The 144,179-nt window shown below is 44.6% G+C and overlaps 1 protein-coding gene across 2 annotated transcripts; it reads left to right on the top strand.

Moving 5' to 3' along the window:
• The first annotated feature begins 49,946 nt into the window (after positions 1 to 49,946).
• TOP1 (DNA topoisomerase I) lies at positions 49,947 to 134,944 on the top strand. 2 transcript variants are annotated; one of them, XM_043526799.1, is made up of 21 exons: positions 49,947 to 50,129; positions 50,887 to 50,911; positions 80,754 to 80,856; positions 101,589 to 101,715; positions 102,257 to 102,312; positions 105,904 to 105,999; positions 107,360 to 107,435; positions 108,603 to 108,703; positions 114,342 to 114,457; positions 117,180 to 117,301; positions 118,990 to 119,112; positions 120,716 to 120,903; positions 121,625 to 121,769; positions 122,855 to 122,998; positions 124,688 to 124,873; positions 126,720 to 126,788; positions 127,625 to 127,739; positions 128,978 to 129,105; positions 130,732 to 130,826; positions 131,958 to 132,107; positions 132,474 to 133,483. In XM_043526799.1, the coding sequence occupies exons 1-21, from the start codon at positions 50,097 to 50,099 to the stop codon at positions 132,514 to 132,516; spliced, it is 2,241 nt and encodes a 746-aa protein (XP_043382734.1). In that variant the 5' UTR covers positions 49,947 to 50,096; the 3' UTR covers positions 132,517 to 133,483. The 2 variants fall into 2 exon arrangements, with proteins under 2 accessions (XP_043382734.1, XP_007057244.1); XM_007057182.4 differs by lacking the exon at positions 132,474 to 133,483 and adding an exon at positions 133,499 to 134,944 and having other exon boundaries at positions 49,948 to 50,129.
• Positions 134,945 to 144,179: the final 9,235 nt, after the last annotated feature.

Genomic DNA, 144,179 nt, shown 5'->3' with positions numbered 1-144,179 from the left:
GCCTTGATTAAGGGAACCAGATGGCTTCGTTTGTCAGCAACAGTCCCAGAATGCAGAGGCAGGAACATAGTCTATTTCTTCATAGGCCTCCTACACTATATATTGCATAAAATGCCTTGCCCAGCTAATTTTGATCAGGTGAAATACCTCAAACTGGCCATTTTGCCTAGACCTTTCATTAGCGCTCATCACACAACAGATGCAAGATCAAATAGTTATATCATGTTCCTTAATTTCTATAAAGTAATGACCCTGTGACCCAAAGAGCTGGGAAAGGATAAGAAAAGAACAAGTATCCTAAATGGATATTTGGAAAAACTTTTTCACTAGGAGGGTGGTGAAACACTGGAATGCGTTACCTAGGGAGGTGGTGGAATCTCCTTCCTGAGAAGTTTTTAAGGTCAGGCTTGACAAAGCCCTGGCTGGGATGATTTAATTGGAGATCGGTCCTGCTTTGAGCAGGGGGTTGGACTAGATGACCTCCTGAGGTCCCTTCCAACCCTGATATTCTATGATTCTAAGTCAATAAGAATCAGCCATGACAAAAATACAACAAAACAAGTCACCAGCTGGTAGTCCCAAATGAGAAGAAAATCATAGGATTACAAGAACAGGAAGAGACATCTCATCCTTAGAAGTAGCATCATTAATTAAGAGGAGGAACAGAGAGAGGTTCTGAGATGGGGATTTAAATGATGGAGAGTGAGAAAGCCAAAAGGAGAGGTGGGGAGAGAATTCTGATACAGGGGTGCAAAATGGTCCATTTTCAAACTTCCTATCTAGATGAGTAGCTTCAGTGGAGAAATGGAGCAAATAAGGACTGCTCGACTGCTTCTGAGACAGGCAAGTAAGGAAAGACGGGGTTTGTTTTTTAACTGACCAATTATTAAACCCCCAAATCTCTGAGCTTCCATCTCCATCCATCAAAAATACCTTTATAACATTTATAGGTACAATAATTGGCAAACGTATACTTGTCGGTTTTCCCTCTTGACAAAAATATGTGGTCAGTCACCTTGCCTAGCCCCAGGGGACTGTGCTGAGACTCTATTAAATAATTATACCCAGTAATCATGTAATCTCAAGGAGAAAGGAACTTCTCAAATGACACATCAGACAGCTCCGTACGACAACATGTCTTCACAGGCTGTGCACGAGAGCATGGGCCTGCATGTGCCTTTTAAGCTCGAGACAGAAGAGGTTCTGAAGATAGTCACAGAGATGATAACACTAGCAGAAGACCCTTGGCCAGAGAGAATGTAACAGATGCCCTTTAAGATTCTTTCCATTTCCCTGACTGGAAAGCCTGTGTAAGGGTTATCATCTTCATGCTGCAGAACACAATGCAAACACTAAGACCCAGTATTAGTCTTCAGTATTAATATTCAGTATTAGCTTAATGCCATTCCCCACTGAAATCAATGGGAGTTTTACCATGGACTTCAATCAGAGCAGAGTTAGTCCAGCTTTTGAAAATTCCATCCTTAAACTCCTTGCAGTTCTGGCCTGAAAAGCAATTGTAAAAATAGCATCATGGGGTCCTATGTGTCCCTCTCTGCAACTCCAAATCCCTGCTTTCCAAGGATGTGTGCTCTAACGACCAGCCCCAAAATGTGGAAGTCAAGTGGGGTTATTTTGCGTGGTGTATCACCCGCCGATCACACTGAACTGACTGAAGTGTATTACAGGTGCATGTGAGGCTTCCGCCTGTGCATATCAGCTACATAAAGATTCTGCAATTTGAACTTGGATAACTATTGCGTTGATGATGCCTACCCCTGACAGATGCCAGCTCATTTTGCCATCACTGGACTGGTTTCACAATGCTAACAAGAGTAAAAGACAGTCAATGTCTTGTCACTTATTTTGGCTCCGCATACCCACAAGGGTCAACTCTGTGGAGTAAGAGTATGTTATTTTTAGACAGCCACCTTTCTGACCGTCAATGATCTTTAAGCAGGCAGGATCCTCCTTTTTGGTAGGAAGGGGTGCTGAGTTCTAGCCTACACTTTAATCACTGCTCTTTAGTGCTTGAAAGAAGCAGATCAAAAGCATCAAAGGGAACCTGGAAGACAGCACGAGCCAGTGAAATCTAGAGACAGGATAAGACACAGGTTTCTTTGCTTTTGCAAATTGTCACAGATAAGGTTTCTGTTTTGCAAAACCAGAACCAGGGACAGTTCCGAGTTGGCTCCTATTTTACCTGAACTCTCCAAAGTTTTAGGAGTCTAGTTAAGTGGTTCTGACTTGACTTGCAGCTTCTAACACTATTGTTAACTGTAAGCAAACCTTTCCACAAGGTGCTGATTGGTTTCCTTCCTCCAAGTGAAGGAAACATACTCACATTTTACATTCAGCTGGTGTCACTTCAGGGAGATTTTTTATTCCTGGAGACCTGGGGAGCGAGTCTCCCCTCACACCAGTGTCACTACTGACTTCAGTGGTGTTACTCCTGAGTGTCAGGGGAGAATGAAGCCCAGGCTGCACTGTCAGAAGCTGGGAAATCACAGCCCTTAAGTGCTAATTTATCAGACGTTACAAGCACCTGAATGGTGAGACCAAGACATCCTAGGGAAAGTCACAAAGAGCTTCCATGTTATAAAGGGACAGTGTTCAATGCTAACCAGGGATTCTTCAGCAGTATTGATCTGTCCTTTTTCCAACATACCAAGTCTAAGGGTGAATGGAGGAGAAAAGAACAAGGTGATTTTTGCAAGTTTCCATACATCATGCAGCCAGAGGGCCAAGTTCATAAGTTATACATGCAAGCAGGTGCATCTCCAATGAAGTCAATGGAATTTGACCCATGCAGCACCAGGGGACTGGACTCGGTGACTCAGCGGGTCCTTTCCAGCTCTATGAGTGGCTGGTAACCACATTGTTCAGTCCATTTAGTGACAAGAGCTGAACTGTGAACTTCACTCTTGCTGGAAACCATGCTCCTAATCTGGCCATCATGGGTTTCACATGTACGATTAGGAGGACATGCTCCAGGTGTTACAAGAGTCATCTCTGCATTCCCCAGTACTGAAAAATACTCTTGTTTCCCATGCATCTCTTAAATCTCACACGTTGCATAAAATGCACTGCACTGATATTTAAATACATTGGACAATACGTTGATCTGATTAACTGTTTTGGACTGGAGGAAAGCAGCCCACAAGCACCAGGCAAGTTAGCAATGTGGTCGTTATTTGGGCTAAGTACGAGCACTCCCTGGGATTCATCCTTCTGTAGGAACGGTCTACGGCTCAGCATATATGACAGCTGCCATCTTAGCCAACACACCAGGGACTGAACTGGGGTCCTCCAGAGCTGAGTTGCTACAGCTTGAGCGAAATACAAGGCTTTCTAGCTAGGGCTGTTACAGTCTCTGCAGATCGGACACAAAGGGGGACCCACAACACCTACTCACTGGTGAGGCAGCCATGCTTCCAGAGTAAAGTATAAATTAATGCTCCCCTTTTGCTCCCACTCAGGGCACAGAGCTCCCGCGGGATTCCCAGGCCCATCACACCAACCTGGATGCCGCTGAGCGAGACACATCTTTAATACAATGAGGAGCAAATTCATTAACAACAGTCAGCCTATGGTTGTGATGTATTGGTCCATCAAAGGGTCATTCTCCTAAAGGGCTATCAGAGAGTAAGTACAGTGAGCAAAGTGGGCCAGTGGCAGTTGTCCTGGGAGCAGGAAGAGCTGTTCACCGTACTGCTCAACCCTCCCCCCGTGTTCAAAAATCATCAGACTGGCTTAAAAAAAATGATATTGTTAAAAATCATACATTGCGGGGGGGCGTTCATTTGTCTTCCGGCTTTTGAGCCTTTACAATGCATTCAGGTTATGTTTGCAAGATTTCCTCTGCAATCACGAGATCTAAACGGAGATTTCCAGGTAATCCCAGAACTCTAAGAGCTGGGGTTTTAATAAATACAAATATCATGAGATTTGCAATAAAGTTGCAGTAGCTGGCAGCCCTGTGTTCAGACACAGTGCCCGAATGGGAAGGCCACATTCTCAGTCAGGGAGGTCTGAAGTCCACATACACACACAGAGATGCATATGCACTAAAATGAATGAATGTGCTACCTGCTAATTAGGTGCTTAGCTGTCTTCACACTCAGTTACCCACACTGTGTGTGTGAGTTAGCTAACTGCATGCAGTTGTGGTGCACTTTACTATCTGAGGTACTTCTAGGGCTCCTGTTACCATAATATCTGAACACCTCCCAACCTTTGATGTTTTTATCCTCATGACTCCCCTGTGAGTTAGGAAAGGGCTATGATCCATCTTACAGGTGGGCAACTGAGGCAGAGAGACTAAAGCCCAGATCCCCAAAGGTATTTAAGTGCCTAACTATCACTGATTTCAGTGGGAGTGAGGCATCTACTTACCTTTGAGGCTCTAGGCCTAAGAGACTTGCCCAGGGTCACATAGGAAGTCTGTGGCAGAGCAGGGAATTGAACCTGGATGTCCCAAGTTGCAGGCCAAAGCCCCAATGACTGGTTGGTTGTGTGCAGACCTGGGCCTCCAGGTTATCTTTTTCAGAAGCCCGTAAAAGGCAATTTTTTTTTCTTTAATTTACAACACAATTTTGCTTCGCTCACCCCTTACTTTCCACTACTTGTAATTTCCTCTCAGGATCTTTAGATGTTTATTTCCTGACCGATTTTTTCCTGTTCCACTAGGTAAACTTTTGAACTGTCTTTCTGATATTCCAGCACCTGTTTGTTGACTTCTCTACATTAACCGATGGGACCCAGAGAAATGGACCCAGAACTGTAATAATGTGCGGTAGATTAATGATCGCCACTGCAGACAGTAGAGGAAGCACGTGGCTGTTTTATGGTGGGTCCTAAAAAAATGATATTTTTTATGCACTGATTGAATTGGTGGTTACTTGGCTGTTCTATCCAGAGAACGTTCACCCCAAGGCTTATAGTAATTATATGGTAGGTTAAATTCTGAGCCTTAACCGGCACATTGACAGCCCTGAAGAGTGCATCCCTCTCTTTGTCCACAGAACAGGCACAGCAGGGCAGGAGCTGTGCAAGCTACCCCCACACTGCCCTGCCAATGTGCCTCCTCCCTTTCGTTGAGAGGCCATCGGTAGGACCGAGGTTCCCCCTCCAAGGAGGGTTGCCAAGTTTGGAAGTTCCTGGAAGTTTCATCACATGACCTGATCTTTAATTGAAGATTCATTTTTAATTCCTGGTAACACCAGGACAATCCTGGAGGGTTGGCGACCCTACCTCCAGGGCCATTCAAGCCTTGGGTTCTGGGGAGAGATTTCCAGCCACAGTTGCCAACTTTTACGCGGTAAATAAGCACCCCAGCTTTCACAATAAGACAAAAGTCAAGCTAATCCCATTTCAAAACAAGGCCAAAACAAGCTAATCCCTAAGAACCCAATACTCTATGTGACTAGATCCCCCCAGCATGCAGTCTGGGACTGTGGTGGGCCCACTGTGCACCCCTGACTCTCTCCCTCCCTTGCCCCTGCTTTGCCCCCCATTGTTCCTGCTTCCAGGGAGCCAATCAAAAACAAGAAGCAACAAGCTTCAAGGGAGGGATAGCAGGGGGGAGGGATACTTCAGTGGTTTGAGCATTGGCCTGCTAAACCCAGGGTTGTGAGCTCAATCCTTGAGGGGGCCATTTAGGGATCTGGGACAAAAATTGGGGGTTGGTCCTGCTTTGAGCAGGGGTTGGACTAGATGACCTCCTGAGGTCCCTTCCAACCCTGATATTCTATGAAGCTACAAGCCAAACAAGCTACAAGCCAAAAACTAGCCAGCAAGCAACTCACAAGCCAATTAAGCCAAAAACAAGCCCAATTTCTGTGTTTTTTTCCACAGGTTTGGCATGTCTGTTTCCAACCAGTGTCTAGTGTAGTGGTGGCTTTTCTGGGACTGGCACATAGGAACTGGAGCGAGGTCTCCAGTGTGTTTCAGACGGAGACTGCCAAAGAGCTGGCACCATCTAATCAACTCTCTGCATGTGCTGAACACAGAACAGAACCCTTGGAGCGAAAGGCTCGAATACCAGTAACGTGCTCCTCATGCTCTCACTGCCAGTTGCTTCTTACATTGCACACAGGAGCGGTGTGAAGCAGAAACTCCAAGCAAGCCTGGGAGGCGATTCCGGCTGCAGTCACCCATTTGGGGAAGGGGGGGGGGGAATAGCTCAGTGGTTTGAGCATTGGCCTGCTAAACCCAAGGTTGTAAATTCAATCCTGGAGGGGGCCATCTAAGGATCTGGGGCAAAAATTGGGGATTGGCCCTGCTCTGAGCAGGGAGTTGGACTAGATGACCTCCTGAGGTCCCCTCCAACCCTGATATTCCATGATTCCAGTCACAGGAGCTCAGTCTGGGGGTTTTATGATCCCATGGTAGTGCCTGCACCCAGGTTCCACTTAAAAGATAAATCATACCTGGCAATAGCTCATGCACTCATTATTTTTGTCAGCCTGGGACAGCTGCTGCTGCTGCCTGAGGCAAGGTGTAACCTGTCTGCTCATTTCTCTGCGTTTCATTGTATTACACCTTTTAATAACAGCAGATCTAAGCGTCGCAGTGTTTACTTAATGAACTGCAACTACACTAGGTGTCCCATGCCAGAGACTTTTACCTTTCTGTTAGGATTGTTTAAGTCTCCGCATCTTTTACCTGCTTTTCTATTAATGATGGGAATGGGCCCCAGCAGAACACACGGGATCTGAAACCTTCCAGCTTCGGGTTTCATACAACACAAAACTCAGGTCTGTGGTAAAGGCTCATCTCTGTCATTTGGATCTGGATTTAGGTGCAGCCTGACCTGGTGGCTCTGGCATTGACTTGGCTTCATGTCCCAGACCTGCTGTGTGATTTTTGGACAAGTCGCCTCACCTCTTTCCACTCCCTCCTTTTGTCTGTCTTGTCAATTTACACTGTAAGCCAGTGGTGAGCAGCCCGTGGGCTGCACACAGCCCATCACAGTAATCTGCTGGCGGGCCGCGAGACCGTTTGTTTACATTGACCGTCCACAGGCATGGCGACCCGCAGCTCCCAGTGGCCGTGGTTCACCGTTCCCAGCCAATGGGAGCTGTGGGAAGCGGAGGCCAGTGCAATGGGGCCTTGATCCCAGTGAGACTTTCTTGGCATAGGCACATTATAAAAATAATAAAAACTGGGTTGGAACATAACATTTCTTCCAGAGACTAAACTATTGTGTGCCACAGGCAGAGAATAGGAGGGAGCAAGGTGCACCAATGCAATGGCAAGGACTCAATTTGGTGGGATATACCCAGATCCACCTCATCCACCACTGGAATGCAGCTACTTCAGCCTGTCATAGAACACCACTGCTGTGTAACAGCACACAGCAACACCACCTAATAATCTATTACAGGAAGTGAAACCAGAATCCTATCTCCAGCTGAAGGTACAGGGGAAATATAGGTAGGTAGAATAGAATTAGCACATCAGCTGCATGAAATGTAACCAAAAAAGGAACAAGTCTAAACATCAGAGAACAATTATCTTAAAAAACTAAATGTTAAAATGTTAAAATACCAATTTGAAGAGACTTTAGTATGTCTTACCAGCACAGATGCTGCCTTGAAAGTGTAGCTGCAGAGAAGAGGCAAAAAACTACACAGCACCTCCTGGAGGTGACAGATCCATAATTTATAGGGGGCAGTCGGCACTTAATAAGTATGGCATAATTTCCACCAAGCCAGTCTAGTGACAAGCAGGGAGCGACTGTTTTGTTCATGATATCATCCCTTTTGCCCCCTTTGTCACTAAGGACCTCAAGTGCACAAAAGTTTGTCGTCATTATTACTGAGTCATTCAAAATATTACAAAGTAAAGCTCTTTCCATGCAAACCCTGATCATACAACAAACCCCATTTGATATACTACGACCAGAACCTCTATATAGACATATATGTGTACTAAACTGATAGCTCTAGAGATCGAGAGTGGGATTATCCAAAATGCTCAGCATTGACTTAACTCTGCCTCTTCCCATTGTCTTTGATGGAGCAGCAAGGCCAATGCGGAGATCCCACCCAGAAATCTGAATTGATCTCTTAGTTCAGAGTTGGAAACACTAAGTCAATCTGGGGCTGCGATGCACCACAGAGAGAGGTGAGCTGCCTGGATCCAGAGAACCTGGAGTTAGACACCACTTCCACACGTGGTGGATATCCAAGCTCAGGGGCTAAGCACTGATTTGATGCATCTAAGTTTGGAAGATCCAGTTTTCCTAAGTCAGTGAGAGACCGAGGCTGGGGCAGAATGCAGGGGTAGAGTTGAATACAGTCCTGTGAAGTAGCAGGGTTTCTGTGAGCAAACAGACTGTTCAGTTACTGTTAAGTTGCATGGAATTTTTTAAAATTCCTGTATTTCATTTAAAGTGTTCCTCGAATAATTATTGTACAAAATCGGGTTCCTCTTTAATCTTGTGATTGAATCCTTAGCCTTAAGCTTTGCTAGCCTTATAAATATGCCTTTCTTTACCTACAGAATCTCATTCAGAACTTAGAAGCTGATACAGTACCTACAGCTAAGGTAATTCTGGCGGCAGTGAGTGCACTGAAGCATGGGCCCAGGGTTGGAATAGGAAGAGGTGATGTAAGTCAGGATTGATGTGTGTAGACAGAACTGTGCAAGGAATCTGCACTACAAGTCTGATTCAAAGCCCAGTAGAGTCAATGAGAGTCTTTCCATCCACTTCAGTGGGCTCTGGATCTGCCCCCTCCCAGATACAAGCTAATGTGATTAGTTTATCTCGCATGAGCACTACAATCCATCATTTAAGTAAGGAAACATTCTGGTACCTTTGAAGATGCGGAGCTTGGAGTTACACAGACAAAGCAGGTGTTTTTCTGCATGCATTCATAAGGCCTGACCCTGTGAGTTTCTTAGCACCCTCAGTTCCCTCTGTCTTCCAGAAGCGTTGCTGGAGCTCAGCATTACACCCATGAAGAACACACCAACTGACAAGAGCATTGCTTTTGCAGGCAAGCAACTCAGAAGCAAGCAGGAGATGGGAAGGGGCAGTCACAAAGCACCCTTCAAACACACCCCGAACTGGATACACCCCCTTCTCCTTACGGGAATTTGTTTAAATGTGAGTACTTTGCCCTCAGTCATAGGAAGACCTTAAAGCATCTTATGAGCATTAATTCATTAGGGTTCTTCTTCACTCTCTTGGCACACGGAGGGAAGTTTTCCCAGAGTCGGGTTCAGCGTGAGCGGACAGTGCAGGGGTACATACTGAGAGGAATCCACGTATTACTCCAAAGGCCTAATGAAGCACAGCAGAAACCCTGCCTGTGACTTGCGTTAAAGAAAAACTGCCCATTGTCAAGAAATATAACCTCCGCCCCGTAATTAGGAGTCTTATTCCATTGTGTGCACAGCACATGCTCTCTGTCCCCATCGTATCCTAGAACTTGAACTTGAACAGGACACTGGAGCTACTGTTAAACCAGCATCACAGGACCTGAAGGTAAGGCTAGAGCTAGATCTCCAGCAGAGCAGGGGGTTATCGCCAGGGACCAGGCCAAACTCCAGCTAAGGTAATCACATCCCACCTCTTTCAGTTCCCCCCTGCAGTATCAACTGGCTAAGGGCTTCATCATTTCCTGCCCTCCTCAGTCGTGCAATCTTGTTCTGAGCTGTTAGACAGCTGCTGTGTTCCACCCAGAGGCAGCTGCATTTCAGTCATGGGGGAACACTCCTATCTTCCGGGAGTGTTGCGAAGCTGGATCAGATAATATCTCTGATGTGCTCTGCGGTCCTAGGACAACACAATCATTGTTTTCCATCACCATACTAATAATGCTGAAGCCACTCGCACATTGTAACACGGCAGGTGTAGTCATTAGCATAGGACGGGGGCCTCAGCATAGCTGGCACATGAAGCAGTAGCAGAGGGGTTAAAATAGCCCTTCAGGTATGGTCCCTAAGACCTAATAGGCAGAGGATTGGTAGGAAGGGTGGGAAAAAATACCTAGGTTCATCTTTCTCTCATTTTATAAAAATACATTTTTGAGAAACCTCCACAGCTTCACTATTTCTGGGCCCTAAATCACACAACCTGACAATCTATCCAGAACTATTTATTGTCAGGCTCTGAGGAAGCCATCTTCTGGGAGGCAGAGGGGTTGTTTTGAAGAGCAAGAGCATCATCTGCTGGAGGTTTGCTGTAATATTTTCCTGGCCCCCTTATCCCTTGGAACAGTTATGCCATAAATCTCCCTGCCCTGGAGGGAAATGGCTCATAATAATAATAATATGTAGCTCTTTTTATCTTTAGAGCTCAAAACACTTTCCAAAGGTAGGTGAGCACTATCCTCCATGCATTACAGGTGGGGAAACTGAGGCAAAGAGCCCATTAAGTGACTTGCCCACAGTCGCAGCAAGATAGCAACAGTGCTAGCAATAGAAACCAGAACGCCCAACTGCTAACACAGACCATGCTGCTTCCCACACAACATGGTGATGCTGTGTGATGCCACCAGCTGTCTCATCAACCTTGTGAGGATGCTTATCAGTTCTAGTTCAGGACCCTTGGCAGTGTTATGGTGGGAATGAGAGTCAGAGGTCACTCTCTCTCCAATCAAACTGAGCCAAGGGGAGGCATGGGACTCGGCAGCAGCCACTGCCAGCAGCACCAAGGTGCAGAGGAAGGGGTCAGTGGCATGTGCAAAAGTAAGCAAGAATATTTGGAAGTGTTCACTGGAACTGTGGAACCTCAGTATAAATCAGTAACGAGCCCCAAGTTATGGTTTGCACACGCCAGCTCTCAGCCAGAGCTGGCACTTAACATTGCAATTGATGCAATGAATGCTGGGCTTGGGGGTGGAGGGCGTTCGGGAGGATTTCTTGGGGGGGAACAGAAAAAGAAATATCCTGATACGTTGGACTATGCACTATTCCAATACAAAGGAAGTCAGTCTGTGAGGCGATGTCTACACTAGGAGCTAGGGGTGTGATTCCTGGCTCGCGTACACACTGAAAATAGCAGCATCGCCGCAGTAGCATGGGCAGCGAGCAGGAGCCACCCTGAGTACAAACCCGCCTGAACCCCCTGGGTACACGCTTGAGGTGGCCGGCTTGTGCTGCTGCTGTCACTGCCCATGTTCCTGTGGCTACACTCCTGTTTTTAGTGTGCTAGCTCAGACGACAGCTAGTGCGAGTACATCTACATCTGTGGGGGGTGGGGGGATCACATCCCAGCACCCAGTGCGGAAGCAGCCACACACATATTGTATTTTGTGTGCTCCGTGGGGTGCGGTGCATAGGCCGAAACCACAGAGAATTCAACCAGTATGTGGGACTGAATGAGCACAAACTTAAGTCAACATAGCCAGGGGAAAGTCAGGGGCAGGATCATTGGGCAGGTTCAGAGCTGTCAGGGTTAGGACAGACTACATGGGCTTTGTCCGGCAGTTCCAGTGACACTGGGTACTGTGTTTCAGTGTGCAGTGCTTCAGTATGCACTTGTTCAACTGCAGGGATGTCTAGCTTTTTGGAGATCTAGGCCCCAGTTCTGCAAGATAGAGGAGCAAGTGCCTAACTTGAACCCCACAGGTAGTATCCTGAAGTTACCTTGCCGAACTAGGGCGTCGCAAACGAATATTGCTGTAAGAAACTACAAAAGAGCCCTTCAGCAGAGGATAAAACGCCACTTCCAGGAGCTGCATGAAACCAGTCCCTTGCTCAAGGTGCTTGTGTAACCCACTCAGGAAAGGGGAAACCTCCCTCTACCCCGGGATTCAATTCCCTGCTCTGCCACTGACTTCCTGTATGACCACAGGTAAGTCACTTAGCCTCTTTGTGTCTCGTTCCCCAACTGTAAAGTGGGGATAACAGCACTGTGCTGCCCCACAGGGATGTGGTGAGGGTAAATACATTACAGATTGTGAGGTCTCAGATATTACAGTAATTGGGGCTGGGTAAGTACCTAAGCTAGAGAGTTACAGGTCCCCCTCTGTGCCCAAACCACAGAGGATATGAGTCAGTTAGAGGCAGGGCGCGTCACATTTAGCTCTGGAGGTCCCCGGTTCAATCTCGTTTGTCAGCCAAGATGGCAGCTGTCATTTTGCTTCCTTTGGGGGAAATGACCTTCAAAGATGAAATTTTCAGCATGCTGAATGTGGAAAGCCCTGGGGCCAAAGTTTAAAAGGCGTTCAGGTGCCTAAAGATGCAGATAGGTGCCTAATGGGATTTTCAAGAGTGCCTAAGAGCCTAAAGCCCATTTATGCCAAAAATTCAGGAATGAAGGTATTCAGAGTTACCAGTACGAGTGCGGTTAAGGATTAGAACTGACTTGGGGGAGACTAACAGAGATGAATATCTTCTTAAAATCCTGAACATTCCCAATTTCCATATCCCTGGTTATCACCCTTCAGACTCCTCCTAGGCCCTCATTCTGCAGACCCTCATTCATAAGGTTAACTTTAATGGAACTACTGAAGTCAATGGGGCTATCAGCCAAAGAACTGGTCTTTTTGGATAACCTTTATTTGCCAAAGTCTACTGATGAGATTCATGCATGTAGATCAGGTTGTTAGGGATCTCCTTACCTGACTTGCATGCAGCTAAGCCATGTGTCTCTGCGACTGGGAAAATCCAAAGCTGAAATGGTGAAAATCTGGAGACTGCTTTGAGGAACTTGGGCCATAAATATGTCAATTTATTGTGTTGCCACAAGATGGTGCTGAAACCTCTCGCTTCTATTTCCCTTCTCCCCAGCACTCCCCTCAGGGAAACTCCTCTTCCTGCAAACAGCATTACAAGGAAAGATGCTTCCAGGCTTTCTCCCTAGGCTCAGAATTAGCATCGATGTCCTCCTCACCCCTTGGACAGTGCAAATGCCAAGGAAGACTCAGTTTCTTAGACACTACCCTTCAGACAGCTCGTTTTCTAAGGGCCTTGGTCTCTCTCTGGTTTTATTTAAATGTGCAGCTCTGAATCACCTTAATACTGATGGTAATTGTTTTTTTTTCATGTTGGATGTTCATGTTGCCAATGATCAGAGCAAATGGGCTGTGTAAAACTCTCCTTTGCTGTAATGCCCACAAAAAAATTGACAATGATTGGGTAGCCCATATACTAAGACCACTGCTTGACACGCACAGCAGATGTCTTGCTGTGTCCTTGTACTCCCCCATCGGTCTGTATCCACCTATCATCTTTCGTCTGATACACAGAGTGTAAGCTCTTTGGGGCAAGGCACTGTCTTTTATTCAGTGTTTGTACAGCCCCTAGCACAATGGGGTCCTGGCCCCTGACTGGGGCACCTAGTGCTACTGCAACACAAAGAATTAATAAATATTACAGAGGCACCTGGTGGCCCCAAGCAGGATTCATAGATTCATAGATATTTAGGTCAGAAGGGACCATTATGATCATCTAGTCTGACCTCCTGCACAACGCAGGCCACAGAATTTCACTCACCACTCCTGCGAAAAACCTCTCACCTATGTCTGAGCTATTGAAGTCCTCAAATCGTGGTTTAAAGACTTCAAGGAGCAGAGAATCCTCCAGCAAGTGACCCATGCCCCATGCTACAGAGGAAGGCGAAAAACCTCCAGAGCCTCTTCCAATCTGCCCTGGAGGAAAATTCCTTCCCGACCCCAAATATGGCGATCAGCTAAACCCTGAGCATATGGGCAAGATTCACCAGCCAGATACTACAGAAAATTCTTTCCTGGGTAAGGATTGTGCTAGGAGCTTGACAAACACACAGAAAGAGACAAGACCTTGGCCCAAGGAGCAGATAGTTCAAATATGGGGAAGGGAAACTGAGGCACAGGACGGGACTGTGACTTGCCCAAGGTCTCAAGCAGCATGTCAGTGAATGAGCCAGGAACAGAACTCCAGTCTCAGAGTCCAGGGCCCTAGCCGCTAGACCACGCTGCCTAGCTCCAGCTTTTTGCTAGAACATATGTGATGCATTCTAGGGGAGGTCAGTGGCGGGGTCAGGGAAGGACTGAATCTCACTCATTAGCCATGGAGCTGCTCCAAGGCACCTACTGCAATCTCAGGCAGCCGGCAACCCCATGTGGCTGCTGTGCCTTTACCACCCTTGTCCCCAGCCTACCTAGCGAAGAGAAATTCCATGGACCACTGCTTCAGAAGAGACACAGCATGTGCACCCTGTGCCAGCTCCACCAAGCCCCGCTCCCGCTCCCCCCGTTTCTGCTATGCCCAAGGACTCTCCTGACCATCATCTAGGATTTGGCTCACCGAGTGGGAGGTCACCATGAACCAGGAGTCTGCCTTAGTGAATGAGGTGAAATGGTGGGCTCTAGATGGACCTCAGCCTGGCGTCTGAATGTATCCGCTGCAAAAAAATCAGCACTTCAGGATTTCTCAGCAGCCGCAGCCACAAAGAGGGAGCTTAAGAATCCAGACAAATTGGTGGGTGATGCTAGTGAAGGGATGACTTGAGCTAAGCACTTCCTGGGCAGGCATAATGCAAGATTCCCCCAGGCTGCTCTGCCGGGGCCACTCATTCCTGACCTGCAGCATCCTGCTGTTTTAAGCTTGTGTTGTTTTCCAGTCATGCCATGGTGTTTCCCTGAAGCCTGTAGAGACCATTAAGCTCCATTCACTTGTGACTTTAAGATTTTAAACCATTCACCATCTCTGCTACTTGGCCTCAGCCCATGGGCATGCTGTTCCCCTTAGAATAAATCAAAGAGCAAAACCAACAGACCCTGAAGGAACTGAAACCAGGGACCACTGACAGACAGGTGAACGCTGAATGCTAGCTAACTGACCAGCACAGTCACACTGAAGAAATACTAGTACAGGTTTCCTTTGCCAGGTTTCCTGGTGCTTTAACATGGGAAGATTATGGCAGAGTCTTTGGAATATGGGCCCTGAGGGTGGACTGGGCCCAGACATAAGAGTGTCTGAACAGCAAACACCACAGCCTACAGCCAACCAGTGCAGGGAGAAGGTGGATTCTGAGTGCTTCTCCTCTAGTCTCAGGTCCCCTCATGCTTTTGACTGTTTCTATCTTCTTCCCAATGCAAAGATAAATGTAGTAAGTCTTAACCAAACCACTTCAGCCTTTATTTAGTTTTTCCAAGTGTTAAATTACAGGGAGACAGTTAGAAGCATGGTGCTCAGAAAACTAAAAGTGACTGAAGCTAGAAACCTCAAACATGGTTTGTTTTAGAGTAGCAGCCGTGTTAGTCTGTATTCGCAAAAAGAAAAGGAGTACTTGCGGCACCTTAGAGACTAACAAATTTATTGAGATCTCGGGTTTGAGCCAAATTTGAAGAAAGTTTGTTTGGATTAGATGAACAGTCTGTGTTCTGTGCTAGAACAATATGCAGTATGTGTTTTGAATGTATGGTTGTATGTGAAATTCCAGATTGTACCATAGTATAATTTTGACAAATAAAGAGAATATATAGTGATATAGTGATATCAGGCAAAGCCATATTTAAAGGTATAGTGATGTGGAGAAGAGTTAAGGTTGGAACATTGATCATTCATACTTAAGACTGGGATTTTCAAAGGAAACTAAGGGAGTTGTGTGCCCAAATCCCTAAGACATAATGAGAGCTGAGTGCCTAATTCCCTTTGAAAATTCCATCCCAGATTCTGAAATGTCCTGATTTCTGAGAGCTTGATTTTGTAACCTTAACGTTGCATTGATGTTCGTTTTTTTGGCATGGAATAATTTTTTTAGATACAGTCAGACTGGAAAACTCCTGCTCAGACTCATCTCTCTCAGTGGAAGCAACTGAATATGGGAGCTGGGACCAAACCAACTCCTTGGATCTGAGCAACCCTTGAACTTTGGATCTGAACTATGGCCCGAAATCAATGCCCATTGAGGTGAATGAAAAGAATGCCATTAACTTCACTAGACATTGGATTGGACCCTTTGTAGTTGGAGCCCATATTTACTGAAAACCACCTGGGAACAGTCACCGTTCCCTAGGAAATTACTAATAAAATGATGACTGCTAGCAAGTTAAGTAAAATGATTCTTCACACCACTTTCAGAAGAATGATTGTAGCCAATAGTCCTATCGGCAAGATTTCAGAAAAATTCATTTTTCTCATGAGTTAGCAAAAGCAATACTAGCTATTCACAATTCATGCCTTAATCATAAAGACATTTTAAAGACTAGGATTGCATGGAATCAGAAAAGATACATTTTATCTTTTCATAGCATCTTTAACACACGCTTAAGGAGTCACATTGTTAAACATTTAAAAAAATGAAACATGGGATTCTCCTGTCATCTCTTGGCTTTAGCAGTTGGGATTTAAAGAAACACTCAAGATTTTTGATCAAATTGTGGGGCCTGGCAACACTGAGACTGTGCAATCAGTTATATGTTTCTTAGAGATGAGGCAAGGAGGCAGGTGTCTAGATGTGGCTGTTTTAGATTTAACTCTGCTAAAACCTAGGTGCACTTCTCATGAGATTTTTGGCTATTTTGGGTTGCATTCAGGACAACTGGTTCCTTCTGGTTCTGGATTTGATGCAGAACCAAAACCTCGTACTCAGCACTTCTTTCTGAAGGTACTAGTTCTGGAGCCTCTAAACAAACACAGGTGCCATGCCATCAACACCAGGCCTCAAGCCCACCCTCCCACTGTGTTGCTCCAGGCCTTTTCCTTCACACAGATTTCTCCTACCTGAGGTTCTTTTCTTTTCTCTTCACCTGCATGTCTCTGAGTTTCTTCACAGCCCCTCCACAGGCATGATCTAGCTCAGGTCTCTCACTTTTCTATGCTAAGGCTGCTGCTTATATACCCAAGCACTTCTTCCCAGAGTGCTGAGCAGCAGCCTACAATGCCCAGGGTCCCTCCGGGAATGCCATCTCTCAGAATTCCATTTTTCTATGCTGAACCGGGTCTGGGTCATGCTCTTAGAAGCCACTCCCACTCAGTATGGACCTCTGTCCCCCTCCAGTGGCAGCTAGGCCACATATAGAGGTTGACATATAGCTTCCCTTAAAGGGGTAGAGCAAACCCTGTTACCGTAGGTTTCCCTAAAGGGTTAACATTTGTGTAGCTCTTTCCTCCCAAATAGATTTGGGAACAAGGACTTGAGAGGTTTGTTTTAATAAACTTTGTCCCTCTGTGTGTCAGGTAGAAGAGCTATGGAAATGGAGGGAAGGGAGAATGGCATATTAGGTCATCGCCATGGGAACAACTTTTGAAGACTAATAAATGCCCCCAAGAGGCCTGTGCAACTATTAGCACGTTTGAGAGCCTCTTGTGCTGTTTTGTTTTTTTTTGCCACTGAGACAATGGTAGTTTGAGGAGGAAGAGTATTCAAGGAGGAAAGAATATGAATGTTTCAGGGTTTGTTACTGTTGGGTTTTTTGAACTGTTCTTTTCTACCATAAGACTGAATTACCTGACACGAACTAACTGTTCGTCAAAGCAAAGAAAATTGGTGGCAACCTGGGAATCAGCCCATGAGGAGGAAGTCTTGTCACAGTCTGCCTTGTAAGTGGTGCCCTGTCTCATCAGGTGAAACTGGGCATCATCACCACACTTTTGAAGAGGAATGTATTTGCGAGTCTTAAGAAGGGAAGAAAAGCAATACTGTGTGAAGCTGTCATCTGCAGTTCATTTTTCTTTCCTGCTGCAAAGTGTGTATGTGTTTGCAGAAGAGGTGCACTGCACCATAACACTATTGCTAGCCTACATTTCTCTTTAGCGTAAACAGCAGAGGGTTTTGAACCTGAAGATCCTGAGTGCTGTGCCCAGTGCCACATGTGTGCAGTTAACTGGCAACTGTGATACATGTCACAAAATGTAACTCTTTCCCCGTAACTTGTTAGGGTCAGTTAGGTTGTCTTACTGGAACTATAGTTTGTGGGCTTTGTGTGGGGTGTCACCAATGACCTGTCAGAATACAGATAAGGGGCAGCATAGCCCGGTGGAGTGAGCACAGGACTGGGAACCAGCATCTTTTGTGTTCTTCTAAATCCAGTACTAGCACTAACTGGATGCATTCAGCATGTCAGTTACCTCTGTGTGTCTCACTCTCCTTGTTTACCTTCCTCACAGGGAAATAATTAATTACTGGCCATACAGCACTTTGGAAATGCAAAGTGCTACAGATGCTAAACAGAAAAACCATTCTGAGATGACCAGCTCGGTGAAAACAAAAGCAACGGGGTTTGGGGGTGGGGGTGCAGTTTAAGGCAAGTAATTCTGTATTGCCTAAATACCAGATGGTGCATGTCCTGGCAACGTTCCTTGCAGTCTTCTAATGTTTTGTTATTTTCTTAAAGGCACAAAGTCAAGAAAAGAATCATAGGCCTGGTTTTCAGGCCCCAGCTTCTTTTTGTGCGTGATCAGCTTTGCATGTGCACTAGCGTCTGCACACACAAGTCACAGACTTTTCCCAGGCAAAGCCCTATCATCGCGCCCAGAGGTGTGAGAGTCTTCCAACTGCAAGCATAGGTGCTAATGCTCCAAGTTCCACTGAGTTGAGGCCTCACTGAAAACTGGTCCATACTTAGACTGTAAGCTCCTTGAGACAGGGGCTGTCTTTTTTGCTCTGTGTTTGTACAGCACCTAGCACAGTGAGGTCTAGTCCATGACTATGGCTCCTAGTTGCTACCACAATACAAATAATAATAATATAGACATTTTAAATAGAAATCTCTGCCCTGGGTTACTTTTAGCGAAAGCTACTTAAATTTTTAAAATTCCTCTGGAGTTTTATTTTATTAGGCTCTAATTTTAAGAGCCTGCCCCCGCCCCCAATATCAGATTGCAGGAGTGGGTCCATAATTTGCTTTTTACTCTTTGGGCTGGAGGTTTACTTGTTTTTACATTTAACTGAGCTGGGGGAGTGAAACTGGAGGGGTCAGTTTCAGAGCCGTTAGTAGTCAGTTTCACTTGCAAGTTCTTTTGCATTTGTACAGGGCTGCTCAGTGAGTCCCAACATTTTGTGTTGTTACAAACGGGGCCTCAGACTATTTATTTTGATTTGATCTGGTAGAAGTTTTAGTTGACAGTCCCCTTTGATGTGAGGCGGCAATGTTATATTTCAGTGTTTATTTTCATTGTTTTCCTGAATGAATTTGGGCCCATGAATGAACAAGCTAATAAAATAGATAGCTGGGTCTAAATGGGATTACTTACCTGTTAATTGGGGCATTTTACAGATGTCAAACTTGTATCACAGATATGAAGAAAAGTGTGGAAATAACATGTATTAAGTGACTTAATTAACCTGCTTGTCTGGAAGCTTTACAAAACCCACTCGCCCCCCTGGGTGAAATTAGCTACACTGGCAAAAGTTCAGTTTTGCTGCTATAACTGCATTGGCACTAGGGGCTTGTGCTGGCACAGCTCTGCCAGCCACAAATCACACCTCATCACAGCCTTGACCAACAGAGCCATGCCCCCAAAAGTTTGTTGTTTAAACCTGGCCCTAGGAACTTCTGGCAGCTTTCATTTTAACACATTTTGCCTATGATGTTGTTCTTTCCCTGCTATATCTAATTCTGCCCTTATCCCTAACTGTATTACAGTAAAACCTCAGAATGGGGTGGAGGTTGTTCGTAACTCTGAAATGTTCGTAACTCTGAACATAACGCTATGGTTGTTCTTTCAAAAGCTTACAATTAAACATTGAGTTTATACAGTTTTGAAAGTTTGCTATACAGAAGAAAAACATTGCTTTTAACCATCTTAATTTAAATGAAATAAGCACAGAAAGTTTCCTTACCTTGTCCAATCTTTTTTTTAACTTCCCCTTTATTTTTTTAGTAGTTTACCTTTAGCACAGTACTGTACTGTATTTGCTTTCTTTTGTCTCTGCTGCTGCCTGGTTGCATACTTCTGGTTCCAAATGAGGTGTGTGATTGACTGGTCAGTTTGTAACTCTAGTGTTCATAACTCTGAGGTTCTACTGTATTAATAATGCTAATACTATTACACAGCTCTGATACAGCACTTTTCATCTGTAGATATCAAAGTACGTTACAAAGGAAGTCACTGTCATTATCCCCATTGTACAGATGGGGAAACTGAGGTGTGGGGAGGTGAAGCAACTTGCCCAGCAGGCTTATAGCAACTTGTATATCCAGAGGGTGGGGGGAGGTGTCCATCATGTACGTATGTATCTCTTGTGTGTATATACTTGTATATCCCTTTCCCTAATTATAGTAGCATCCATGTCCTCTTGCTTGTCACTTAAAAACCTCTATCTGTGTGTGTGTGTGTGATTAGCTAGACAGACGGAGAGCTAGATAGTTATTACGAAAGTGCTTGTTGCAACTCCATAGTTAAGGCTGTTTTGAGCCTGAAGCTAGGGTTCAACCTCTCTTATGTGTGAATGATACAACATGACCTCCCCAAATGCACTTGCTCTTTGATTACAGAATGAATTTGTCTGAGAATTAACAAGCACATCTGTTAATGAGTTTGTTACATGGAATTTCAGTATAAAGCCTTTTAGAAATTTAGTGTTCAGCATCACATATTTTTTGTTCCACAATATTTTAATAATGGAATAACACCGACTCTTCTGGGGGGGAGGGCTAGGGAGTCGAAGTGATTAGCAAACAAAGTGAATAAAATGTTCTCTTGATTTTTTGTTATTTCAGTGTAAAGAGATGAGTGGAGGGTGTTCAATTTTACATAGATGTCTGTGTGCATGTGTGTGTTGTTCTGAACCCAAACTGAGCAGTACCACATTAATGCATGAGAACCTGAGGTTATGTGTGTGTGTGTGTAAAAAAGGTGTGTTTTTACACTGAGTTAGCTAGCAGTGTAAAATCCTCGTGGGGACAAGGCACAGGTAACTTTTACTTCAATGTAGCTAGTCAAGGTGACCCTCAGGTGGGGGGCATGGGGTTGAGCTCAGCTAACTCCATTGAGGTAAAAACTACCTGTGCCACTGGATTTTCCCTACACCCCCCTGAACCCCATCAGCGCCCCCCCCCCCCGTGGTCAGCTAGTTACCTGCAGTGCTGCTAATTTAGTTACTGTCCAACCCCCCCCCCATAAATTCTAACGCCCCCCTATAATTTCAATTCCTGGGGAACACATTATCTCAAAGTAAAAATGCACCTATTTTTTTCAGTGAAGACAGCACCTGAGAGTGCAACTAACCAAAAAAAAAACCCCTGAAACTGACCGGTCTAGTTTTGTCTTCCAAAAGAAATGAAATGCAGAAAGTAAACAGGCTGCCTAAGTGGAAAAGAGCAAATTAGATTTTTAAATTCTTTCTGACCACTAGGACACTAAGATGGGGTTAATGGCACACCAAAGGGGACTTATTTGTGATATTTCGTCTGAAAGGTTTGATTTTACAAAAAAATCAAACTGGAAATATAAAAACCTAGCCAGGTGTTTTATGGTACAAGGATTAGCATCATGTTTTTCTGTTACTGGGTATCTGAGGATTGGAACAGTCACACGCTGGGCAGCACAAATTCACGCATCTCCATCTTGTTGCCATTTTGATCATGACCAAACATCTCGAAGCTTTAGTTAAAAAGATATGACTGCATGCCCATATAAACCACTTCATTGATGCATCGATATGAGGGTGGCACCCAGAATTTTGGCCTTTCAAAGATGATGTATCCAATACAAGGGACATTGCCTTTCAAGGGTGATGTATTGGATACATCACCTTTGAAAGGCCAAAATTCTGGGTGCCACCCGCATCTCTATGCTGTAGCAGAGGCCAGCAACAAAAGGTTAATATATGAAGAAAAAACCACAAAGACCTGCACCAAGCCCCCTGTCACTCAATACATTTCATATCCCAGGCCCTTTCTCTATCACCCTGTACCTTGTGCCCTCGTTTATACTAGTGCAAAGTGGATAAACATGCCAATGTTCTGATTTGGCAGCATTTTACACCCACTGGCAAGGACTTTTCAGGGTGATGGAGGATCAGGTGCAAGACACAAGGCATGGGCGAGACAGCCCCTCCAGTCATGCTCCATGACAAAATGACAGCTCCAGTTTTGCACTAAGAACAGGCGACCATCTCTCTTTTTCCACCAAGCACATCCGAGCCAGGGAACAACACGGATTGTTAGGAAGAGAATCCATGTTTCCTGTTGCAGGGGCTTCCCCTTAGAATTTGTTTTCCTCTGCACAAGCCAGGTGTCACTGAACAATAAGGATAGTCGGGGTGCAGGGGGAAGGAGAGGGAAGGCCATTCTGGTAGGAATGTCCCATTTCAGTCTAGCCAGCACTGTGACAAATGCAAGGACCTAAATGCCGATTGGGTCTCGCTGACCTGAACCCTTGTTTGCAGCCAAGGCAACAAGAAGTGCCTCCAGCAATGACAATGAAAGGTCAGAGCTACAACAGGAGGGGAGAGGGGGAGGGTCAAGGGCTTTGGTTCCCCCCTCTTACCCTTACTTTCCCCTCTGCAAATGAGCCTAAATAATGGCAGGTCACCAGGGCTCAGCGTCTCATTTTAGGGCTACAAACTGGCTGCATTGAGAAGCAATGGTGTCTGTCTTCCAGTAGGGCTCCCCATGCTGTGACCCTGGGGAAAGGTATACTTGGAGCTTCCTTTCAGACAGACAGCACTAGGACCCAGAGAGAAGCGCTCATAGGACCAAAAGCTATGATAAGTGGCACTCCAGGGCCCCAAAGGTCATGGGACTCAGAGCAGCACACAGCTTCAGCCAGCTGCACTTGCACCTGGAGCAATCTCTGCACTGGTAAATGATGGTGACCCCCTGTTGCCCCCAGCACAGCCAAGGGCCTGGGGTTAGGGTGCAATGATGGTAGCCCATACTGTCAGCTGAGGTGGCAATGCCTCTGCTACGTGCTTCCCCTCTGATCATCCCAGACAGGGGCTGCCCCCAGGGAACTGGAAAGCATTAGTTGTGTGTGACTGGGCTCAATAATGCTGAATTAAGGATGGGCAGGAGCAGGGGGGGTTTCTTTTAAGCTAAGAAGCTGAAACCAGCAAGGGACTGCAGTCAACGGTTCCTCCCTGACAGGAAGGAGGAGCATTGGAGATAACCGGGTCTGGCAAGAAGCTAAAGGGGGAAGTAGTCACAGGGCATGGAGGAAGTTTGGACAGGTGGTAAACCCAGAGGCTAGAAGTAGGGAGTAGACCAGAGCCCAGGGAAGTAGTAACCAGCTCTGGGAGTAAGTAGACTATAGTTATGGAGCTTAGGGTCCCTGGGCTGGAACCTGGAGCAAAGGGTGGGCCTGGGTTCCCCTACCAGCCACTGGGCAAGTGGCACAGCCTGTGGACAGAGGACTGCCCGGAAGGATAGGTGGACAGCTTGTCCTGAGAGACTTTAATAGACCCTGGAAAGGGAGGACTATAGTGATTTGGCCCTCTGGCCACAAAGGGGGAGCCGGGGAGTCCCAGAAAAAGGCTGCCCTGATTCCTGTAGGGTGAGATTGAGCCAACAGGCTGAGCAACGCAGGAAGGGGCATATGACTGGTGGCGAACTAATCCCCAGGTGAGCCGTGAAGAGGCGCGCCGGCAGTGAGTACTGAACCCCAGTGCCGGGTGCAATATGGACGTTCTCCGTTTACAATCAGATGCATGGAGAGGGGGTAATCGTTACATTCTGCTTCTCCCCCCTCCCTCCCCCGGGGCCCTGGGAAGAAGAGAACAGCTGAGCGCAGTGCATTCCAGTCACCTCCCCGCCCCCACAGAGAGGTGGGCTGAGAGAAGGAGCAAGGCCAGGCCAGAAAAACTGCCCTCCAAGAATGCAGGGGAGCACAAAGTCTTTGCAGCAGCACTGCATTGCCCAGGATGCCCCACTTTGTCCTCAGGTGCAGGAGGGGCTGGCTGTTCCCTCTTTAAGGCCCTGTATGCCGCCAGAGCAACGTCAAGGGGCCTTTGTGTAACTGAGAATGGGGCCCAGTGACTCTACACAGAGCTGGTACTGTGAGCTTTCAGCTCCCAGAGAAGTCAATGTTGATGTAAGTCTAAAACCAGGGAGACATGATTCACTGTTACGTGGAAGTGCTCGGTTCTGTTTATTCAAGACTTTGTTTTTATGCTAATGTTGATTTTTTTTTTTAAGTGGTAGTGGGTAAACATGGCAAATTATTTTTAAATAAAAAAGGTGATTAAATAATGAACATAAATTGCATTTGTGATTTCAAGTACATTGTAATTTAATTTCCACTAACAATCAGTAAATGCCAAAATTAGACCCATCTGTATTATTAAGCTCCTTGCCCCCCCAGCTATAGAAGTCAAACTGTGCCTATGAACAGTCACAAAGACTGATTCCCTAGCAAGGCTTGGAGCGTATATAGTTGGACCCCAGTGTTGCCCTCAGGGGCTACTGTGCAACACCTACTGGAGTCAGTGAGAATTGCAGTGGCTTCTTGCAAAGCAGAATTTGTCCCCTGTACATGAAGTAAATCATTTCACCCCCACTGAAGTGCAGCCACCTCTGGGGTAGAACACAGCAGCTGTATAACTACACACAGTGACACTGCACAACAGATTAGGTCAGGAAGTGAAAATGTAGGGGGAAACTGGAAACAGAAGGCAGAATGTAATTAACCAAATTATATCCTTTGCAGAAAGAAAGTTAGCTCCCACTACTGTCTTTGTCCACTGGGCAAGGACAGACTCTGCACTGACCCAGGACTGAGAGACTGGAACCCGAAATCAACCCCAGGCCTCCTGCACTCCAGCACAGAGTGTTATTTCAGCAGGAGTTTGGTAGCTTTCAGGTGGGTTTTGCATTCTGATTCATGGTTTGTCCACTAGAGGACTCACTTCCCAAATTAATAAGCATTTGGTCCATTGGCAATCCATCAGGCAGGCAGTGGATGTGTAGATCTGTGTTTTGTGAATATGGCAGTAGGATGTTTGAGGGAGGGGAGTAACTGAGACCTGCCTAACCACCGGCTTTGAGCCTGAGGCCTGGAACATGGCTGCCTCCAAAATCTCTGGATTTTTGCTGCCACATTTAGTGGATGCTGCTAGTGCTGTAATCCTGAAAATGGCATGAACAGAAGGGGAACAGTAGGCTAGATCCTCAGCTGGTGTAGATCAGCTAGCTTTTTTGAAGAAATGGAGCTACACAGATTGGGGACCTCGGTCTGGAGAGTCTATTCAGGCCGCAAGAAGATGGTTGCTGAGTTCTGAAGCCCCACCGTGGCCTGGATTTGCTTCACTTCAGGGATAGACTTTTTTTTAAATTAGGAAAAATAAAGATTCTGGGGAGGTTAATCAAGAGGTGATGGTTTTCAGTCATGTCCCGGGTAGGCAGAGGTAGAGTTCATGCACCCGGAACAGCGCTCATTGGCAGGTATTCCAACCCCCTCACTCTTTTTGTCCCCAGTTGATAGTGAAGAAGACGGTGTGTGGGGGAGGACATCCAACAGTTGGTGGGTAGGAGGGCTCCACTGGTGTTACTATGGGAGTTGAACAAGATGTTGCTAAATATAGAGCAGGATGTATTGGATTGAGTACACATCCTTGTTTGACTCCAGTTTTCACTTCAAACCTCTGTCAGCTCACCATTGACTCATACCGCACACCAAACTATGCTATACACGCTCTGCAGTATTTGAATCAAGTGGTACAGTTTTAGCAGCAAGTTGAGTATCTTCCACAAAGGCCCTCTGTTAATGGAGCCAAATGTTGTCTTAAAGTCAACACATGTGCAAAACACAGATTCACTGAACTCTCTCTCTCTCCAGGATTTGATGGAAAAACAAATATCTGATCTATGGTAGAATTGTCCAGGTCTAAAGCCAGCTTGTGACTCAGAAAGGATTCCTCTGCTCTTCTTTTAATCTGACCAAGAATCAGCCTCCAGAATAGTTTGCTATGAATGCTTATCAGATATTCCTCTGGTGTTGTCACAATCTGTCAGGTCACCTTGCTTGAGTGAACAACGATTAAGTGTTGCCAGACTTCAGGAACTTCACCCTTTGTCCAAATGAGGTTAAATAGTTTGCTAAGGAGCATGACCATGCCTCTTCCACCATATTGAACACTTCAGGTGGCATATCATCTGGGCCAGGTGCCTTGTTTTCAGGGACTTGATTGTGGCTTCAATTTCTGCTTCCAATATGTATTCCTCTTTGTTGCCTTTGCAGTTAATAGCCTTAAACACAGCTGGGTCAACTTGACTATTCACATTCAATAGATGATAAGAACATTTTTTCCAGCTTTCAATCTTTATCTACTATATCGTTCCCCTGAGCATTGTGTAGCTGACTTGTTACAGGTGTTGAGTTCTGTGATAGTAATCCAACTTTCTGAAAGAACTCACTTTTTTGAAAGTGGTGGTCAAGTTCTTCACCTTCTTTCTCAAGCCAGTCTTTTAGCCTTTTCAACTGTTCTATTTAGTTCCTTGATGAGCTGACTGTTTTTTCCACTCAGGGCAATCTTCAGCTTTCAGTGATGCTGGCTACACTTCTTGTGCACACACGTGTATGTACATATATAATATGCACACACAAGAAGTGTCGTTAGCATCACTCATCCTTGTTCTGGTGCTTTAGCCCAGGGGTGAAGTGAGAGGATTTGATTTCAGCCCTGTGTGATGTCCCAGGTTTTAAACCCAGACCTGGGAGTCCCCAGACAGCTGCCATATCCTGGCCTCCACCCAGTGACTACTGTAACTTGGTGGGCTCAGAAGCTACTAATGCTATAGTCCCAGACAAGGGACCACCCGTGGCAGCTCTGATTGGAGGATCGCCCACTTCCACCAATTGATCCAATTACACTATCTAAGCCAGGAAGAGCAACAGGAAGTTTGTCTGAGCAACAAGGTGCTTTCCTGTTGTGACTGCATTGGACTCTACTTTTGCCTGCCTTGTTCCTGGCTCCTGCTTTCACTTCTGTTCCCACTGTGCTCCTACACCATGCTTGATCCTTACACCTTGCCTCCTGTCCTTACACCTCACCTCCAAGCTTCAGTGACCAGTCCTGCCTCTGACCCTGGCATCTGACCTTGGCTCTGACCCTCAGCTTCAGTTCCTGACCTGTTCCCTGGCTCTGGTAACTGGTAGTAGACTCTGGTGCTGACCCTTGGCTTCATTTCCCCAGCCTGGAGACCTGCTCTGCCCACTAGACCTGACTCATGCTCTGACTACTAGGCCAGACCACCTACATCTTGGTCCTAACACCCTGTTTCTACTGCACAGGTGTCCATGTCGCCACTGGGACATGTTGGCCGCATTTGCCATCTTAAGAGGTTACAAACTCCCTGCTCCCCCTCAGAGGTCCCTCAAGGTTAGGGTTGAGGTACATTGGAAGGGCCGGCTGAACGCACTGTGGCTAAACACAGAATTTCAGTCTGTGTGGCCATCAATCTGGCCCCTGTTCCCAAACACATCATTCACGGGGGAGGCCTTGCTTCTCATCCCAAGTGCCTTTAAGCATGTGCCATGGCTGCTCACATGGCTGCCAGCACCAGGGGAGGTTTAAATAAATCCTTTGAAACACTGTAAGGGCATTGTTTCCAACAGGCTTCCCAAGCTGCAGTGTGCAAACTGTGTATTGTGCATTCTTCCCCACCATTGCATTTGAGGCTGCAGAGAAAATGACCCCTTCTATTCAGGAGCTCCTGCACCAGTCACATAACAAATAATAATATACTGAAATTAATATATTAATTCTTTGCTTTTCTATAGAACCCAATGGAAGCAAGGAGGCAAACCCAATGTTGTGTTGTTAATTTCTCAGGGTTGAGTCTCTTCTTTCCAGCTACTGTCTTTATTTTCTTTCCCAGAGGACAGTGCCAAGCAGCGAGTATCAGCACAGGAAATGCCCAGCCTGCTTCCTCTGTACCGACCTCCTCCCACATCCCCTTTCACAAACATCCCTGTGTTGGGTCCAGACTTGACGTTATGACCTGATCTGATGCCCTACTGACATCTTGCTGTCTCAGGGCTAGTGCATGGCTCACAAGCCATGTTTAGCAGGATCACCACCTCAGAACCTTTTGATTGCTTGGGTGTTAATTCTGCAAACTACTGCACAGGAGCAGGTCCCCACTCCCACACAGAAGTCCTGCGGAGGTCCAGTGGGCCACCGACCAAGGGGCGCAGTTTGTAGGATCGGCAACTTAGCTTCTTAGGCTGAGCCTATGCTGACAGTTTTCAGGAAGTCTCCCACCCTTGCAGCTCCACTGATGGGTGCATGAACCAACATAGGCAGCAGGCATTTTTATCACCATGTCACAACTTCAAGGGTTTAAAAAAAAAACACCCACAAAAAAAACCCCATGAATGAGGCCCCGAAATTCACAACATTGGCTTAACAAGCATGAAGTGTAAAGAAATAACACAGCTGTGGTATGGGGCCTTTTTAGTTGCCTTCTGGGGTTTGAGCCCTTAGGGGGTCACGTTTTCCAGCTTTTCTCTGCAACCAAGAAACTTACTTTAATAAAAAAGAAGAAAGCTGGGAGTCTCACAATTCAAAGGAGCTGGGGCTTAAAGAAAAACACTAATTATCACGAGACTGGAGATAGTCGTAAGAGTTGGCAACCTGCCAAGAGCTGCTCTGAGCTATGGCCCAACCCTAGAAATGTTCATGTACATGTATAATTTTAATTATGGGACGACTCACATGAGTCTAGCGCAGTGTGTCAGTGTTTGCAGGATGGGGCCTCTAACCTGTTCCCCTGTTGTTTGAGAAGGGAGAGTAACCTCTTTTTTTCTAAATGGGAGATTGTAACAGCACAAACTGGTGGGAGGCTCAGGAACAGGGGCTAGCCCCTGAAATTACCTCTCACTTAACTTTTTGTTCATTGACTAGATTGCACACTGAACTGCGTGGCCCTTTAAATTTTACACAGGCCCAGAGTGAAGGCTCCCAGGAGTAGAAGCTCAGTCTCATGAGTCCCAGTCCAGTGCTCTGTCCTCTAGGCCACAGTGACATGAACAGCTTTCTGTCCCACTATGCCTCCAATAGTTCGGGGGGGGGGGGGATTCTTTCCTGAGTCATCTTAATAATCCTCCACCTGTATGACAAGCCACTTGCATTATGGACTCACCTATGATAACAGGCTGCTCTGTCAGCACAGAGGATGGGTCACTTCTGTATTCTCCCCCTTCAGCTTCTTGGCAGTGAGCTGGTTGCATAAGAGGCATCTGGAATTAGCAGGGAGATGAGGGGCAGTAGGAGAGGGGGTGCAGCATTGAGCTCCATAAAGAAAATAAAGGAGATCGTGAGCGGGGGCGTGGGCTGGGCTTGCGGCCTGTAGCTGTAATCGCAAGTGGGTAAGTTCTCAAAGTGGAGAAATGGACAGAGGTTTCTAACTCAGAGGTTTAGAGGATTAAAACATGAACTCTACAGGGAGGGAAGAGAGCACTGGGGATACATATTTAATGAGGGGAACTCTTCTTCCCCTTCTGTTCTCCTTCCTCCCACATGTGTACTCAAATGCAGTGCTTCATTGTAACAAAGTAACCAATGTTCCCCTTCTTCCATCCAGCTCCCCCACAATGCCAGCCCTCAGCCAGCAGCAGTTTTATGAATGAACCCTGCCCCCGCTTTGCACTGTGACAAAGGTCCCCATGGTTCCCAGGTATCTGCTGTTGCTAATTCCTGGAACTCAGAAGTAGCAGGATCCTTTTATCTTAAACTGAAGCTAATGGGCTCGTAGGGTCAGATTCTGTGCTGCAGCTCAGAAGATTCATAATTCATAGATTCCAGTGCTGGAAGTGACCATTAGGATCATATAGTCTGACCACCTGTATCTCACATACCACAGAACTTCCCCACAATAATTCCTACAGCAGCTCTTTGTAAATCAAGATCGGGAGTTTTTCTAATTGTCATTGATAGAGAATTCACCATGACCCTTGGTAAGTTGTTCCAATGGTTAATTACCCCTCACTGTTAAAAAAAAATTGACTGTTTCCAGTCTGAACTTGTCTAGCTTCAACCTTTAGCCCTTGAATTGTGTTATACCTTTTTCTGCTAGATTGAAGAACCCATTCTTAAATACTTTCTCCCCAAGTAGATACTTACAGACTGCAGTCAAGTCACCCCTTAACCATCTCTTAGTTAAGATAACTAGATTGAGCTCCTTGAGTCTCTCACTGTAAAGCATGTTTTCTAATCACACTCATGGCTCTTCTCTGAACCCTCTCCAATTTATCAACATCTTTCTTGAGTTGTGGACATCAGAACTGGACATTGGATTCCAGCAGTGGTCACACCAGTGCCAAATACAGAAGTAAAATAATGTCTCTACTAAACCCTGGATTAGCATGATTTATGTGTAGATTGGGGGAGGCTTGAGCATGAGTTTGAACCCTGGCTTACCTTGCAATGTGGACATACCCTTAAAGCCTAGGCAGTGGTGGCTGCCTTAAAAGCTTGTCTACATTAGAAAAGTTGCACCGGTAAACAAAATCCATTTAAAATTTATCTAGTTACACTGGTATGAACACCTAATGTAGACCTGTTTAAATTGATTGAAATCCCATTGAGATGGGTTGCTTTTAACTGGGTAATCTACCAACACAAGCTAAATCTTGATCACCTTAGCGTTTAAATAGATCTAGTTACAATGGTGGAAATTGTCTAATAGAAACAAACCCTGAATCAAAGTGGCCAGATGGCAGGCCACTCCCATTTCTTCCCATGATATTTCCCCCTTACATCCCTCTCTGCCAGGGACTGCAGGGGAGGATGGCACAGGGTTCAGCCAGCCCTATTCGGCGGTGACCCTTACATAAAGGATATATCCTAGAGGGTGTTTATACCCCTTCTACTCCACTAAAGGGCTATAAAGAGGCTGTAGTAGGCAGGGCCAGTACAAGGATATTTTGCGCCCTAGGCGAAACTTCCACCTTGCGCTCCCCCTCCCCTTCCCCTTCCCCTGACAACCTCTGAAAACTAGTAAACTTAGCATTATAAACAGCCTGTCAGAACGGGTAAGGGCTGTTGTAATGTTTCTTTTTTACCTTTAAGGCATTTCAGTTGTTTGCCATTGCCTCTGATGGTGTCCCATTCAAAGTCCTACTATTGTGCAAAGCTAAACAATTGAGCCTTGCATTGCATCACCAGCCAGGTTAGGCAGGGTGACAAATCCCCCTTGCCCCAAAGGGCCATTATCCCCTGGTGACTAATCTCTATTCCAAGTCTGTAAAGCAGACTTTTATGGTAAATACATTATTCCTTAAATATTACCCATGCACACATCTCACAAAGATTCTCACTCTTGACAAGTTACCAGCCTTGTGTAGATCCCTTCCACGTTCCTCTTTGTGGGTAAGTGTCCTGTAAGACATGTGTGGTGTGCTGTCAAGGTTCCTTCCCCACTCTGAACTCTAGGGTACAGATGTGAGGACCTGCATGAAAAACCCCCTAAACTTATTTTTACCAGCTTAGGTTAAAACTTCCCCAAGGTACAAACTATTTTACCTTTTGCCCCTGAACTTTATTGCTGTCACCACTAAGCGTCTAACAAATATATAACAGGCCCGCTTGGAAATGTCTTTCCCCCTAAAATCCTCCCAAACCCTACACCCCCTTTCCTGGGGAAGGCTTGAGAAAAATCCTCACCAATTTGCATAGGTGAACACAGACCAAACCCTTGGATATTAAGAACAATGAAAAAGCAATCAGGTTCTTAAAAGAAGAATTTTAATTGAAGAAAAAGTAAAAGAATCACCTCTGTAAAATCAGGATGGTAAATACCTTACAGGGTAATCAGATTCAAAACACAGAGAATCCCTCTAGACAAAACCTTAATTTACAAAAAGACACAAAAACAGGAATATACATTCCATTCAGCACAACTTATTTTATCAGCCATTTAAACAAAACAGAATCTAATGCATATCTAACTAGATTGCTTATTAACCCTTTACAGGAGTTCTGACCTGCATTCCTGCTCTGGTCCCGGCAAAGGCAACACACAGACCGAGAGAACCTTTGTTTCTCCCCCACTCCAGCTTTGAAAGTACCTTGTCTCCTCATTGGTCATTTTGGTCAGGTGCCAGTGAGGTTATCCTAGCTTCTTAACCCCTTACAGGTGAAAGGGTTTTTCCTCTGGCCAGGAGGGATTTACCCTTCCCTTTATATTTATGACAGGTGCAGTGAGTTTGTCAGGCCTGCGGTGACAGCTGTTTGTGAAGATCAGGGGGCCCCTCCTTGCCAAGGGGTGCTGGTGTCACAGTGAGCTTGGGGTGGCTGACAGTATGGGCAGGGCACTGAGGCTGGTAGGGCAGGTAACATTCACTGGGCTGGGGGGCAGGTGGTGCCAGGATGGGGCAGGGGCGGGTACATATCAGTCTCCAGCGCTCGGGCTGCACCAGGGCCAGCAGCCTCTTCACCTCGGAGTCTCCCCCACTTGCCCAGGGGCCACTCCTCCTCTCAGGCTCCCCGGCTGCTGCTGCCACGGCCTCCACCACGGAGGAGACGCAAGGGGCCAGGCTCAGCTGGGGCCCTGCACCTGCTGGCCGAGAGCAGCAGGAACCGGGCGCCCGTGCCCAGGTCGGCGGCAGCCTCCGCAGCAGCAGGGGCAGGTGGGGAGCATAGGCACCTTGGGCTCGGGCCGCCCAGCTCCCCCCGAACGGTGCCCAGTTCCTGGTCTGCTCTTGGCCAGCAGGTGCGGGGCCCCAGCCAAGCCCGGCCCCTTGCATCTCCTCCGCGGTGGCGCCCCCCACCCGCGCCCTCCCGGGTGGCCGTGGCAGCAGCAGCCGGGGAGCCTGAGAGGAGGAGTGGCCCCCGGGCAAGTGGGGGAGACTCCGAGGTGAAAAGGCTGCTGGCCCTGGTGCGGCCTGAGCGCTGGAGACTGTCAGGTACCTGCCCCTAAGCAATAGTGTAAAAAAAAAATTGGGGGGCACCGCTTTTTGGCACCCCCAAATCTTGGCTCCCTAGGCAGCCGCCTACTTTGCCTAGTGGTTACACCGGCCCTGAGTAGGGGACAGAATCAGACCTTTCATTTCTGTCTCTCCTTCACCCCCTTTCACTAAATCATAGGTTGCATCCACTGTAACATTCTAGAATAGCTGGTGTTTCTTGGCTAGGTTTCTAGATCACCTTTTTAGTAGAGCTGGTTGGGAATTTTTTAGTGAATGTGATGTGTTGTTTTTTCCGCACAGAAAAATGCCAATTTATTGAAACTGAAACTGGTCATGCAACAGAATCAGTTTTGACAAATCTTCCAACTCCAAAAAAAAAAAAATGGAAACAAAGTTTTGAAAACATCCTGTTTCCACATTTTCAAGCAGGAAAGTTTTGGTTTTTCAAGTTAAAATGATTTTTTTGTTTTGAAATTTTAGTACATTTAGAATAAATTTAAAACAAAAAGCAAAGACTGTTGAGAATGAAATATTTCAAAAATATTGAAATAAAATGTTTTGACCTCAACAGTCCTTTTTAATTTTTGGTTGGTGAAAATTTTTTTAATATTTCAAATTTTCATCACAATTAAGGACAATATCTTAAAATTTTTCACAGGGTGGGAAAACTGTTACCTGCCCCAGTCTCTTTATAGCACACCCTTGCTATAGAACATACTGGTTCAAGTTGCTAAATGACTTCAAGTCTAATAACTAGGTGAGCACAAACCATAAAAGTCACATGCAGATTTCAAACACCCAGAAGTTCAGGGGTGTTTGAACTTGGGGTTTTGGCTCAGTCCACTGAAGTGGTGATGATGATGCAGATGAGGGTTTGGATTTCAAACATCCTAAATGTAGGGTTTCAAAGCTGAGTCTTAGGTTATAACCAGTCCTTAATTATTAACTACCTGTTTTCACCTGCCCATCACTTTCTGATGAATTCTCCTTTGGGGCTGAAATTTTCCTAGCTTAGTCTGTAATGATAGGGGGAATTTTTCGGGAAAGTTTCAAGGAAAAACCCCTCAGTCATTTTTGCTTTGTGCACATACGGGGGAAAAAATATTTTTTTTCCTACTGGAAGAAACTTATTGCCCAACCTCCCGAGGCCCAAAAGGTTCCTGTAACAACAATCATCACAACTTTATTATTTTAAAAGTGCCTATCAAAGCATTTGAGGTGCACTCACAACACAGTATTTTAAAAACTAATAAAAATAAGTCATCCACATCATTAACACTCATAGAGCCTTCGCTATTCTCAAAGCTCTGTGCACACATTAACACCACCTCTCTGAAATAGGTCAGTAATAATTAGTATCAAATAATACAAACACTGTATTGAATTAGGTTCTAGATAAATATCTAGGATGAAATTCTGGCTCCATTTAAGTCAATGGCAAAACTCTCTTTAATTTCAAGGGAGCCATGATTTCACCCTTAGCCCTTATAGATATTGTTCCTCTTTTACAAGCAGACCATTTTAATCCGGTTTGCAGGCGGAACATTTTCTAGTGTTACTCTGTTCTTATCTCTGGCTCATTAAGAGGAGCCCACTGGATGCAAAGAGTCTGAGTCAAAGCTCAGTGCAGTCAGTGGGAGGCTTTCCACTGACTACAACTGGATCAGGCCCTATATTGGTCATATGCCCGGAGGCTACACCTCACCTGCATCTATCATTGTCCTAAATGTGATGATCAAAAATGAACACACATGACCGTGCTGCCTCGTCCTGCTTGTTTGCTCCGTGATACGTGAATAGAAATTGCTTTGATTTAGAGTTCAACTGCAATAAAAAGCCACCATGGATCAGTTTCATCCTTATCCCTCAATGAACAGGAGAGGGCAAGTATGGGGCTTGTTTTAAGGCTCCACTGGCCGCAGATGAGGCACTTTGCATGCTCCCAAGGTGGGCATTTAACTTGGAAAAGAAAACGCCTTTTCCTGTTTCCATTGTGGTTTTGCTAATGTTTCCAGCTGGAGGGGGATTGAATTCATAGTTTGCAACTTCCCTTAGTGTTTGGGGGAAGATGACATTTGTCCCACATTCCCACCCCAAGTGTAGTCGTGAAGTGGCTTAAATATTTTCCTTCTAAAATCTTCCCTACTATGGGAGTTGCCTGGAGAGATGTCTGGAAGGACAGTTCCTTTTCAGTAACCAAGCATCAGGAGGTACTGCTGAGGACTATCACATCATATCTAGAGCAGGGGTGGCAGGTTTGTATAATTTTTGGTGGTGTCCAGAACAGGTCCAAGTCCTGCCTTCCCCCTCTCCCCCCCCCCCCCCCGCCTTGTAAGCCAATATATATATTTAAAAATAATGTAAAAATGTGAGGGCTCTGGGGTTGGGCTGGTGATGAGGGGTTTGGGGTGTGGGAGGGGGCTCAGGGCTAGGGCAGAGGGTTGGGGTGTGCAGTGAGAGCTGTGGGGTGGGGCCAGGAATGAGGGGTTCACGATGCAGGAGAGGGCTCAGGGATGGGGCAAAAGGTTAGGGTGCGAGGGGATAAGGACTCTGGCTGGGGCTGGGAATGAGGGGTTTGGGGTGTGGGAGGGGCTCAGGACTAGGGCAGAGGGTTGGGGTGAGAGGGGTGAGGGCTTTTACTGAGGGTGCAGGCTCTGGGGTGGAGCAGGGCTGGGGATGAGGAGTTTCGGCTGCAGGCAGGCCAGAGAGGACTCCCCCTTTTCCGCCCCCCAGCCCTCACCCCCACCGGCAGCACACTCACCTCACACCACTGTCACTGCACGTGCTCCTAGGTCTCAGGTCCCTCTCAGGTCCCTCTCAGGTCCAGGAAGCCCCCTCGCCTACTCTGTGATGGGCTGCCATCACATTTGCACCTCCTCCCCTGCTGCTGCCCCTCACCGTAGCTTCCCTGAGAGTGGGGGGTGGAGCTGCCTCTTGGGGCAGGAGTGGTGACTGTGGGCGGGGGGGCCCCCGTGCTAGTGGAGGGTCCCGCTGGAAAAGAGAAGAGTCTGAGGCAGAAGGCCAGCCTGCCCTGGCACGAGTGATTGGGTGGTGCTAGGACCCTGCGGTGGCAGTTGATGCTGGGAGCCAGCAGAGCGGAGGCAGCATGGAGCTGCAGGGGAGAGGCAGGGATGCTCCGGGACCCAGGGGATGCGCATGGGGGCAGCAAGCGGGGGCCAGGGGACACTCAGGGGAGGTGCATGGAGGTGGCAGGCGGGGCCACGGGAGAGACCCAGTCCCAAACATTGGTGGAGCTGGGCCCGCGGGCCCTGAATATTCCTGGAGCCCGGGCACCACGGGCCCATATAACTCACCGCCCCTGATCTAGAGAGCCTCTGTCTACTCCCCCAACAGGCACATTTCCCTTGGGCTCAGAGAAAGACGGTGAGTCTAGCAAGCCAGAGCCAGCAGGCAATTGTGCTAAGGATTGAGGCAGACGTGTGGGCTTTTGAAAAAGCCAGTTTCATCTCCTTTGTTCTTCTCCAAGTCATATTTGGTTGGCACTATGGCACGCTCTGAACTGCTTTCATGGACGCAAATCAGCCATGTAAACTGTGCAGAAAGAGGCCTCCAATGGCAGATTTTCAGCCAAGGTACAAGGCTCATTATGCTCCTGACAAGGTTCCTTCCCCACTCTGAACTCTAGGGTACAGATGTGGGGACCTGCATGAAGGATCCCCTAAGCTTATTTTTACCAGCTTAGGTTAAAAACTTCCCCAAAGTACCAACTTTGCCTTGTCCTTGAACCGTATGCTGCCACCACCAAGCGTTTTAAACAAAGAACAGGGAAAGAGCCCACTTGGAGATATCTTCCCCCAAAATATCCCTCCAAGCCCTACACCCCCTTTCCTGGAGAAGGCTTGATAAAAATCCTCACCAATTTGCATAGGTGAACACAGACCGAAACCCTTGGATCTTAAGAACAATGAAAAATCAATCAGGTTCTTAAAAGAAGAATTTTAATTAAAGAAAAGCTAAAAGAATCACCTCTGCAAAATCAGGATGGTAAATACCTTACAGGGTAATCAGATTCAAAACAGAGAGAATCCCTCTAGGCAAAACCTTAAGTTACAAAAAGTCACAAAAACAGGAATATGCATTCCATCCAGCATAGCTTATTTTACCAGCCATTAAACAAAAGGAAATCTAACTCATTTCTAGCTAGATTACTTACTAACTTAACAGGAGTTGTAAGGCTGCATTCCTGATCTGTTCCCGGCAAAAGCATTGCACAGACAGACGAACCCTTTGTTTCCCCCCGCTCCCGATTTGAAAGTATCTTGTCTCCTCATTGGTCATTTTGGCCAGGTACCAGCAAGGTTATCTTAGCTTCTTAACCCTTTACAGGTGAAAGGGTTTTGCCTCTGGCCAGGAGGGATTTTATAGCACTGTATACAGAAAGGTGGTTACCCTTCCCTTTTTTTTTATGACAGCCCCACTCCTGTATTTTCCACTGCATGCATCTGATGAAGTGGGTTTTAGCCCACGAAAGCTTATGCTCAAATAAATTTTAGTCTCTAAGGTGTCACAAGTACTCCTCGTTCTTTTTTCTGATACAGACTAACACGGCTACCACTCTGAAACCTTATTATACCTGTAACCCTGCTTATTTGTTTATTACTGAATGTCCATGTGATGAATCCAGATGTAAGCCTTGGAATTTTGGCTCCTTTCTGAATCACAGGTTGCTGCTATGCTTTCCTGTGATGTTAGATGGGGGCGGGAAATACACCCACAAAGAGATGCTCTTTGCTTTTAAAGCAGAGGCCCGAATCCAGCAGGAAGAATCATGCATGTAGTCCCCCTGCATATGGGTGGAGCCCCACTAAAGTCACTGATTCTCCAACTGGGCACAGGGGTCTAGCTGCGCAGAGTGTTCTGCAGGGTTGCGGCAGTATTTATATAAAAAAAGTCCTCATCAATGTTATGTATAACAACTTGGATTAATTTAGGAAGTATTTCTGCATAGCTACTACTTACACACTTAGTCCATGCTTGTCACTGTATCTGAATGCTTTGGGGCTGGGACTCTTTTCATTATGAGTCTGTACAGCTCCTTGCCCAATGGGGCCCTGACCCAGGACTGGGGCTCACAGGACCCACTGCAATACAAATAGCAAGTAATAATTATACATATGGAATTTCCTTTGTCACCATTTATGCCATATCATCGTTGCCAACTCTCACAGTTGTATCACAGGTCTTGTGAGAAAGTTGCACCAGCTTAAGTAAAGGTGGGATTTTGAAACTGACTTAGTTCAACTGCTACAAGACCTTCTTCGGACACTGTTAATTCAGTTTAAGCCAGGCATGTTTCAGTTTATCGTAAATCGGTTTAGGAATTCACTAAAGCTAAACTGTAATAAGAGTGTCCACAGGGGGAATTGCACTGTTTTAACCAAAGTAATTTGAACTCTTAAAATGAAATCAGTGCAACTATGTTAGGCCTCGTCTACATAAGTTTCTATCCCTTCTGGTTGCAGAGAAAAGATGTAAAACATTAGCCCTAAAAACTTCATAACCAAAAAAACAGTAAGAAGAGCCCAGAGTTTTAGTTTTAAAATCTCATTGTTTTGGGGACATGACTTTTTTTTGAACACTTAGGGTTGGCAGAACTGGCCCCAGGTTTGTCTGTTGGTGAGCCTTTGGGCAAAGGACTATGGGGAAAATTTTCAAAAGTGCCCATATGATTTTCAATAAGACTTAGGCTCCTAAGTGCCTGAATTGCCTTCAAAAATAGATCAGTAAAAAACCCACCATTTATTATTTTTAAAAATCTCATTATTTTAATCTCATGACTATGTGGGGCTTCACTCCTGTTCTGAGGTGGGCAGTAATGCTATTTAAGCTTTGTGCGTTACTTTTTCTTTGGAAAATGAATCTTGGTTAGTCAGTTTCACATGTGTTTATAATCAGTTTCACTTCTGGGATTTATTAATTCTGTGTAGTAATATTTGGGATACAAGCTCTGCTGGGGAACATTTACATCCCAACTAAAATGGTTTTCAATGGATTTTTTAAAATGATGGAAATACTTCTAATCATCTGCGATTTTGTAAAACTATCTCCTTTAATAAAAATAGAAATGCTGGGCCTAAGTCAACCTGACAATGGCTTATTAAATGCTCTGATGGGGTTTGTTTAAAAAAGACTTCCTGTAAATGCCACGATATCATTGAATCTTGGCAGAATTATTGTCCTTTTAATAGTAATAGGGCTGTACCAGTTTTTCTTGGGCCATCCCATATTCTGGAGGTTAGGCTCACAGATACTAGTATGTTCTGAAAAATCTTTTGGGACTGGCACAACATTGTCCTGTTCAGACATTGAGTTTCAACATGGCACTGTCATGACTCAGCCAGTGGCCCCAAACCTTGGATCTGACTGAGATGCACTGTGTACATGGTATAGGATTTGAGGGAGGGGTAAAAAGATGGCTTTATACCTCTTGATGCCCTCTGATACCTGAGGCTGCCATGCTCTTGTTTGCCATCTGCAGTGACCCCCAAGGGTAGCAGCACTGCAGCCAGGTTCCCTCCTTCCAGACATCCCATGACATTCCAGGGGTGGGAGCAGGCTATGTAGAGCCAGTTATGCCACCTTGGGATTCCTCCACCCCGAGGGTATCCTCAGCTGCCCAACTAGTTCCTTTGCCCCACAGAAGCATTGTAAAGGGGCCATAGTATGAACTTAGATGTGGCCCAGTAAGTCTGATGCCCACTGTGGGACAATGGGAACACTGTGACACTACTGACAAGTCTTTCCTGCAGGATGAATGGTGGCAACCCAGTAAATAGGCCTTTAAATTACTCTGATAGCAGGCCCATTTCATCCCAGAAATCAGAGACAGGAACGATCTAGTAATGTCAGTGGCTCTCCAGCCACACACACTTCTTCATAAGTAAACAGCATTGTCTAGGGCTCTGGACTGGGAGTCATGACTCCCACTTCTATTTCTGGCTCTGTCAGTGACCAGCGTGTGACCCTGATCACACGATGTAGTCACATCAAGTGTAAAACTGGAGTGAGGAATCAGGCCTAGGGGTTTAAATCTGACAATGGATCTGATCCTCCCTCTCTGGCTCTTGCATGGCCCCCATCACCTGGTATCTGAGCACCTCAAAAGCTTTTCATGTCTTTATACTCACAACTGCCCTGTGAGGCAGAGGAGGAATTGTGGCATAGAGGCTCGAGCCTGGTCTACACTTAGAAGATTTACAGGCTGAGCTATGTCTGTTGCGTGTGTATGTTTGTCCTGATGTAAACACAGTTATGCCAGTATAAAAGTGCTTATGCTGATATATCTTACACCTGGTCTATACTGGGGGGCGGGGGGGGAATCGATCTAAGTTACGCAACTTCAGCTACGTGAATAACGTAGCTGAAGTCGACGTACTTAGATCCACTTACCGTGGTGTTTTCACCACGGTAAGTTGACTGCTACTGCTCCCCGTCGACTCTGCCTGTGCCTCTCGCCGAGCTGGAGTACAGCAGTCGATGGGAGAGCCCTCAGGGGTCGATTTATCGCGTCTAGAGTAGACACGATAAATTGATCCCCGCTGGATCGATTGCTGCCTGCCGATCCAGCGGGTAGTGAAGACATACCCTTAGTTTGCTTCCTGAACCAGAAGTTATCCTGATATAAGCAGTTTTATACCAGTCTAACTGTGTCTACTCTAGGATTTTATTTGTTTGTTTATTTTGCTGCTTTTCCTATGCCAGCATAGTTAAAGTGGAAAAACTTTTAAGTGTAGACAAGGCCTAAGTGATTTGCCCAACTGGAAGTCTGCATTCAGTGTTCTTGCTTTGCCAAAGGTCTCCCGCAGCTAGGGCCCTTACCACTGGACCATTCTTCCTCTGAACCCCTTAGTCCTGAGAGTAGTCTTTACTTACTGTGTAATTCCACTAAAGCCAATATAACTATTAAATGGGGAAAGAGGAACCTCAGGATTACACGCTGCAGAGATGGGGCTCTGTATCCCTTTGAAGTGTGCATGCCACTATATTCAGTCAATGTATCCATCCTGGCCAGTGAAGGACTGTTCCCCACAGGTTAGCTCCCTCCCTATTGTCTGGATTGATCTACTGGCCGACCTTAGCATATTTCAAAGCCATCAAGCTGAAGTAGGTCTTGGGCATTAGTCCGAACTCCCCTCCCAAGGCCTGCACAGCATTGGCAGCATCGCATGCTGATATCAAGATGTCATATCACGATGTCAAAATATAACCGTAAGCCTGTAGCTATTTTGAAAGGAGGCTCATGGTCACAGTTGACATCAGGAAAACCTGTGGGTAAACCAGCCTATCAAATTGCAGGTGTCGCCTGCCCAGTGTGGGAGGCTCCACAGGACTAGCAGAGGAAAAGCTGTTCTGTGGTTAAAGGATAGATTAGGAAATAGGCTTTCTTTACATTGGGGATTTGGCCCCGTTGCAGCCATTGGTAGCCAGCTACTGCTACAGCTGCCTAGAGCAGGCATACAAAGCTGCTATAAGCTATCATTTGAATGGATACTTCTTCCATTTCAAATGGGGGCAAACTGCCCCCGTTTGAAAGTTCATCAGTTTAGGGGTTTGTACTGATGCAGCTGCACCAGTAGCTAAAATCTCAGAATAGACCAAGTTTCTATTTTCAGCTCTGATTTGCTGTGTGACCTTGACTAAGTTATTTAAAGCCACATTTTTGAAAGTGCTCTTTTATTTGGGGTTATTTTTTTGCAGAAGAGACTGGTGGTTACTCTTGAAAAATTCAGCCTTAATCTCTCTGTGACTCAGTTCCCCTACCTGCAAAATGGGGATTCTATTTCCCCCTTGGGTGGAAAATGCTGTCGAAGAGCAAAATATTACCCTATTGTACTTGGAAGAGACACTGTCCTTAAGTAGAGGTACCAAATTTAGGTTTAGGGATTCATTTTTTAAAAAACGATTTATATAAAGCCCAATATAAAAATAATGTTTAGACAAACATTTCCCTGCAGTGTTGTGAATCCACCAGCAGCAGGGTGATATTGCATGAGAAATAGAAAGTGAAATTGATTAGAAAAAAAAGAAGTGAAACTGACTAACCAAATTTGGACAGTAAAGTAAGGGAACTATTCTAGGGACACTGATTAGATTAAGTAGTTTCTTGTCTCAGTTGTCCTTGCAACACTTCAGCATTGTAACGGAGCCATTGTGTTGCACCACATACCATGCAATGGTGGCTTTTCCAGTGCATTCTGGGACCCCTGAAGTGCCTGCCTCATAAGGCCCAGTACTACTGCTGACAGCAGGACCTATAGTGTAGTTTCCAAATATGAGTCACTACACTTATGAGATGGAGCTAGGAGGACTGGCTGCATCAATGCACTGCTTGTAGCTTCCTGAACTCACATTAAGGAGAATCGTCTCATCTGTTAGCAGTATGGAGTTTGTGATACAGAAGAGTTCTGATTTTATCCAGTAGAAGGCAGTGTTAACACATACACTATCCAGTTCATTACAAAATTGCGGAACATATTTCACAAGCATAATGCCTTTTAAGTGATTCATGACAAATATAATTTTTCCCTCATAATCTGATTTAAAAATGTTTGGTTTCACTCCTCTATTATGTACCATCCTCCTTTCCACCTGACTCTTGACTCCAATAATAATAATAATAGCAAACTATGACAGCACATGCAAACGTTCATGTAATAAAGCAAGCCACTATCAGCTATTATTCCCTAACTAGTAATTACCCATGATTATGCCAAACCTTTCCCTTCCCAGGTGCAACTCAGTAATTAAAGCTGGCCTTTGAAAGTTACCTCGCAAAATGACACCTGTTAGTTCTGCTTCTATTTTCTCCTGCTCCCTACATATAAAACTGAATTATTGCTGTGGTTTATCAAGGTGGAAAACAAGGAGCTTTTGAAAGCACTGTGCTCATGTAGTTTTAAAACATAATGGGTATGAATATTTCTGAGCAGGTTATCCTAATAAAGAATGAGGGCAGTAATATATTTGATTGCTCATGTTTTGTACAACTCTTTTGTTCGAGTGACAATTTACAGGACTACACTGATACAGAATCCAGCAAACCATGTAGGTGTCTCAGGGTACTTAATGACATTATTTAAATGGACACTGGCAATAGATATATGAAGATTTGAGAAACCCAAGCATTCAAAAATCATGGGTCAGCCTCTCCCCCACCCCTCCAATCATGAGATTTTATTTTTAAACAAGACACTTTGAGTTCTTTCTCTTTGGCATCTGGTTTCTGTGCTTTTTAAGATGCATTTTCTTCACACTTACAAGCTTTTCTCTCCAACCATGAGGGCGAGAAACTTACTTTTTCTTTTAAATCAAAGCTGAGATTCTCATGCAATCTTTTGATTCCAGTAGCTGGGGCTTTAAGAAAATACACTAAAAGTTGTGAGACTTATGATAAAATCATGAGAGGTGGCAACTCTGTAAATATGCATTGTCACTCACACTTTTTCGCACTATTGAACAGAGTCAAAGATTTGGATATTTGGTTTTTTAATCTAGAATGAATAGAAATTGAATATACACACTAAAATATAAAATCAGTGAAACCTGGAAGCAGCGTATAATAAACTGAATTTAATACAAACAATATCGAGCACAGGTGATACTGTAATGATAATGCAGTACTGGACCAAGGGCAGGAGATAAAGGGCTGAATAATTCTAGACGTTCAGATCTATAACTTAGGTTTAATGTGCTGCATGAACCATGGGGCCTTGTTTAAATTTTTACCATCTTGTCCTTACATCTGAAATACAACAATCTGCCATGGATCCTGCCTACTTCATTCACTCCCTGACTGCGTAAGCCACTTTAAATAGTAAACTACAATAAATCAAATGCATCCGATGAAGTGAGCTGTAGCTCACGAAAGCTTATGCTCAAATAAATTGGTTAGTCTCTAAGGTGCCACAAGTCCTCCTTTTCTTTTTGCAAATACAGACTAACACGGCTGCTACTCTGAAATCTACAATAAAATTGTAACCCTTACATGCACCCATTCCCGTCTTTCAGAGTAGCAGTCGTGTTAGTCTGTATTTGCAAAAAGAAAAGGAGGACTTGTGGCACCTTAGAGACTAACCAATTTATTTGAGCGTAAGCTTTCGTGAGCTACAGCTCACTTCATCGGATGCTCACGAAAGTTTATGCTCAAATAAATTGGTTAGTCTCTAAGGTGCCACAAGTACTCCTTTTCTTTTTGCAATTTATTTGAGCGTAAGATTTCTTGACCTACAGCTCACTTCATCGGAGGCATCTCAATCCCTAGGCAGGGGAAGGAGAGGACAGGCTGCCACATTTGCAGGCTCCAGCAAATGGAAGAGCAGGGTCTTCTCCATTGAACAGGCGGCATCTAGGCATTCCTTATTTTCACCCCCTTGGCCCCTATTATGACTTCATCCAGCTGGTGTCCCAAGGCCCCCTGGGGGAGGGTGCTGCTCATTGCTAGTAGCTCAGCGCCACCAGCCTAACACTCTCCACACTTACCAACTTGCACTGCACCCTTTCGAAGGACAGCAGAGCTTCCAGTGCCATGTGTGCTGCTGGGAATCCACAAGAGGGAATCTGATGGTGTTACCCAGACTTCCTCTTGGGGCAGCCTGCTGCGCTATGTCCCCTCTACACTCATCCTGCCTGGGCTGTGTTAGAAAGCCGCAATCTGGCCTTGTGGCTATTGCTATCTTTCTACATTTGACAAATCCTGCCCGTCTCTCTGCAGCTGGAGAGGCTGCTGATGGCAGCAATTCTGCTGCACAGATGAGGAGGATTTGGAGGAGCTATTTCTCCTGCGGAGGAGGGCACAGCAGAAGTGGCACAGCTACTGCAGAAGCCCTGAGACCACAGTGCAGCCACAAGGGAATTTCTTGCAGCCCTTGCAGAGCTCCTCAGAGCACAGCCCAGTTACTTGGACTGGTGCTGACTGCAGGATTTGACCCTTTGACATTAGAACAGGGGCGGGCAAACTTTTTGGCCTGAGGGCCATATTGGGTTTCCAAAATTGGATGGAGGGCCAGTTAGGGGAGGCTGTGCCTCCCCAAACAGCCAGGAGTGGCCCAGCCCCCGACCCCATCCCGACTGCTTCTCGCCCCCTGATGGCCCCCCTGGGACTCCTACCCCATCCAACCTCCCCTGTTCCCTGTCCCCTGATGGCTGCCCCAGGACTCCTGCCCCATCCATCACCCACTGCTCCCTGTCCCCTGACCGCCCCCGCACCCCCCAGCCCTGACTGCCCCCTGCCGCCCCATCCAACCTGTCCTCTCATTCCTGACTGCCTCCCCAGGACCCCTGCCCCATCCAACCACCCCATCTCGCTGTCCCCTGACCGCCCCGCCCCCCCCAGCCCTGACTGCCCCCTGCCGCCCATCCAACCTGTCCTCTCATTCCTGACTACCTCCCCAGGACCCCTGCCCCATCCAACCACCTCTTCTCCCTGTCCCCTGACCGACCCCAGCCCCCCCCCGCCCCTGACTGCCCCCCCAGTATCCCTGCCCCCATTCAACCCCCTGTTCCCGCCCTGACCCCTATCCACATCCCCGCCCTCTGACCACCACCCCGAACTCCCCGGCTCTCTATCCAACCCCCAATGCCCACTTACCGCACTGCCTGGAGCACCGGTGGCTGGCGGCGCTACAGCTGCACCGCCCGGCTGGAGCCAGCCACACCACCGCGCAGCTCAGAGCACCGGGTCAGGCCGCGGCTCTGCAGCTGCACTGCCCCAGGAGCTCGCAGCCCCGCCACCCAGAGCATGGCACCGGCGGTGCAGTGAGCTGAGGTGCGGGGGATGGGGGACAGCCTCCCGGGCCAGGAGCTCCGGGGCCGGGCAGGAGGGTCCTGCAGGCCAGACGTGGGCCACAGGCCATAGTTTGCCCACCTCTGCATTAGAATCTGGTTTGGGTTTTTTAGCCAGGACACTGAGGTGCCACCTCCTTCTTTCAGATGTGCCATGAGAGACCTTTATCATATACTTTCACAGAACCAAATGACCCAAATACATAGGAGCCTGGAGAATAGAAATTCAGGCAATCTGAAGATTTTAGGGTTTCCTGCAGATTTTTTTAATTCACCAGGAGTTATGATTTCATTTAAAAATATAGTTTCCAGCTATTTCTTTTCAAAGTTAGCCCCTTGGATGAGGCACTGCTGTCTTGTTGAGTCAGCAGAGGGACAGATTGAAAAAACAGCACTTAGAGGTGTGGACTTCCCCATTTATATTGAGCTATCATAGCCTCTGTAAGCGGTCAGAATCTCACTTTAACGTTAACCACTTCCCTGCTGGTCAATGTAATTGAAATGTCCAATTAAACTAGACATTTCTTGTACTGACATTCCATTCATTTGAATGGATGTTCCCCAGCAATAACAAAGCAAGTCCTGAATAATAGATAGTCAAATAGTCTCCCACTTACTAGGGTAATGGACATGTTTATAAATGGACATGTGCTTATAAATTAGGTAAAAAGGGATAACTAAAAACTGCTAGACTCCCTTGGTGCAGTTTGTAGGATGTTGCAGGATCCTGTGGGATTTTGTGAGTTTTCTATTAAACTTGTTCCAGCAGAAGTAACTACAAAGGCATTACAGTTTAGTATGCTTATAAATATCTTTTCAAAGACCGTCCTTTTGTCTTACATTTATATCTGGTAATTGGTGGAGGCTCCTGACATCCAGAAATGGGAAGATGAAACTAAGGTGCACTCTGAGCCATTTGCAACAGTGAGTAAGGATCATAAAGTACCTGATTCAAAGCAGGGTAGGCACTGCGTGTGTTGAAGAGTCTATATGGCAGGTTACCGAGCATAAGAACATGGCTAAGCTTGACAGAACAATTATGGGAAAAAATCTTCATGCATCTTAGAAACTTTCTGCTGTCTCCCTGCAGATGCCAACTCCCACCAGAGACGTGGTTCAGCGAACACAGTCCAATCTCCAGTGTGGATGGGGTTTAATATCAGGCTTCTATGGCCTCTGCCCGTGAGTAATTTTTTATTCCAATCCTGTCTCCCCAAGGATCAAGGAGCAGATTGGAAAAAGGGCAGTGGTACTCTTCCATGAAACAGGGTCCACCCACTTGAGACACCAAGATGATGTGTCACTCACAGTAGATTATCCAGATGTCCAAGATATGATCTCTGCTGGGTTCCTTGGGCTTAGTTCCCCCATAGAAGACACAGATGTCCTGCTGGGCTCTGCAAGGCTCCTTGTGTTTTCCCTCCTTTTTGAGGAGGGAGTCATAAGAGTGGTACTATCATCCAAGCACCAGCCACCTAAGGTGCCAGAAGGAGTTGTCACTAAATGCTTTGATCAGCAGTAAAAGAGTTAACAATGTTGGCATTTAAATGATCATTATTGGGCTTTGACTTCACACTTCATTGATGGCTTCTCTACACCGTGCCAACAAAGTGCACTCAAGGGGTTGATTTGTAGAGCCCTCTAATATATTACACTTTCCTTGACCTGAGCAGACCCTGCTGGTGTGCTCCTCAAGGTACATAGTTTGTATTAACATAGCCGTCATCCTCAGGGAAGGTTCATACCTCTTGGTGCTATTGTTTCAGGCTGTCGGCAGATGTCTCTGCAATGGTTACACTCGTTTCACATTTTGAAGGTTTTTTTTGCAAACGGAAGGACTAGAAACTTGCTTTAAAAAATAAATCCAAGCACAGATTCTGGAGCACAAGATACACTTGGAAGAGGTGATAGTGGTATTCTATACCCCCAAATCTCCCCCATTCAAGCTCTGATAGAAACTATCTCAAGAACAGTAAAACTGGCCCTACTGTACTACTTTCTTATAGTAAATTAAACTGCTGCTTCAAACAAGTGTATCTCTAGGGGTTTCTAAGGCTGCCTAGATCCCATAATTTTGGCACCAGATAAATGCCCTGCTGCAACAAAATGCAAATAGTGTAACAAACCACTGGACTCCTATGAGTTCCTGATTATTCCTATGCTCCCACCAGGGTCATTCAGAACTTCAGTGTGACTGTGGAATAGAGCTCAAATATGAATGCTCTCTCCACTTGAGCCAAAGGAGAATCTTTGTTAGTGCCCATGCTACACAGTCCAGCCAGTTCATTAGAATATATTTTAAAAACTATCAGTTACTAAATCAGTTGACATAATAAACAGATTTGGAGCCAGAAATATTTGGCTGGGGCTGGTAAAAGGGGAGTACTCACATCCTCTTCTGAAGATTGTGAGAAAGTGACAGAGTTTTACCCTTACAGGAATATAAATATTCATAGCAAATAGGTAGTGGCTGCTGCTGCCTGCTCACATTTCTATGTATTTCCTGAGCCCTTCATTTAGCCTGGCAGCATAGGATTATTTTAATGTCAAATCAAGGATCCAGTAGTGTAAAGGAGCAGGGGAAAGGTACATTTCATGTAGTAACCCTGGAAGGAAACTCCAAGATGAAGACTTGAGGCAGTCCAGTGAGATATTGTACCAGCCACATATACTAAACTGTCCTTTCAGTAGATCAGAGAGAAAGCCCTTTTGGTGAGGCTGTGAACTGTTGCAGAACACAAACAAATGTTTTCAGATTCTCTTTATAGGAAGGTATAAGATTCATTCTCCTTCAATTTCCATATAGGAAATTATGTTTAAGGGACTGTTTACACTACAAAAAAATCTGTTGGCTGATTGATCCCATTTTCAAAAGAAAAGATCCAACCTATGAGGCACTACTGATTATTGCCCTTGCCGTAAAGCCCAATGCAAGTCTAGCTGTGCATTTGTACAGCACCTACCACAGTGTGGCCCTTAGCAGCCAGGTGCTACGCAACACACATAATAAATAATGAAGTTTGGTAATATGCTCAGTGGTTCTACGGTACACCCACCTCCACTTATAGCCAGTACGGCTATGATTATCTCACAATTTGATTTTGAACATTTCACAGATTTAGACTGAAAGTGTCAGTGCCTGATTCTCCAGTCTACATCAACACTATTCATTTGACTGCAGCGGAGCTACTCTGGCAGAAAACCAGTGTAATAGAGTGGAGAATCAAGGCCAAAATATATAAGAAGCCACATTTTGGAGAAAGATTTCAGAAAATAAAACAATCACAATTATTTATGCTATGCTAGAGTTGCTCCTGGAGTTTACTAAAATATAGGAAGACTTGTCCATACTCCAAAAAGTCCACAATCTTAAATAAACCATAACACAGCAGCAAGCAAAGACAAACAGCTGAAGTGGTGGGCTAGGCGTTATACAAACACACAGTTAGTCACAGTCCCTGTCCCAGAGAGTTTTCAATCTAATTTATAAAATATGACTTTGAAAACGAGCAATTAGTAGGATTACAATTGAACCCTTCCTGCGCCAGGAAATGGGCTAATTTAGAGGGAAAGTTGGGGGGATGGGAGATTTCCTTGGCTTCCTTAGAGGATGGATGTGTGCAACCCCACACACTCCCATCCACTTCTTGCTAGCCTTCTCTCAGCCTGCTTGAGGGGCTCATGTATTTCCCATCCTGATCTCTCCCTCCCACGCCCCCATCACCCCAGCAGCTGTTTGATCCCTGTTCTGTGTACTGGGGTCAGAGGCAGCTGAGAAGAGCTGTATGGGAGGCAGGTCGGAAAATAAAGTTGCTGCTCCTGCTCCTGCCCTCCAGCTTTGGCACCTGGCTCCTCTGCCCTTGTAATGCAACCCTTAGCTGGAGCTGACAGTCAGCAGTCAGTGGGGCTTGCAGAGAAAGAGTGGGTCCCCACATGCAAATAGAGTACCCCTGCAGGGGAATTCTTGCGCATGAGCGTTACGCGCACGTTGGGACGGGCTTTCGTTCTTCCACCGTGGGCGGGCAGGAGTCTTCCCTCGGAGGAGGCGTGGCAGGATATGCAAATAAGCGCCGGCCTTTCCTTCGTGACTGGAGAGAGGGCTGGAGGGGCGGGACCGGATATGTAAATTGCACCCGGCGTTCTGAAAGGAGGGAAGAGTGCTGCGTACGCAAATAGCAAACCGGCTTTTTTCGTAAATTGCGCAGAGGGGGGTGGTGGGCGTGGCTCTCATGCAAATCTAACCCGGAGTTCTGAGAGCCGAGAGGAGGCGTGGCTGGAATGCTAATATGACCGAAGCTCTCTTCTAATTGGAGCTGGGGACAAGGCGAGGCCGAGCATGCAAATATCGGAACCCACTCCTTTCCTCCTTCTCCCCCTCCCGTACCAGACCCTCCTCTGGTTTAAAAGCAGCGGCGCCTGCGCACTGAGGGGAAATGAGGACTTAGTCTGTTACACAACTAGCTGCTGTGCTGAGTGAGGGGGCTGCACTCTCCCTTCGGCCTCAGACTCTGCTGCTCCCAGGCGTCTCTGCTCCTGTGTAGGCCTCCCCACCAGCCGGCATGAGCGGGGACCAGCTGCACAACGACTCCCAGGTGAGGGACCCGCACGTACCTTCCCATATCCCTTCAGGCACTTGGGGCCCCAGTGGGGCCCTCCAGCCCCCCAAAATCCCCTCAGGCACTTGGAGGTGCCCATGGCCCCCCAGTATCCCTTGGGGCCACGGGGTGACCTCACCCCCATATCACCTTAGTGGGGGTAGCCCTCCCTCTCCCAGAGCTCTGGATCCCTAACCCCCTTGGCTCCCCCTCCCTATTTGCCCTCGGACACTTAGGGTGGGATGCCTTGATCAGTGCCCCGCGGGCTCCTCCAGTCTCTGTGATTGGTGATTTCCCCATAGACACATAAAGGTCTGTAACCTTCCTCCCCCCCCCCCCCCCCCCCTTCCCCCAAAAAAAAATTCCAGCCAAGCCACACACGGGGGGATTTTTTTTTCTCCTGCCTTCCCTTTAAAAGACAGATCCAGAGAGGATAGGAATGTGCCCCCCCCTTTTCATGCGGGGGAAGGGGTACCAGGGCAGGGGTGCCCCAGAGAATGGATACATAAGCATGAGGGGGGACTTAAAATAGGTTGGGGGGAGGTTAAAACTTTGGGGCGCTAGGAAGTCTGAATTTCGCCCCCCGCCCTTGATTTGTGGGGGGGACCCCTCCCAATACGTGTCTGTGTGGGAAACGAACGGTGATTCGATTTCCTTCCTCTTCATTTAAAACTGCCCCCTAGATCAGGCTCTTTTACTGTTTTTTGAAAACCTACATGATTTTTTTTTCACTCGCTTCCACTTGTCCTTGCAGATCGAGGCGGATTTCCGAGCGAACGGTGAGTCTCTGCCCCCTCACCCCCGCCTTTTGGGGGCGATTTACCCCCCTTTACCTCCCCTTTTCGCTCCCCCCCCCCTTCTGTGTTACTGAGGATGGTAAAGGACAGACATGGCGTCCCAGAGACTAAGTCCCGTCTCCTCGCTCACCGGCCCCATTGTTCCCATCGAGCTGCCAAATGCTCCTGCTTCCGAGGGGCTTAGGCTCCACCCGACCCCCTCTTCTCCTAGTGGGGGCAATGCAGGCCCCAGATCCGGTCCCTCTGGGTTTCCTGGGGTCCCCTTTGGGCCCCGATTCCTCCCTGGAAAGTCGCCTTGTCGACGGTCAGGACTTAGTCTCTGCGCCATTTTCTTTTTCTCTCTCCTCTCTCTTCTGTGTGTGTCTCTTTCTTTCCTTCTCCTCCTACCCTGAGCTGCCGAGCAGGAGCCTCCTGCAGAGAAACACGGGAGAAATCATCACCTCCCGACCCACATACCCTCCCAGAGAAGGGGAAAGGCAAAGTTTTTAGGTTAAATAAATCACTGAGCAGCCTTTATTCCACCCACCCCTCTCTCTCCTCTTCAGTTTTGTTTCTTTCAGTCAATTCCTCTCATCCCCTAAAATGAAAGGTGGTTACAACATGTTGCTCTTTAAAAGATTCTGCTGCATCCATTTTAAGACCAGGATTATTTCTTTCTTTGCTGTTTAATTGATCTAACTTTATCTTATTGGGTAGAAAATTTTAATTCAAATAATTGCATTTTTTTTTATTTTTAAAAAGGAGTGTAAGCAATTCCAGAAAGGTAGCCAGCATCACTTCAGAAAGTTTGCAAGTTGGTTGTTCATTTTTGGGGAATAAGTTGTAGGATCTCTGTAGGTGATTGCATTTAGGAGGATGGCTACCAATTTTTTGCATACTGCTGGGTCGCATATTGGTTTTGTTTTTTTTCCCAAGCTGGTGGGTGGTATACTTAAAAGTGGAGGGGGGGGCCAGAGGGGGAGGTACAATTTGCCTCTGCATGCATATGTCACTGTCAAACGACTGGATTTACTTGAAGAGCTCTGTCTGTCCCCTAAGTAATGGGGATGGGAGGTTGAGGGGGGGAAGGATGATGTGCCTGTTGTCTAAAAGTGTTTGCGTTCACTCCACCTCTTTATTAAGGTGTTTTCATCTTGCCTCCCAATCCCATTGCAATAATACTGTTTTTATTATGCTGGGTTCTTGGCATTTGTAATCATTGGACTGTTGTTCTGGACAATATGTTTGATGCCTAATTGCTTTGCAAACTGCTATACATGTAAATATTCACAAATATAAAATATTTGTGTATGCACATCTTTTTATATTCATGCACATAAATGCATTTTATAGATAATGTAAATGTGTATATAACAGAAGTGTGCAGATACAAATATGCTATTTAAAAAAAAATTTCCCCTCTACAGATAAAATAATACTTAATAAATAATTATTTTAAGGAAGAGGGGAAGATACTTCATTCCCTGGAACTATAATAAGCATTTTTAGAATTACTTTAGTATAAGTATGTCTATAAATATTTGTAACCTCCCTGTGTAGGAAATATTTGCTTAAGGGTATGCTTTTTTCCTGGGGAAAAAGCTCCACTTATATGCTGATTTAGATATTTGAAATAATGGACTCCCCTAGTCGTACTTCCAGTGGACAATCTTAACAGTGTGTCGTCGTCCCCCCCGCCCCCCGATATTAAGGCTGGCTGTACACTATTTTTATTGTTGCCAATTAGGAGTGGTTTAGGGACATAGAGCACTTGACACCCTTCTGACTCTGTGGGTTTTTCTTGTCATCTCACAACTGCTGAAGAAAGTCTAGTACACAGATTTAAAGTAAGCATGTACCACATATCTCAGACAAAATGTATATAACTGGAGAATCAGATATGCCTGATGAATTTCAACCGATGAAGGTTTCATAGAACTCTTCCTCCCCATCGTGATTCCAAGCCTTCCTTTGACTGTCATTAGTCTTCATTGTAGTTTTTCTCAAGCAACAGAAAGGCAAAATCTTCTGTGTTGAATGCTGCATTTGCTAGGCTTGTTAAGGGAGTAACACTGTTGATAGTCCATGTCCTTTCTGACCTTGCCACCAAAGCTGAACCTACTTCAGGAACCTGCTGTCTCTTCACTCTAAGGTTCTTTCATTCTTGCTTCCACTGTACAGTAGTACCTCTCACTTCTGTGTCAGACATTATCACATGCTGATATTAGAAATATCAGTTTTCATTTTAGGCATGGCCATGGGAGTCTGGGCTTTTATGTACTACTTGTTTGGATCCTAGTTAGTTGCAAGAAGTAGAAATGGGTAGAAAGAATCCCATATACATTATTCTGAGCACTTAAAATTGGTTTGTACTTTAATGAGATTGTATAGAGCTGTTTGATGTTGTTGTTAGGAGGCAGGGCCTGGACAGAAGCCTAGGGCCCCCAACTATTTACACTTAAAAGAGTGAAGGGAAGTATTTAGTCCTGAAAGAGTCAATGTGGTATTGACTACTCAATCCACATACTATATAAGCGTTAAGCAGACATACTTACTGTTGGAACAAAGAACTCTATGGTTTTTGTCGGTAATACAGTAGTTAAACACTTGTAATTATTCTTAAGACAGGAAACTTGGAATCTATGTCTATGACTATACCACTGTAATGTAATCACTTCAGATGTTACAACCCAAGCTAGGTGGGTGTGGATCCTCTAGTTAATGGGAGATATCTAATGTCCAAGGATGTTGGTGGTTCAATTTTTGGCACTATTATCTTTTAATAGGGGCTAAATTGATGGAGTAGCATGACGTTAGCATCAAGGGGTCCTAGAATCAAGGTCAAGTGTAAAATGGAAGTGCTGACCATTTCTGATCACTAAAAATCCATGCCACTCCTAGCAAGTATGTCCCGAACCATTCTAACTTTGGTAATTGCATTTTGTGTAACTAACCAAATTCCCCCTGCCATTTAATTAGGATACAGTATTTTTCTTCACCTGAAGTGTCTTCTGTTGTTGCTGTGCACTGTTAAGAATTTGCCATCTTTGGTTTTAGAAGTGGGTGAAGTGATTCCTGTGTGTGTAAAAAGAAAAGGAGTACTTGTGGCACCTTAGAGACTAACAAATTTATTTGAGCATAAGCTTTCATGAGCTACAGCTCACTTCATCGGATGCATTCAGTGGAAAATAGTCATTTTAAGTTGACAATCTTGTAAGTGGTGTGCTGTTTAAAACACCAACCTGAAGCATATGTATTATCTGTGAATGGGGATAATACTGTCCTCCTTTGTAAAATGCTTTGAGATGTAAAGATGAGTAGTGCTCTAAAAGAGCTAAAAAACCATCCTCAAGATCTGAATGCAGTATAAAGAAAATTTATTTCCTGTAGGAAATATCTTAAAGTACATTTATGAAAATGGCACCTTCTTATTCAACAGATGTTACTACTTTTTACTCCTGTTAGCCTACAGAGACATTCTCGGTATGCAAGAACTACTAGCTGGATTCTTTTCTGGCTTTAGCTTAATCAATAGCATTGTTAACCAAGTTCCAGTTGAAGAACCTCTTATTGCTAATGGGCCAGAGGGAACCCATCTTGACTTTCAGTTCTCCTCTTGTGTTTGCAGAACATAACAATTAGAAAAATCTTTGTTTGTAAAATGAACAAACTGGATATGGAGCATCTAAGATGTTCAACACCCACGATTTTATTTCTGCAGTATAAGACCATGTCTTGCCTGCCTATTATTCTGTGTTCAGAACTTCTATTAAAATTTAACGGTGGTTTTGCATAAAAATTGTTAAGATGTGGCCCCTCAGTGAATTTCCCCTTTTGTTGATTTAACTAAATATCTTAAGATGGGATTTAAGGCCAACGTCACTGCAGTAATCGGTGAAATATTAACTGGACTTGAGCACAAATTTTGATTGTCTGGCTGTGTGGAAGCTTATTTTTAGAAGCTGAATGTTCTTGAGTGAGAAGTGCTTCCTTTAATAGCTAACTTTAAAAATGCCAATAGTGTGGAAAAGCAAGTATCTTGTCAGAAATTGACAGTTTTGTAGTGTTATCATGAGCATTAATAAGACAGCTTAGAGGCAGCTTTGTGTTGTGGGGGGAGCACTTGAAAAGGGGGTGAGAAATGGAAAAGGGAAATTTAAAATTAAATGGCATTGGAGCTGAGCAAATGCTTTGTAAGTGATGGAAATTCAAAGGCCACTTTAGTATGTGGTGTTCTATCTTGCATGAAATGCACATTTCATTTAAGCTGAAAAAGTTGGGCATGCGAAAAACGTGACTCAACAGAAAGGAGTAAACTTAAATATTAATTAAGTTTTTTCTTAAAAAAATAAGATTATACAAGATATTTTATTAATTTTTTTGATGCACGCAGCACTGGTAGCAGTTGAGTGTTGCTAATGTTGCCAGGAAAGTAATGAGTTCAGGAAATGTCAGCCTGCTCTCTATTTTAATATATTTGTAATTATTAGGAAAAATCTTTTTTTCTTAAATCTCTTCCAGAAGACTTGTGAATAACAAGTGTATTAAAATTAAAATGTATTCTAAACTATAGTGGGGAGTAATTGTGGCCTGTTAAGAGGAGTAGACTAGCGCTCAGGACTCCTGCTTGCTAAGTCACTGGTAGAGCCAGGAATAGAAAGTGACCTTTGGCAAGTCACTTAATCTCTCTGCCTCCATTTCCTGTTCTGCAAATATGTGGGTGTTATTACACTTACCTATTTGATCTTGACTTAAAAAGATGGAAAAACTCCAAGATTCTCAAAGCCATTTTTAGGTATCCCATTGACTGAAAATTATAAGGTACTTCATAGTTAGTTTAAAGAATAAGCTTGTACGTGACTCTGCTTAGTTGGATGTCATGCAGGTGTAGTTTTTTAATGAAGAGCAGAACTCCCTATGGAATTTAGTTCTATATGTACCTAAGCAATGTTGTTGCAGGCACTACATAGCAGTAAATGAACCTGTAAAAACTAGTAATCTTGAAGCCAAATCTCATACTGGGGCCTCTCTTCCACTCTCTGGATTCAGAGGCAAAACTCTCATTGACCTCCCTGGGAGCATGATGTAGTCAGCTGTCTTGGATCACAATCCAGAACATCTGACATTAAAAAGACACAGTTTTAATACCATTTTTAAAACATTTAAACATTTGTCTTGCTTGTCTGCAAATATCCTTCTCTCTTCTTGTGATAAATGCATGTTCTGAGCCCTAAGAAATGTAAGAATTGCAGTGCCATCATTTCCTAACTGCGATGTTTTCACAATGCAGGCACTTTTATAAGGGCCACACCGATCCTGTATTCAGATCAGCAGCAGTTGGGGTTGCTTGCAACACTTGATGAAAACTGCTCATCTTTGGTTTTTAAAAGCACTTTTTAATATTAACTCAACAGTTATTTTTAAACCTATGGTATCCCACAACATTGGTCCCAAACACTGTTGTTTACGATAGCATTATTGCAGTGTTTGGCGCTTATACTGTAGCATAGTTCTATAAGGAATGCTGCAGGCTTTGTTACAAATGAAACACTGTAGCAAGCTGGTTATTCCTAACATATGTCTCAGAAATATCAACTGCAAATTAAATTTAGTGAAATGTAAATTTTAAAAATGTACTCCTGGTAATATCCTTTAAACATCATTATGCTGAGTAAAACTAGTGTTTCATTATTGATGTTGAAATCTGTTAAGTGTTAATTGTTCTGGTGTATATGTGGGTAGCTTTCAGGTTAAAACTTGGTGCAAGACTTTTGGGAGAGCAGAGATACACATGTTTCTATTAAGCTCAATCAATTTTGTTTCTGTTGTGTCCCAGCAAAACTCCCTAAAATGATTAAAGGTCTGTGTCAGGGACTAATGGGCCCGCAGACTTTCTGCTTTGATAAAATACGTCTTAACATTGTAGCAATGAGAGGGGGGGAAAACACTATAAGGTAACTTCTGTTTATCTGGAGTGTTGGCCACCTCATTTTTTTATGTCCCATAAAAGCCATTCGTCGGCTGAGATGTCTTTTATTCAAAGTTTCAGATCTGTGCATGACTTCACATTTGAATTAGACATCCAGTTTATCAAGGATTTATAACATAAATTTTGATTTAACTTTAGCAAGCCAAACAGCACAACTGTAACTTCAGTTATTTGTGGGATTGACCACTGAATTCCAGCCTCCTCTTGAGCTGCGTGGTCAGTACAAATGGCAATGATATGTAATTATAGCAAGTACTTCACATCTCATTGACTCAAATTCTTCTATTAGTGACTTCCCAGAATGCTTGTTAAAGCAATACCTGCTGAAATAACACAAGCTCCTTGCATCAAGCTACTGTTCTGTTAATGAAAATGATGTTGTAGGCAGATCCTCAGCTGGTGTAAATTGTCATTGCTTCTTTGTTGTTACTTGACTAAAGAGAGAGGCCGTGTTGAGATACGGGTGGCTTCTTTCTTTTTGAAAGGGAAAATTTCAAATAAGAAATAATCCCACCTTGGAAAATGTTGAGGACAAATCCTTGCTGATTTTTCTTATCTTTCAATTCTGCTTGAGCTGGCTCTGCTAATTTAATACTAGATATCCTTGTTAGGCAGGCGGTTATTAAGAAATATTTATTGGTTTGAACTGCCTTTATGACTTCTAGTTTTATAAGAAAGTCCCACAATCCACACGATAGGAGTCGAATGCTATTTAGTGTTATGGCATTATATATATTCTTAGCTACATCTTTTTAAGGAATTTTATCCTGTGTCTTAATTATCCAGATATGAAAGAGACTATTGTTACATATTCAGTGTTTACAGCCTTACTCCCCTAGAGTGTCCTGTTTGATTTGACTAACACAGGCAAGTGACACGTGACAAATATGTGCAACCATGGCCCCCCCGCATGACTGTTGGTTATAACCTGTTCGGCAATGTCAGCATTTAAGCAAGTATCATAATTAGACTTCGAAATGAATTCCCCATTAAGGTAACTTCAGGAGGGTTTCCTCTTAATGTTGTTTCAGTTCGATTGGAGAGTCAAAAGACAGCAGCATTCTGGGTTATATTTGTAAAGCTGCTTTACAGCAAGAAGGGCTAGGAGAAGACAAATAAAAAGGTAGAAGAATGTAGGTTCTGTCAACTACAATGAAATCTGTGAAGGAGAATGACATTAATCGTTTGTTGTTGTCCTCGGACTCTTATTGACTGTCTGCTCTAGGGAACTTTTTATTAAAAATAATTTCCACCATACATGCCTCTGGTAGCTTCCAGCATTTACAGCTGTTAGTTAAACTGCTGAAAAGCATGTTTAATTGATACAATAGTTAAAAACCTCATCTGGCCAGGCAAGGGGAGACTTGCTCATTCTAGGGCTCCCATCACTGGTTCAGCTGAACTAGTGGTAGCTCTGGTAAGGAATTTTTGTTTTTAAATTCCCTGGTGTGAACAAGTCTATAGCAGCTAACGCAGGGGTTCTCAAACTGGGGGTTGGGATCCCTCAGAGGGTCACGAGGTTATTACATGGGGGGTCACGAGCTGTCAACCTCCACCCCAAACCTCACTTTGCCTCCAGCATTTATAATGGTGTTAAATATATAAAAAAAGTGTTCTTAATTTATAAGGGAGGTCGCACTTAGGGGCTTGCTGCGTGAAAGGGTTCACCAGTAAAAAAGTTGGAGAGCCACTGATCTAACACATTCTTAGCATAGTGTTTGTAAAACTCCCTGGGCTGGCGTAAATTCAGAATAATGCCTTTGACTTCAGCGTTATTCAGGTTTACCGTACTTTGAGATCAGAATCTGGCCCAAGTGGTGGTGTTTGTATGCACATCATTTTTTTTTAATTGCTAATAATTGTAGCTGCTGCTGTTCCTGTTCACTGGTGACCCTGTAGGATCATGTGTCCTTGAAAAGGTGACTTGCAAAGGGGTGGGGGGGGGGGGAAATTGATGCATTATGATATATAAAAAATGCCTGAAAGTTATTGGTTGGCTTTGGTGTGTGCATGCGTGCCCGTGTTTTTAAATTGAGAAATTCAGGTCCTGTTTGGATACCACGATGACTTAAATATTTACAGAATTGTGACATCAGATCCAAGACAGAAAGTTGAGCAATTGAGACAGAAAGGGAATTTAACCAGACTTTTAAATACCTTTTTTTTGTGTTTTGGGGTTTTTTTTGTTAATACCTACTTAACTCCAGCGACTAAAATTTTGGCTAAAAATCTTTTTTTTTAAACCATCTTCCGAGTCGTACTATTGCAGGTGACAATAATATTCAATATAAAAGTTGTGTTAGAGCTAACAATAAACATCCTTCTCAGAGATCACCCAAACCAGTGGAGACCAGAGTTGACTCTCCTGTTATTAGTAAGGTAGTCAGTCGCAAGTGGAATGGGGTGAGCAGCCTTTTAGACCTTTATACCTCAAAGAAGCAAAAAAGGACAACAAACCAAATTCTTCTTTCTTTGTTAAGCCCTTGGCAGGTCATCTTTAACAACTAATGAAGGGGAGAAGATGGGATCTGGAATGAGCAAAGATGATCAGGGAAGGGACAGACCTTAAATGAATAGCATTGCTACTGACAGAAACCTGTAAGCTCTCAAATATGTAGGGAGAATATTTTTTCCATCATCTTACAGCACAGATATCAGTTATTAACATATCGTATTTCTGTTCTTTTTATCCCTTGTCAAAGACAAATTGCAGAACAGTACCTCTTAATGTTATGTTTCAGAGTAGCAGCCGTGTTAGTCTGTATTCGCAAAAAGAAAAGGAGTACTTGTGGCACCTTAGAGACTAACAAATTTATTTGAGCATAAGCTTTCATGAGCTTCATTTGGAAGAACGTTTGTTTAATCTGTTGCTTAAATCTTGATGGCTTTTTCAGTTGAAAGCAGCCTCTACAGCAGTTCAGTTTAGCCGGAGAAAATGTAGTTTGTCCTGGCAACTGCTGGGAAGTTGGAAACAGCTAGTTTCCAACATAAAGGAATTACAAGGTCAGACAGCATTGAACGTGCTTTCCTCTTGCCTTTGGAAAGCTTTGGGGAAAGCATAATCTGTTTGAAATACTTGTCCTGGTGGGATGGGGGCAGTGCAGGCTCAGATATGGGGAGAGACGTAGCGAGGCCAGTCATTGTTACTTGTCATTGGGCTTCAGTGTACAGCTCTTATTCAAGAAAAACACATCTGTGCATCTAGTTAAATTATATAAATACTTTTTTGAAGTTGGAGGCGCTAATCTGGGGACAATATGATAGTTGCAGCATAAAGAGGGGAATGCACCAAGACAATAGAAAGTTGTTGTATTAAAGGGTTCCTGTCAATCTCTCTTAGGGCCAAAAATAGCTTCCCAGGCAGATCCTGGTGAGTATCTTTTTAGATTCCTGGCTGGTATTTTTTGGTCATCCCAACCGTAAACCCACTTGTGCATTCTCATAATCTGCTACCATCATGGCTTTAGTACAGTTTTGTGTGTGTGCTTTTTAAACTGTCACGTCTACAACAGTTGGCTGTAAAAATAACATTCAGCCTTATTGAAACACTATCTTTGGTACACTGAGAGAATGGCTTGCTGAATGAGCTTCATGGTGCTCCTCTGAAGGAGTGAATCTGCATTTTATCACCAAAGTTCACGTAGATAGGAATTTTATCCTACGAATAACTTCATAGGTTCTGCATTTAGCAGACTTCTTTAAAACAGTAAATAGAGATCATTTTCTTCCTCAAGGAAACCATAGTGTACACCCAACTCCACTAATCTCTGTTACACATCCTGGTCAAAACATCTTTTAGAGTCAGATTTCAGGGCCAGAAGGATCATCTAGATCACACATCTGTCCTCTCCAAAGATATTCTGTATAGTCAGGGTTTATTAATTGTGTGTGTGTTTTATATATTGACAGCTGTAGTATTTAGTGTCATTTAAAACACTTGACTTAAAGAGCACATAAGATTTCAGGGAGAATTTAAGACTATTTTTCAATTCTACTATTTCTGCATCTCTTATTTTCTGTACTACTTTCGCCTTACTTCAAGATGTTTATATGGAAATAGGATCTCTGTGTCTAAATACTTCATCCCCTGTTGCTACGTATTGTGCTTGCTAAAGTCCTAGATTTGCAATGTTTTATAAACTTCCACATCAACCATTTGGGAATTTCACCAGTGGAGGATTATGCAATTTGAGGTAGGGAATGAACCGTAGGAGTAAATGAATTTCTAGGCCTCATCTACATTGTGGATAAAGCTGTGTATAAAACCAGTTACTCTAAAGCTGTCTAAGACCCCATTCAGACTACTTGTATGAGCACTGTTTGCCAGGCCACTGTGGACCAGGTCTAACCACTTAAGACTTCCTAAAGTACTGGTGGACTATGCCCTTGTGTAGATGTGGGACTTTTAAGATCTCATTTCTGTTCAAATGTTCAGAGTAAAGCACCACCAGGAAAGAGCTGTGGAATATTTTTAATATTTTTCATTACACATCAGCTGTACATTAAAGTGCAGCTGCATGGTAAAAGTTAGCAAAATAATTAATGGGAATTTAGCAGTCCCGAAGTATAGATAGCTTTTTATGTGTCTTGACATTTGTTACTTGTGCTCTACAGCCTAATGCTGCTCTTGACACATGAAAACTGAAGCTGCTAGGTGGGGACTGTTTGGGGCCTGGTTTTCTCCTTGTGTTGCTACTTCTATCGGCCTTAATTTTTTTGACAATTACTTTTAAAATTCTGCTTTAAAATTCCACTTTAATATGTTCATGTGGGACTAGGTTCTCTTCCTGTTCCCCTCTAAATATTGGCAAGGTTTATATTGAAGATTTCTTTCATAAAAATCCATTCTTGGTCAGGTTTTATATTGCAATATTTGAATAAGGACCAAATGCATTGAAGCAGTTGTTCATCTTACTCTAAGGTTGCAGTTTCTTGTTTGAGAGATATTTAAGATGTGGCCTAAAAAAACCTGCTGCAGGTGGAGATGGGACATATCTCCTTCAGTATACATTCCTGTTTGGGAGGTGAGTGAAGTCTGATTTTTAGATAGTTAGAGAAATAGTTGAGTAACATTGTGGTCTTTTAATTGGAAGTGTAAGGAATCTGTGGACTTAAACTATTTTGGTATTGCATAAATAGCAGGAGAATGGCTTCTGTTTTTTCTTGTTGATGTCTGGAAGCAGAATTTGAGAACACAGAAGTACACGTACTCTTAAACTTGCAGTAATCAAAAGTTAACATTGCGTAAATGCCAAATAAGAAGGGTGTAGATAATGGACTACCAATGTGCATGGGAGGTGGGATGGTTTGGAGGATTGATGTTCAATTTTGGAGTCTCTTCTTGTGGGTTGTTCTGAGGCTAACCAACGTCAGCTGAAAGTTACTCCCATTGAATGGAGAATAATAGTCTGTGTGAAACAAGTTGTGTATTCTCAGTCCACGTCCAGTTTGTGTTATGGTTCTCAGATCACACCAGCTGCCACCATAGTTTCTAATACTTGGCACTCTTGTTGACAATGTTAGGGTATGTCTACATAGCAAGCAAAAACTGAAACTGAGTCTCAGAACCTGGGTCTACAGACTTGGGCTCATGCTACAGTGCTAACAGTAGCTATGTAAAGGCTTGAGCTGGAGTTTGGGCTCTGAAGCCTAGGGAGGGGAGTGGGTTTCAGAGCCTGAATGTGACTAGCATCTATCCAGCATACTTTCATCTACTGGTGCTGTTGCAAAGCCCTAGCAAGTATGAGTAGGATACCTTATTAGAGAGGTAAAATGAAATAGTCGGGATGGGCATGTTCCAGTTCCAGCTTGCCTGGGAAGTTACGTTTACAGGTTAGACAAGTGCAGTCTTCTGGGAAACTCGAAGCATGAGCTATTTGGAGAGAGCCATGTGGCACTATGGTTCATTACAACATGAGCAGTATACACAAAATGGAGGAATTGAGCAATATTTATGACCTACTCCAAGGTTAGTATGGCAGAGTTAACGACCACCAGATGGGGAGTAAAAAGCCACCTGCTCCTTTGCTGCAGACTCAGCATGCAATTAAAGCTATTAAAAATGATAATGTAAAGAGATATATCTCTTCTTGTAACATTTCCTTGTTCACTTTAAATGTCTTCAATATGAAAACGAATCACTTTTTTTTACTAGTATTTCCCATCTAATATGTACTTTTGTTGTAGAGTTGTTCATGAATGACTGTGTAAGCTGAGGGTAGAAGTTAAAGTATTCAAGCATTTTATTTCAGAAGAAGAAGTAGAAGAAGAAGAGGAGCAAATACTATTCAGAAACTTACACGCACTCTGCAAACAGCTCTACAGACTATAGGTCCATGCACACTTGTGCATGTGCTGCAAGTGTGTGGATGTATGTATGTATGTATGTATTTATTTATTTATTTTAAAACAACTGAAAGTTTTCTTTCTCCAGTGTTGCCCTGTCCTGGGCCAGCCAAGTGAGTGTGATTGTTCCTTAGAGTAGGGGGAGACAGATACTAATCAGAGCTGGGATAGCACTACTCCCCTGTGTCTGATGCTTGCTGGCTGTCATCCTTGAATTGGTTTGCTCCAGCAGGGGAAAGCAACCTCCCCAGCTGTCTGGGATATTTTTTGCTGAGGAGAGCTGAGTTGCATGCGCTCTGAGAATGTTGTGCATTCTCTTTAGAATTGTAGGACTGCAAGGGACCTCGAGAGGTCATCTAGTCCAGGGGTTCTCAACGTTTTTCTTTCTGAGGTCCCCTGAACATGCTATAAAAACTGCATGGCCCCTCTGTGCCACAACAACTGTCTTTTTTTTGCACATAAAAGCCAGGGCCAGCATTGGGGGGTAGCAAGCAGGGCAGTTCCACATGGCCCCATGCCACAGGGGTCCCCGCAAAGCTAAGCTCAGGCTTCAGCTTCAGCCCCGGGTGGCAGGGCTTCAGCTTTCTGATCCATGCCCCAGTGAGTCTAACACTGGCCTCGCTTGGCAGATCCTCTGAAACCTGCTTGCGGCCCCCAATGGGGCCTCGGAGCCCTGGTAGAGAACTGCTGATCTAGTCCAGTCCCCTGCACTCATGGCAGCACTAAGTATTATCTAGACTATCCCTGACGGATGTTTTTCTAACCTGTTTTTAAAAATCTCCAATGATGGAGATTCCACAGCCTCCATGACAGTTAGGAAGTGTGCCCTAATGTCGTACCTGAACCACCCTTGCTGCAATTTAAGCCCATTGCTTTTTGTCCTATCAAAGGTTAAAGAGAACAATTTTTCTCCCTCTTTCTTGTAACAACCTTTTATGTACTTGAAACTGTTATGTGCCCTCTGAGTCTTCTCTTCTCCAGACTTTTTCCTTGCTGGCCTCCACCACCACTCAGGAATCTCTTCAAAGGACACAGAGGCACATCTTAGTCATACTCCCTGTTGTATGTGCTGAATGGCCTTTTGTTAGGACAGCTTGCTATGTTTTATTAAAATATGTTTAAATCAAAGATGCAATCTTTTGTTTTTATAGCTGCAGAAATGTTTTGGTTTTTTTTTAATATTCTAGTTAGTTATAAAGAATTAACTGGCATCTTGCTGTGTTGTTTGCATCCTGAGATACTTACATGTAGGCACTAATCTTAAATGCACATGTAGGTTTATATGGTCTGTTTAAATAAACTCTAAAGAAGAAATATGCTAATACAAAAAGTGCCAAGCATTCAAATACTTGGGTGTGTTAACTGTCTCTTACTGGGGGAAAGTAGCTAATGGGGTTGTGACTATGCTTGGCCCCTGTCTGCAGTTTCCTCCTTTTGATGATGTGCTGAACTGGATCTCCTGTTAGGTTCTCTTCTTGCCCTGTATGCTGCTCCTGCAAGCTGAAACACTTGAATTGCTAACAGTCCATCAGCCCCAGGCCGCGTGGTTGAAGGAAGAGGTGACAGCTCTACCTCCTCAGAGATTGTGCCTCCTATGTCCAGTATCTGTTGTTCCACTCATTCCTTTCAATGAGTTAAAAAGTGTCCCTGTTTTCTCCACACATGTCCCTATGTATATATCTTAAAGCATACACACTCAACAGCATTTATCTTTCTCATGAGCCTATCAGCTTTTTCTCAGAGCTGTCTTCACACTGAAACTGACCTGTTCAGTGCACAGTGTATTAGAACATATGAATGACCATACTGGGTCAGATTAATGGTCCATCTAGCCCAGTATCCTGTTTTCCAACTGTGGCTGGTGCAAGATGCTTCAGGTGGAATTATTGAGGGAACCATCCCATCATATAGTTCCAGCTTCTGGCAGTCAGAGGTTTAGGGACACCCAGTTATTAGTCATTGATGGTCCCCATGCAACCCCATGCTCTGGATGTCCCTAGACTTCTGACTGCCAGAAGCTGGGCTATGTAGCCATTTATGGACCCCATCAGTTTGTATGTATAGTTGGATTATATTTTCCAGTGGCTTAAATTTGCACTTAACATTGAATGTCATCTCCAGTTTTGTTGCCCAATAACATTGTTTTGTGAGATTGAATGAGTTACTTTCAGTATCCATAGGATTGATTGGATCACCCATGAATTAATCTGTTCTTGGATTTTGTCCATAGCTCATCTCTTTACTTCATTAGAATGACAAAGAATCATCAGGCACTAAGGAAGAGTATTTTCAAGGCCTTGATGTAGTATAGATATAATCCATCTAAGGCTTATATTTCACATAGATTGCTTTTGGGAGAATACATTAGCTGAATTGTTTCTTGTAAAATGATTTCTTGTTCTTGAGAAATCTATCTTTGTGCAACTGTGTTCACGATAAACTAAATGATCGCATTCTTTGCTAAATTCAAGGCTAGCTTTTTAAAAATTTGTTTTCCCTTTGTAAATACAGGGTTTTCTTCATCTTGTTACCTTTCTCTTTACACTGGATTCTAGAGAGTTAGAGGTATTCCAGTGCCCAGGAGCCCATTGCTTTAGCCGTAACCAAAGACAGCAAGCCCCAAATCAAGCCGTCCATATCCAATCCCAGGATTCCTTTGTGAGCTGTTTTAGCTAGTGTTAACGTTTTGGGAGGATGGTGAAAAACTTTTTGGATCTCACTTTTAATGATCATTATAAAGCTTGGGGTAATGAGTGTGGGAAGGAGAAGTGTCTAGCATTTTGCACTTGGCAAATGTGTTTAGCTTTCGAATGGAGCGGATATAAGCATGCTGGTTTTATTTAGTAAGTACAGTTTTAGTAGTGCCTTTTCATGCTAGAACATCTTTCTTCTGTGCACTAGCCTGATTGCTTAATCTCAGTTCATCTCTGGAAATAGTGTTTCACTATACTAAGGAAGTTTTCACTCTTTAAATACAGCAGAAACCATTGAATAATTTCATGTTAGAAAAAAAAAAAAACAAAGCTGTTTTATCTGGCATGTTGCGGGAATGGGGGATGCCGGTAAGTGAGAAATTCCGGTTAACTGAGAGGGAGGGAGCTTGAGCGCAGGAGGGGGCTCGGGGCAGCAGTTTGGGCGCGGAAGGGGTTTCGGAGTGCCGGATCTAGGGGGCACTCACCTTGGGCAGCTCCCTGCAAGCGGCGACCTGTCCCAGCTGCTCCTAGGAGGAGGTGCGACAGGTGGCTCTGTGTGCTGCCTCCGCCCACAGGCGCCGCCCCCTCAGCTCCCATTGGCCTCAGTTCCCAGCTAGTGAGAGCTGTGGAGCTAGTACTTGGGGAGGGGCAGCACCTAGGAGCAGCCAGGATAGGTCACTGCTTGGGAGGAGCCACCCAAGGTGAGGGTAAAAAACCTTTTTTGTTAGTCTTCACTTTAAAGATTCAGACCAACTCACCCAAGGGTATCGGTGTAGTGGTTGGAGATATAAAAATGGATCAGTACTTCTGTGGGATTTTTAGGTTTCTCTTTATTTATTTATTTATTTATTGTTATTCTGTGTTCCCAAATCAGATTACAGCTCAGGAATTTGAAAATGGCACATGCCAGGAATTGATTCTGAAGACTGAGCAGTTTAAAAAAAAATTTTTGGAGGGGGGACACAAGCAGGGTTTGAAAAATCAAAATATTACTTTGAACAGTGCTGCTGCTGTTAGAATTAGTGCTATGTGATCTCCTAAATCCTGTGGTCTGAATCTCAACCTGCAATGATGCTCTATCTGCGATTAATTGGCAAAAAAAAAGTTGCTGAAAGCAGGTTGGTGTTTCTAAAGGGCATCAACCTGGATATTGATTGTCAAACATTTCCTTGTTTACTCTGAGTCAGATGATACGATGGGAAGGGGTGTCAGGAAATGCAATGTCTATTGACATTTCTGGATAATTTCTGATTCCAAATTAATCTTGTATGACAGGGCTGATTTTGAGGTGTATATAGCCCACTGAGAGAGCAACCTTTAGGGAACTTTTGGCTGTAATAAATACAGCATTATTTAATGTAAATATACTTTCTTCTTTTTTGTTTTTAGTCTTGGTGCATTATTCTTTTTTCTTAGTAAACTGAGGAATTAATATTGTTTAGCTTTAGAAAACTGTCATCTTTGGCTATGTTTTCACTGCAAGAAAGTGCATTTTGATATCAAGATAGCTATCTTGAGTTTAAAAAAACACCATTTTTGGCGGTGAAGAAAAAGCCTGCACCTCACCCTTGATTTGTTACTCCAATCAGGAATATTTCTCTTGAGCAGAGAGTAGGAGCTCAGATGCTGCAGAGTCAGGCGCTGAAATACTACGGTGAAGAGCCCGTTAAAAAAAAAATATAGAATAGACATCCAAATTATGTGATGTAGACAGATGTCCTTTAGAAACTAGGTTTAGCTCATTTATAACCAAAGGGGGATGAAACCAGATCTCCACAAGTGAAAGTTAGTGTTATGACCTATTCTGTCATCCAGCCTCCCACTTTGTCTCTTATTCAGGGAGAACTTTATTTTGGGATGGAATGTTAAGATAATCTTAAAAGTGCATCACAAAAATAATTTTTCACTTATTGATATTCTAAGAATATATAAAAATTCATTTTTATTGTACCTGTACCACACCTCACTATCTACTCCTTCCTGGACCCTTAATACTTAGTGGTGGTTGTTCCAAAACAGCGATCTGAAGTTAAGAAGTAAAACTAACTTAAGGCAGCTCTTCTTATCTCCTAAAGGAAGCGTATAGCTTTAAAGAAAAATAGGTACATTTCTTTAAAACTTTCGAATGGCCTAACAGAAATACATCTACACTCTATTGACATATTAAGAGTATCTGGCTTCTGGAGTTTCAGAAATCACTGCAGCTGTTTTCAGAGACTTCTGTTCTGATGCTGTTGAATAAATAGCAGTTTGCTAGTCTGAATGGTTGTGAGCTATGACTTCCTGCCTTCAGGAGAGAACATTGAAGGTATGCTCTCAGTCCTAGAAGCAGTCCCGTCCAGTCCAGTCTGAAACACATTGACAGGGCAGTGGAAGAGAGGTTTGTGCTGCTGCTTCCTCTGATGTATGTCTAGGTACAAAACACGTAAAATGACTTCAGTGTCTAGAGCTTTCAAACTGTCATCTTTCCTGAGCATTCAGTGGATGTGAAAACATTAAAATACACATGCACTTAATTTTGATTTTTATATAAAGATCATCATAAGGCAGCCACTCAAAGCTCTGAGTGTCCTAACACTTAAAATTCACAACCAAATTGTTTAAAAACTGACTGCTTATGCAAACTGCTCACTGCATGTTTTGACTGTAAGGACAACAGACATAACCACCAGAATTGTTAAATGACCCCCTATAGCTTTCCCATCTCTGTCCCCAAATATACATGTGGAAAGAGCTGTTCTCTTTCTCCCCCATCTCACAAATATTTGTGTGCAAACAAGCTATTTTGGTTGATTGCTTTTCTCTTCAGATTCCTCTGGAAGAGAATAACAAACGGCCCTTATTGCTCGGGCTTACCTCAGTAGTTTACTCCTGGGAGAATTCTGCGCCACTGCGCGGTGCAGAAATTAATGTGGTTTTTTGCGCATAATTTCCTTTTCCCCCATAGAAATGGGCTGCAGTGCTGCTGGCCGCCACTAGGGTCCGCTGGATCCATCAGAGCCCAGCTCACACACAGAAAACACTGCAGGCGGGGGGAAGGGGAGAGAGTAGAGAGTTCCGAGTAGCTGCAGCTCCCTGCACGCCTTGAGGGAAGGGGATGGTGGCTCAGGAAACTCCACACAAGCCTGTGACCCAGCAACAGGCTTTGTGTCCTTCTGGATCCCTGGGGATGGGTGTCTGGGCTCGGGGGCGGGGGGGAGACAGCTAGGCTCTGGAGCGGGTTCAGGTGTATTGGCTGGGGGGTCCTTGCAGCTGGACTCCGGGGGGGCAGAGAAACAAGAACTGGGTTGTCATAGGGGTTTCTTTAACTCTGTACACTTGGGTGACTTTTTGTGTGTGTCTGTATTGTTACAGATATACTTGCTGGCAGGTATTTTGAAATAAATTACCACAATAATTGAAACTGGTGATTCATGATTATGTAGTGTTATTCTGACAAATAAAAATTGCAGAATTTTTTTTTTTTTTTTTTTTTTTGCGCAGAATTCCCCCAGGAATAGTAATTCCTTGAGATCTAGGAGCTGTGCTTGTTATTGCTTAATGATTTAACACCTACAGTAATAGCACAGAACTTCAAAGCTAAGGTTGTCTGACTACTACTTCTCCCTGCATCCTTGCCCCCTCCTCCCCCAAAGAAATTACAGCCGCTTCAGAAAGCGGTGTGCCCTCTTCTCAGTCAGCATTGAACCACTACTCCATCTTACTGTTTAATGCACTTTGTTTGGAGATGGTCTGTAGTGGCTGAGATATAAAACAGGAACACAGTTTTACAATGCCCAGTAGTGGACTGCATTTCTTTCCCCTTGGAAGGGTATGTCTTCCCTGCAAAGTTGATTCAGATGACTGACACTCAGTTGGCGTAGCTGGAATGAGAGCAGTCACACTGCATAGTTGTCAGGTTAGCAGCTCAAGTGTTGAATACCCCTGATGGGACCGCTAGCTCAGGTATAAAGCATCACCACATAAGTGAGAGGGGCTTTAATGTGTGGTGTTGGGGCAGTAAGAACATAAGTACTCAAGAAAAAACCTGAGTTAACTCTGTAGTGAAGACAAGCGCCGAGTGAGATAACTTAATGGGGCTGTCTAGCTCTTCTGGAACAAATTTAGACAAACTTTCGCCCCAATCAGATCAGCCTGTGGATGGCTCCTCTTGTGTGGAGCGAGTCCCATTGATGTCAGCAGGTTTCTGCATAGATGCAGGGGTCTGCGCTAGTGGATTTGGTTGCAGGATCAGAGTATAATCTTATATTTCTGGTAGACAACAGGATTGACCTGCAAAAAGAATTAAAAACAAAAACAAAACTTGAATTTCTACTAAGCCCATCCTGATCTTTTAGCCACAATTCATACTCTGATCATGCTCAGCAATGAAGCTATAAACTATATCCAATAGTGCATCTCCTTGCAGCTCTTGAGCAAAGTATGTAGGAGACCAGTAAGGCCTGAGGCCGAGTCATGCCTACTACAACCTCTCTATAGAGAGAGATTAAAAAATAATCATATACCACTGTAATCTCTTCACTGGGAATGCTGCATATGTTTCAGTCTAGAGTGGCTCCCCTGTATACACCAGGGGTGAAATCCTGACCCTAATGAAGTCAGTTTTTTCGCTGACTTCACTGTGTTCTGGATTTCACCCTGTGTTTCCTTTTTCCTCAGTGAAGTTCTTACTTGGAGGAGACCCTGTTCTGGATCAAGCCCAAGGTATACAGAGGTATCTGACATGTCCTTGCCTTGCGTTAGTATGAATACGAGCACTATTTGAGGCGCTGTTGAGACACAAGCATGGCCCTGCTGCTGACACAGGGCTTAATGAAAGCTTTACAAATATCGTTTTAGTGTGTCCAAAAATGTTAGCAATTTAAGATATTTGTGCCGTACGGACAGCAAGCGAAAATATTTTTCTAGTTTAATACAAACACTGTTACAGTGTAATTATTCTTGACAATAGAACAGATTTCCTGTTAGTTGAAGTACCATTAAAACAAAAACTTTCTTCAGATTCTCAATCTCTTTTTGGAAATTTGACTGTATGCTAGGAACTGTGCCGTTTCACACCTTTTCTAATGATGAGGTATGCAGTCAGTTACATTACAGTGAATAAAGATGGAAAACTCCTATTAGGTTAAGTCTGTGCCTCAACAAGGATAGGATACAGTCCATAAAGTTCTGTCTTCCTCTCACTGCATTTGTGCAGTGCCAAATACTCAGTTGTCAATAAATAGTAATAGTACCTGATATAGGTTGTGCCAGCTGATACTACACTAAATCTTAGTTGTATGGCCAAGAAGCAATCCTTTTCATCTAGTGACGGTTTACACTGCACTTAGCTTGCAAGAGTTCTGATTTAAAAAATAAAGGACTTTACACAGTCATCCAGGAGCTGAAGGGTTAACTGGGCCATTTTGCTTTTGATTATGAAGTAAAGGAGACATTATCTCCTGCAGTTGGCTGATTGCTCTGAAGTCTAAACATGGCTGTGATGTTGCAATAGCTTCTGCATGGGGAACACTTCTGGAAAACTGAAGAGCAGAATTTACATAGATGAGGAAGTGCTTGTAATTACTGCATGTCATTCTGGCTGTGAGCGTGACTCCAAAGACTCCTGGCAGTTCCTTTGTATTCCTATTTGCATGTGTGTCTTTCTCCCTCTTTCTCTGTATGGAGAAAGAATGTCACTAGCATGTATTGGGATATTTGTCAATGTAGAATGAAATAAAAGTTCTTTGCTAAAGCTTTGGCTTTGTATTAAGGGGTCATTTCAAAGTCTGACTGGCCTGATATTGTACTAACTCAGAATTGGATAAGTTTCAGAGTAACAGCCGTGTTAGTCTGTATTCGTAAAAAGAAAAGGAGTACTTGTGGCACCTTAGAGACTAACCAGTTTATTTGAGCATGAGCTTTCGTGAGCTACAGCTCACTTCATCGGATGCATCCGATGAAGTGAGCTGTAGCTCACGAAAGCTCATGCTCAAATAAACTGGTTAGTCTCTAAGGTGCCACAAGAATTGGATAAGTGTCTTTCACATTGTCCCACTAATCCCCCAAATTCTATTTTCCTTCAACATTTAAACTAAAATTCCACTCGTGTGTGACCCTACATAAACCACTGCCCGGCCCTTGGTTTCTCAGAAGGTATAATTGTTCTTGCTGTGCTTGTTTGCTGCATTTAGCGCAGAGGTGAGGAATATAACTTCAGGGGCGAGGGGAGGAACTAAATATTCTGGTAAAGATTTGACACTTCATGGATTTAAAAAAATGCCCCCAGAGAACCTCCTTTTATCATTTTTGTTTTATTTTTGAATGCAGTTATTTCTTTGTACATAATTCTACATTTGTACGTTCAACTTCCATGATAAAGAGATTTCACCACAGTACTTGTATTAGGTGAACTGAAAAAAAACAATTTCTTTAGTTTTTTACAGTGCAAATATTTGTAATAAAAAATAAATATAAAGTGAGCATTGTACAGTTTGTATTCTGTGTTATAATTGAAATCAATATATTTGAAAATGTAGAAAACATCTAAAAATATTTCATAAACGTCAGTTGGTATTCTATTGTTTAACAGTACAATTAATCATGATTAATTTTTTTGAGTTAATTGTGTGAGTTAACTGTGATTGACAGCCCTAAATATTTCCTAATGTAAATTTCTTAGGCTCCTAGACCAAATCCAGACCATGGGACTCATTCCTGTAGTATTTGAATATCTCACAATCTTGAATGCATCTCTTTTCACAATATCCCCGATCAGTAGGGAGGTATTTTTACATAATTTTACTAAGTGATTTACCCAAAGTCAGACACAAAGTTTGTGGTAAAGCAGGAACTTTGAACCCAGGTCTCCTAAGTCTTGGGCTAGTGACCTAACCACTAAGCCATCCTTCCTCTCTATGGACTGGCTACTTTCCCACTGCCTCTTGCTAAAATACCTACCTGCTACAGGCTTGTTCAGGTTATTAAAATTCCAACAATAATGTAACCTGAGTTCAGGCTGACTTCTTCAACTTTTGGTATCCTGGAGACTTCAGTCACACAAAGGGTGGGTATTAGTGATCGCTGCTCTTTCTTTATTTCTGGCCAATTAAACCGATTTTCACCCATTTTTTAATTTTTGTAAAAATCACCAATATATTGGCAGGAAATTGTAAACAAAGTGAACACCAAAAATGAAGGGTCTTGTTTATATAGCACCTTAAAGTGTGAGTGAGAATTTACCCTCGTAGTCTTCACTGGGGTGCAGTGTAGGCAAGACCTTAGAGTGACTGGTTGTAGTTCTTCAGAGTCTGTGTGGCCCATCCTGGGGGGAGGGTGAAGGAGACGGGACGACTGGTAAAGCACAGCAATGGGAAATATAGGGGGTTTAAAATCTAAGACTAACAAAAAGTGCTGATTCTATGGATTCTTTCCCTTATTGAAAAGACAGTGTCGTATCAAAATCCTGTGCCACAAAAGTACCTGGTATCTGTCTTTATCCCATTGTACCTGACCAGGGGCAGAATCCTGGGGATGCTGGAACTCTAACTACAGGGCCATGTTAGACTTTTAGCTTTTAGGAGGATACAAGACCATAGGTCTCATCCTGCTCCCATTACATTCACTGATAAAATCTGCCTTCAGGGAGAGCAAGACTCAGCTTCATGTCTTGTAGCCAATATAGCCCACCGTTGATGACCATCTTTCATACATGTCAGTACTGTCTGTCACCTGCTGGGTCTGCTTAATGAACAGGAAATCTAGAGGCAGAGGATTCTTGGAGTCAGTGTGTCTCCAGCTGGAGAATAGTTAGGGGATTTAGACTGGAGATGCTAGATTTCCTTGTCGTCTTCACTTAAGAAAAATAAAAACACTTTGGGAGAACTGTCATGCTGCTCATTAATTTAGGAAGTTCCTATTTTGATTATTCTGCCAATCTACCTTGTTTATCCTGAAATTATCACTGGTTTCTTTTTGTATTCTTTCTGTGCTAGTGGGTCTAGAAAATGGATGATTTGAGTTTCAAAAGAAGCATCAGTCGTTAGCATTATTCTGGTTCTGAGGCTTGTTAGCTCTTGTGTGGGGTTTTCTGTGTTCTCCTTACAGTTTATTCCAGCATTTATTTTGACTTATAATTATTGCACAGTGAAGTGGAAATCTTCCGTCTTGTGATCCAGTTTAAGGAAGGGAGAACTGAGATGTCTACCCCAACCATCACTTGGAATATAACAGACCCCTTTAAACTAACCAATCTGAACTGGAGATGAGCAGAAATAAAATGGGTCCGAATAGATCTGTATTGTTTTATTATTTTAATTAGACCTCAAAAGAGTCTAATAGGCTTTAGAAATACTGAGCGTCTTCCCATTTCATTGAGGCCAGCCAGTTCTTCCCTGATCCCTGTGTATGGATGTGATTTTATTAACTGTGGGCTAGAGGTAATCTGGAGTAGTGTTCATTGTAGGAATACTTTCGAACTCGATTGGTTAAGGGTCGCACTTCAGGCTGCTCTTGAAAGAAAGCCTTTTAAGCATGTTGCTTCTAACTGAGCAAGTAGGAGCCTAGTAAATTTGCTTCAACAGCTCTAAAACTATTTTCTTCCTTGGGACATAGTAGTGCTTGAAAATAAAAATCCACTCTCTTCTTCAATCTAGTTTTTCTTATTGAGCAAACATTGTTTTCATCTTCCCCAGTGTTTCTAATGGAGCAAAAATTGGCATGGTTCCCCACTTAAAATCCAGAGAGCTATCCAGTCCCAGATAATTTAAGGTGAATCAGAATATGTCTTAAAATGGGCATATGTGGCTGTTTCATGAATTATAATACTTTCTAAAAAGAAAAGGAGGACTTGTGGCACCTTAGAAACTAACAAATTTATTTGAGCATAAGCTTTCGTGAGCTACAGCTCACTTCATTGGATGCATTCAGTCACGAAAGCTTATGCTCAAATAAATTTGTTAGTTTCTAAGGTGCCACAAGTACTCCTTTTCTTTTTGCGAATACAGACTAACACGGCTGCTACTCTGAATACTTTTTAAGCACTTCTATGGTACTTTTCATCTGGGAATCTCAAACATTTAATGAGCTAAGCCTTATGGCACCTCTCTGAAGTAGGAATTGTTATGCCTGTTCCACAGTTGGGGAAATTGAGGCAGTAAGCGACTTATCATAGGTCTCACAGGAAGCTCATCCCAGTCCAGTTTATCCACAAATCCATATTTCATCTTTTAGAAGTGCCAGTTGGGTATATCAATTCCCGGTTTACCTCCAACCATATGCAGAGATCTGGAAAACACCTGCATCTTCCACCTCCTTCTGGTGCTGCTGTTTTCTTCTGATTACTCTTTTCTGCCCTCACTCCTGCCTCTCTTTCGGGCTGTATGGTCAGTGATACCTGGATGTGATTGTTATTTTTTAAACCATCTCCTTCCCATCTAGAACAGCAACCACTCTCCTTGCCAAGTACATCTCTTCTCTTCATGCCAATCCCACATAATTGAAATCCAGAAACATGGTGTAGTCTCATAACTACTTTAACTTCATGATCAAACTTTGCATTTCTATAGTATTTTTACCTGAAGAACTCAATGTCTTATAAATAACTAAAGTTCTCAAAATGCCTGCAAGTACAGAAGCATTACTTCCATTTTAAAGTTGGTTACACTGAAGTATGTAAAGTTTAGGTGACTTGTTTGGGGTTGCAGAAAGATTCTAACTATTTGGAGTTCTAGATCCCAGTCCCCCTCCCTCTGCTACCCATCTCGCTTCCTCTTTATACATCTGGTGCTTCATAAGATGCATGGGGGCCCTGCCACTGCCTTTCTGCTCCTTCTTGCTTTTGTACTTGTAGAAAGCTGTCTGAATCTCTTCTTTGTAACATACACTTCTTAACATTTTAAAAACCAACCAGAACCTCCCCAGAGCAAAGTTTATAAATGGGATTACAGTTCGGCTGGTAAATTATCTCCCTCCGTAACCAAGTCACTCTGTTCATTTTAAAGATCTTGAATAACTGCTAAATGTTATGGTTTAGGTTTTCTTTCTGATCTAATCTGTATATGTCCAACTTTCTGCTACAGTAAACCCTCTTAATCTGGTGCCTGTTAAGGTAAAGTAGTTTTTTTTTGTTTTGTTTTGTTTTTGACAGTGGGACAATGACTGTTTCAAAAGGCTACACTGCCACAATTACTTGAGCTATAACATGTATGTGGTGAAAGTTTCCAGTCTAACCTCCAAGGACCCTTTTAGCACCTGAACCAAAATCCGCTTGCTTCAAGTCATTCTTAGAATAATGCTATATCATAGTGTACCAGCCTTCTCTACCCCTCCCTGCCAATGAATGGGGGGGGGGGGGGGCGCGGCAACAACCCCAAACACCATTGTGAATCAAGGAGAATTCCTTACTCCAAGGGATCTGAAGGGAAGATGGATTTATCAAGTCTGTCCAGTTGGGCAATTTTTATACAAGCTATTTTGGAAAATCTTTTTCCTCTGCTGATAGGTGCTGGAATTAAAGGGACTGGAGTCTAAAACCAGTCTGTCCACAGAAGAGGTGATAGTTGTGTACACTTCCTTTAACTGCCCCGATGCTGATTAGGGTTGGGAAATCACATCTAGGAACCAGTGGAATTCAATTTCCACGTCCTCTCTGCCTACCTTGGTTTCTGTGATACGCATACCTGAACTGGAATGAGATGACTGAACTCGTTTCAGGCAAGCCAACAAATAGCCATTAGTAATGACTCGCAGCTGCAGTTCACCTGTAAATAGATTGACTGACTGACTTTTATGACCTACAAACAAAATATTTCCTTATCCTGCTACTTCTGAATAATCCAGTATCGCACCCTCTAGCTTTTTTTTTTTAACATGAGTGAGTTTGATAGACTTGATTTTATTTTGTCTTTTGATGGAATTTATACTTCAGTGAAATATTCTTTCTGAAGAAAGATTATTTTGGGAGCATCCTAATCTAATTGCTTGTAGAGATCAGTGCAGATACATCAATTCTGACACTCAAGATGGTATTCACTAAGAGTCAAGGCTACTCTGTGCGTCTGTCCTCTTCATCCTGTACTTCCAGTGTTTTGTACACTCCGTCCTGGCCTTGCTCCACTTCTGTAGGCAGGTACCTCTCCGTCTCTGGGTGAGTTTGCCTAAGGTTCTCTTGCCCCTTTTTTCCCTTAATCCCTACAGAACAGACAGCCGCCTGCTCCCCGCTCACTTCCATCTGCCATCTGGTCTCTGTCACGTGGCAATATTCCGGCCTTCCCACTAAAGCACCCTCCCACAACCTCTTAGTATCAGGAAGTGACAGAAGTGGGAGGGATGTGAACGTTCACAGGCAGAATTAGTCCCACGGACCAGAGACACCGCTGTTGTTGTACCCCCTGCTGTTGTGCCTGAAAATCAGCCAGTCCTCTCTTCACATCCATCTGCAGACTAGCTCTCTAGGAAAGAGCTTGGGAGCTAGGATTATAGCTACTTCTTTCTTTTTGAGGAGCATTTCTTTGATTTCCTGACCACCTGGGTAGAAGTAGTCGATGGTGTTATCTTCTTCAATAAAACTTTGTAATGAAATCCCATCTTCTCCAGTATATGTGTTTTGTGGTGTTTGCTTCCCATGATAAGTCACAGAGTTAGTTCTGAATTACACAGAGAGAGTTCCTGTCTAAGCTTGACTCAAGTATTTACTGGTTGTGGCCCTGCCAGTAATTCCAACAGGAGCTGGCCAATAATAAACGTCCGTTTTAAATGGAAAGCAAATGCACTTGGTTGGAAGGGAGTCCTGGTGCGAAGATGGAGAACAGTGCCGTCCCCCCTTTCCTCCCCAGTCAAAAAAATAAATAATATTGCTGCTCTCTGGGCAAAAAGAGAATAGTTTCAATAGCACAGCCCCAAATAAATATTTTCCAACTTCGGAATTGAGGGAGCTGGCAGCCAGTTGATAGGGATGTGGTGTCACATTTTTTCTGTGTGCCTCTTTGAAAATCAGATGCAATATAAAATAAGTGAGTTCACACAGTTTTATGTACAGCAGTGTTGTAATTGATTTAGCCCATTTGTCATATGTAAATGGGTGGTGGTTTACTTCAGTCATTGCTTTAAGAATCCCTGAGAAAGGTCCTGTGGAATGACACCCCAGCAGTTTCCAAACTGCTTGGGCTTCCAGTTAGTGACTGAATTGAAATATTACAAGACTGGCACATACTGCCATGGAAATGTGTGATGTATTTTTTTACAACAAGGAATCCCTGCTTGGCAGTTCTGAGACTGTAAATATACCTGCCTAGAATTTGCTGAAAGATTGCTGTAAGGCTTCAGCAGGCTGGGATACTTTGCTGCTTACATGGCTAAAAACTCCTACACAGTTTAAGCTGCAGCACTAAAATCCAGAAATGTCCTGTCACTCTGTGACCCAAAATGTCATAGATTAGGTCATCCTTGCTTGAGCTGTAAGTTTGTTAATGCGGTTTTATGTATTTGATAGGACCTTAGGTTGAGGAGTGTTAGGAAGGGACTTTGAATTAACAGAAGCAAGGAAAGGAGCAGAAGCCAAATGGGGAGTTTGGAATGTTATATGTTACTTTATGCCTCTTTATTACAGGGTCTCAGAACAGTACTTGAAGGTACATGTAACAATAGATTAAGTTGAACTTTTATTGGCTTGTTATTTTGTTAGTATTGTTGTGCTATAACTCAATGAATGTTTTGAGGATCTTTGAGCCAGTTTTGGGCAAGAAAAAGAATGATTTTGTGTCTGAAGCACAAGACTCGGGGTATGTCTACACCAGAAACTTAAGTTGACCTATATTAGGTTGACTTACAGCCACCGTAGTAATTGCTATGGTAGCTCATGTCCATGCTACCCTCCTTGAGTCGGTAGTGCACGTCCTCAGCAGGGCCGCTTCCACCGACCTAAGAGGAGCAGTTGGCGGGGAGCTGAGAGCCTGGTCTCTCACCTCCTGGCTGCCTCACAGGCTCCTGATGGGCTGACCCCTCCCTCACCTACCCATTCCCCTCCAGGAGCAGGGGAGGGATGGGTGGCAGCTGCCTGGGGTTTCTCCCCTCTCTTCATTCCCCACCAGCCAGGCAACCTTGTCAATTTCAGGCTCCAGAAGCCCTGAAATTGACAAGACAGCCAGTGTTCCCACAGGCTCCAGCTCTCCATAGAAGGGGAGGGAAGGGGGCAGCTGGGCTCTAGCTGCTCCCCTTTCTTGTCAATTTCACAGCTCCTGGGGGTGAAATTGACAAGACAGTCAACGGCCTATATAAGTAAAGCAGTATCTACACAGACACTGCGTCACCCTGACTACACTGACATAAGCCCTACGCCTCTCATGGAGGTAGAGTTGTTGTGTTGGGGTAGTAGGGCACTTACATCTGCGGGAACAAGGCTGTAGTGTAGACACAGGAATAATTAGGGGGATAATTAGATTGACGTAAGGTGCCTAACTGTGTAGCGTAGACCAGGGCTAGGTTCTATGCAATAGATTTTCTACCTGATTATAAAAAAGTCACTAAATTGTTGTGCTTCAGTGTCCTCATCTTTAAATTGGGTATAATAGCTGCTTTACGGGGGAATTGTTAGGATTAATACATTTGTGAAGACTTCTGAGATCCTGGGACACAAGGCACTCTGGAAATGCTGCTATCATCAGAAATCAAATGGGGTTGCTAAACAGTAGGTATGGCGTTTATTCCATCTATTCTGAATCAAAGTTGGCACAGCATTCTAGTTGATAAATAGATGTCCTGAAGAGAGCTACTTAATATGTTAGTGGCATTAAGAAGTGTGCACCTAGAATCAGGGGGAGGGAGGGATTTCTTGTGGATGCATTGCATATGTGTTTACTATAAACAATATATATCATGCAGTTCAACCTGTGAAGCAATCACTGAAGAAACCAACAAAAATTAGGTGGCTCTTTACTTCAAGTCAACAAAATTGTACTTGAAACCTTGGCTACTTTTAAAATCTCCTCTTTGGGACAATGGGATCTTCTACTGGAGGTAGGCTTTAAAAAACAAACAAAAAACCCCAAACCCTGTTTTTCCTGTGTTGGGCCATCTATTTGTTCTGGTATTTTTAAAGGACTTTGTTCCAATAGTAGTGCACAGTACCACAAGCACTGGGGGGATTGGGAGAAGGCACTTTTGAAAATAAAATTATTAAACCATTGTATTTGTCTAAACTTCAGCCTCCTGCTGTTTGGACTAGCCTTGATCTACATAGCTGGGCTTCCACCTGGGACCTACTTCGTGCATATCATGAAATGCTGTCAGAGGCATCTTACTTGTCTAGTCTGTTCTTGAAGGCAGTTGCATGTTTTTGTGCTGTTGTGGGCTCTAAAAGAAGAGCTGTTTTCTGCTGCAGAAAACCGAGAGAGAAGGTTCACAGCCTTCCATTGTGGGCTGCTTTTGCCTTGTTCTATGCCAGTCAACCCATTCACCATGTGGATAAGAGTAGTATACTGCAGTTCCTTAAAGGTCTCTTCTCTAGTATTAAATACTGCTGGAGGCAGTGTGGCCTAACTGTTAGATCCAGGAGGCCAGACTTAATTGTGATTTCATGTTTGTAAAGCATTTCAAAATTGTTGGAACAAAAGTTCTATATAAATGCAGCTGCTGCTATCTTGAGTTAATTTGTCCCAACGCAATGATGTGTCAAATTAGTACAGTAAGACCTTTCAAAGCTGAGATTTTGTTCCTGTATTGTATTGTGAAGGATACTTTAACAGCAAAATAAATACAAAGCTGCATGAGGGAGCTGATGACTTGACACACAGTTCACTACTCCCAATTTTATTTCTTAATTCCTTTCCTCTTCTGCTTACAGATTCTCACAAACACAAAGATAAACACAAAGACCGAGAACACCGGCACAAAGAGCACAAGAAAGACAAGGAAAAAGACCGGGAAAAGTCTAAGCACAGCAATAGGTGAGGAAAATCAATTGCCAGGTCACTGTTGCCAAAACCTTTGCTCACCCACAGTCAAGGCTTCATAAGAAGAGTTAATGTGGTGATTAATATGCACAGTATTGCTATTTTTAAGTATTTAAAAGAATGCTCACATATAAGTGCAGGTGTTCTTACATGTACAGGTTAATTCACATAATCTTAAAAATGGAGATCTGTGTTAATGTAAATTGGTGTAATAAAAAATCAGTTGAGGAAATAACTACTAACTGCCAAACTGTGCAAACTTTAGCTCAGTACTGTTGATGCTTTTGGTTTTTTGTGGTACTGTGTGTGTATTCATTAACAAAAACATTACATTATGCATCTTAGAATTTCAGAAATGGCAGATATTTTTGTGCATTGTGGCCAAGTTCATATTGCTAACTTACTACTTGATGTTCTTGTGATTATTTTTATTATTTAAGTTTATTTTTTTATAGTAAATATCTTACTACTTCATGTTCTGCTCGTTGCTCACATATTGGCACTGCATCAGTCTGTAGCTTCTCAGCTTACTACTTAACACAGTTTCTTTTTGTGCATTCTTGGCTCTACATTTCTAAATGTTTTTCATCTAAATTTAAAACCATCTTTTTTGCAAAGTAACAAAGCACATGCCCTTCAATTACATCCTAATGTATTTTCCATATTTGAAGTTTGAAAGCTCACTTTTATGTTTTGAGCTGCCTTCTCTTGGGGGGGAGGGGGCGGAGTGATTAAGATTTTTTTTAAGTGGAAAGATCTTTCACCAATTCTAATTCTCAAACAGCTCATAACTATTGGTTTATATATATATTTTTTTTTAAATAACATTTGGGCAGCTTGAAGTTGAGCAAGTGGAATGGGTAGGTTATAATGGAGATACTGAAAGTGATTACTAGTAGAGACTGCTTCTTGGTCCTCTTGTGGGCAAGAAAAAAATTAAGCTCACATTGGGTCAGATTGATAGCTTTACTCACATTGTATATTACCTCACTCCACATGTGTTTCCACTGAAGTCAGTGGGACTACTCATGATATATAGACTGTCTCTTGTGACTACAGGCATCACAGTCTGGCCCATTATGTCTAAAGCCTTCAGCACTCCTGCCTATGTAACTTGCTTGTCCTGAGGGCAATACTTCAAAGCTCTTGTGTCAAAAAAAAAAAAAAAAAAAAAAATCAGTGAGTTCTTTAACAGGTACACATGCTGTACTTGCAGCCTGTGGTTTTGAAAAGCCTGGCACATCTGAGTGTGTACAACAAATTCTTGCTAGTTTTGGTGAATGGTTACCTAATATTGTTGACCTGCCTCTCCTATGTACAAGAGGTCTGTGAGGCACCTAACTTCCCTTTTGCAGTTCACTTCTCCAGTTTGTGCACACAAGTTGCAGGTACATGTGCTTATGTGCATTTTCAGCCTTTTCAAAATATGTCCCTGAAGGTGAATATATTTGGCCTGTTGTATCAGTCAGTCGTGACTGCAGGCTGATATTCCTGGGATAATAACATTACGCTCACATTAAGAACACTTCAGGACTTTTTGTTGAGGAGCAGTGAAAAAACACCACAGTCTACCCCTGTCCACACTCAGTCATGCACGGCATAGCAGCTGCTCGCTCTATCAAATAAAATGATTTTTAAAGCAGACATGACTGACTTGTGGAAACAACTGACTTTTATTATGCAAAGTTTTCTTTCCCAAATTTTCTTATTAGTATTCACCAGTACAGTTCCATAATATATACACCGCTTATATAAAACCTTGATTAAATAATAATCCCTGACCTATAAAGTGCGCTCAAAATATGGGGCAGCAGTTTTAGAAGAAGGGGCACAGAGAGATCAGTGGTGAGGAAAACTATTGGGGGAAGATTCTTGGAAATAAGAGATTTAAAAGAAGAGGGGGCATGGTGGATGAGAAGTGAGGAGACTTCCAATGGAGACATAACAGAAGGCATGAATCTAAGTGTGGGAGGAGGAGACACAGTAGAAAGGTCAGAGGACTGGGGGGGAGATTGAGAAGCAAGATGATGAGTAGGGAGAAACCAGTGCAAAGATGTAGAGCTTCTTGGGTGAGGATGAGAAATTTGAACCTGAAGGGATGAGTCAGCTAGGGAAGGGGATTCAAGGAAGACGACAACAGGGTCAGAGCAGTGAGAGCATAACATATAAAAACTCCTGAAGAAGTTGTAACTTTTTTTCCTGGAAACAAAAAATTCTTTCGTATTGGAATTGTTTAAATAACCATAGTTTGAGGTAAATTATGACAATGTTGACAATCTTGGTGATTTCTTTAAGTTTGATTTGGTGACTGGATGTGGACTGGCTGGGGCTCATTTTAAGTACCTTTCATTGTCCCTCTTACTATTACTGTTTTGAATATATCTGGTGCAACAAGTAGGTTTTGAAAATATTACTTTTAGGATTAACAGTCTGTTTAGAGACTGAAGCGGTGGGGTGGGACTTATTCCCGGAAACTCATGAAGAAATGCTGCCTTGCAAAATGGCCACCACTTCTCATTTTTCTACATTGGAGTGAAGCCAGGCTGCCCTTAGGGAAGATGGTAACCCTTCTATTATCAGGATGTGGAAAAGAGCTGGTGAATGGTCCATTTTGGTCAAGGGAAGCCCCTGACTTCAGTCCCATTGAGAACCATGGGAGATAGAATTCCACAAAGAACTCTGAAGTAGTACGTATGTGTCTGCCTGTGCTGAAGGAGAAACTTTACCTATGAAGTATAACTGCAAAACATAGCTATTAGTATTTTTTTTTTTAAAAAAAATCGATTTTAACTAATGCATGCGATTTCAGTGAGTGTTAAGTATATGGGGAGTTTGAAGAGTCTGTTGCTCTATTATTAAGATCATTAGGGACCAGAAAAGGTCTGACGCCTGGTGCTAAAATTAGAAATGGGTCCTTTAAGAAATTTAACTCAGACTAACAGAATTGCTTATAAATTCTCAGAAAATCCTTTCTGTACTCGGCTAAGTGCTGTAATCTTGTGGAGGACGTATGTATTTTGTATTTTTCATACATAAGAAGTGGAATACTTTCTTTCAGTGCAAAACTTAAGTCAGCCTTAACTATAGAGTTGCCTTTAGCACCTCCATAATGTGTCATGCATAACACATTAATAGATGTTCCTTTTTCATAAGGGAGGTGATGGGGGAGGCGGGGGGCCACAGACTAATCTCCCTACTCCAAAAGGGACAATTTATAATTGAATGTGTGCAATTAGGAACAATTCCTGGTTGTAGAGGAAGCGGACCTATGCTCTCCATGTCTGTCTGTCTAATAATTTGGCAGCTCTATCATCTCTCTTAAACAAGGTTGTTTTATAAACTTCTGTCGAGGGCAAAAACATTCCCATGCATAAAAATAATTTCTATGTCTTGTCTTTGTGTGAGTGGGAGGTCGGATCATGGTTCTGAGCTGCCAAGTGATAAGTGCTTTAAAATACCTAAAATAGATAATCATGATCTCATGTGGTAGAAGAGTGCTGGCCTTGTATGCATAACTCTTCAATTTCACTTTCTGATTTCATCCTCTCCCACTTACTAGATGACAGTTTTATATCCTAACCACTCAAGTACAGATGTAGTAAACTGGGGGGAAATAGCACTCTTATATATTTCAGGGGTTTTTATTTATTTCTTTGCCCTGTTTAAAAAATAAATAAATACAGCAAAGCCTACTTAAGCAAATTCTGTATCAAAGAATAGATCTACGTCAATGTATTGAGTAATACTCAGAAGTCTTTTTGTAAATAAATACCAGATAAAGGAATAATGAACACATTAAATATAGACTTCTTTGCCTGGAAAGGCAAAATGCAGTAAATTAATCTGTGATGCATTGAAACCAGGTATTTCAAAGGTCATTTATCAAACAAAAAGACTTGGTAAAATAATGGGCCTTTTTGAATCAGAGCCTTTAACAGAGATCGGTTGTTGTTTTTTAATCTTGAAGTAACAAGAGATTCTTTCTTCCGTGTGTCTTGGGTTTTGTGCATGGAATGCAGGCTTTCTGTAAATTGAAGTCAGCAGAAAACTGGTACTGTGGTGTATGGAGTGAAGAGACTCCCCACCCCCACATTGGCAGTACTGATCCAAATTGTCAGCATGACAAGTGTCGGAGCTTCAGAAAAATCCTCCTCCAGCTTGCATGTTCACTGTGGTTACAAAACGTCTCTTGCCATCTTCTGCGTTTGAACAAATGTTGAGGGTGTAGTAGGGATTATAGACCCAATTCTCAATGGTGATTGATTGATTTTGTTTTGCCAAAAACAAGAATTGGGATGGGGAGAGGAGCTACTTGTCTCTCATACACAGGTAAATTCAGATAATGGAAAATTCTGGGGTTTCGCCCGTTTTCTTTACCATATTTCATGTGTTGTCTCCCAAGCTATTTATCTAAATGACAGAGGGACGGAGAAGAGGAAGGAAATCTGGTTGGTCATCTGTAGATGTAGAGGAAAAAGGTCATTTGAAAATTTCCTTGTGCTTGCTGGGGGTGGAGAGGGAGACCGAAAAGGGTTGGCTCCCTCCCTGTGTCCACAATCGACCTTGGGTTGCTATCTGGTGGAAAAACTGACTTCTAGTAGTAAAACTGTTACTTTCCAGCAGTGCCTAGAATATGCATGCTCTGCCTGGTCTCAGTCCCAAAGAGCTTACACACTCATGAGGTTTCATTTTCATCTGTCTCCAACTGGTGATTACAGCTCTGGCCTTCTGTTTTATTCCCAAAATACTGTGTTCACTAAGGACCTGATCCATTGTCTGTGGAAGTTCAGCAGGCATGGGATCAGTTTCTCATGAACTGGTAGCTCAGCTGTGTAATTTGGCCCACACAGGTTTTTGCACTCACTTCTGCTCTGTGGTGGTGCATCTCTAACAATGAGAATACAAAACTGCAGGCCAGCTGAAAACTTGGCCTTTGCTAGTACAGTATTTATTGGTCTGAATGTAATTACAGCTTTCTAACAGCATTGCAGTAAGTCAGGCAGTGTAACTTCTGTACTATCCCTGTTGGTTTAAGATTTCTATAAATTGAGAGTTGTCGATTACTTAAGCTTCAGTTGGATTCTGACAGATATCAGTTGTCACACCAAAGTGCTGTTTGCAGCTAGTTCTGATGCTTAATAGTAGAAAATACACAGCCGTGGTACTACAAGCTAATTACAGCTGAGAAAATTAGAGGGGAAATAGAGATGCTTCAGATAAAGCATCTTTCCCTGTTTGTGATCTGAAGCTGGGGTAGAAAAGGCATTGGAAGGGGAGGAAGAGGATTGTTAATGTACATAAATGGCACCTGGAGAATGCAGTGTTAAAGTACTCAAAGCTGCTGTGGTTTGAAGAAGGAAGCTGTGTATGTGCACATCTGCCATCCTTTGGAAACACTTTCCACTTCTGGCTTTCCATCTGATCACAGTATAAGCAGCTGCTGCCAGATGCACATTCCCCGCTCCCTCCCCCAATTTTTTTTTAAAAAAAAGCCCTCCATCACATTTTCCTCCAGGCAGCTCAACGAGGGAATACTGCTAGAGTTTTCAAGGAGACAGATTTCTTTTGTTGCACTTAACATTTCCATCATTCTTCCCCTGTCTCCCCAAAACCCTCTGAGATATTGTATTATACAAACCTTCTAAAAGGAGAGACAGGAAACCAAGCTGGTGGTATGCTGTGGGGCACTCGGCTGATGTGTGCCTATTACATGAGGTGTTAAATTAATTTCTCGTGTTTCCTCCAAGATATCGGACACATTCCTGCCGCATTCCAAGTGTTGTTGCAGCAAGACTACTGTTTAAGCAGGCCTATTCTTTAACCAGCATTTATCTGGTCTAAGCACAAATGTTGTACCAATAAAACTGTGTCTATTTAGGGAGGGTGACCTTTTTTACTGAAATAATTACACCCATACAACCTTGTAGTGTGGGTGCATATATGGGTGTATAAATATGCTTAGACAGTACAATGTATTCCTGAACAGGAAGGTGGGGGTTAGCTGTAGTGGTATAAGGCCTTATACTTTGTATTGATCCTCTTCAATGGGTTTCGCAGTCTGACTTTTGGGTTTTAATCTGGCTAGCTCTGCAGGGAAGGGTGCAACTGCGGTGACAAAAGGAAGGATACAGAGGGCTGTAAGGAAATAGGTTACATGTCATAATCCTATGGCTGCATCACATCACGTCTTTCTGTAAAGAGGGAAACAAGTAGTGTGTAAAGTCTGAAATGGACAGAAAAGGATTCTCTGATCTTCAAAATGTGACACATCCACCCTAATCGTAGCTTTAGGCTTCCTTGTGAGAAGCGTCCCGATGGAAGGCTGAGACCTATTCTGAAGGTTAAGGACGGTGCCTTGGAAGAGATACCATGTTGCGCTCTTCTGTTATAGTTTCCAAACTGTGAAGTGTTTCCCCTGGAGGCTTCCCTAGATATCCTAGCCCAGGGGTTCTCAAATTTCATTGAACCGTGATCGTGTTCTGACAGAATTACTACATGACCCTGGGTAGGGGGCGAGGGGCCAGAGCCCGAGCCCCACCGCTCTGGGTGGGGGTGGAGCTTGTGCTTCAGATTCAGCCCTGGGTCCCAATAAGTCTAATGCTGACCCTGGTGACCCAATTAAAATGGGGTCTCAATCCACAGTTTGAGAACTGCTGTCCTAGCCTGATAAACACATGTGCCAGGCCAATGTCATTCTGTTCTCTGGCTGAAATGGGTACGTTTGGGGAAACTATGTGCCTCTTGTTACTGTTGCCAGCATTACTGGCTGAAGTCTACAACACCAGCATGTTCCCAAGCGACACGCATCGGCACTGACATAAATCAGGCTCTTCCAGGTAGGCAGGATGGCATGAGCCTGCTTTTGCTATTTAATGTGTCAGGTTTCAGACCCACTTGTCTGTCTATAAAGTCAGAGCTGTGTTTTGGTGCCCAGAGAATGTGTAGGTGTGGCAAACAATCTGTTTATGAATGGGAGAAAGAAATACATTTTCCTTCTTGCCTCAGAACAAGTAGCAGATGGAATTTTGTTTTATTGGGGAAGCTTCTGTTAGCCTTATAATGGGAAGAAAGGTTGTGATGGTGGTGGGAATCTCAGAATTCACCACCTATATCACTGTTACTTAGAAATGGGTTTTGCAGGCTAACGCTCAAGATGCTTAGGATCTTTGAGCCTTCCCTCCCCATGCTGCTTCACGCTCTGAAGAGCAATGAGAGGTAACTGTTAAAGGTGTTGGAAGGCAAGAAGTAAGTTGCCTTGCCAAAAAGCAAAGGGAGGAAGGGGGTAGTCTTAGGGTAAAGACCCAGGACTGAAGGTCAGAAGCTGAGAGACCTATTTCTGGCTCCACCGGTGATGTTTCATAGATACTAAGGTCAGAAGGGACCATAATGATCATCTAGTCCGACCTCCTGCACAACGCAGGCCACAGAATCTCACCCACCCACTCCTGCAAAAAACCTCTCACCTATGTCTGAGCTATTGAAGTCCTCAAATCATGGTTTAAAGACTTCAAGGAGCAGAGAATCCTCCAGCAAGCGACCCGTGCCCCATGCTACAGAGGAAGGCGAAAAACCTCCAGGGCCTCTTCCAGTCTGCCCTGGAGGAAAATTCCTTTCCGACCCCAAATATGGCGATCAGCTAAACCCTGAGAATATGGGCAAGATTCACCAGCCACATACTACAGAAAATTCTTTCCTGAGTAACTCAGATCCCACCCCATCTAACATCCCATCACAGGCCATTAGGCCTATTTACCATGAATATTTACAGATCAATTCATTACCAAACTCATGTTATCCCATCATACCATCTCCTCCATAAACTTATCGAGTTTAATCTTAAAGCCAGATAGATCTTTTGCCCCCCACTGCTTCCCTTGGAAAGCTATTCCAAAACTTCACTCCTCTGATGGTTAGAAACCTTCGTCTAATTTCAAGTCTGAACTTCCCAATGACCAGTTTATATCCATTTGTTCTTGTGTCCACATTGGTACTGAGCTTAAATAATTCCTCTCCTTCTCCGGTATTTATCCCTCTGATATATTTATAGAGAGCAATCATATCTCCCCTCAACCTTCTTTTAGTTAGGCTAAACAAGCCAAGCTCCTTGAGTCTCCTTTCATAAGACAAGTTTTCCATTCCTTGGATCATCCTAGTAGCCCTTTTCTGTACCTGTTCCAGTTTGAATTCATCCTTCTTAAACATGGGAGACCAGAACTGCACACAGTATTCCAGGTGAGGTCTCACTAGTGCCTTGTATAACGGTACTAAAACCTCCTTATCTCTACTGGAAATACCTCTCCTGATGCATCCCAAGACCGCATTAGCTTTTTTCACAGCCACATCACATTGGCGGCTCATGGTCATCCTATGATCAACCAATACTCCAAGGTCCTTCTCCTCCTCCGTTACCTCTAATTGATGCGTCCCCAGCTTATAACTAAAATTCTTGTTATTAATCCCTAAATGCATAACCTTACACTTCTCACTATTAAATTGCATCCTATTACTATTACTCCAGTATACAAGGTCATCCAGATCCTCCTGTATGATATCCTGGTCCTTCTCTAAATTGGCAATACCTCCCAGCTTTGTATCATCCGCAAACTTTGTTAGCACACTCCCACTTTTTGTGCCGAGGTCAGTAATAAAAAGATTGATCCCAAAACTGATCCTTGAGGAACTCCACTGGTAACCTCCCTCCAGCCTGACAGTTCACCTTTCAGTAGGACCCGTTGTAGTCTCCCCTTTAACCAATTCCTTATCCACCTTTCAGTTTTCATATTGATTCCCATCTTATCCAATTTAACTAATAATTCCCCATGTGGCATGGTATCAAACGCCTTACTGAAATCTAGGTAAATTAGATCCACTGCGTTTCCCTCGTCTAAAAAATCTGTTACTTTCTCAAAGAAGGAGATCAGGTTGGTTTGGCACGATCTACCTTTTGTAAAACCATGTTGTATTTTGTCCCATTTACCATAGACTTCAATGTCCTTAACTACTTTCTCCTTCAGAATTTTTTCCAAGACCTTGCGTACTACAGATGTCAAACTAACAGGCCTGTAGTTACCTGGATCACATTTTTCCCTTTCTTAAAAATAGGAACTATGTTAGCAATTCTCCAATCATATGGTACAACCCCTGAGTTTACAGATTCATTAAAAATTCTTGCTAATGAGCTTGCAATTTCAGGTGCCAATTCCTTTAATATTCTTGGATGAAGATTATCCGGGCCCCCCGATTTAGTCCCATTAAGCTGTTTGAGTTTCGCTTCTACCTCAAATATGGTAATATCTACCTCCATATCCTCATTCCCAATTGTCATGCTACCATTATCCCAAAGATCCTCTTTAGCCTTATTAAAGACTGAGGCAAAGTATTTGTTTAGATATTGAGCCATGCCTAGATTATCCTTGACCTCCACTCCATCCTCGGTGTTTAGCGGTCCCACTTCTTTTTTCTTTGTTTTCTTCTTATTTATATGGCTATAGAACCTTTTGCTATTGGTTTTAATTCCCTTTGGAAGGTCCAACTCTACTTGACTTTTAGCCTGTCTCACTTTATCCCTACATGTTCTGACCTCAATAAGGTAGCTTTCCTTGCTGATCCCTCCCATCTTCCACTCCCTGTATGCTTTCTGCTTTTTCTTAATCACCTCTCTGAGATGCTTGCTCATCCAGCTTGGTCTACAACTCCTCCCTATGAATTTTTTCCCCTTTCTTGGGATGCAGGCTTCCAATAGCTTCTGCATCTTTGATTTAAAGTAATCCCAGGCCTCCTCTGCCTTTAGATCCATAAATTCTTCAGTCCAATCCACTTCCCTAACTAATTTCCTTAATGTTGTATCTGGCAATGAACAAGTCACTCAAACCAACGTTTTGAAGAGTTGCAACTGATTTATTTTGGGGTACCTCAATTTTGGGTTTCCCAGCTGCAGACCTTGGGCACAACAGAAGTGGAAGCCGTAAGTGTCTAGTGCTTCTGAAAATGAGGCCTACAGGTATGGGGTCTCGAATTTGGCACCCAGAAGCAGTATGATACTCTTGAAAATATTGACATTTAATTTCTGATCCTTTGCCTCTTGTGAAATAGGGACAACACCATTTCCCTATCTCACGGAACTAAATTCATTGTTGTTTAAAGTGCATTGAGATTCATAGATACAAACTGCTGTAAAAGCTGATGTAGTATTCGGATGAATTTAATAAGCCATGCAATTGCAGGTGGGATTTTAAAAACAAACCCATAGAAGAATGCGGGGTGACTAGAATCTGGTGGTCAGAAAATAGAACAATGTAGACTTCCAGGCACAAGTCTAGGTTGAAGCCCTGCTGTGGGAGGTAAATAGCTATATTACCTTTCTCACCCGACTGGCACCTCCACATGCATCTGTCTTCTAAACCCACAAGGCACCTGTTGCAATAGTTTTCTGCTGTTTTACCTGGGCGGTTCCTTAATCATCCCTCTCTTGCACTTCTATAATTATGAAATTTAAGCTTACGAACAATGTGCGAATCATCAGCTTGTCATCTTTCATTTTCCCTCTAGGATACTGAAGCTGGCAAATGTATCTGAGGTAACAACACAAGCGTAGCAGTAGCAGGCATCCAGTTGACTTTTCAAATTCAGTTCGGGGTTCTGTGTGCGCTGCTGTCATGATCACATAGCGTAGACAATGTAATCTGCAGTATGTGGTCTTTAAATCTGTGCTAACAGGCAATCCTTGGTATGGCATATCTGTTTGTGGCACTCTAGAAATGCTTAATCTCCTTCAGTGTTTAGGCACTCTTGTACGCTGTTCCACTAGTCTAATCCTGTCACTAGAGAGATAAATGGAAACGGACTTCTATCTGGAGACTTCATAGTGAGATGCTTGTATTGAATTAGTGAGATGGCCACCTCCTGCTAGTGTAATACAAGCTTTTCATTCTTGCTGTTTTGAACCAGCAAAGGAGAGGCTGTCCTAATGCAGTGGCAATTTCCCAGTGCTCTGCACTGTACTGTGTGCAGTAGATTCAAAATCCATTTAGATGTTGCTTGGCGTAAAGTGAATGCCCTCAGAACTGGGATCTTCCTCCTTAACTGCTTGGATTTGGAGACAGAGAGGTGCATATTACAATATGGCACTTTGAGCCTGGTCCTCTGGCTAGACCTTTATCAAGTGCAACTCCTGACGAGTCCATGGGAGTTGTAGGCGTACAGGCTGCAGGATGAGGTTGAAGTCAGGTTTTTCTCTGCAGTCCTACAGGTGTGAACAAATTGGTGTATTGTAACTTTAGATGCTCATCTCTTAATCACTCACAACCTTTCTGGGTGCAGAATAACACACTCATGTCTTTTTGTAGTGTTTAGACTTGCATCCCGATTTCTGCATGTCCCTATTTGTTTAGGTAGTAACAAAGGAGAACTGGAGAACTTGTGTCTCCAAAATGCTCCCTCCCATCTTGCATTCTAGACGTGACTTTTTCCAGTGTGTCACCATTCAGTGTCTTTACTTTCACTCGAGTGTTAAATGACTGAAATAAGGAAGCTGTGTACATTTTCATAAAGCTTTGTATTATTAGTTGTTTGTTATTTGTATTGTAGTGCCCAGGACCCCCACTGTTTAGGCGCTGTACGAACACAGGACAAAAAGATAGCCCCTGCCCCAAACAAGCTTACAGTTGAAGTGTCCATGAAGAGATGACAGATGGATATGGACAGATTGATGAGGGAGTACCAGCAAACAGTGAGACCGTATTAACCAGTAGGATAGGCTGTCGTCTCAGCACACCAGCAGCACAACCCTTATCAAGATTTTTGTAAGCAAAGGAAAGTTTTTAAGGAGGGATTTGAAGGAAAACCATGAATGGCTTTGTGGATGTTTATGGAGAGCTCCTCCCTATGTGAAGGGCAGCATGGAAGAAAAGTACAAAGATGCATGTTGGAAAATTTAACAAGTGGGCAGTGAAGACTGGTACCTTAAGCTGATCACAGGTGGGAGCTGACTTTTCAATACTGAACGAGATCTAAATAGTGTGTGGATAGGCTGTGAAGGACCTTGAAAGTGAAGTAGCTTATGTTTAATACACAGCTTAGGGTATGTCTACACTACGAAATTAGGTCGAATTTATAGAAGTCAGTTTTTTAGAAATCGGTTTTATATATTCGAGTGTGTGTGTCCCCACAGAAAATGCTCTAAGTGCATTAACTCGGTGGAGTGCTTCCACAGTACTGAGGCTAGAGTTGACTTCCGGAGCGTTCCACTGTGGGTAGCTATCACACAGTTCCCGCAGTCTCCGCTACCCATTGGAATTCTGGGTAGCTATCACACAGTTCCCGCAGTCTCCGCTGCCCATTGGAATTCTGGGTTGAGATCCCAGTGCCTGATGGGGCTAAAACATTGTCGCGGGTGGTTCTGGGTACATATCGTCAGGCCCCCGTTCCCTCCCTCCCTCCCTCCGTGAAAGCAAGGGCAGACAATCATTTCGCACCTTTTTTTCTGAGTTACCTGTGCAGACGCCATACCATGGCAAGCATGGAGCCCGCTCAGCTCACTGTCACCGTATGTCTCCTGGGTGCTGGAAGACACGGTACTGCATTGCTACACAGCAGCAGCAACCCATTGCCTTGTGGCAGCAGACAGTGCAATAGGACTGGTAGCCGTCATCGTCATGTCCGAGGTGCTCCTGGTCGCCTCTGTGAGGTCGATCAGGAGCGCCTGGGCAGACATGGGCGCAGGGACTAAATTTGGAGTGACTTGTTGAAGTCATTCTCTTTAGTCCTGCAGTCAGTCCTATTGAACCATCTTATGGTGAGCAGGCAGGTGATACGGATTGCTAGCAGTCCTATTGCATCATCTTCTGCTGGGCAGGCAAGAGATGAGGTTGGCTAGCAGTCCTATTGTACCATCTTCTGCCGAGCAGCCATGAGATGTGGATGGCATGCAGTCCTTCTGCACCATCTGCTGCCGGCCAAAGATGTAAAAGATAGATGGAGTGGATCAAAACAAGAAATAGACCAGATTTGTTTTGTACTCATTTGCAAACCCCACCCCCACCCCCCGGCCCCCATCTAGGGGACTCATTCCTCTAGGTCACACTGCAGTCACTCACAGAGAAGGTGCAGCGAGGTAAATCTAGCCATCTATCAATCAGAGGCCAGACTAACCTCCTTGTTCCAATAAGAACAATAACTTAGGTGCACCATTTCTTATTGGAACCCTCCGTGAAGTCCTGCCTGAAATACTCCTTGATGTAAAGCCACCCCCTTTGTTGATTTTAGCTCCCTGTAAGCCAACCCTGTAAGCCATGTCGTCAGTCGCCCCTCCCTGCGTCAGAGCGACGGCAAACAATCGTGCATCTGAGTTGAGAGTGCTGTCCAGAGCAGTCACAATGGAGCACTCTGGGATAGCTCCCGGAGGCCAATACCGTCGAATTGTGTCCACAGTACCCCAAATTAGACCCGGCAAGGCCGATTTAAGCGCTAATCCGCTTGTCAGGGGTGGAGTAAGGAAATCAATTTTAAGAGCCCTTTAAGTCGAAATAAAGGGCTTCATCGTGTGGACAGGTGCAGGTTTACATCGATTTAATGCTGCTAAATTCGACCTAAAGTCCTAGTGTAGACCAGGGCTTAGTCCCAAGGAGTGATGGAAAGTGTTTCTTTAAGGCCAGGGATCTTTCTAAGTTAAACCAATGAAGAATAAACAGTGATAAAAGAGAGAGTGCATTATGGGAGTTGTAGTCCTGATGGAACTGAGTCTGTAAACTGTCAGGACAGGCAAGACACTTGGTGTTTCACCATCCCCAGCATGAAAGGGAATCCAGTTATTCTTCTTCGAGTGATTGCTCGTGTGTATTCCACAATAGGTGTGCGTGCTCACCACGTGCACCGGTGCCAGAAGTTTTTCCCCTAGCAGTACCCGTAGGGTGGGGAGTGCCCCCTGTGACCCCTGGAGTGGCGCCTGCCTGGCGCGGTATAAGGGGAGCTGCGTGCTCCCCCCACCCTCAGTTCACTGGCGGCAAGAAGGAAGGTGCTTCGGAACTACTCTCGTCCAGCTTTGCTGTGGCTCGATCCCCAGTACTGTTAGTTCGTTCAGTGTTAATACCTGTAGTTAGTTAGCTGTTTAGTTAGTTTAGTCAGTCAGCGAGCCCAGGCCAGGGCATGGCCCGGGGTTTAAGTCGTGTGGCCCTTGTAGGCGTTCTATGTCAAGAAGTGACGCGCACGCAGACTGTTTGCACTGTTTGGGAGAAACCCATATCAGCGAAAGGTGCAAGATTTGCAAGTTGTTTAAGCCTCGGACCAAAAGAGAAAGGGACATTAGGCTCCGGGCCATCCTGATGGAGTCAGCGCTGACCCTGACTCCAGCATGCATCTCCGAACCAGTCCCCGGCACGGCGGCGTTGGTACACGGCGACCCTCCGGAGCCATCAACTGGTTCACACTGCTCCCCATTCACGGGGCACACCAAGAGGGCCAGGAAGACTCCCTCTTTGCAGCGGCACCGAGGGAAATCTGGGACAGAGGCTAGACCCATGTTGGGCCGTCCTCGCTCCGCACTGGGCTCCAGGCCTCCGACTCACATTGAGCGGAGTACCCCGGCCCCTTCAGAACAGGCCTGTCCAGATGTCCAGCTACCTTCCACGCCTGAAGCCCTCCAGGTGGCCCGGGACGTTATGTCCGTACCAGTGCCACGGGCACCGCCAATGTCGGCCTCACGCTCCAGAGGCAAGCCGCCGCTGGATCTCCGCAGTCGCCTCCGGCTCGGTATCGGTCTCTGTGGGGGGAACATTCCCGAAGCTGTTCACCACCCAGCGACTGCTCAGGGCAGAGTCCAGATGGATTGCCCTTGACGCCGACCAGACTGTCTGGCTGGGTTCCGTCCGGTCAGGACTCTCAGCACCGCTTGTCCTCGAGGAGCAGTCATTGATGGGACCGCAGCAGGCGCCGCCAACGGTCCTCGTCTCGGAGGGGGGACCGCCGGTCACAGCATGGTTGTTGACGCCATTCCCACTCGGCCTCCCGCTCCAAGTCTCGCTGTCCCGGGTCCACCTGTTGAGGCTGTTCGCGGAGCGGCTGCTACCATTGGTACTGGTTCTCCACGTCGAGATCGCGGTCCCGTGGCCAATGTAGATCCCGGCACCACCGCTCCTCCCGGTCCAGCAGATCGTACGCCAGCCTGGCCTCCATTCATAGCCGTCCTTCAATGGGCCAAGCCGAACAGCCAGCCCCGCCGGTGGTGTAGCAGGTGCAGTGGCACCGAGCGTTGTGGCCAGCCCAATGTTACCAGTGGGCACCGTGGCCTATGGCACAGTCCCCAGTCGGAGCTTGCTCGATGGCCAGAGCTTCGGAAGCACCATCAGCCTCCCCCTCCAGACCCCCAAGGAAGGAGTCGGTGGGACGTGCATCCTCGGCATCGTTCCCGGAGTCTGACCAGGTGGTGGACCCTCCAGTGCCAACCGATACCCAGAGCACTGCACTGGCCTCCTCGCCCCGCCCGGAGAAGGTGATTGTGGCCCCGCCCCCCTCCACCCCACAGGAGGACTTCAGGGCCCATCAAGAATTCTTAAAGAGGGTGGCAGCAAGCCTCCATCTCCAGGCAGAGGAGATAGAAGAGCCCTCAGACTCCCTGTTTAACGTGCTGTCCTCGTCGGCACGAGTAGGGTGGCCTTGCCTCTCCATGAAGGGGTGGCTAAAATTTAAAATGCCCTGTGGCAGACACCGGCCTCGTTGGTGCCTATCTCTAAGAAGGCAGAACTCAAGAACTTTGTACTCACCAAGGGGCATGAGGACTTGTATACCCACCTGGCGCCCAACTCCCTGGTGGTCGAGTCGGTCAGCCACAGGGAATGGCGGGGTCAACCAGCCCTGACCCCAAAGAATAAAGACTCTTGGAGACTGGACTCTTTCGGAAGGAAAATTTATTCGTCTTTGAGCTTCCAGTTGCGAGTGGCAAATCATCAGGCTCTCCTGGGTCGGAACGAATTCAATCTGTGGGTCTCCCTGCCCAAGTTTGAGGACTCCCTCCAGGAGCGCAATAGAAAGGAGTTAAAGGCACTAGTGGAGGAGGGGGCAGCGGCCACTAGGGCATCCCTACAGGCAGCCTCGGATGCTGAAGATATGGCCGCATGATCTATGGCCTCCGCAGCATCCATGAGATGGGTGCCATGGCTCCTGCTCTCTGGGCTTTCCAGCGAGGTGCAGTCCTCCCTGCAGGATCTCCCATTTGACGGGAAAGCCCTGTTTGCGGAGGAGACAGATACAAGGCTGCACGGCATGAAAGACTCCCTCACAACCCTCCAGACTCTGGGCCTATATGTACCGGCTCCGGCAAGACCTAAGTTCAAGCCGGGAGGGTGGCCTGGGCAGGAGTCTGCTGTGAAGTATGAGGCCGCCCACAAGAAACAGGGGGGCGGCCCTTAGAGGCCATCTCGGCCGGCCCCCCAGCCTGGCTCCTCTAAGGGCAAGCAGGCAGTCTTCATCAGGGATCCACTCTCAATAAAGCTCCCTTTCTCCAACCGGTTGTGTGCTTTCCTCCCAGAATGGTCGCGGCTAACCTCGGACCGATGGGTCCTCAACACCATCTCCCAGGGTTATGCCTTCCAGTTTACTTCCTCGCCGCCCAAACACCCCCCGTCCCGTCCCTATTGGAGGACCCCTCGCACGGGGCTCTGCTCGAGCAGGAGGTGGGGTGGCTCCTAGGACTAGGAGCGGCAGAGGCGGTGTCCGAGGAGTTCATGGGCAAGGGGTATTACTCCCAATACTTCCTTATCCCAAAGGCCAAAGGGCGGCTCAGACCCATCCTGGACCTGCGAGGTCTGAACCAGTGCATGGTGAAACTCAAGTTCCTCATGGTTTCCCTGACCTCCATCATCCCCTCCCTGGATCCCGGGGACTGGTATGCTGCCCTCGTTCTGCGGGACGCGTACTTCCACGTCCCCATATTCAAGGGGCACAGGCCATTCCTCCGTTTCATGGTGGGAAAGAATCACTACCAATTCACGGTCCTTCCGTTTGGTCTGTCCACTGCCCCCAGAGTGTTTATGAAATGCATGACGGTGGTAGCGGCCTACCTCAGGCGGTGGGGGGCGGGGTCAAGATTTTTTCCCTATCTGGACGATTGGCTGGTCAAGGGCACCTCCCAGTCGCAGGTGAGGGATCACATGGCGCTCCTCCTGTCCACATGCACCGCCTTGGGCCTGTTGGTAAACAGCACCAAATCCACGTTAGTCCCGGTCCAACGCATAGAGTTTATTGGGGCGCTCCTGGACACAGCGTCGGCCACAGCCTCTCTTCCTCCAGACAGATTTGAGACCCTGAAAGGTCTCATTGACTCGTTTCAAAATTCCCAGTGACAACAGCCAGGGTTTGCCTGCAGCTCTTGGGTCACATGTCGGCGTGCACATACGTGGTCCGTCACGCCAGACTCAGGATGAGGCCCCTCCAACTCTGGTTGGCCTCGAAGTTCTCCCAGGCCCCAGACAGGATGGACAAAGTCCTCACTGTGCCGGACTCTGTGATCACCTCCCTACGGTGGTGGTCCGCACCAAACAACATGCTCCAAGGGGTCCTGTTCAGGTACAGTGCCCCGTCTTTGGAGCTGGTGTCCCCAACGTTGGACCTGGGTTGGGGGACCCATGTAGGGAACTTTCAGACCCAAGGCCTGTGGTCAACCCAAGACCTGACCCTACATATAAATGTCAAGGAACTCAGGGCGGTGTGGCTGGCGTGTATGGCCTTCCGCTCACACGTGGAGGGCAAGGTGGTCAGGGTCCTCACGGACAACACTTCCTTGATGTTCTATATCAACAGGCAACTCGGGGCCCGATCCTCTGCCACGAAACCCTCAGGCTGTGGGACTTCTGTATAGCCCACGACATCCACCTGAGGGCCTTCCACCTACTGGGTGCCCGGAACGAGAGAGCGGATCACTTGAGCAGGGACTTTTCCTTGCAACACGAGTGGTCCCTCCACCCAGAAGTGGCCCACCGGCTCTTCCGAAGGTGGGGAACTCCCCAGGTGGAACTATTCGTGACTCAGCAGAACTGGCGATGTACCCGGTTCTGCTCCGGGGGGGCCTGTGGAGGGGAGGCGATCTATGATGCCTTTATCCTGTACTGGTCAGGCCAGCTTCTCTACGCCTTCCCCCCCATTCCCTCTAATCAGCAGGGTCCTGGAGAAGATAAAGACGGACAAGGCCCAGGTCATCCTGATTACTCTGGCATGGCCCAGGCAACATTGGTATGGGACCCTCATGGGCCTGGCGGTAGCTCTGCCGTGGCTGTTGCCACTCCACCCGGACCCACTCTCTAAGGACCAGGCCCGCCTCCTCCATCCCAACCTAGCGGCTCTTCTCCTCATGGTGTGGCTGCTCAGTGGTTAGGCGGAGAGGAGAGGACATGCTCAGAACAGGTTCAGCGCGTCCTCCTTGACACCCTCCACTCGCCGCACTTATTTGGCGAAGTGGTCCCGTTTTTCTAGATGGGCGGCGGACCATGGTGTCTCTCCCGTGACTGCCCCGATCCCTTATTCTTGACTACCTCCTCCACCTGAGAGCCCAGGGCCTGGCGCCTTCGTCATTCAGGGTGCACCTGGAAGCCGTATCTACCTTCCATCCGCCAGTGCAGGGGCACACGGTATTTCCCCATGCTATGACTGGCCGGTTCCTCAAGGGGTTGGACAGTCTTTTCCCATATTCTAGACTCCTGGTCCCGCAGTGGGACCTGAACTTGGTGTTGGCTCCTCTCATGGGGGCCCCCTTTTGATCCACTGGCCATGTGCTCTTGGTCTCACCTCTCGTGGAAGATGGCCTTCCTGGTTGCAATCACATAGGTCAGGCGAGTCTCGGAGCTCAGGGCCCTAACCTCCAAGCCGCCGTACATGGTTTTTATATAATCAGCTCCGCCCACACCCTGCATTCCTCCCGAAGGTGGTCTCCACCTACCACATGGGTCAGGACATTTTTCTACCGGTCCTCTGCCCCAAGCCCGCCCCACACATCCAGTGAGGAGTGCCGTCTCCACACGCTTGATGTGCAACAGGCTCTGGCTTTCTACCTCGAGCGGACCAAGCCGTTCAGGAAGTCCTCGCAACTGTTTGTCACCTCAGCCGAGCGTGCGAGGGGCCAGCTGATTTCCACTCAGCGGCTTTCCAATCAGATCACTGTGTGCATCCGCACCTGTTATGAGCTGGCGGGTGTTCCCCCACCGTCCATTGTAAGGGCACACTCAACTCGGGCGCAGGCCTTGTCAGCTGCCTTCGTGGTCCACGTCCCCATTCAGGACATCTGTAGGGCCGCCACGTGGTCTTCGGTTCACACGTTCACCTCACACTGTGGGATCGTCTCCCAAATCAGGGATGACGCCGGGTTCAGCAGGGCTGTCCTCCATCCTGGGAACTTGTGAACTCCTACCCACCTCCAACAGATATAGCTTGCAATCACCTAATGTGGAATACACATGAGCAATCACTCGAAGAAGAAAAGACAGTTACCTTTTCCGTAACTGGTGTTCTTTGAGATGTGTTGCTCATGTCTATTCCACATCCCACCCTTCCTCCGCTCTGTCGGCGTTGTCTGGCAAGAAGGAATTGAGGGTGGGGGGAGCGCGCAGCTCCTCTTATACCGCGTCAGGCAGCCCCCCCCGACGGGTACTGCTAGGGGAAAATCTTCCGGCAGTGGTGCACATGGCGAGCACGCACACCTATTGTGGAATAGACATGAACCACACATCTCGAAGAACACCAGTTACGGAAAAGGTAACTGTCTTTTTCCCCCATGTTTGTCTTGCAGGGAGCCATGGTCTTTTTCTTGTGTTTTAATTGGACTTCATTCAGTTTTGTAAACAAGCCTATCTAAGGCATGTTCAACTAGTAGTGTTGCTGCTTGGCTTCAAGAACCGTGCTGCTAATTCTGTGTTGCCAACTCTTGTGACTTTTTTAACATGAGTCTGGAGATGTTTGGTGTGTTTCATGAGACTGCAGCTCTTGGGATCAAGTAACAACCTGAGAATCTAGCCCTCATAGTTCAAGTGAAAAAGTTGAGAATGTGATCAGAGTGTATCCTAAAAGGCTCAGAAACCAAAAGGGGAAATAAAAAGAACCTTGGTTTTTTTTATCATAACTTTGCAGACTCATTTATTATTTTTGAACACTTGATTGACAATGCTGTAATCTGCAGCACTTGAATCTGAGTGGCAATGAACTCATAGCATTTGTTAAAACTAGGCATAGTAACATCTCTGCACTCCTGTCCTGACTTGTCGTTGTTGTTCTGACTTGAGCTTCTCCTGCGCACAAAGCCAATTGTGCTGAGCTGTATAGTGGTTTTGACAGAGGTTCAGTGAGGCCTCGTTCGAGCAAGCAACTAGGAATTAGGGACTACTGAGTTTTATTCCATTGATTTAGGGTAACCCTAGGCATGTCACTAACTTTTCTCTGCCTCAGTTTCTCCTCCGTTGATAGGGGAATAATCACCTACCAAATGTTTATAAAGTGAATTTTAGTTCTTTGGATGAAAATGTCAAAACTACAAAACTGGTTTGTATTACTTACTATCTAAACAAATGTCCACAGAGGAGTGGAATGTGACTATCAATATTGCTTCACTTGTGACCTTTCAGGATTTAATTGGAAACAGAAACAAGAACAGTGAATAGCCAAGCTAAAGTGTTTGACCTTGGTAAATATATCATGTTGTGATTTTTCACTGGCAACCTCACACTGATGCTGTTAACTCTTCTATCTTGCAGTGAGCACAAAGATTCCTCGGAGAAGAAACACAAAGAGAAAGAGAAAACCAAACACAAAGATGGCAGCTCAGAGAAACACAAAGACAAACACAAAGATAGAGACAAGGAGAAACGAAAGGAAGAAAAGGTAGGTAGTTCTTTAATGTGGGTGGGAAGGGACAATTCTGCTTTAACTGTTGCACTACATGAAGACACAAGAACTGCTTCTAGTTTTTAGTTACCTAATAGTGGAAACTAACCCCAAATTAAGTTTGAGACTTAAAGCTCAATATCTCATAGGCCACAGTCTCTAGGGGCCATATCCTCAACTGGTGTAAATGGGCACAGTTCCACTGAAATCAATGGAGCTGTGCCTACTTACACTACTAAGGTTCTTGCTCTTCATCTTTCCTATTGTAATTCCACTGTGAACTCAGTGTCAGGTTTAGATTCATAATCGTCAAAGGTCAATTTAGATTAAGTTCATTCTATGCAACAGCAGGCTTCAGTTTCCCAGTATAAGATGTAGCAGATATTGTACTGATAACTACACTTGACCTTTGCCAACTGACACTAATGGAAGGCCAGAATGTAGCTGATAACAAAGATGTAGGCATCCTGGGTGTGCTAAAAGGACTAAGTTACAAGTAGTTCCTACTGCAGGTTCTCTGTCCCCTTTTCTCTTTCAGAGCAAATCTTCTGGTGATATAAAAATAAAGAAGGAAAAGGAAAATGGTTTCTCCAGGTAAGAAAGTGAGTCTGGGGTCTGTAATCTGATGTAGCAGTTTGTCATGGTTTTGCTTTGTTTCCCAATCCTCAAATTGTTGTGGCCCCTCCCACCCAGTTTGTGGAGGCAGACGCTCTGATATTGCAGTGACTTCTTTCCTCCATATAAAGAGCCCCCATCTCAAGCAAATGGGTGCACTTTTGGGTAATTGGCTGACTTCCCAGAAGTCAGTGATGGGAAAAGACCTGTTAGGACATTTGGTCTATTCTATGCATTCAGGATTGTTCCTTACCATGGATTCTTGAATGCTATCATCCAGTGATCTGGAAACTAGGTTCTGCCCAGGGCAGAGCAGACTCCTGGAAATGGTATTAACTGGGAGCTAGAAGAAGTCTTTACTCTGCTGTAAAGTGGGTGTCGTGGCAAGCATTTGACTCACTATGCATTTTGTCTTCTGGAGTTGGGGTTGATAATGCTACGCCCCAGGTACTTGCTTATCTGAAAGCAAGACCGAGGGACTAGGATTTCAAACCCTAGTTTGTAAAGAAATAGCAAATAGGCCACTAGTTAAAATTTAACAAAAAAAATTGAGAAAATTTGTCACTTATTCTACTCTATATATTGACTTCCTAATCCTTAAAGAACCATCTAGACTTCATGAATATTGAATTGTACCAATCACCACTAGATTTACTTGTAGTTCATTTACTTGTGAATTTTTAATAGAAGTGCCATTTATTTCTTAACATCTGACAAACAATAAAGATTTCTTGTTTACCCCTTTAAATCCAGTTCTCAGATCATGAATCTGGGTCCTGTGACTGTGTTTTTCAGTTTGGGGTGCCTGACCATCTGCTGTGTATTGAAATAGATCTGCTGCCTTGAAAGTAGTTTATATCTAGGGCTGGAAACCTCAAACCCTCCCTCTCCCTCCCCCTCCCCCTTTTTTGTTTTTTGTTTTTTTGGGGGCGGCCTGTCTTTAGTTTTACGCACTACTGAGAATTCATCCCAGTCTCACCTTGGTCTGAAGTGGAATTGTGGCAGGGAGGGTCATGAGAAGGAGCTTGCCTGTGCTCTACCTGATTAGAATTATATGCTTATTTTGAGTATCTCTTCTTGGTACAGTAGTTTCAGTTCTCAGGTAGCAGTATTTGAACATGTAGACTCTGCATTTAACGCTTTTTTCTGACTTGGTAGAGGAAAGAGAAATGCCCCTCTCCAAGGACCTTTCAGAACTACTATCTTGGAAATGCAAACCGTAATTATCATAAGCCAGTGGCAATTGCCATAATTACCTAATACAGCACATGGTACCTTTTGTTAACTCCTTCTGATGGAACATGCTGCCTATAGAGGTTATGGAAGCTCCTTCACTTGATTTTCAAAAGGAGACTAGATAGCCATTTGTCTTGGATGGTTTAGACACAACAAATCCTGCATCTTGGCAGGGGGTTAGACTAGCTGACCCTTGTGGTCCCTTCTAACCCTGTGATTCTATTCAGACAATTGGGCACTGTCATAGTTTCACCGAATGTATGTGTTTTAGGTCTGGTCTCCACTAAAAAGTTAGGTCGACCCAGCTGTGTTGCTCAGGGGTGTAAAAAAATCCATGCTCCTGAGTACTATAGTTAAGCTGACTTAACCCCTGGTGTAGATAGCGCTGGGTGGATGGGAAGAATTCTTCCATTAATCTAGCTGCCACCTCTCAGGTGTGTGGATTACCTACGCTGATGGGAGAACCCCTCCCGTCGGCATAGGTAGTATCTGCACTGAAGTTCTACAACAGCTCAGCTACAGCTGTGCCATTATACCGTTTCAAGTGTAGACAAGCCCTTAGCTGGAAACACTTGGCCCTCCCATACTAATGGAATTGGCTCAGCACAGGTTCCAGATGCAGCACTTTGTGCAACCAGTGCATCGTTACCTCCTCGTGCCAGTTCAAGACTTTTCCCAGACTCTCACTGTTGGTAACCCAAAACAGGCTAATAGGGAAGTAATTTGTATTTCTCCCACTGAAATGTTCCATTGTCAAGCTCACTAGAAGTATGTCACCTTCCAAAAAATTTAAATTACCCAAAATAAGATTTGGAGGATGCGGGGGGAAGCATTATGGCCTGGGTTACATCTTGCCAAGCTAGATATGTGTTCTCGGGAACAATGTGGTACCCCGTTTATTCCATTTTGCATTGTCTGTCTCAAACTTCATTTCCTATTGCCAACTGCTTGGAGATGTTTCTGCATTAAGATTCCTTATATAAAGCAGACAACATTTTAATAACAGTGATGATGATAATAAAAAGCCACAGAGCTCTATTTCCAGGGAGAATAAATTGTACAGGGTAAACGAATACTTTTTTTCCCTATGGTGATACTTTTCAAACGTCTGGAAGCTTAAGTCTTGGTTAGTTATAAATAATGCCATAAAAATGGCTCCTTGTAACAGCACATATCTGTTCTCTATGTCTTCTGAGTTACATCTGCCAGCGGCACAGAAGCTATACAGCTGTGAAAGAGCAAACTGTCCTGTTCTGCCTCATCAACACAATTGCCAGCTAAATTAAGATTCCAGAATGTCTTTCTGAGGGTGATGTACAATGCAGACTGCTGCTTGATTTCTCTTTTCCCATTCCACCCAATAACAAAATCTGAGTGTTGACTTGGAAACTGAGCTAATTCGATACAGAAATCATTTGAGGGAATGTGAATAAGAAAGCTCAAGATGTTGCTCTTAGAGTTGCTTACCTGACCAGAATTGCATTTAGGGCGATTCAGAAATAGTTAGAATTTAGATTCCTTTTGCAGCTTATTTGTTTTATAAAGATAAGTGAAATGCTTTTTACAAAAGCAAAGACTGAAATTTAAAAACAAGTTAATTAAAAGGACAATCTCTTTTTTAAAATAATGTCTTAATTATTTCTGCTCCTAGCATTATGGCACATTAAGACTGAAAATGTTATGCCTAATTTAATATTTATGCTGTCTGTTTGAGAGTGTGGGGAGAGCATGCACATGTTGCACTCTTGCAGCTTAGATATTGAAAATAGGCTAATTAGTGTAACTTTTTGTTGATCATCTGTTTCATATCTAGTTCTCACAAATTAGTATAATGCTGCAAGGTTCTATTTGCAAATGCTGTTTTTAAAATCAAACTGTTTTCATTTGAGATACTGTTTTTAACAAAGACTCTGGACTTCTGTTACTTGATGATGTCCCTGTTTCGCAGCATAAATGCATAGACTTCAGTAGTTTTTAAACAATACATTTGTAAATTTTTGGAACCTGCACTGTGTTTACTTAAAATATAAGCCTCAGAGTAACCTAGAACCCTGACCTTAACACGTAAAAAATTGCTGCATTCCTTGCACTGCTTTAGGTCTTTTGGATAGTGTCAGCAATTGTGGGGGGAATTGCATACTCCCAGACAGTGTAAGGGGTGTAGCTCCCTACACCGGTGCAGGTGCTAGGAGAAATACAGAACTCTGCACTCCAAGACCAGCCGGCAGTATCTCTTTACAGTTCACTTCTTACATTGAATCGGTTCTGTTTTCAAAAAATTATTTGACTAAGTGTTCTGTATTTAAACAAACAACATTCTGCCTTTTTCCTTAGTCCGCCGCGTATTAAAGATGAACCTGATGATGATGGCTATTATGCATCTCCCAAGGAGGACTCCAAACCCCTAAAGAGACCTCGGGAGGAGGACGAGTAAGTAACTTGTGTACTGTGCCTGTGTGAAGAGAATGGTTTAGAGGGGTTTTGGGCCTTTCAGAACAAGTTGGATGTGGGACTGGGGATCTAGATCCAGATTTTTTTTCTGGAAGATAAATTTGCTATGCTTAAGATCTATGAATGATCTAGGTGTATTTTTGATCTGGTACCCATGCAGCCCTTTTGCAAAAGTATCCTTCGGTGTGCTCTGTGTCGAGGAGGAAAAGGTGCCGTTAAGCATTGCAAAACTAGTGAATACAAAATCAGAAGGCAGGCAGAGAAAAGGGACATGGGTATTAAGAATGTAAAACGTAAATCTGAGTAAGAGGGGCATAATCGTTCACTAAGTGGCTGCAGTAATTTCTGCGGCGCGGTGAAATGACTGCACAGGAGAAAAAAAGCTTTGTCAGCCCTAATTTTGCCTGTGCTGCTTGGCATGGATTCCCCTTTAAAAGGGTCTAAATATGTTGTGAGTTATCCCAATAATTTAATCAAAACGCACACCTAAGACTTACAGGCCATGTGATGTCCCACAGTAAAATGGGCTTTTTGCAAAGCACAGCTGTATCTTATTGTGACCCATCTGAGTAAATCACTGCCATTACTTATCACTGCTAGTGAGTTAAGGAGCACAGTCATGCTTCCATACTTAGTAAATGACCATTACCACAGTCCCATTTTTCTTCTGTTACTGTGTAGTATTTGTCAATTTCCAAAAGAGAGATGGACGTGACATTAGAACTTTTCTTCTATATAGTCAGCCACTGCCTTCTGCTTGATAAATTTTAGTGACCTTCCAGTCCAGTGTCTGTTATGGAAGGATTATGACCCCTCTAACACTATCGTGGCATTGTTGAACTAACTGGTATGCAAGAAGTGAGCTGATTGTAGTGAAGTGACATCTGATTGTTAGCAGTGACAAGGAAAAATGAGTGAGATAGGCTTTTTCCTCCAAAAAATCTCTTGTAAAGTGTTCCAGTCTTTATCTGGTATTCTTCTCAGTGGGTGGCCACTACTGCCTGGGAATTGGCTCACTTGGAGTTAGTGAAGTTCGCTAAATCTTTGCGCATTCAGAGGATTGTTCACATCACAGTTTCAGATTTGTAAAGGTCATTTTAGGGGTCTGTTGGCTGTATGGTGAGGGGCAGAGCTTCTGAATCCATTCCAGCAAAAAAGTGCTCTTCTTTCTTTTGAAAAACTTAGTGGGGACCCCACTGTAAGTTTGGGAGGATGGGGAGCATGGGTGTCCATCCCAGAGGTGTTTGTGAATTTGCACATGTAGCCTTCATGCTTATATGTAAGTACATATCAGGAAACGAAGTGATTTTTTTTGTTAACTGGTCCGTGTCTCTTACAGTGATGAGTATAAACCCAAAAAAATCAAAACAGAAGATATCAAGAAATCAAAGAAGAGGAAACAGGAGGAGGAAGAGGTAAATTATGAAACAAAAGTTATAATTTCTGGATTTAAGAATGGAGTGCTTGTGGTATTTTGTAGAACAATGAAAGCTAATCTGTCTGATGTCCTATTAGCCCAAATAGGAATTTAAGGAGTGTTTCTACCCTGAAATAAATGGGTGATTTTTAAGACTCATTCAAGAAGATAATTTTCGAAGGTCATGTCTACACTGTGGGATGTTATGCTGGTATAATCCTGTAGTGTACGTACAGCCTCGAGTGACGTAAGGTTTTTTTCCATCGCTGTAGGAGCTTCACCTCCCAGAGTAACAGTAGCTACGTCAACGGAAGTATTCTTCCATTGACCTAGCTGTGTCTTCCCGGCGATTATGCTGGCATAGCGATGGTGCCCCTGGGGGGCAGATTTTTTCACACCCCTGAACACCACAGCTATGTTGACTTAAATTGTAAGTGTAGATCAGCTCTAATGCTCCCAGACTAATCCACGTAGCACACCCCTCCTTCCGTACAGATGCATTTATCAATGGAAAAAGGAGCTTTATTAACTTTTGGTATTGGCACAGATGATGTGATGCAGCTCAAAGGCAAAGAAGTTGGTACATGGTTTAGCTGTAACGGTGTCAAAGCAGCTGCCGAGTGCTTTTTAAAAGCCATTGTAGATCGGCCCTGAGGTCCTGCTCTGTTTGGAAAGGAAACAGAAGCTATTAAGATAACGAGATTTCAGCTACTTGCTGGGCAGGAACAGTGCACCAGGATCCCAGTCTGCTGGCAGAGGGATGCTGGTGAAATGTATTTTTTGAGTGAGCAGTCCCAACTGGTGTGCTTAGCTCTTGAAGGCGTAGTCTACACTTAAAAGCTATGCTGAAATAGCTGTACCAGCAGAGAAAACCCTAGTGTAGACGCAACGTGCCAGCAGAAAAGTGCTTTGGGCTGGTAGGGTTTATGTGCAAAATAAGCTGTATCGGCAAAATCACTCTTTTATGCCAATATAACTGTGTATACACTAGGGCTTTCAACAGCACAGAAATTCACATCCGTATCCGACATTGCTATACCTACAAATTTTCTAATGTAGACCTGGTCTAAGTAAGAGTCTTTCTATTTTAAAAATATCTTGTTGAATAAAACATAGCTGTGTTCTAATAATCCTTCTGCCTTTCCTCCTTGTCCTCCCTTTGTAGGACAACAAAGCCAAGAAAACTAAGAGCAAAGATAAGAAAGTCCCTGAAGGAGACAACAAGAAAAAGAAGCAGAAGAAAGAGGAAGAGCAAAAGTGGAAATGGTAAAATCTCTGTGATAAATTAACCTTTTGTCATTCTCTGCTTACCCTCAAGTCCATTATATCGTGCTCTGACTAGAGATTAAATAAACAGGGACCTGCAGATCCACTATCTTTTACTGTTGGCACATATCAAGGTTGTGTTCTGAATGTGTGGTTTAGTTTTCAATAACATTTTTAAAATCTCATTTCAGAATATTCATTCTTTACATTAAAAAAATCAGAACTTTAAGTGCTACGATATTCATTTTTCAGCTTTTCTGAGCTGCCTTAAAATGAACTAGTTTCCTTCCTATCCTGGAACAAGTGATCCAGAAGCTGATGGATCCATTCTCTTCCCTGCTGTAAAACAGAGGCTACCCATAGTGATCGGACACTAGGCGTTTCCTCCATCATGAGGCAATATGAAAGCTCCTCCATTTATTGATGATTTAGGTTTTTTGGTTATGTGCAGGTATATTAATTGGAGACTAAGCACTGTATCACTTCAAAGGCAAACCTGATCCTGGGAACTCCTTAAACTAGAAGGATACAGTTGAAATAATTTTGGCTTTCACCCCCGTTTATTACAGTCTGATCTCAGCTGTGCAACAATCTCCCTTCACAAAAGGGATATTACCTAAAGAACACATGAATGAAAGCTGATCAACACATTCTATTTGAGGTTTTTAAAAGCATTTAAGATTTAATCTGTCCAATCTGGAAATACAGTTTGAATTTTTTTCCCTGTGCAGAATCCAAAAAGTAATGTAACTGGAGAGACTGAAGTTCAACTTTCACTGACATTGGCATTTAAAAATATAGATCTACAAATAAATGAGGATTCTCCAGTTTGAGTGCAAGAGGGAGAAAATTATCTGGCTCTGGGATATGAGAGGCACCTGTGTTGTTCTCCCCTTGAAGAACGTGTCAGCTTGATGACTCAGCGGATGAATTTTTCTTTACGAGTGGTTTTGTACTGGCATCTCAGATACAATCCAGTGTTGTCCCCCAGAGTATGTGTAGGGTAATGAATATTCATGTATTTGAGGACTGGCCCTCATCATTCCCTACAGTTTAATACAGCTTGGCTTCAAATGCAAATATTTTTCCAGACTCCTGTCATCTCAGCACTCTGTAAGACCTTTGAATGACTCAACTTCGGAGCTTCCATCTACCTCTTCCCTTTGGGGGATTATTGTGCTGTTTTATTAGACCTCCTTGTTGGGAAACCCCTCTTAGTATTCACCTTGCATTGCTCGGTTTCACCCCATCGTGCCTTGCATCACCCTAAAATAACTCCTCTTCCTCAGAGTGTTTACAGCCTTCAAATATTTGACTCCAATTGTCATGATTTCAAATGCAATCCTGATCACCAAGTGTCCTTGTATGTTTAGGTTTTACTCTTTCATCCTAAGTGTATCATTTGAGCCCCTCCATAACATGCTGGTGCTCTTCTCTGAATTCCCTCCTAGCTTCCTGACCTCTTTCTGGTCCTCTGGCTTTCATCTATTTCAGTTTTAATGTAACCATTAGTACATAAAGTACTGGTGATCCAGAAATGGTCTCTTGCCCTAGCAAGCCTCTCTTCTGGCTTTATCTCAAGCAAACCTTCCTGGTTTTTGTCTCTGTATCCTACTAGTTAATTTCCCCCTTTTATGTCATAGTCAGTATTGTCAGCAAGCCTTTATTGGAAGGCCACAGAACTTTCTCCTTGCCTGTCTTGGCAGCATAATTCCAGTTAGCTGTGCCAGAGCTCAGCAAATTGTGCTGACTGCTGAGCGAAGCTGTATTTGAAAGTGCAAAACCCGGCAGTTAGTAGGAATGTCCTTCTGCTGGTGTTTGCTTGGTCCATCTGCAGCTTTTTATAGCATGTCTTTTGTGAAATGGGTTTCATCTCCATCTTGTAGCACTCCAGACGCAGCTCTTCAAGGGATTTTATGTTCCATGCCAGTCAGTTTTCTGAAGATCTGAATTCTTTGTGTTGTTTTCTCTAGTGCTTGCCTTCTTGAGCATCTTCATTCTAGTGATTATGGGATTGGCATCACCATTTTACAACCAGGGAAGCTGAGGCACAGAGGTGAAATGACTTGCTCAAGGTCACTCGGTTAGTGGCAGAGCTGCAAATAGAACCCAGGCTCCTGGGTCCCAGTCTAGTGCTCTATCCATTAGTTGCACGCCCCTGCTTCAAGAGCAATGTCTGTCCAGTCTTGAGCATCCCTAATTGGAATGTGGATTGAATAGTCTTGCTACTGTCTTTGAGTTACTTAGTCAGAGGAAGCACACTCTTTAACCTGAATTTGATTCTAGAGCACAGAATTACAGCCTGAAGTCCTCTAGCATGGAACAGTCTATTCGAAGGCACAACCACTTTGCAGTCAGCTCAACTTCCAAACCGGAGAAGTGCCCCCACAAAACAATGAATCTAACCTCAACATCACTAGAGAGTAGGATGGCTTCAGAGGTACAAAATCTCTACAAGGGAATGTCAGGAGCAGTGTTGGTGAGGGGGCTAGTGAGGCAAACAAACATTAAAAGTAATAGTAGCAAATCTATCCTAAAGTATTGCAACAATAACGGCTAGGGCTCCATGTCTGTCACAGAGGTCGCAGAAGTTAGGGATTCTGTGACTTTCTATGAACTCCATGACTTCTGCAGGGGCCAGTTTGGCCTACCCCAGGGCTGCCCAAGCAGCTGGCTCTGGGGCCGGCTGCTCAGGTGGCCCGGGGGACAGCCATACCGGCTGCTGCTGAAGTGACCCAGGGGACACAGCCACACCAGCCGCTGCTGGAGCGGCTCTGGGACAGCCACATCGGTCACTGCTCCAGCAGCCTGGGCAGCAGTCCCCAGGCAGCCTGCCACAGCGGCTCTGGTCCCCCTTAAGATTTAATCACAGGTACAGGTCCCGGGCCATGAATTTTTGTTTACTGCCTGTGAGCTGTCCATGTCTTTACTAAGAACACCCGTGACAGAATCGTAGCCTTAGTCATGGCAGACAATCTCCTTCCCTCTTCACCGCCAAATAGCCACTATGCAGGAGTCACCTTTTTCTCCGTGCTGGAAACTTCAGGTTAGAAATCGCCTAGTACTACAGGTTCGGGTCTCAAAGTGATCAGCTCAGCCTTCGCTCTTGCAAACTGGATACGTCGAGACGTGCGAAACATAGGCTGTGTCTCCACTGCATAGCACTGCGGACTACGTGGGGTGTGAATTGCAGTGCTTGCCAAAGGGCTGCATTGTAACTGCCCCATGTGGAGACTACGGGCTCAAACTAAGAGATACCTAGTTCACATTAACATAGCCCTAGAGGGCTAAATTGGCATGAACTAAAATTTACCTTTTAGTTCGTGCCAGCAGTGTACATGTGGGGCAGTTACAATGTAGCACTTTTGTCCACCCTGCAGTTCACACCCACGTAGTACAAACTGCAGTGTCGTGAAAGGAAGCCCTTGGTTCGTTGGTGTCTTTACTCTGAGGCTTATAACAATTGAGATTCTGTCTGCTCTGCTTGGACACAGAGGATCTCACTGCACATCTTGTAAAAGTAAAGATGGGTCAAGGTGCTTTGGCCAAAAACAGTATCATCCTATCATAGCAGTGTGCTATGTCCCAGTTGATTCCTGGTCTCCTCTCTAGCTGTGGCTGCATTTCAGCCATGCCTATTGTGACAAAGTTCCTGCTCTACCTTGGTGGGTCTTGCGCTTATTGGCGGATTTGCTTGCCTTTGAGCTTCACAGCAGCCCTCAGTTTGGGCATTTTCATGAACCCACAGTCCAGGACAACTTCTCCTATGTCTGACCAGGAGTTGGGAGGATTTGGGGGGAACCCGGGCCCGCCCTCTACTCTGGGTTCCAGCCCAGGGCCCTGTGGTATGCAGCTGTTTAGAGTGCCTCCTGGAACAGCTGTGCAACAGCTACAACTCCCTGGGCTACTTCCCCATGGCCTCCTCCCAACACCTTCTTTATCCTCACCATAGGACCTTCCTCCTGGTGTCTGATGATGCTTGTACTCCTCAGTCCTCCAACAGTTCGCGTTCTCGTTCTCACTCCCAGCTCTAAGCGCCTCTTGCTCCCAGCTCCTCACATGCACACCACAAACTGAAGTGAGGTCCTTTTTAAAACCCAGGTGCCCTGATTAGCCTGCCTTAATTGATTCTAGCAGCTTCTTGATTGGCTGCAGGTGTTCTAATCAGCCTGTCTTAATGGTCTCCAGAAGGTTCCTGATTGTTCTGGAACTTTCCCTGTTACCTTACCCAGGGAAAGGGGACCTACTTAGCCTGGGGCTAATATATCTGCCTTCTATTACTCTCCTACAGCCATCTGGCCTGACCCTGTCACGTTATAAGGATATAGGCTAATAAGCACTTAGGGCTCCCTCAGAGAGAAGCCTTATTATATATTTATATGGTACCTGTCTCTTATACAGTGATCCTGTTATCTAATTAGGGCTGCAGCAGCCAGCACTTATTTGTGCACAACATTTCCTGCGTTGCTGCCAGTACATGTATGTCTTCTCCCAGCTGATGACTCACTCCAGCGTGAAACTGGCTAGGGGGCTGGGGATACAGGAATCAGGAGCAGCATGGAGAAACATGGCATTTTTTTGTCCAGCAAGTTGGCTGGGTGATTAAGAGATCGAATGCTGTGACAGGATAATAGTGTCCCCCTGCTGCATAAATGCTAAGGTGAAATAGACTATTTTCTCAGCAGGAGATCCTGTCCCAGTGGTATGTAACAATTACTTTATTGCCACTATAACAAAAGATCAGTGCAGATGTATGGAAGGAGTGTGGTGTGGTAGTTTGAGCAAAAGACTGGGAAGCCAGGACGTGGGGCTCTTCAATTTGTTGTTGGATGTGTCATTGGCCATTGATTAACACCAGAAAAGTCTCTAAACCTTTCTGCCTCAATTTCTTCAGCTGGAAAATAGTAATACCTACCTCATGGTTATTATGGGACCTAATTAATTATTGCAGTAGGAGCCTTAGGGCACCTTTGTCCTTATCCTTTGTTTTGTGCTTGCCTTAGAGAACATGTTCTCTTTATTATGGGGGGGGGAAAAAGGAAATGAGCGCGAGGTGACAGAGGGGATTAATTAATTAATATTTCTTCTCTTAAACACCTGAGTTTGCTTAGGTCACAAGTGAAAATCAATTTCTCTTTGTCATGTCTATCCTTACTGGAACATCTGTCCACATCAGAAAGTGATCACATAATTTGCTGCTGTTGTCCATATTTGTTCTGGAGAGATCTTGGGCTGGAAGTTAGATGAGGGCTTCGTTAAACGGACAGTTTGCCGTAAAGAAGCCTGTACTATACCTGGCATTCAGTCCTTTCCTTTCTTAAGTACACATCCATGCATTTGTTTGGTGAAGAACATGATGGGCTAATCTCATCTGTGCTGCAACTCAGTTGAATGTAACTCTGGCATAACAGCAGTGTGAAATTTGGCCCAGAACATTAATTTGTGTCTGGAGCCTGTTCCGTGCTTTTCAAAAAGATGGCAGTTGGTGTTCTAGGTTTTGCTTGTGTACTGCTCATTGTGAACTCTGAAATGCAGTGCAGTGATTGCTTACTGTTTTTATATGTCACCCTCCCGTGTAGACACTGAAATGATGGCTAGAGGGTGAGTTTTGTATCAGCTTGTCGGTCTCTCTTTAAAGGTGGGAGGAAGAGCGCTATCCTGAAGGCATTAAATGGAAATTCCTAGAGCACAAAGGTCCTGTGTTTGCTCCGCCATATGAACCTCTGCCTGAAAATGTCAAGTTCTACTATGATGGTAAGTTGTTAAGGGTTCACGCTTACTGGGCTAGACTGTGGCATCCTGAATAGGAGGTGAGGGTTCTCTTGCAAAGTGGTGGAGTGAGGTGGTGGTCCAGGCTAATTATTTGCTCTATAAGCAAATTCCAGGGATCATAAAAAGAGGAATAAACTTTATAGAAACAAGGAAACCTCTGTTGGAATCTATTTGGATTGAAATAAGCAATTGCATTTATTTTCACTGTGATCACAAGGGTATGTGTCACAGCTCACGTAGCATGTGATAATGCTTACACCATAAGTGACGACGTTTAACCAAGGCACCATGTTGTTGTAGTTATTTTTCATTATTGCTGGTCTTCCTTGGGCCCTCATCCTTCTCATTCAGTGTTGGTCTCTTTTTTCAAAATTATTATTATTAAATTGCAGCTTTCTATATCCAATTAATTTTTCCTATAACACCTGCCGGAAGTGATCGGAATAAAAGGCAGAACTTATTTTAATATAAATGATGATTTGGTTCCTGCAGGTATGATCATATTAAATGGAGGAACATATTAACCAGGGATTGGATTAAGTGACAGGTACTTGAGTGGATGAAAATTGAATTTTTCACTCTAAAGCGGCATCTGTCTGTAAAATTGCTTAAGAAGCAGTGGGCTGTTCCCATGAAACATTGTGGAAGTTTTAAAATTAGAAGTGGTGAGATTCTTTTTAATCCGTAACACGTTCAAACAAATGTCCAAGCCGCCCCAAAGACCATCTCTAGGAAAATGAGGTGTTGAATTCACACACAAGCTATTGTGAGAGATCTGCTCAGCATCCTACTGTCTGTGCTCAGGAGACATTGTCCAATTCAGAGATTACCCTAGAATAACTTCTAGCCTTCAGTACTCCACATTTGGTCAACCACCTGCCAGCTTCTTCTGAGTAGAGAAGTCCATCCCAGGACCAGTCCTGCTTTTGCAGCAGAGTGCCGGCTTCCATCTGACAGGGTGTCCATAATTACTGCCTGAGCTATTGCTAGAGCTCCCAGTCACTTGCAGCACCAGACTCCTGTAAAGGAGCTGTGGATGCCAAAGTAGCCTGTTAGTTGCTCTTGTTTTTTAAGCTGAGTTACTAACATTCAGGGCTCTTGATAAATTCCATAGTACTGAAGTTGTAGTCCCATCACAGGAAGACTGCTCAAGCCTTTGAAAGAAGGGAAAGTGAGGGATGAAATTCAATCCAAGCAAGTCTGTTTCTGCAGTTCTGTTTACGAAATAACAACCGAGGCCAGTAGTTACTCTGTGCCAACTGTAGGCAACTTTTGAGCAATTTTAATGGGATTTAACCCCCAAAACATCTTACCAGCTGATCCCTGGCACCTTTTTCAACTGGTTTAGCAGCCTTAACCCTTTTTCCTTTACAACCCTCTGTTTTGCTGCTTCCTGCTATAAGTAAACAAACAGTGTATGTTTGTTACAATTAAACTAACAGCAATCCTGTTGGTATCTTAGTTTCTAGTGTGACGTATTCCATCATCTTTGGCCTAAGTGAGCCTTCCTTTGCTATGTTTTGTTGACTTAAGTTCTTTAGGTTGGGCAGATAGTTTCCTCACTTTAATTTTTGCATATAATGTTGTAAGTCTTTCACTTGGTGAATCAAGAGGACTACATTTTACTTCCCCAGTACTTTAATAAACAGTTAACATCAACAGTTCTGGCAGTGACTTTTGTGAGGTAAAAGAGTCAATTAAAAAATCACTGGTGCTGACTCTTCAACAAGCAATTGGGATTTAAAATATTCCTCACTATTAGCTGTATCCATGAGATGCATTCAAAATATTTCTCAGAGAGCGCTGGAGCATAATGTGATGTCAACAATGAGATCTGGGACTGAAGAGGCATGTTCAGTAGAAAAGGTAGACCTTGAATGTTCAGCAATTTCTTCTTCCTCACTCCCAAAAGATCTTTTCTTCACAGTGATTTCATTTTGAGGAAAGGCTCTATTGTGATCCTGCAACCAAGCTGAAATATGACCTCACCGATCACTGAAAGAACTAAATGTGACTCTATTTTGAGTATGAGGAGTTGGAGACACTGGAGTGTATTCCCATGATACCTGAATCTCTCATTCCATTGGTTGGTAGAGTTCGCACATACTTACCTTCCTGTGCGAGGGGAGATGAGTGTTTGGCACCACTTACTACCCTACTTGTGGGTGTCACTGGCGCATGCTTTGGCAGAGATTTGCCTCTGTTCCTGGCTAGAAATAGCTGCCTATTCATAGACAGGAAGTTGACATGTTTTAAACAGTGTGTGTGAGGGGAATCGGAAGGCTAAATGATTCGTTGTCTCCTGGCTTAGTAAAGATGTTGAGAGGCAGAAGATGGAATTGAATAAAAGCCATATTATCATATTATAACATCTAGATCATATTATAACTATTTTAATGCAAGTCAAATTTTAGGCCTCAATAGTCTGATCATTCTTCTCTACTCCCTTTGCATCCCGTACTTAGTGTCAAGGGACACTAGTTTGTGGTGCTATACAGCACACTGAACAAAACCTCACTGAAATACTAGGACAAACCATATACTTCCATAGGGTGGCTAATTTGGCTGTGTATTGTACATCCACAGCAGTCCATGGTTGCATGGAAGGGTTCCTGGATCTCTTGAAACATCACAGTGCAAAAAGCAGAATGATTTAGAGGATGAACATCTTCAGCTGACCTTTTTTAAACCTCCTCTCTCATAGGTAAAGTAATGAAGCTGAGCCCCAAAGCAGAAGAAGTTGCTACATTCTTTGCAAAAATGCTTGATCATGAGTACACTACAAAGGATATCTTCAGGAAAAACTTTTTTAAAGACTGGAGAAAGGTACGGATCCCTGGACTGGGATGACAGCCTACACGGCCATTTTCTCCTGAGTGTTAGAGAGAGAAATGGGGCTACTCTAACTTGGTGCACAAAATGCTAGTGTGAGGCAGAGACCAAAGGGCTGGCTCAGATGTTAGCACTGAAAGTTCCTGTTTACGCTGTAGTTTTCCAAGAAGGGCCTCCTGGTAAATATTTCTTAAACAAACAAGGGTTGACCTTTTGCAAGTCATACTTGCATGTGATGTGACATGGTGGGTATGGCTGAGCTGATCATGACGTTTTTATCGATGACCTGGAAGAAAATGTAAAATCAGCACTGCCAAAGTTGCAGATCACACAAAAATTGGGGAAGTGGCAGATAATGAAGAGGCCAGATCACTGATACAGAGCAATCAGGATTGCTTGGTAAACTGGGTGCAAGCAAACAATATGCGTGTGAATACAGCCAAATGTAAATGTCTACATCTAGGAACAAAGAACGTAGGCCATACTTACAGGATGAGGGACTCTATTCTGGGAAACAGTGACTCTGAAAAAGATGTGGGGGTCATGGTGGATAGTCAGCTGAACGTGAGCTCCCAATGTGATGCTATGGCCAAAAGAGCTAATGCAATCCTGGGATGCATAAACAGGGAAATATTGAGTTGAGAGGTTATTTTACCTCTTTATTTGGCACGGGTGTGACTGTGTCCAGTTCTGGTGTCCACAATACAAGAATGATGTTGATAAATTGGAGAGGGTTCAGAGAAGAGCCAGGAGAATGATTAAAGGGTTCGAAAACATGCCTTATAGCGATAGGCTCAAGGAGCTCAATCTGTTTAGTTTAACAGAGACGGTTAAGGGGTGACTTGATTACAGTTTAGCAGTACCTACACAGGGAACAAATATTTCATAATGGGCTCTTCTGGCTAGCAGAGAAAGATATAACACAATCCAATTGCTGGAAGTTGTAGCTAGGCAAATGCAGGCTGGGAATAAGGCACACGTTTTTAATAATGAAAGTAACTAATCATTGGAACAACTTACCGAAGGTCATGGTGGATTCTTCATCACTGACCGCTTTAAAATCAAGATTGGATGTTTTTCTAGAAGCTCTGCTCTAGGAATTATTTGGAGAAGTTCTGTGGCCTGTGTTTTATACAGGAGGTCAGAACAGACAATCACAGTGGCCCCTTCTGGCTTTGGAATTTTATGAATCTTTGCCCCATTGAAACTGTGGAATTGAAGAGCCATCACTACCTTTGTATCAGAGGCTAGCCCCTTTCTGAGTCTTGCAAAGTAGGAGCTTCACCACCCCAACCAGTATAAGCATGCCAAGAGAATAAGCATATACAGGCAGCTGGTCCAGGTTACCTCGGCGGCCTCTCCTTCCCCCAGTAACGTCGTCAACCCTTGAATGGCTAAGCGGTTTGAAAGGTTGCTGTGTAATAGAATATACACTCTGTGCTTGCAAAGATCAGACACAGTCTTAGTGTTCTGTGTGCCACATATACCCTCTTCATCCGTTTCTCATTCTCCCTGACTAGGTTGAGTACTTACTAGAAGTTGACAGCTCTTTGATAGACAGGCAGAAGCTGTGTTTATTAGGAGCATTTGCCCTTTGATACCTTTTTAGGGGCTGGGAGGGGCAATTAAATATCCTTATTCTAAATATAAGAAGGTTTCAAGCTCTACTTTCATCTTCCCAGGAAATGACTTCAGAAGAAAAGAGTACCATCACCAACCTCAACAAGTGTGACTTCTCCCAGATGAGCCAGTATTTCAAAGCTCAGTCAGAAGCTAGGAAACAGATGTCCAAGGAAGAGAAACAGGTACTCTAGGGAATTGTAGAAGACTGTTCTAGCCATTTAGGTGTTTTTTTATCATTATCCTTTACTCGTTCCTCTGGCCATATCATCTATGCGCAATCTGTCACTCCTCTCACGCTGAAGGGATTTGCTAGAACCTTTCCCACCCAGCGGGGATTGGCAGAAGTATTGCACTTCTAGCTAAAAGTCTGTCTCTCTGCTGATCTTAATGTGATGACTAAGAGGCCAGCGGCTCGTTTCCTAGTAACATCCCTGAGATTCCTTGTGTCACTTATGTTCCTCTAACATGTCTACATAGGTAATATGTCGAGAGCAATGTTTAGTAAGAAACCTCCACCTACTGCAGTTCTCTTTCTGATGATAAAACATTTCTGGCCCTTTCTCTTTCAGCACCATGGTGTTACTAGGACAAAGAGTTGGGTTTTTTTCAAGGAGTATCTGCATGTCTTCCCTCCACTCCCACACAACCCCTAGATACCCACTTTAGTAAGAACTAGAAACTTATCACAAGATCTAAATCTGGTTCCATTTAGTGCTTTGGGTAATGTAATTCTAGTTTAATTGTCCTAGGTGGTGAGGTTCAGAGGTCCTCTAATTGGATGGGGGATGGTTTTCCCAATACAGTTGAACCCCATGGTGTCAGGATTCAAAGGTTCCCAATATGGAAGAGAGCATGTGCCTGGCTTTTCTGGCTTTCAGCTTTTTATTTGATAAATATTGGTTGACATACACCCCACCCCAGATAACTAATAGAGTAGAAGGGGCTTTTTTTGGTCCACTTCTCAGTTGGTGCAACTTCATTTAAGGATGCATTGATTTCTTCATACCTTTCAACCTTGTGTTTTTAGGTCTCAGTGAGAAGCTTGTTTCTTTAAACAACATGATGTTAAATGCAGTGGATCAAAAGTCCTTAAACTTGATGTTTGTGGCACATGGACAGAGGGGAATGGAGAGGCAGTTGGTTTGGGGAAATAGGTCCGAGACAAGTGAAATGTAATTACAAATTTAGAAAAAATTGTACATGTTGCATGTATTACATTAGCCTATTAGTAAGGCTAAGATTTTGTCTTGGATGTTTTTAGTAAAAGTCACAGACAGGTCCTGCAGGGTCAATAAAGAAAATTCACGGAAGCCCGTGACCTGTCCGTGACTTTTACTAAAAATACCCCTGACAAAATGGGGAGCTGCAGAGTCCCCACACTGCCTGTGGTGGCTGGGTAGCTGCGGGGGTTCCAGCTTGGAGTTCCAGGGTCCCCCACCCCAGGGGTAGTGGGGGGACCCTGCAGCTCCCAGTCACCACGGTCTGAAGTCACTAGATCTCTGGAAGTCATGAATTCAGTTACATCTGTGACAAAATCGTAGCCTTCACTATTAGTTCCTGACTTTATTTCTCTTTGTCTTGCCATTTAGATTGTATGCTGTTCTGGGCAAAGACTGCCTTTTATTCAGTGTTTGTACAGCACCTAGTACAATGGAGCCCCAGACCGGATTGGGGCCTGTAGGTGCTACTGCAATACAAATAAGAAATGAATTTTGCTTTGTTCTGTCACTGAGCTACTTGGTGTCTTTGGGTGCAGTGCAATCCCCCTGCTTTGTGTCTTCCTAGAAAATCAAAGAGGAGAATGAGCGGTTACTAAAAGAATATGGCTTTTGTATCATGGATAACCACAAGGAGAGGATCGCCAACTTCAAGATTGAACCCCCAGGTCTCTTCAGAGGGCGTGGCAACCATCCCAAAATGGGCATGCTGAAGAGACGGATCATGCCAGAAGACATCATCATTAATTGCAGCAAGTGAGCATGGGATGCTTTGCACCTTGCTTTGCTTACTAGTTAGGATAACTTTTTTTATCGTATATGTAACTTGACATGGCATCTAAGCATTCAAAAGTTCATGTGTTGGGTTTCTTCGTCATTTTAGGTGTTTTGAAGGGTGAGAAGTATAATGAAAGCATCAGTTGTCTACAAGCCATTCTTTACATAAGAGAGACACAGAGCGCTGTCCACACACCTCAGTGTTGATCAACACCAGCATCTGCTGTTACAGTGCAGGGCAGCTCCTGTTACATTCTATTCCCTTGGGGCCAAAGGGTATTTATTTTATGTATGGATCTCCCACTTGACTTTTTCTTGTTTCCTAAGAGGCAACAGACCAATGTGTAGGGTCTTCAGACTTCTCCCTCTCCATGTAGACTAGTGAAGCTGCAGAAACATCCCCAAATCAAAGCAACGAGCTTCCCAACAATGCTACTTATCACAATAATTAACAAAAGGGAACAATTCCATAAGAAGCATAACCATGACTGTGTATCTCTTGATCTTTGACTTTCATTTTGATTCATCTTACTATCCCGCTACAGAAATGCGGTTGCCCAGACTAGAGTAGGGAGAGAGACTTGTTTAATATTTGTTGCTGTCCATTAACACTTTAATCTTTGCTGGTCATCTATATTTTGTCACCTGGGGTCTATTAAGACCACTTCTTTCCTCTCGCTGTTTTTGTTACCTTATGCAGGGATTCCAAAGTTCCCCCACCTCCTCCAGGTCACAAATGGAAGGAGGTCCGGTATGATAACAAGGTGACCTGGTTGGTGTCATGGACAGAAAACATCCAAGGATCTATTAAATACATCATGTTGAACCCCAGCTCTAGAATCAAGGTAATGGTTTATCTGGAAGGTTGCTTGGCCATGCTGCATCTTAACCAACTCTCTTAAGGGGGGGAGTGTGGCTATCTAGTGGTTAAGGCAGTGGACAGGGAGGCAAGACCAACTTTTTTCTTACTCTACCATTGACTCACTGTGTGATATTGGGCAAGTCACTTTGCCTTAGTTTCCCCATCTGCCAAATAGGGAGTAACAGCTATTCTGGAGGGGTGTGGAATAATATCTATGAAGTACTTTCAGATTTCTGGATGAAAGGATGTTCTCGTCCTAGTTGGGAGCCTTTCATGCTCTGGAGTAAACGTAGAAAACAATTTCTGCCAGTTTTGTCTCTAAGTTTGGCCCCAGTGTCTCCTGCCTGATCATGCAGTGAATTCCTAACCGTGTGCTGGGTGTCAGTCAATTGAAAAGGCATAAATCCAGCTATGTTACTTCACTGCAAGATGGAGGCGGAGGTGATGTTCTGAGAAGAACAAACCCCTCTGTGGGCACGGATAAATGGTAATTGTCAAATCATGTAAAACAAATGATGAGATTTTGAAGGTAATTGGATTTCCTTTTTTAGTAGAACAGATTTTTGGCCTTCTCAGCGGGAAAATTGCCTGTTTTTAAGAGAGCAGGTGGCTCCCCTGGAGCGAAATAAGAGTCTTGTCCTGAGTGTGTGGTGGGACATCATTTCTGCTGACCTATAATAACCGTATCATCACACACATCTAATGTGCTATTCAAATCTTTTTTTAAATGAGTTCACTCTGCTGTCTTTATGGCTTTACTGAGTGGGTCTCTAATTGTGAGAAGGGGACCGCTAAGAAAATAGCAATCTCCTTAACAGAGTAGGGGGTACCTTTGTACATTGAGGGGCCTGGAAGACCAAGTACCTCTCTCATCTGATTTCTGACTTCTGTGCAGGCACTTGATGTCATGGCTACTGAACGATGTGCAACTGCATGAGAACTTAGTTCAGGCAGAACTTTGAGCAATGAATTCCCAGTGATTTTGTGCACATAGGTTTGAGTAGGAACTCTCTCTGCTTCTGCTGCTCACTTTCAGGTGTGCTGACTTTCTTGTGACTGTCTCTGCAGGGCGAGAAGGACTGGCAGAAATACGAGACAGCTCGGAGGTTGAAGAAGTGTGTGGATAAGATACGGAATCAATATCGAGAAGACTGGAAGTCCAAAGAGATGAAAGTGCGACAGAGAGCTGTGGCACTGTACTTCATTGATAAAGTGAGGGTTGATTTCTGGCAGTTTCCTCTTCCTGCCTCATTCTGAATAAAGATGCTGGGCTGTTGGGCACCTGTCCCTAAGCCCAAATAAAATTCTGATAGAAACGCTCACCCACTGCACAAATTAAATAAGGGAGTTGAAGGGCTTTGAGAGAGACTCCTGGTTATTCTATTAGAAGTCCAGTCCTCAGAGGACCCAGAGATCTTCTCCTGGAGTGACTCTGGTCTCCACTTCCTCCCAATTAACTGGAAATCCAGATCTATAAATCGCCATACTGAACCTGGCTACGTTGGGCAATACTGTTTTGTTCAGACAAAAGTCACAATTAGGTTAATTCCAGAGTCCCCCAGTTGAATCGGTGGGAGCTCTGCAGGTGGGTGTATGGCCCTTGGCTTCCAGTGGTTTCTGACTCCTACTGGAATGCTCTGCTTTTTATTACCAATTAGTTATGAAGCTCACGACTCTGACGTGAACTGTGCTATTTCCTCTTGCCACACTTAAGAAAACTGTAGTCCGTCACCATGTTTACGTAATTGTAGTATTTAAAACTGTGTCCCAAATAGTGATAGCACTGCTGTGTGGCTTCTGTGACCAATTAATTACTCATTTTGATCAGTGTGGATTGAATTAAATCACAGTAATTTTAGTCATGATTTAAATTAGCAAGCAGGAAACTTTGTAAATAATTGCTTTTAATCTTGTTTTGCATGTGTACTTTTTAGTTATTTTCCTAAAGAAAGGTTCATTCTCCTTGGTAGGTAATATTAAAACATGTTTGTTTGCAATTATATGTAGCCTTTAAATGTGGTGGTACTTTTGGCCAACCAGGAGGATACGCTATATCTATATACGTTTATTTAAGCTATCATATAGCTCAATCTACACTTATGCAGATTCTTATTTTTAAACCTGCTTATTTGCTCTTAATATCCCACTGGGAACCTATCTATATCATAAAGTGTCTAAATATCTTTGAAAATCTGGTCCCATGTCTTTAGCATTAATAGATTTCATCCTCTCCCACCTGGTTTGTATGCCTAGATTGGAAGAGGAAAAGCTTTCCTGTTTGGTCAGCTTTGTCAGTGTCTCTCACCTTTGAATAAACTAGTGCAAATGAAGAACATTAATATATGTTCTCTCTGCAACTGCTAGCTAAAATGAAACCAAAAGTAACTAAGGCACAAGCTTTCTTTTTTATTTAAATAATTTTACTAATTATAGTAAATTAGGGCTTACCATAGGTTGTCATAATGTCAAATTTAATTTTAAACAGGGTTTTTTTAAAGTTTTAATTTATATAAAAAATCCAGTTTAAAATATAATCAACTTTTTATTTATCCTGATTTTGATGTATCTTTTGATGTCTTCTCCCTCTTTTGGCTCCAGGCATATAACTTCCATTGCACTTCATTGTGTCTCCAACTATTTATATTTTAACGTCAGTAATCTAAGTTTCAAACCTCTCCTTTTGAGAGTTACCTGTCTTTAGCTTCTCTGAATGTCCGTGCTCCCCTTCTGTTCAAGGATCAGACACACACTGTACCCCGCTAAATCGGAATACCCTGGTTACTGGGCAGACAAGAGTCCTAGAGGACCCTACAATCCATAAATTACCAGAGCAGTTTGAAATGCTAAACCTCTTATTTTGATTCCATTTGCCCACCTCCCCTTCTCTTGTTCAATTTGTAGCTTGCCCTGAGAGCTGGTAACGAGAAGGAAGAAGGGGAGACAGCGGACACCGTTGGCTGCTGCTCCCTCCGAGTGGAACACATTAATTTGCATCCGGAGTTGGATGGCCAGGAATACATGGTTGAATTTGACTTCCTTGGTAAAGACTCCATCCGATACTACAACAAAGTCCCCGTTGAGAAGAGGGTGAGATGTTTCTCATTCTTGGCCCCGTGCAGTGTTGCAAGGAAAAGAGGAACTGGCTGGTGGAAAATCTCCAGAAGTGGCAGTTCCTGTACATCGTTTTTTATCCAAATGTGAAGGCAGAAAATAAGAGAGCTTATCTTCTGACCTTCCCTTTCTGTGGGTGCTTTGGAGGAGTAAGGCTGCCACCTGCCTGGTTCTGATGTGAAGTAACCATACTGTGAGGCCTTTATTGAAGGTTTCTCCTTTTCTAAGGTCTCCATGCTCTGAGCTAGTGGCCATTTAATCCATGCCATACCTATGTGACCAGCAATGGTTATTTTAAAGCCATTATGTGGACGGGTTGCTAGTCTGCAGCCTTAGCATCGTGCTTTTTTCTCAGTGGTAGACGTCTTTGGGACACAGTCATATCCACAGGTGCAAAAGCCAAACCTCCCCAGCAGCATGAAGGGCACAGGATAGCCAGTACCGGGCTGCATTGTTACTAGCGTAGCAGTAAGCAAACTTGGAGTTATGCCTCAAGTATCATGGACATGTGCCTGGATATTATACAAGGGATTGCTTTTCTTGAAGCTCACGTCTGAATGTTTGCCTTCAGTGGGCTAGGCCCTGTTCTCAGGTACTCTGGTGTAAATCAGTGGAGCATGCAGCTGAAGTATGCCTGACCTAAGAACTATTGTACAAAATACATACCTGCTGACTGAGACCTTCCTGTTCCATGCAATATTTATTTGCTTTGTTTATATTCAATCCACCAGTTCTATCTCTGTTATTACTTGGATCGCTTCAAAATAAATCTCCGTCCATTCAATATAAGCAGAGGCATTAAACAAAATCCAGGGAGTTATTTACACTGTATTTACTCTGGTGTAAGAGATAGGAATCTGGCCCACTAACTATGCACATAGCACAGTGTGTAAAATACAGTGTTTATAATGCTGTGACGAGATGAATGGCGAAGAGCAGTAAATGTTGACTTTTTTTTTCAAACTGCTGCTATTATAGAAATGAGGGGGTCACAGGGGTTAAGAAAGAGAACCTATTTTTCTGTTACTAAATTCATTGGCATTAGTCCCTCTTGGGGTGTGTTCTTTAAGAGTTCGCAGTGAGGGAATTGATTATTATGGAAATAGAAATCTCTGTGTATTAGATGTCGTCTTGTTATCAAAATGTGTGGCTGAAAAGCCTGGAAGTTGAATTTTCAAGTGATTTCAGAGCCATGTAGAGCAGGGATTCGTGGTCTGTCTGCATAATCTAGGAAGTCTTGACTGTTTTTGAGTGTAACTGCTTGTGGTGTAGTTATATGAAACATCAAATGCAACTAAGGGATGTGGCTGTATCGGGGCTGCCAAGGCAGTTTACGTCACTGGTTTGGGCCTGAGATGGCAACTCTGCCCATTGGGCAAAGGATCAGGGTGCACATTGGATAGCAAGGATGCTCCGAGAGTAACCTTGTTCTGCCAGGGAAAAGTGCCAGCTTGGCTCTCTCTTTAACCAGGGCAATTAATAGCAACGGCGGTAGTAGAGTCTCCCTCAGCTCTGACCTAGAGGGATCACCTCAGAGGTGTGAGATGGGCCATTCACTCCTTGGCTCTTCTGCTGCCAGGGCAGAGACTATTAGCACAAGCTTGAGTGGTGACTTGGGATGTGGATACCTGTCCACTTGGAATGGGATCCAACTCTTCTCACATGGACCACCAGGTAGCCTTTAGAAGGTAATGACCTTCAGGCACTGTTGAACTGGGAACCCAGAAGCAAAAGGCTCTCTATCCCATTCCCAAACCCCAGGGCCATCTCGTCTCCTTGCTTTGCCTTGTGAAGTATTTTTTCCCCTTCTCCTTTCTTGTAGGTTTTTAAGAATCTACAGCTGTTCATGGAGAACAAGCAGCCTGAGGATGACCTCTTTGACAGACTCAATGTAAGCAACAATACTGCTTTAGAGCTCCTTACTCTAACCCTGGTGATTCTTACTATGCTGTTAGACGAACGTGGTACGACGGCTCTATTGTTTTGGCCAGCCAATAGCAAATCGTACTGCCACAGAGAAGGCCTCGATTTCATCTGTCTCTTTCCAGTGGGCCTGGCAGAGACTGGCACAGAGGCAATGGCCATCTGTCTCCATAGGGATGTGCCCATTTACATGACTGGTCTAAAATCTTAGTCTTTAAGCAGACTGGCTTGCTCCAACTAAGGGCTTGTTGCTATGCAACAGCAGCCTAAGCATGGGGAGGAGGCATGGGATGTGTGAGGTGATAGCCTTGCTACCCTCCCCCACCACCCCCCCCCACACACACACTCAGATCAACTTGAACACTGTGAAGGAGCTGAGTGCCTCTACTGAGGTGAGACAGACCCACCCCCACATATTGGGGCCTAAAGTATAACAGTGAAGGAAGAAGAATTGTTTTGCCATTCATTCAAGTGATCACATCAGATGATAGTTCTTCCTCCTCCCTAGTCTCCGTCAATGCAGATCTACAGCCCAGTTCCGCCCCAGCCCCTTGTTCATTTTGTCAATAGTTGTAGCTACCACATATTCCATTATTCCTATTGGCCTAAGGAAGACACAGCAAGGTTCCAGGCATGGGTTACATATTCTCCTTGCCTGGATCATAGTGTGGGTACCTAGAAATTCACAGTTAAACCTCTGGTCCAATGGCAAGACTGTGAGTCTAGCAAGGATGCAAATATTCAGAAGGATTCTAGTCCTAGTGCTGGAGTGACTGAAACCTCAAACTCTTTCTGCTCCCTTAGACCAGTATCTTAAATAAACATCTTCAAGACCTTATGGAGGGCCTGACAGCCAAGGTATTCCGTACTTACAATGCCTCCATCACGCTACAGCAACAGCTAAAAGAACTCACTACCCGTAAGTGCTATTTGTCTGGGACCACCTAGCCTCATTTGTTGTGGTGATAATTTGTGTGGTGGTGATGCCTTGGGGTGGATCCCCGGGGTGCCTCAGTGAGTACAAAATGGTCTTGCTGGATAATGAGGCCCAAAACCCGAGGAATGGGATGGACAAATTATTTAGGATGAAACATGGCTTAGGATTTCCCCAAAAACTCTCCCCTCTTTCGGCTTAAGTTCCAAAGTTTGACCTCCCTTGAAGTGTTTAGATTATTGGGAAAGTATGTTCTGGTCCCTCACAAGGCTGTATTGTCGCACTGTAGTGGCACAAGGCAACCTCAAAGAGGACTTTACCGGCTTCCTAGGGATTCTGTTAAAATACCAGGTGGCATAGGGTTGGCTGTTCTAAATCTATGCTACTCCCCTTGCAGCCCCCAACATAAGAGGCATGGCTGACATGAGAGAGTTTGTTGAGGGATCTGCAGCCTCTAGCCAATCCACAGCTGCCAAAACAGCCCTGTGGCTACTGGCTTGCACTGGGGATGGGCCAGTGACTCCAGGACTGGGGTGATGCAGACTTGGCCTACAGCCATCTTGGTGCATTCATACCATCATCTCCAGGTGTGCTGCAGCCAGCACAGCTAGGTCTCCAGGACCTACCTGCCTCCCACTGTCTTGATGGGTGTCTTATCTTATGAAACTTAAAATTCTAGAAGTGACCCTTTGAGGTCGGAAGAGAGGGAGAGTGGCTGTGTCCTGGAAAATCCCCCCTTCAGACGTGCAGGCCAACATTAGTACTTGGCCATTTTTGTAATGCCATCCATCCAAATGCTGCACAAGACATGGGTGAGCCAACCCTCCTTCTAAGGCAAGGAGATAGCGTCCTCCCTACAGAAGGGGGAATGGTGGCTTAGCACAGTTAAGTGTCAGGCCCAAGGTTACGTACTATCAAGAACAATCCTGACTTACTCTGTTCTGACTGCAAGATAGGTTGTCCCTCTCCATTGTTGACTGTGATGTGCTCTTCTCTGCTGAAATTACTCATGACAGTGGTACACAAAGAGAAGTAAATGGCATCTTTAACTCCTTGATTCCAGAATAAAACTTGGGTTTGGGATTTAAATGAGGCTGGCATACTAGAGATGAATTCAGACTAACTTAGGCTCATTAGTGAATATGAATCAGTAAAAGCAACGGCGCATGTCCGTGGCTGCTCAGCCTCTCAGAATTGTTTCACCTGCTTTTCGACTTTTTCAGCGGATGATAACATCCCAGCAAAGATCCTTTCCTATAACCGTGCCAATAGAGCTGTTGCTATTTTGTGTAACCACCAGAGGGCGCCACCAAAGACTTTTGAGAAATCCATGATGAATCTACAAACCAAGGTAATTTTTAGTCTCCTTTCGATTAAAGGCACAGCTAGAAATCACTTTTTTTTCCTTTGGTTGTGGGTGTATCATCATTTGCTTCTAATTGCGTGTAGCAAATTCCACTGAAGGGGAGTCCACTTTCCACTGCCTACGGAGTGCTAGTGTGGCTGGGTCTGAAACCACTGTCTTGTAACGAGTCCTCTGGTTTTTAAAAAGAAATCTTCCACCTTGAGGACAGACTGTCTGAGACACAAGCACCCTTTTTCACTTGGATAGAACGAAATCTGCCACCTCTCAGCTAACTTTCTGCCCCCTAGCCAACCAATCAGGTGCCAAGGTCATGAGCTGGCTTTCTAAGCCAAAAAAGTCCCTAGAATATCTTCCTTGCAACATGTCATTTTCCCCTCAGCAAAGTCTGATTTGCACGCTGAGGACACTTAAATTAAAACCACAGTCCTTTTCTCTGATTTGTGGCCCTGAAAGGAAACCAGAGCGGGTGTCTACTCCTTTCAGAGTGGCCTGGTAGACCTTTGTATCAATTCAGCTTTTGCGCGCAGTGCACTCTACTCCTCTAACTCGACCTCTTCCTTTACAGATTGTTTCTGCCGAAGGCCATGAGGTCAAAATGTGGCTAGGTCTGTTCACAGCCTGACTTTAAAATAACCCTCTCAATAAGGTGTTCTGTTTTAGCACTAGGGTGTTCTCTTGCTTCTGTAACACCTAACCTGGCTGCCCCCACCCCTGATTTTTACAACTGACTTGAGTTGTTACCTTGGGAGGAGGAGGAGAGTTTCAAAATAGCAGTTGAGGACTAAGGAGCTGGGAATCTTTAAACCTTACTAGATCCCAAGCTAAGGCTGACTGTCTAGATTCAGTGCTTGATATTTTTTGGAAGATTACAAGAGCATGGAATCCTTATGCTTCAGGGCATAAACTGATCACAAGCTGGGGTCAGGAAATTTCCCTCCATGGGATTGTATGGTATATTTAGATGAATTTTTATTGGTTTGCATCCAGCATACTCAGAGAGGCTAACTGACTAAATGGGCTATTGGCCAGCTCTGCTTTGTCAAATCCTACTGTACTTCCACTCAGTTCCCTTGCTCAGATGCCAATTCCTGAGCAGTAACCAGAGGCTTTATCCTACTTACTACCTTCTGGTTGGAACTGTCTATTCCTAATGCCACAGGAACCCCTTTCTGTGACAAAGATAATCCCCTCTGCACCGTCCCCAACCTCGTCTCTGTGCACAACACATCTGAAATACCAATGGCCTAATTTTTACAAAAGTGATTAGTGATTTGGAGTGACTCCATTTTCCAGTGTTCACCTTGGATGGGCTTGATTGTCAGAGGGCAAGTGCATAGCAAATTAGACACCATTACGGTGTCTTAAGTCACTAGTCACTTTTGAAAATGTAGGCCCAGTGTATGAGGTTTTATTTAAAGCCCCAGGCTCGTGTCCCACTCAGACATATACTTCACCAGTTGAATCCCAGGCCCTTCGATACAGGTGGCGAATCTGCTAGGAGGTTTGTACAGTTGACCTGGATGTCAGCGAACCCCTCTTCTGTAGTCGTTCACACTCTGTGGGTGTGACTCCTAATTCCCACCCTGCTCTCTGGGTTTTTGCCTCTTCTAGATCGATGCCAAGAAGGACCAGTTAGCCGATGCCAGGAGAGAACTGAAAAGCGCCAAAGCCGATGCCAAGGTCCGAAGGGATGAAAAGTCCAAAAAGTAAGTCTGGCTTCAGTGCAGATAAGCTGTAAGAGGTCTCACGCGGCAGCGCAGGGCAATAGCCCCAAACGGGATCGTTACTTCAGCGGTGCTGCTTTAAATACCTCCCCCCTTCCCTCCAGATCCATGATCCTCCAAGTTTTTGTTCCCCACCCCCCACGCTTTCGAGCCTGCATTAGCAAATGGCCACCTAGCTGAGGAGCACGGTGTAGTCTGTCATTGTCGCTCCTTACGTGGTCACTAGCAAGGGGCATGGATCTCTGCTTTTCACAACATACCCTCACCGGCAAAGCTTCCATGAGCTCGGCATGTGGCTGATGGTTTAGCGAGAGACTGGAAGCACGTCTGTGACAGGAGAGTGCAGAACACTCCTCAGGATCCCCAGGTCACATCTTCTGAGCCTATTAATGGGCCGTCTTCACACTGTTAGTTTTCAGTCTCTTGTGAAGAAATCATTCTGTTATGACTCGTCCAAACCTCTCTCTGTTCTGCTCCGCCACACAGGCCCTACCTACCTACCTCTCCCAGGAAGCAGTTTGCTGAGCAATGTGCTTTCCCTCTGGTGCACAGAGTAGGAGATGGTTGGTATCTTAGTGTCTGCTCCAGTGTAGAAACTACAGAGCAGCGTGTTGGGTGCTGAATGCAAAAACCAGATAGGAGCATACGCTTGCACTTAGACTTTCAAGGGGGTACTCTACAAACAGAGTAGGAGAAATGACCCTCTTTCAGATCAGACTGAATACTGCGCTCTTGTGCTTAATAGATGATCTCATACCACTTCATGCAGGAGTGGACTGCCTGGCTTTAAACTGGGGTTTCTCTTTATATGGGAATAGAAATGTTACCGCTAGAGTCCTGGACAAATTCCAACTTGGGGAACTGCATTCTGCCTCCTTAAAACGTCATCAAATAGCTTTAGTTGATACCAGATTCTTGATTTTGTGTATTGAACTGTGTAAAGTGTTGTCACCTTTCACCTCAGTGCTGATTGGTATCATTTGCCAAGCACTGGATCTTTTCAGGGAAGGTGCGAGTTACTAGGGTCCCTTTGGATCCCCATAGGGTAATAATGAACCCCCACGAAGGCCTAGCTCTTTCTGACCAGTTCCCTGATTCTTTCCTCATCCACAGGACAGTGGAGAGTAAGAAAAAAGCCGTGCAGAGGATTGAGGAGCAGCTGATGAAGCTGGAGGTTCAGGCCACAGACAGAGAGGAGAACAAGCAAATTGCCTTGGGCACCTCCAAACTCAACTACCTGGATCCCAGGATCTCAGTTGCCTGGTAAGCTGCCATGTGGGGAAGGATTCCCGCCTGTCCCTGTGCTGTGTGCACTGTCCCAGAGTGGTGGGAGGCTTAGCACAGCTCTGCCTAGTAATCCGTTTCCAGGCAGTAGCTTGACCCTCCTGGAAATCTCAGCCTCTCTGAATCTTTTGTATTTTAGACCGACCTCAATCATTTTTTCTAAGAGCACTTTCCAGCAGGAACCACAGTGTCTCTGGGACCAAAAGGGCAGTGACTGTTACATTGTTGCTTCTTACATTTTGGTGTCTTAATTTAGCATCTGTAGAGGCTAGAGACAGGCATACTGTGAACACTTCCTTCCCCTCCCCCTCAGCTCTCCTAGCACATCTCTCTTCTCTTGGCCAGCCACCTCATCCTGCTCGTTATTTCAGTCCTGAGCCCCTTCTGAGCAGACACTGCGATCATGCCAGTTTTGTATGGGAAGCGGCTTGCGATGTGGACAGTCTCAACCTAACCTTTGTCAGACACAGGAGTTGGGGATTCTGCAGTCAATGGTGAATTCAGCCTTTTAAATTGCCTACGGTATTAGAAATTCTTACCGCAAAGGCTTCTGTTTGAGAAGAGGTGGCTGGTGCCAAGGGATTTCCATTATGCTTTCAATGCATCCATATAGACAAGATGAAAAACTCGTCAGCAGCCTGGATGGTTCTTTGCAAAGATACACCTGTCCTGTGATCTCCATTAGCCATCCTAACGTCTCCTTCGCTACTGGCACTTGCAGGATGGTTTGCAACTTGAGCGTTATCCTTGTGAGTTAAATCCATCCCAAAGTAATCACTCGGAGTGACTAAAACAGCTTGGACTTGCTAGCTACAGAGCCTGCCATGTGGCATCGGAAAGGTGTTGTGCAGTAATGTCTCAAACGTGACCTGTGATCACAGTGATGGGGACAGATAAGGGTGCCCACGCCCCTGAGTTTGGCATGTCGGAGGCCTCGAGGACTGTGGGAAGGGAGGTAAATCTGCAGCAGACGGGGTGGGTACTGGGTGAGATTGGGAAGGAGGAGTAGCAGGTTGTAAGCTCTTTGACATGAGCACTGTGTCGTATACCTTTGTGTACCAGGCCAAGCACAATGGAGTCCTGTCCCCGATTAGCCTAGCCTAGCCTCTCTTTGCAAATATTAAGGAGCGGGACAGCTAGCAGCAAGCTGAGTTGGTCAGGAATTGTGAATAGGGTTGGCAAGGCTGGTGGGAGAATCCAACCTGGGGGGGACCAGCTTTGTGTGAGCCAGTGAGTAGGGGGGCACAGGAGAGAACAGGAAAAATGTTGCATTGGAGCGAAAAGAATAATGATCCTCGGACAGGTGCTCCTATTAAGAGAGCATGTTTGTGAGCACGGATGGCTAACTTTTGTCTCCTTCTCTCCTGCAGGTGTAAGAAGTGGGGGATTCCTATAGAGAAGATTTATAACAAAACCCAACGAGAGAAATTTGCCTGGGCAATTGACATGGCAGACGAAGATTATGAGTTTTAACCTGTTTTTAATGAGCTGGATTTTATGGAAAAAGGGGTGGGGGGAAGCCTGGCTTTAGGGAGATTGATAAACTGTGAGCCTTACTTGTCCTAATTGTGGGGGAGGGGGTAAGGAGGGGCAAGCGAGCATCCGACAAAGAAACCAACATCTTTGAGAAAAGATAAACCTGGAAATATTATAAAGGAGCTGAGCCAGTTGTCCTATGGACAACTTATTTAAAAATGTTTCAGAGATCCAAATTCTAGCTGTATGGTTTGGTTTGGTTTGGTTTGGTTTTGTTTCTCTCGAGGCAGGGCAAGTGGATGGGGGATTTGTCAACCTTCCACCAGGCAAATTCATCATTACACTGAAGAGCTTGGGGGATCTTTAGCTACTGTATACAAAATCCAATTATATTGGTGCGTTTTTACAGTTAGGGTTTTGCAATAACTTCTATATTTTAATAGAAAATGGACTCCTTAAACCCCTGCCCCTCCCTCTGCCCCATTTCAGGAATTTAACAAAATTTTAAAACCCAACGCACCTGACGCAGCTGTCACGATGGTCATGGAGGTACCTGCTTTTATTTTATTTTATTTTTTGTTAGTTTTACTCAAAACAATCGTGGCATTGGAACATGAATTTAATAAAAACGCAAAACAACCCACCACATCTGTTCAAAGCAAAGCATGATGGGAAGATGCTTCCTGACTTGAGTGTTCTTTTTTTAAATGTGAATTTTTATTTCTTTTAATTATTTTAAAATATTTAAACGTTTTTCTTCTTGATCTTAAAGATCGTGTAGATTTTGGGGGGGAAATGGGGAGGGATGGATGAGTGTGGGGGGGAGGGATGAGTGTGGAATTTGAGGAGAAATGAAATCAGTGACAAACAATTTTCCCATCATCCTTTGTTCTGAGCATGCTCTATACACTTCAAGAATATCCACTTTTTAGGTTTGGCAGACTGTTTTCTTTGCTTTCCCCCCCCCCTTTTTTAAAACCCCCCTCCCCTCTTTTACTTGAAAGATTTTATTGTGTAAAAAGAAGTTTCACAGGTCAATAAATTTCGAGGGAAATGAGCATTGGTCCAAAAAAGGAAAAATAATCAAGATTTTAGGGCTTTTATTTTTTTCTTTTGTAATTGTGTACAAAAATTTTAAAAATTAAAAAGCAGAATTTTAATGTGAAACCTTTTTTTTTTTTTTTGCTATAATCATTAGTTTTAGAGGCATTGTTAGCTTAGTGTGTGTGAGAAGACCATTTCCTGCAGTCTTTCCTCAACAAGTATCTTCTATTTTTATCATGAATTCCCTTTTAATCAACTGTAGGTTATTTAAAATAAATTCCTACAACTTAACCGAACGTTGGCGTTTGTGTGTTCTTCCATCCAACTACCCACAGGGGCCAACAGCAGCCTCCAGCAGTGAGCAGTGTGGCTTAGGTGCGACTAAGCAACATGCTGTCCCTCCTCCTCAGCAAGTTCAAGCTGCCATAACATGGTCACTGGACTGGGAGTCAGGACAATTGTGGGGTAGTCCTAGCTCTGCCAGTGGTCTAGTGTGTAACCATTGGGCAAATCGCTTCACCCGTATCTCTGACTTCCTTCCCGCCCTTTGTCTGTCTAGATTGGGGACAGAGATTTTGTCACTGTATTTATACAGCACCTAGCACAATGGGTCACTGCCATTACACAAAGAACACCTCAAGCTGTAACTCATTGCAGCTCATAGACTAAACATAGTTCTTAGGCTGGGTCAGTAGATGGATATGAGAGCTTCAAAGAAAACCATGTGTTCCAAAAAGTGCTTTTGGTGATTCAGTAGGTGGCACTCTACCCTCTGAAACTGTGGCCTGGTGTGGTACTAGGGGCACTGTGTGCCTGGAGGGGCCAGATTTTTGATGAGCTCTAAAATTGAGATTTTGATTGAGTGGTCTTTGGATCCCGTCGAATTTTCTACCACAGTCAAGGGTGTTTGCCTTGACATTCTGTCATTGTGCTGCCTTTATAAACTGTTTCTTGTGCATTGTGTTGGCTAACTAGTCTTCAGTTGTCTTCCTAGCTGTTGTGTAGTGTTTGCGGCTTGCTGAATTTCATCCCAGTGCTGGGCGGGGGGGGGAGTGCACAGCACTCTGCAGTCCAGTTGGAGGGTGGGGACTCAAGAAAAAGGGGTGGCCATACAGGATTATTACTTCATTTTAACTCAGTCGACTGTTCCTCCTCTGTTCCAGTCTTGGTAATGCTGATAGATAACAGAGAGATGATCTGACCTTCACCAAGGCTGAACCTGCTGTACACTGTCATGCTGGATGGCTCCTACAGCTTCCCTTCTTGCACTTGCTATAAGATTGGATTTGCCTGGATTTGAGTGTATTTGTATGTATGTGAAAACATGAGTGTCTGGTTAAAAATGATCATTCCATTCCAAGGGCCCGCTCCTGCAAGCTTTCCACGCACAGAGCTGCCCCTGCGGTCAGTGGGAGTTCATTGTACAATGCAGGGCTGTCCTCTGGAGATTTAGTCTCAAAATGAGGCTGGTCTCTTGAAGGCTTTCCTGTCTGTGTGCAGGCTATACAAGGGGAGTGGAACAGATAAGTGGGAGTGTTGGAAAGCAGTGAGTTGTCGAATGGGAGATGTGGTGCACTGCTGGGGAATGGAGCAGCCATTATGGGTTTAGCAATGGCTCATGCCGCCATAGGTGCTTTAAGCTATTGGAGTAGAAGAGGAATGTAGGCTGGGTGACAGGAGATTTTCTGGCCCTCTACAAAAAGTCCCTTCGGTTCCTTAACTTCCTCTAGAGAGAAACTGGAAACAAATACCAGGGGGCATCCACCTTGCCTCAAAGAACAGAGCAGCACACTCTGCTCTTGCAGGGCTGTAAAGCAGAGGTGGACAAACTGCGGCCTGTGGGCCACATCTGGCCCACGGGACCGTCCTGCCTGGCCCTTGAGCTCCCGGCCGGAGAGGCTAGCCCCCGGCCCCTCCCCTGCTGTCCCCCCTCCCCTGCAGCCTCAGCTCGCCGTGCCACCAGCACTCTGAGCGGCGGGGCTGCGAGCTCCTGCCAGGCAGCACAGCGGTGGGGCTGTCTCCGGGCGGGCAGTGCAGCTGCCAGACATGCTGCTCTGAGTGGCATGGTAAGGGGGCAGGGAGCGGGGGGGTTGGATAAGGAGCAGGGGGCGGTTGGATGGGGTAGAGGTTCTGGGCGGGGGCCAGTCAGGGGACGCAGGGGGTTGAATAGGCATGGGAGTCCCGGGGGGCCTGTCAGGGGGCGGGGGTCTGGATAGGGGTCGGAGCAGTCAGGGGACAGGGAGCAGGGGGGGTTGGATAGGGGGTGGGGTCCCAGGGGGGGCGGTCGGGACAAGGAGCAGGGCAGGTTGGATGGGTCAGAGGTTCTGAGGGGGGCAGTCAGGGGGCGGGAAGTGGGAGGGGGTGGATAGGGGGCAGGGGCCAGGCTGTTTGGGGAGGCACAGCCCTCCCTACCCGACCCTCCATACAGTTTTGGAACCCCGATGTGGCCCTCAGGCCAAAAAGTTTGCCCACCCCTGCTGTAGAGCGTCAGCCCTGGATAGAAGCCCCCATTCTGTCCGTGGGACCTGAACTTACCACCCTTGGCTCAGAGCACAGGGTATTGAGTGACACTTCAGGAAACTCCAGTTGTACCTTATTTTTCCGCAGGCCAGCAAACGCCACCTGCCCCACTTCATAAGCGTTTGAGTTGGTGATGGTCTCGACCAGTTCTGCATTGATGAGCTTCAGCACTGCACCCTGTGTATGATCTGCAGCTTGGGGGCAGGGGGGGAAAGGCTAAGGAAGCTGATCTGCCCTCCCACCCCTACAGCTGCTCCCTACACACTAGGCTTTGAGCTGTGCCCCATGTTTGGAAGCCTGTCCGGCCACTGGCTGCAGGACAGAGGGCTCCAGACTGGCACTTTTTCCCAATGCTGAACTCACTCAGAGACCTACTAGTGGGAGGAAATGGTGAACGTGCAGCAACTTGAATGGATGTGATAAAACTAGCAGTGTGATTCGGGGGGGGGTGTCGCAGAGAAAGGACTAACCCCAGCTACGTTGGAGCACCTGCTCCAGTCTGTCCAGTGCAGAACTCACAACAGGAGAAATGCTGAAGGCTCTGATACGGTGCAGTCTGTTGGTGGAGTTGTGGGGTGAGCGTCGGAAGACCTGGTGCTCTATTCTTAGCTTAGCCATTGATTTGACGTGTCCTCACCTCTTTGTGCCTCAGTTTCTCCATTTGCTGAATAGCGGTGCTTTGGACAAATTTCTCTCCAAGGCAGGGGGGAATTGGATCGGGATTACATCATTTCCCTTTTGGACACCCTTCTGGCTTCATGAGGGAAGGGTGGGGAGGCAAGGAAGATGTGAGGGTTTCCCCATGTAAGTTAACGTCGGCCTTCCTTCTGTACTGTGCTACTTGTATTCCAGGGTTTGGCCGAGGTGTGGTTGTCCCACAGGCTGCCTGCTGCGGGGGGCTGGGGCCCTGAGAGGATTGTGGAGGATCTCTGCAGGAATGCTCCTGCTTTTTGTGAGTGCTCTAAAGATCTGTGGGGAAAGCATCATGATTTTGGGGCTACCCACTGGGTTTGATGACCATGCCATCCCTGCCCAGATGATCCTCCAGGTTGCAGGCATTTTCCATCAAATCTGAATGACCCTAATGATTTTTTGTTTTTTTTTTCAAACACTGTGAGGCAGGGTATAGCCAATTTCAACATCCAGTGTGTTCTACTAGGAATAACCCCTCAGTAAGTCCATGCTTTCAGCAGCCTGAGGACAAAGCATGGCTTCCTGTCTGAATTATTCTTTGTTATATTTCAAGACATGCTTTTTTGTTTGCTGTGATTTGCTGTCTGTAGGTAGCTGCAGTGATTTGACTTTCAGGTTACTCGGAAGGCTTCCTTTTAAACCAAACACACGCTGCAGAAAACACATGCCAAGAGAACTGGAACGTCCGTATTTCTGTAAATAGCTTTCCTGAGCCTTTCCGGCTTGCTCATGTTTGGAACAATACGGATGGATAAAAATATCCTTTCTGTATATGCAGACCTCCCTCCCCCTTTGTCCAATAGTTGAGGACTCTGGAGTGGATTATTTTCTGATGCCTAAGGTTACTGAGCACGTCCCCCATATTTCAGGGAAACAGCGCTTCCCACTGGGGATTCCCTCTTTCTTTTGTCTGCTCTAAAGCAAGCAGGAAATACAAAGCTCCAAGGCCTCTCCAGCATGAAACATGATACTTGACATGATCAGTGCTGCCAAGTGAGAGAACACAAGGGGTTCGAGTCTATTCAGAAATGATTTAAAGTGATACTAGCCCATTGTTTGGACGCAGATCTTGGCAACGTGAACTTCTGGTACTGAAATATACTGTAGGTGGTGATATCTTGGACCTTCGCTTGCTGCGTGTATGGCTGTTGATTGCAAGACCCATTCCTGTTCCTGCCGAACTTGCTGACAAAACTGTATCTGGACATGAAAGCAAGTGCCAGGCTTTTGCTAGTTTAGAATCAAGTGAAGAAAACCCAGTGTTGCCAAAGGACCAAATTTTTTTATTTATTTATTTTTTTAGAGTCGGGAGGAGAAGACATTGTATGCATCCAAAATAATAGAAGCAAGCGAGTGACCAAGCCGTGACCCTCTTATTTAGAGAAATATCCCTGACAGTTGGTGTCTTCCAAGCACTGTTACAAATGCTGATTAATCCACCTTGTATCCCTGTGATGTGGTTACACAGTTATCCCTATTTCAGAGATAGGGAAACTAGAGAGACACTGGCCCAGATTTCAAGAGCTCAGTTCCCATTTGGGCAGCTAAATAAGGGGAGGGTGTTAGACACAGGTCTCAGCACACTGGTTGCTGCTGGAGGCTGAGTGTTTGTGGAAATAGGAGAGCTTCTCGGAAATCTGTCTCCAGAGGTAGATGCTGAGCACTTGAAAATCTGCCCCACAGGGCCTGATCCAAAGCCCACTGAAGTCAATGGGAAGACTCTCGCTGTCGACAGTTGGCTTTGCATCAGGGCCAAAGAGGTTAAGTGACTTGCATCCAAAGGCTAAACCATGGCTCAGTTCCCACATCCTCCCGCAGCTACGTGTGTCATTGAGGTTGCTCTCTGAGTCCTGGTGCACCAGGGTGGGGGGAGCTGTTTCCATTCTCGGGACAGAGCGTATTGGAAGTAACTTGTCCAGCCGGAGGGAGTGTGCTCTTCCGCTCGGCCAAAGTGACTCGAGGCACTTGTCTAGTTCCACATTTGGGGGAGGCATTTTCCAAAGTTCCTAAAGGACTCGAGCCCAGTTCCCACTAAAAGTCAATGCAACGTGTGCTCCATAATCCCTTGGGAGCTTTGGAAAATCTCCCCCTGGGGCTCTGTGTGAACCAGCTTTCTCTGTTTTCTGTGCACCGCTCCAGCATCCTCCATCTGCCATGTGCTGTCAAGCAGATACAGTGTTTCCCAGTTCCCAGGGGGCCCAGCCTAGCTATGATGCCAGAAGCTCCAGCCCTCTCTTGAACTGCAGCCCTGCCTAGGGGAAAAGCTCCCTCCGATTGGCGGTCGTCCGCGTTTGCCCACCTCTTGGAGAAGAGCCACCATTCAGAGCTGCTGCAGGAAGAAGGCAGAGCTCCCCCACCCCAAGCCAAGAGGAGGTTGTGGGGAAAGCTGGAGAGACAGAGCCACTGACACTCTTCTAACAGGAGGGGAGGGGAGAGTAGACAGAGCCCAGTCACTCAGGCCAGCTCCGTTCCCCCTCCTCTCCTATGGACAATGGGTACGTCAGCTCTCGGCTTCCCCCTCCTCATCCCTGCAACCCCATGTCTGGGGGCAGGGAGAGGAGAGCAACTGGCGCTACAGGAGCAGCAGATTTGGGGCCGGGGGAGAACTGATGTGGGGACTTGGGGGAGAACTGATGTGGGGACTTGGGGGATGCATAATTAATTTCTGAGCTGGGGAAGGAGTAGCGATGCAGCTGGGAGGAGACAGTTAATTAGGAGGTGAGGTGTGGGGAGAAGCTGGAAGCTCGGCACTCAAGCATCAGTGAGAACTCCGGCAGCAGGGACCAGGTGTCTGTCTGTCTCTCACCCACAGTCACCCACCACCTGGCGGGGCAAGAGGAGGTCAAAAATCAAGACGGACAACCCCCCCCCCCAAAAAAAAAAAAAAAAAAAGACTATATAATTTGTGGCCAGTTGTATGATATCTTTGGGGTCTGACTCCTGATTTTTGAATGTTTAGGGTTGGCAATACTGCAAATTCCTTGTGAGTTACTGATGCTTTGACAGTCAGAAAGTCTCTCCTTGGGCACAACAGAACTTTCGACATGAAGCCACCTGTGCAAGAGACAGAAGTTTCTGAGGGGCTGATCCCAGACTGCAGAGACTTCCCACAGGTACAAAGGACGTCTCAAACCTCACCTTCTGCTCCAAAGTGCAAGGTGCATTTTTCTGACCTTGCATTCTCTAACACATAGCAGTGTGTACAGGTGTGTTTAAGAAAAACAAAACACCCTACCAAAACAGTCCACTGCGCACACAACTTTCCCCCTGGGATGAGAGAAAGTACAAACCACATGTGAAAAATGTTAGTCACAATGCTTAATTCATTATTAGAAGGGGTTCTGAGTCTGCAGGGCTGGGCCAGTCTTTCATATGGCAAGAGAGGTGATGAGCAACGTTCACATAAGCACGTTCAGATTACTGAGTCAGCGAATAGCTTCACAAGTGGCTTGGTGCAAACCTGAGATGCTTCCAGCCAATGATTTAAGAGGGCACGCATTTATAGTTTGCAGCTGGTGTCCACAGTCACACTGTGCACTATCTCTCATCTCCCAGATGTGTAAGAGATGACAGCATCTTCCATGCGATGTTCTGGAATGGTTCAAAGTCGACCACTGTTTCCAGGGTAGGCTGAAGCCTCAAAGTTGTTTTGGGGGGGTGGCGGCCATCAGATGTGTTTGGGACATGAGCATTATCCCAGAATTATTCCCAGGGCACCTTAGGATTGCATGTGGACACTTTAAGTACTTTAGCCCAACCCCAAAAAGGCTTGCAAGATTTCAGGTGTGTCTTCAGAAGGTTCTGGAGGTCCTCATGAATTGGTAAGTTCAAGCTGGCCATGGTTTGATTGCACTCACAAGTGGGGGGGGGGGGGAACCTCTTTCTCTGTGTGAATGTTAGGCGGGGTGTATGTGCCAGAGTGAGCAACCATTGAATGGGTCTTGATTTTCATGTTCCAGTTATGATTCTCATAGCAGCATTAAGCTGTACATCCAGCGATTTGGTAAGTGAGCTACTCGCAGAGACGAGCGCGCAATATTCAGCCATTGAATATACCAGTACTAGAGTCCCTGTTCCAAGTGTGGGTGGATCGTCATCCCGAGTGCCAGAAAGTTTTGGGATGAGGTTAGTCTTTGTTTTTACATTTTCACGTGCCTTTGCCAGATGAGCTTTAAAAGTCAAGCATCTGTTCAGGGTTATGCCCAAGTACTTTGGATAGGGCTCATTACGGATCTGTTGACCACAAAAGGTGACACTGAGTGATTCTTTGATGGCTTTGTTGTTTAGGTGAAAGGCTATTACCAAGATTTTGGTGGCTTTGGGATGGAGCTTCCACTACTGAAAGTATTCTGCAGGTCGGTGGAGAGAGAGTTGCTGAACGTGGCGAGATCTTTGCCTTGTACTGCAAAAGTGATGTTGTCAGCATAAATTAATTTACACAAAAATTCTAAACAACCACCTTCAGGTTGTGCTCTTGTTATGTGTTGTTGATTAACACAGTGTTGTGAAAAGGCTACTGGACATCAATTTGTTGATCTCCTGGTATGATAAGGATCGTATATAAACCTATATACAATAGAATATATGGTGTTCATGTTTATACGTTTGAAATGTTTTTCTAGTACAAAAATATGCTGTAGGACGCAAATACTGCAGGAGAAGGAGATGCTGTGCAGGAGTTCTGATGCTTGTAACAGGACGCAAACTGATTTATCATGTATGGACTCGGTTCCTCAGCATTATATGTACTGTCACTTTTCCTTGTTGGAGAAAGGGCAAAGAACAGCGTTTGAGACTGTGGAGTGGGGAGCTCTTGTTTTTAAGGCCTGGCCTATGCTGGGGAATTTGCCCCAACTCCAGCCAGCATTGGAGGTGCCACAGAGCAACATAGAGCTGGGTGAGAAATGGTTTTCCCATCCTGTGAGAATCTGAGAGATCAAAGTTTTCCTGTCCTGAATCAGGATGGAAAATCTAAATCTGGAACATGTTTGCGACCCAATATTAGTAAAACTTCAGTGAGGGTCAATAATACGTTTTTGTTTCACTTTTAACATTTCGTTTTCTTTTACTATAATTTGCTTAAGTTGCAAAATGAAAAGGCATTTCAGAGCAGAAAACAGGAATTCTCCATTTAGAAAATGTCAAAATGAAACATTTTTGCTGATTTTTAAACTTTTTTCAAATGTTTTCGTGTTGAAAAATGAATCAAATCCGACTCTTTCCTGAGATGAGTTTCAGTTTTGGGACATTGTAATTTTTACCACTCTTCCCCTCTCCCTCCCCCCACCCCCCCAAAAAAAAGGTTAGTTACAAAATTCCCAACTGGCTGTGTTGCAAAGCTGTAGCCAAGGTAATCCATCGTGTGAGTTGGTGCTCTTTACCCAGGTCCACGCAGAGGTGAGCCGCTCTCATGCAAAGCACGATTTACCTTGTCTTCGCTAGGGGTCTGCACTGGTGCAACAGCATTGGTGCCTGGAACTGAGGCAAATCCCTCTTTTTGTCTAAAGCCTTAGAGGCTCTTTGGGACTTGGAAGGGAGGAGAGGGTTCTGCTGTCTGCCTGGAAATGGGATCAGTGCTTGAGTTCAAACACAGCCATTAGTTTGAAAACAAGACTAAGGCCTCACGGGGGGGGTTGAACCTGGGGCATGAAAGATGTTCACATTGCAACAACCACCTAGCGCTGCATGTAACAGACACTGTGATCAGCAGCTAGCCCACATACCTGTAGCCTTAGGGGAAGTGAGGACTAGGGCACTGCTCTTCCTGCTCCAAAATCATTGGTTAAAGGAGAAGCGCTGGAAGCTGCCAGTTGGTAATATCAGGAGTCTGAATATCTTTGCGTGCCGCACACTAAGATGGCATGAAAAATCACAAATGCTTGTGCAACTCTGATTCCATCCAGCAGAGGGCATCGGAGCACGTTCGTACATTCAAGCTGGGCCAGAGTAAGCCTGACTCCAGCCAGTACAGGGCACTGGTGAGCATTCCTAGCGTCCAGAGCAGCTCGGACTCTGTCCGGTAGAGGGATATGTTGCGTATCATGCGAGCCCAGACCATGACCGAAAGCTTGTGTGCATGCAGAAGGAAGTGTTCAGAGCCTTCGGAGCGATTCTCTGCAGGGTGTGTTGGCATCAGTCCGTGGCCAAAGCGTCTAGCCTACCTCGCAGCATGGGTTCGAATGTGGCCATATTCACTTAGCCCTTTGCCGTCCCGAAAGAGAAGAACTGAGTTCCACGTCCGTTGTTTGTGGACGGGCCAGTTCTCTGGGGTGCTTTTCGGTAGAGGTTAACTCGATCCAGCCCCACTCCCTGGGCCAA

Source organism: Chelonia mydas, chromosome 13 (genome assembly GCF_015237465.2).
Source record: "Chelonia mydas isolate rCheMyd1 chromosome 13, rCheMyd1.pri.v2, whole genome shotgun sequence".
NCBI classification, from domain to species: domain Eukaryota; kingdom Metazoa; phylum Chordata; order Testudines; family Cheloniidae; genus Chelonia; species Chelonia mydas.
The sequence above is the reverse complement of the archived record's forward strand: the minus strand, read 5'-3'. Positions and strand labels throughout refer to the sequence as shown.

Coding starts and splice junctions, on each gene's coding strand:
- TOP1 (XM_007057182.4), top strand. CDS start 50,097: ATGAGCGGGGACCAGCTGCACAACGACTCCCAG. Junction 50,130..50,886: donor AGCTGCACAACGACTCCCAG/GTGAGGGACCCG, acceptor TTGTCCTTGCAG/ATCGAGGCGGATTTCCGAGC. Junction 101,716..102,256: donor AGAAACGAAAGGAAGAAAAG/GTAGGTAGTTCT, acceptor TTTCTCTTTCAG/AGCAAATCTTCTGGTGATAT.